Source organism: Bactrocera oleae, chromosome 5, assembly GCF_042242935.1.
Source record: "Bactrocera oleae isolate idBacOlea1 chromosome 5, idBacOlea1, whole genome shotgun sequence".
NCBI lineage: Eukaryota > Metazoa > Arthropoda > Insecta > Diptera > Tephritidae > Bactrocera > Bactrocera oleae.
Genome location: NC_091539.1, coordinates 38,757,487 through 38,894,372, shown reverse-complemented (window position 1 = coordinate 38,894,372; position 136,886 = coordinate 38,757,487). Strand labels below are relative to the sequence as shown.

The 136,886-nt window shown below is 33.9% G+C and overlaps 1 protein-coding gene and 2 long non-coding RNA genes across 4 annotated transcripts; all 3 read right to left on the bottom strand.

Annotated features, from left to right (window-relative positions):
- Nucleotides 1-15,944: 15,944 nt before the first annotated feature.
- Nucleotides 15,945-132,029, bottom strand: LOC106616707 (uncharacterized). Of its 2 annotated transcripts, none has more exons than XM_070109631.1 (12): nucleotides 130,831-132,029; nucleotides 74,119-74,265; nucleotides 70,498-71,365; nucleotides 52,093-53,105; nucleotides 50,515-50,705; nucleotides 44,267-44,894; nucleotides 35,307-35,428; nucleotides 33,774-33,851; nucleotides 33,337-33,515; nucleotides 27,476-27,567; nucleotides 26,365-26,557; nucleotides 15,945-24,481 (listed from the first exon to the last, which is right to left on the bottom strand). In XM_070109631.1, the coding sequence occupies exons 1-12, from the start codon at nucleotides 130,846-130,848 to the stop codon at nucleotides 23,586-23,588; spliced, it is 4,425 nt and encodes a 1,474-aa protein (XP_069965732.1). In that variant the 5' UTR covers nucleotides 130,849-132,029; the 3' UTR covers nucleotides 15,945-23,585. The 2 variants fall into 2 exon arrangements, with proteins under 2 accessions (XP_069965732.1, XP_036222167.2); XM_036366274.2 differs by having other exon boundaries at nucleotides 33,774-33,848.
- On the bottom strand, nucleotides 98,928-100,941 carry LOC138857391 (uncharacterized). The gene is made up of 2 exons (XR_011396457.1): nucleotides 100,693-100,941; nucleotides 98,928-100,640 (listed from the first exon to the last, which is right to left on the bottom strand). It is a non-coding gene; the product is annotated as an uncharacterized lncRNA (long non-coding RNA).
- LOC118681482 (uncharacterized) lies at nucleotides 111,813-113,761 on the bottom strand. The gene is made up of 4 exons (XR_011396518.1): nucleotides 113,461-113,761; nucleotides 113,025-113,397; nucleotides 112,538-112,961; nucleotides 111,813-112,475 (listed from the first exon to the last, which is right to left on the bottom strand). It is a non-coding gene; the product is annotated as an uncharacterized lncRNA (long non-coding RNA).
- Nucleotides 132,030-136,886: the final 4,857 nt, after the last annotated feature.

Sequence of the window (136,886 nt, the reverse complement as noted above, 5' to 3'; positions counted from 1 at the left end):
AGAATGTATATATATGACTTTAATTAAACATTATCTGTCTTTTTTTTTTGTTAACTTTTCTGGATAACGGAAGCAATCTTTAAGTGAGACATCGTAAGCGAGCCGTGGTAACATCAAAATTTAGACAAATTAGTTTGATTATGATTGGGAGTAAGAAACAAGAAAAGTTGTGAACTTCGGTTGAAGCGAAGCTATAATACCTTTCACAAATAAAAACGGTTCGCATGCAAGGACTGGATTTTAATCGATCGATCAGTTTGCACAGAAGCTACATGATATAGTGGTTTGAAATCGACATTTCCGACAAATGAACAGCTTCTTGGGAGAAAAAAGAAAGTGTGAAAAATTTCAAGTCGATATCTAAAAAGCTGAGGAACTAGTTCGCGTATATACAGACGAAAGGATCGTTAAATCGACTCAGCTCGTCACGCTGATCATTTGTATGCATATGTATATTTTATAGGGTCTACGACGTTTCATGCTGGGCAGGAATAAACTTTGTGACAAACTTTTTATACCCTGTTCAGGGTATAAACACATCTGATTTTAATTAAAAAAACGTTTAATGTACTGGCACCTTGATCTTCAGCTCACTGTTGACATTCCTTACTTCAAAGTCTTATACAATTTCAACTATATCTTAACAGGCATAAGCTTCAAAAAGATTCTCAGCCATTAAAGCAAACTTAAAACTAATATTTGAGCTAGATAGGAAATTGAGAAGAAAAACTTTCTAGACGAACTAAACTCACTACTTATAAGGTCGTCATAAATTGCAGAAACGGTAATTATTTGTTGACCTTTATTTACTAGATATTCGTAAACTGCCACAAAGATACTCGGTGCATTGCAGGTTCGACACCTGTACGAAACAAATTCTTCAACCTTTGAAATATGTTTTTCTAACACTGATGGTAATAAGTCCTGCTCAATTTGGAATGCGTCATATACGTGTTAGAATTACATGAGAAATGAGAAAGCTTAAAAAAATATAATGTCAATTTTAATTTATATAATTTTTTTTAATTATCTGCATAAAAATATACATAATTTTCAATATAATGTTCAAAACAAAACTATTTGGCAACACGGTTTCTTTCCATCACCTTATATGTTCTTTTGTATGCGTACATGTATTGGGGATTTATTTTGATTTTGTTTCGCATACTTTATTACGCGAATTTTAGTACGAGAAGTACATGTTGATGCTGTGGGCCCTTAACCATTTTTGTGCATAAATTTTACACAGATAGGGAGTTTAACATACTTCCGGTGTTGACTAGCGGCTGTCAGCACAACAGCTTGTGAGTACTTCAATACTCATTTTGTTGCCCTTTGGAGCATGCAACAATATTTGGTGATGATATCCAGAAATTGATGATAAATCCCTGTAGGAATTAAGCTGGTAAATTTGATTTCACTTTTGCTTTTAATTGTACGTAGAGGTACGCTCTACCGATATGCAGAATTTGCGTTCGACCTCAGATTCCAACTAAGCTTAAAATGATACTTGTTCCTTTAAAGTAACACTCCAAATGTGCTTCTGGCATGAACAAGCTTCTTAAAAAATCCATTCGCCATTCTGAGTCGGCTAAGCGCTTGTAAAATATACATTTTATTGGACATCAAGACATACACCACAAAAAGGAGCAGAAGCTCGGCATAGTATCGGACCAAGTCAAAATTGAAATTTGCTTCCCAACTGTAAATTTTCGATCGGGAGGACTGACTACTTGGCTACGCCCAGTATATGTTGATTGTTGTTAATAATTATTCGCACACACAACCAGAATAGCGTTCACCTATTTATGGATAATGTCATTGAAAGCAAATCACTATTGTTCCAATAGAAATACAAGACCAAAAAGGTACTTGGGGAACGATCAAGATAGTTATCAAATTAGATTGACTCTACATGTGACTATCCCTGTTTGCAAAACTGAAGAAATCTATGAATGGATGACATTTGCGACTATTGTAAATATAAAAACTCTGTATCAAGCCAACTCTACACCAAATGTGTTTGGCAGTGTCATCAGAATTTCTTAAAATCTACTTTAATTGTTTTATGGAACCATCTAAAATTTTGTTTCAATATACACCTGAATTTTTTAGATGGACATTAGAAGCGTCTGCTAATTTTGGCTGAACGCCAAGGGTAATTCCAAAATATTTTCTTATTTAGACTTTGTTGTTCAGTGTTTTGCATATAAATTCATAGTATTTCACAAAGTTATATATTATATTCCTATGTACTAAGTACATACTAGTTGTATAAAAGTAGTTGCTGTTTTTCATTTAAAATTAATACGTGAAGTTTAAATTATACGGGACAACATATGTACAGGATTATATTTCCAATAACAGAGAATCGTTTAGCAGAATTAATTGTTGTGATTAAATAATCAAATAAAAATTGTTTTCCCCCAAATATTCGAAATTTGTGGCAAATTCGATAATGGAAATTTTCAATGAAATTATTTTGGTGTGGTATGGGAGATTAAAAGTAAGTTTACTGCGTGTAAATTAAAACATACCAGTTTTGTTCAAAAAGTATTGCGAATGTCCGATTCAAAGTAATCACACCTAGATATAACACACTTATACCTGCGTGTCCAATCCTCAAAGCACTTAAAAAAGTAATTTTTTGTGATCATGTTCAGCTCCTCCTTCGATGCAGTTTTTATCTCCTCAATCGTAGCGTCCTCCTTTCATGGGCGTCTTTAGTTTTGGGAACAAAAAAATCACAGGGGGCCAGGTCTGGGGAATACGGTGGCTGATGCACCATTAATTGGCTGTTTTTTTTTGGCAAAAAACCAGGTTTGTTAAAAAGTATCGCGGCCTGCGGGTATTCGCGGGATACGTGTATTGCATCTTCACCGATATCTAGTTACTTAATAGCGTAAGTGCATTATATCTAGGGGTGAAAACATTGAAGTGGACAAAATAGATATTCATGCATAAATAAACACTTTCTTAAGAAATAAAAACAAAAAAAACTTTTGGAACAAACCTCGTATACATATGTATATGTATTGTTATAATAGTAATATACTTTGCTTAGCCGATTTTAACACGAATTTCAAAGTTTAGAAAACGAGTTTGTTAAAATTCTGTGTTTACAATAATGTTGCACAATAATTTTGTAGAGTCTACTTTATTTCAAATGAAATTATTTAGTAGCACAAAGCATTCAGTGCGAAACTGCGCCTGAAAATGCCGTTTTGGCATCAGAGAGATAGCAGGAGATCTCAACGTCTCTTATGAATCGACTCAACATATGTTTTTGGTATGAAACGTGCAAATGTTAGACTCTTACCAAAAGTCCTGAATCTCTTGCAAAAACGAAATCGAGTAGGGGTCGCAAATGAGATGCAACGACAACGTATTGTGGGTTTATGAATCGGAACTGTCCAGCAATTAATGCTGCTTCAACAATGAGCCGAAATAGAAAAAACAAAACTCGCTGTAGGCACTAAAGGCCATTCTAGCCGGGGAAAAGTAAATGAAAAATTGGAGGCTAAGATATTTTGAAGGCGATAATAAATATTTGTATTAAAATACGAGGGAATATAATTGTTTTAGCGTTCATCTAACAATGCTCTCTAAATAGCATAGTCGCTAGTGTTTTTATATAACATGCGGTGACAATAGAAGTTATGTTATTATTGACATTGATCTCGAATTGGGCGGTCTTGTGATGACTTACTTCAAGAAATACCCTGACGTATATAAGGTGAATAATTTTAGACTCAAATATTTAATAAGCTGAAGACAGTGATGAGTATTTCAATAATAGTCTTGAAAAAACGGGACCGTCAGAGTCAAAGAGCTAGTAGTTATAATTAAACTTACTGGCTACAAGGCAATTTCGACTGGCACAATTTCTACACAAAGCTGAGGAGAAAGTTTTTAATTTAGTTAATATTTAATTATTGATAAGACAAATCCACGCTCCCTAAAAGTTGAAACGAAAGACACTTAGTAGACAACCAGCAATTCATTCCGGGCCAGAGGAATTTTTTGAGCGATTAATTACTAGAAATTTACAAGAGGTTGCTAAGCTTACGTACTTCCACTTAGATTAGAAGATTCGATGCCAAAATAACAGTAACAAGAGAATTGTCACCCTGGTCCAGAAGAGTAATGAAAAACGACCACCCTTCTAGTTTATTCCGCAATGATCCGCTAACTTAATGGATCTTTTTGAGAAATACGAAATATAATTCATATAAAGGTTAACCAATATCTATATAATTTTTAGTGCATCGTCGGCATGTTTGGGGTCAATATTTCTGGCCTGCTTTCGGAATGAATGCTTAAAACTTTCTGATTCTTCAAATTCCGGTTGGAAAAATCTACAGTTGTCTGACACCCCCAAACCAAAACTGACAGAGAGTTAAAGATAGTAGACCACCAACTGTCTCGGCTTTCCTACCTCAGCAGCTACGCCCAAGCTTAGCTTCATGGGGAGTGATCCGAATAATTAAGGCTGATTCAATAAAATAAAGATCAAATGTTGTTCCTGTGTCATAAAGGATTTTTTTCTTTTTAAAAATATTCAAATATACACTACATATGAGATATTAATATGTAGCCCTACTTGTAAAATATTTAAAACGTTTCTTACGGGCATTTATTTCTTAAAATCTAATTCATATAAAATGCTTAACAGCATTATAACTCAAATCGTGGTTAAGGAGGAACATTTTATGCAATTCATTTAATATTTTATGCACGTTTGGCACTGTCATTGCGTTTGCGAAAATTTCCACGCACACATATATTTAAAATTCTAAATGTGTTTGTTGTTAAATACTCCAAAGAAAACGATTTAGCAAATCTCGCCAAACCTAAAGTAGTCACGTATTTTTAGTCACAGGTGTACATTAAGTCCCATTTACATACATGTATGGGGATATAGTGTATACACATATATGTCTGAAGTATACAAGTATACGTTTATTTTCGTGAATGACTTTTTAAATATGTATTTACAGGTATGTTTAAAAAAATAACCACCCACCTGGTGGAGCTTATTATTTTATTAGGTATTTACATAACTTTTGATTCCAGTTTTGAAGTGGAACTTGGTATGAAAGAAATAATATCTCTATGTATCATTCTTTAGTTATTTATTTACGTTTGAAATAGAGCGATTTATGGACCTGCATAGTCCAAATAAACTTTTTATTAGAGATTGAGAAGTAAAAGAAAACTTCTATTAAATTTTTCCTAGATTTCAGAATTTCCACATTTTACATTTTCCTTCAAAAAGTAAAGTTGAAAATATTATGAAAAATAGTTATGTAAACCGAATTTACTAGCGAAGTATCAGTATATCAGGTTCTTCGTTAATTGCAGAAAGCCTTAAGTCTACATAAATGTGAAAATTTAGATATCCTACAATAATAAAATTGAGACTGAGAATATAGATTATTAAGTCCTTTTTTTCTTAATTCCAAAGAGATATTTTAGGACTGTTAAGAGCTTTAGTTTAATGGTATCCTCTAAAAAAAAGTCCATCGAATATAAATCTGTGCTAAGTTGAGGATAATAAATTTGTGATTTTAATATGCCCTAGCCTTAGTAGTCTGTTACAAGTGGAGAGTGGAAGTACTCTCTGTAATTCTTCTCTTAAATATATGAGAAGGTCGGAACGTTCTCGAACTTCTTTATCCATATTTTCTAATCAATGGAATCGATGGTGGTTTAGTATTGCATTTCGAAAAATGAAGCCATTTTTTTGAGCTGCTGTGTCTTTGAAAATAGGCAATTCAGAAACCTACATACTTACAAACAGGTTGTAAATGAAAAAATCATAGCACAGATTGTCATTATGCGAGTACAATAAATCAGGTAAAGGACAGGCGAAAATGATGCGAAAAAGAGTGACAAACGAGAGAGGGCGATGCCTTGAGATTTCAAATGCGCAAATAGCTCCAATAACATGTACCGTTGTCCACGTATGTCTGTGTATATAAAATTTCCTGTATAAGATTCAGTTCTTTTATATTGCAATTTGGCGTGAAAATATGTGCAGCTCACTTGGAGCATGTGGAATATGTCAAACGGGGCACATGAATTCTAGCTCACGGCTAATATATGTGAAATATATTATAATGTAGGTTCGTATGTATGGAAAAGTTTATGTGTTTCATGTATGGAAAACTGTCCATATTTCAAAGGGACACACATAAATTGTCGTGATGAGACCGCAGGGCGACAACTGGCAGACAACATCAATTGACCTTCCAGACAGTCACAATTGCTTTAATGGCTAAATTACACACATATATACGTATGGATTTGCATAGTTTTATGTACATAGTTATATACTTTTGGTATCTTGGAGTATTTGTTATATTCATATGTATATTTATGTATATACATAGTTCACAAATGTAATTTAATAGGAATTATTTTTTTTAATAGTAATTTCGAGAATGTAAAAAAGTGAAAAATACCGAGATGTCTTCTTAAATGTAGCTGAGCAATACTCAGATATCTAAGCTAACGGTTATGAACTATTTCGGTTAAATTTCGATGCTGAACATCTTTATGACCATTTTGTGCTATAAGCTCGTGTTTAAAGTTTCGTGTTTATGAACAAATTTCAAGTGTTTAAGAAACTCTGATTAAGATTCCGATATAAGCAAGCTTCACCTATTTTTCAAAGGAGGGGGAATAAAAATATATTTTTTAATACTTTAATTATTTATACCTATTTACGAGTAGGAGCAATCTCCAGAAATGTCCTTGACATAATGCTCTATATCGGTAGAGGTGCAATGGTAGAGAACTGGAGGGTGCAAAGCACACCCTCATTCTCTGACCATAGGTACATCTCATCATTAGGTCTGAAGCGAAGATCCGACGAGTTAAGAGAAATCCAAGAAACACAAGCTGGGATATATACAGGCCGGAATACGAAGTCGATTGGAACGAATAGAAAGATCTCTTAAGGGAATACTCGTACATAAAGTTGTTTCGCAGGACGAAACGACAGTTCGGGAAGAACTTTTAAAGCAGCTTTGAAAAGACCAACGAGGTGGCTAGACTCAAGAAACTATTATACAAAAGCCTCGCTTCGCCAGGTCTAGTTTGGAAGAGTTGCGGGGAGTGGTCGAACAACTGTGAGGACTCATGGGAAAACCTAGTCAGTGTGCACTTTTCTGGCTTTAAAGACGCGGTAAGTCCTAGCTAGAATTTAGGCTTATAAGCTTAACTTCCTTCCTGCTGAAAACGTTAGAGAATATGTTGGACGTGTACATCATGGCCGCAGCGCCTCCTGGAAACTTGTCCATAGAGCAACATGCATATACAAAAGACAGATCAGTAGAATCTACACCTCATACACTAGTATTTAATATCAAAAGGGCTTTTGAGTATAAGGAATACACTATTGGAGTGTTCCCGAATATTTCTGGAGCATTCAACAACATTTCTACAGCATTTATTCTGAATAGTATCCAGTCAATAGGTGTAGATCCTGCTTTACAGCGTTGGATCAGAAGACCCTCGATTTATAGAAGCATAAGAGTAGAATGGAACGACGCTAGAATAACCAAGGAAGTCTGTAGAGGCACTTTGTAAGGTGAAATGCCATCTCTGCTTCGGTGGACATTAGTGGTAAAAAGACTGCTAAGGAACTTAGACGGCAAAGCCCCTAAGATAGTGGCATATACAGACGAAATTGTCATCTTAATAAAGAGAAGGTGTCTACAAACCAAAAACAGTATTATGACCACCACTCTCAATACAGGTTATATCTGGAGAATACGGATCTGCTTTTGTTCACAAGGAAATACAAAATATTTCAATGGAGGCTCTCCTCGATAAACAGGACACAACTCTCTCTCAGGGACCTCGCCAAGTACCTAGGGGTAGTCTTGGACAGTAAACTGCTGTTGAAGTATAATGTAGAAGCCACTCTTTCTTCTAACTAAGGCTAGCAATGTATTATATGCATGTAGGTAGATGCTCGGCACAACCTGGGGGCTTTCCCTCTCTCAAGCACTCTCTACAATACCAATTCTGTTCTACGGTGTAGTAGTATGGTTGACAGGCGTACGGAAACCCACCTACCAGAAGTCAATGGAAAGAGTTCAGAGGCGCGCTGCGCTGTGCTTAACGGGAGCTCTAAAAACCACTCCAATGGCGTCTCTTGGACTAGTGCTAAGCCTGCTTCCTATAGACATCTTCGCTGAAAACTGTGCAGCAAAATCGGCGGGGCGACTACTGGCTGCAGGAGAATTTACATATAGAACCTTTGGGTATAGCTTGGTGGATAATGGCAGTTCGGCAAGCATCGACTACATAATCGCACTTTTCAATTGGGAAAGAAGGTTTACATTAAACATTTCCACGTGTGGCTCCAAAATGGAGGACGGAGTTAATGCAAGTATATACTGTCCAGAGTTAGGCATAAGGCAGTCTTTTATTGGGAAAGCCGCGAAGTTAGCTTATAATGCATCAGCAGGCAACTGCAAAGTCAACATCTACGTAGAAAGTAGAGCAGCAGCAATCAAGGCAGTAACCTAGTATCGCACATCGTCCAAAAGTGCCTTGAGAAGCAGCGCAGCAGTGGAGAGTGTCGTCAGAAACAAGCGATTTTACTTCTACAGGGTGTCAGGTCACAAAGGCATCGATGGCAATGAGATAGTGGATGAGATTACCAAGAGTGGTGTACAGCATTGGTAAACCCAGGCATTGTCTTTACGACGATCTGGACAAGAGCATGTCAAGGAAAATTAAAGTGTTAGGAAGATCGAAAATACACCTTGTTCCTGCTCACTCTTGATAAAATAGACTGTAGGAATATGATTGGAATAACCACTGGTGACAGTCTGGTGCGGTACACGCCTGCAGAATGGGGCTGACATATCAAGATGGCTGGCAGGCAGGCTGAAATACTACTACTTCTCTTGAACTACTAAACGGCACTCCATCTGGCATCGCTAAGGACTAAAACTGGTCTATGTGTGGCTCACAAGCCTACCAGATTAACCTAACCTAACCTTATTTATTTATTTGAAATTATACTGTAAGCCATATTCTTAAATTTGACTCGGATGGTCCATTTAAATTGCTCACAAATCGAAACGATAAATTATTTATCAAATTGGTACAACCCTTATTATGTTCGTGCGAAGTTTGATCTTCATATATCAATTAGCTTGTGTTTGGCAGCTGTCTGTTTACGACGCCAAATGTTTGTCTGGCGACTTTTATCATTGACTTTTAAGATTGAACAACGAGTTTGCTTGAAATTTTGTGTTTCCAATGGAATCACGGCTACGAAATCGTTGAAAATGTTGCAGAAGTGAGAAGAGTCTATTCTATCACAAACACAAGTATTTGAGTGGCACAAAGCATTACGTGAAGGTCGTGAAGTCGTATAGTTAAAGAACCAGTGCTCTTTGTATTGGCTTCAGATAGATAGCAGAGAATCTCAACATCTCTTATGGATCCATTCAATATATTTTGGTTAATGTTTTGGGTATAAAGCGTGTTACCGCTAGACTCTTATCAATATACTTGATCCATTTTCAAAAACGACTTCGAGTAGAGTATATTCATCATAAATGTTAAGTGTAAATTTATGAATATAAAGTCGAAACTGTCTAACCAGATGCCACAAGTGAGTCGAACTCGATAAAACCGCAATCCCCTGAAGGCACTGAAGATCATCCCAGCCGAGACTTATAGGTATGGAAAATTGGATTATCCGTTGGTATGCTTGTATAGGCGCAAAAGAGCCTATTTTGAAGGCGATAATAAATATTTGTATTAAAATACGAAGACATTTTATCATGCCATATATCTAGTGCCATATATCTAGTTAATTTTTTATTGAATTTTTATTGTATATACCATATATAACATACAGTTTTGGTTCACAAATTTTCATTTACTTTCACCAAGAAGCTCACTTTGTTTGCTTGAGTTTTTAGAATGCCAGCTGAATTCTTAAAATACATATTAATCTGTTTTTTAATTTGATGATTTTTTCCGATTTTCCTCAACTTACTTCGTACGAGATCAATTAATACAAGTAAGGAAGGGCTAAGTTCGGATGTAACCGAACATTGTATACTCTCGCAAAGTCAAATAGTATACTCGTTTGAGATTTCTTTGTGGATTGACTGATATTTTCGGTAGAAGGTCAACTATAGGCACTTGGTTCCACATATTTAGTACTTAGGGGCTTGAACAGTTTTGGTTCGATTTAGACAATTTTTGGCCATAAGGTGGCATACTTAAATCGCATTATTCACGCAAAGTTTTATCCCGATACAGTCATTGTTGCCTGATTTGCATAGTGGAAAGTGAAAGAATCAGATGAAATTGAAAATGGTGTTATATGGGAAATAGGCGTGGTTGTAGTCCGATTTCGCCCATTTTCGCACTATGACATAAAAATATGAAAGGAACGATATGCACCGAACTTGGTTGAAATCGCTCAAGCAGATCCCAAGATATGGGTTTTCACCCAGAAGTGGGCGGCGCCACGCCCACTGACTAATTTTGAACGTGGTTCCTATAGAGTCATCTCATACCATCCCAGAGATAAAATTTAATGTCTCTGGCTTGTTTAGTGCTTCGGTTATCGCGCTTTTAGTATTTTTTAAGAGTACCATTATATGGGGAGTGGGCGGAGTTGCCACCCGATTGCAACTATTTTTACACTGTAGGTAGAGGTTCTAAAAATATTTGCTTCCAGTGAATTTTGTTATTATTGCATAAGCGGTTTAGGAGATATACACATTAAACATATTAGGGGCGGGACCACGCCCACCTTAAAAAATTTTTTTAACTGCAGATGCCCCTCCCTATTGTGATCCTGTAAACCAAATAACAGTCTTGTATCTTTTGGAGCTTAGTTATGGCAATTTATTTGTTTTTGAATAATGGCGTTTTTTGGGCGTGGCAGTGGTCCGATTACGCCCATCTGCAATAACAACCCTCTCACGGTATCAAGAAACATGTCTACCAAGTTTCATAAATATATCTCAATTTTTACTCAAGTTAGAGCTTGCACGGACGGACAGACGGACAGACAGTCACCCGGATTTCAACTCGTCTCTTCATCCTGATCATTTATATATACATAACCCTATATCTAACTCGATTAGTTTAAGGTGATGCAAACAACCGTTAGGTGAACAAAACTATTATACTCTGTAGCAACAGGTTGCGAGAGTATAAAAATGAAATATACTTAAGCACTAGCTAGAACTAGATACTAGAGGAGTAGCTCGATTATAAAATTACCCGTAATGCACTCGGTCATCCACACTTAATTTCCACAAATAAATTCGTAATGTAACTACATTTATTATTTTCAGTTTTCGGTCTTAAGTGCCTAAAGTATTCTTAGTTCATGCAATGCGCACTTCCTACTAGCAAGCGGAGGAAGTCACAAGAGAAATATTACTTAAGTAAGGAGAGCATTGTAATTGTAAGATATAGTCATTTGTCTGCAAATATTAGAAGAAAGAAAGGAAAGAAGTAGCAAAGTAATAAATGCAATGACTCAGCCTAAAAGAATCGTGATAATATTCGAACAAAAAGTTACTTCTCATTGTTTGAATTTGGTCAGAAAAGAGGTTTGTCTGCATCCACTTACCTACTTAGCTTTATAAGAATGGAGTAATTGATTATATGCTCGCATATGTTATTGAAAATATTGGGAGTTGGGTAAATAAGTTCGAAGATTAATTTCGTTACATTTGAAAGCTGAAACAAGTAAGGAAGGCCTAAGTTCGGATGTAACCGAACATTTTATACTCTCGCAAAGTAAAATGGTATATGTGGCTTTGTAGATCTTGCCGCCTTGTTCTTGTTGACCCATATTTTCGGTAAGAAGTAAACTATAGACACTGGGGTCCACATATTCAGTACCTAGGGGCTCGAACAGTTTTGGTTCAATTTAGATAATTTTTGGTCACAAGGTGGCATACTTTAAACGTATTATTCACGCAAAGTTTTACCCCGATATAATCATTGTTGCTTGATATGCATAGTGGAAACTGAAAAAATCAGATGGAATTTAAAATGATGTTATATCGGAAATAGGCGTGGTTGTAATCTGATTTAGCACATTTTCGTACTATAACATAGAAATATGAGAAGAATATTATGTACCGAATTTGGTTGAATTAGGTTAAGCAGATTCCAAGATATGGGTTTTCACCTAAAAGTGGGCGTGATTCCTATAAAATTTAATGTCTCTGGCTTGTTTAGTGCTTGAGTTTTCGCGCTTTTAGTAGTTTTTAACAGTACAGTTATATGGGGAGTGGGCGGGGTTGTCACCCGATTTCACTCATTTCACACCTTCGATAGAGGTGCTAAAAACATTTGTTTCCAGTGTGGCGGTTTGTGGGCGTGGCAGTCATCCGATTACCCCCATCTGCTATACCAACCGTCCTACGTTACCAAGAAACATGTGTACCAAGTTTCATAAAGATATTTCAATTTTTACTCAAGTTATAGCTTGCACAAACAGACGGACGAACAGACTGTCACCCGGATTTCAACTCGTCTCTTCATCCTGATCATTTATATATATTATATAAACAGTAATAATAATAGGTATAAACCTATATTAAACTTGATTAGTTTTAGGTGATACATACAACCGTTAGGTGAACAAAACTATTATACTCTGTAGCAACAAGTTGCGAGAGTATAAAAATAGTATATTTTTGGTTATATTATATTTTTTTCGAAAGCGATCTTATTGTAGTTGGAATTTTGGTTCTTCTAGCATGTGTTCTAATGATTTTTCATCATGGATTGTCTTATTTAACATTCAGATATACACTAACATGTATGTTTTTAAATACTCACTTACATATCTGTGTGTTTTCGCAGAGTCATACAGCATTTCAGTACTTAGGAAATACTTGGCAACAAAATATGTGAATCATTGTATATTGGCAAGTTAATAAATATTTAATAAATAATTTATATTAAAATAAAGAATATATAAGGTTTATTTTTGTATATTTACGAAATTCGTTTTGGGTGTGAATAAGAAAATTACACGGGTTAACACGAAATTAGACCTCGAATTGAAAGTGTAAAATTTCTTAATTTAGGTCACAAATGCACGAAAAAAAATATATGATTAGTTTGATTTTGTGGTCAGGAAACTAATTAAACGAGTTTTCTCAAAATTTGTGGTTTTAATGTTTAATTTAAGATAGAACTACATAGATAAATGTATTTATCAGTTTCACTATTCAAATAACTCATCGGCGAAAATTTTCTAATTTGTGGACCAACAAAAATCCCAGCTTTAACCTTTGATTCTGATAATTTCGGAAAAAATTTTCTTAAGTATTCAAAAGCTTCTGAAGTTTGGTCGAGTTTTTTCACGAATTGTTTCATCAATCCGAACTTAATATGGAGAGGTGGAATTAACACTTTTTCTGCTTCCACAATGGAACTGAATTTTACGTTTTGTTTCCCGATACAAAATTTGGTTCTTTCAGGCCAAGACCGTTGAATGTAGTGCTTAGCATCCGCTCTGCTCATAGCACGGAAACTTGGTATATCCGCTCTGTAATCCCATTAAAAATCCGACCATTTTAAAATCACCAATCAACTACCAATTGAACTCGTCAGACTTTACTGCGTCAAGCAAGATTTTAACACTATCATAATTTTCTTTCATATGTACCGAGTGTGCAATTGGAAGGAATGGAAATTTATTTCCGCTATGCGCTAGGAATGCAAGATATGCCAATTTCTTCAAACATACCTTTGAAGTCATTGCAAAAACAAAGTCCATCTTCTTTTGCGAAAAACCTTGAAAATGTCTCATGCCTAGTTCGCTGATCTGTTATAGGTATTAACATTACTGTTTAAACCGAGCGCCTAAAAGCTCTGCTTTATTTTTTGGTAAATTTAAATCTCTTATTAGGTATATATTATAATCTTCTGTAGTAAGAAGATGGTATTTTGGTTGTTCTGGGGTAGGTAAAAACTCTTTATCGGAATTACTTTTATATGAACTCAGAGATGAGTTACTTTTTTGAGATAGATTCTTTGGTGGCTCAGGCACTGGTCGAGTCAGGTCATGTGGAAGTGGAGCAGAAGAAGATGCAAGGTCAGGATACTCGACAGGTTTTGCATTTTTACCTCTACGTCGTTTACTCGGGTTAACGATACAACAGTAGGAATCATGGACATGGTTCCTTTGTTCACGCTAAATTCTTGGTGTTGCAAACTTCATAGACCTTTTTTCACCTCGATACCAGCCTAAATTATAGAATTTAAATCAATTTCTATTACAGTAGATTCGCCGCTCAATTAAAAATCGCTCACCTTCCAAACATCTTTTACAATAACCACAACCAACATGTGGAGTCCATGATTTATCTTGATTTTGAACAGCACAGTCAAAATATGCTTCATAGGCATCGCAGAGAACTTGACATGACTTTAACTCATATTTAGTGTCTCTAACTTTCATAAATTCACCACATATATAACAAAATGCATTAGCATCGTATTTACACTTTCTCGATGACATTTTAACGTTTTCTGGGTATTTACGAAACACCTAGTCGTTATTTAATATCACTTGAGTGCCATTTTTAAAAAATTGAATAAAGTGTATTATTATTATAACTATCGCAAAAGCAAACTTTATACCAAAAACAAGTATTTTATTTTCGTTTTCGTGTCTAAATAATTGAAAAATCATAGTATAAAGTTTAGGACAAACAACAATTATTTGTTGACCCGTGTAATAAATACTTTCTTTGCTATTATTAAGAATAAATTGTAAAAATATTAAATTAGTAACTAAGACTAAAATCGATACGATATCTATGTATATAATATAATGATAATTAATTTTTTCATTTTTAAAAAATGCCTAATTTTATAATCTTGTATATTTATGTAAAAATGTATGAATTTGCAATTACAGCCTCGTCATACAATGTCAAAGGAATTTTAAATATCAAAATTTGTCCAACAAATTCAGACCACTCTGAATTCGGGTTCTAAATATATGGGCTAAAGTGTAGTCAAAATGGTGGACTTGTAAATTGTTGCCACCATCCACCGCATTCGCATGATTTGGTTTGGTTTTTTATTGTTTCTAAATTGAAAAGTTTTGGCAGTATAGACAGAAATATGAGTTGAATGTGAAGGCTGCCTTTGCCACGGATGCCTATTTTGAAAGCCTCTAGAAAACATAGTTTTCAAACGGTTTGAAGAGCATCGCTGGGTAAAGTGTATTATTTTAAAAGGAGGCTATGTTGTCAATTTTTCAAACTTCTCGTTTTTCGTTTGTAGGATAAGTACTAATCGGATCACCCTCTTGTATTTATATATTATGAATTTGATCCAATGTCTTCACAAAATACTTGCTTGCCTTCATGTACTATATTTATTACATACCGTAGATTAGATTAGGTTAGATTAGAATATGAGATTTTGCGCTGGGACCTAGGGTCTAGGTCCCTCTCCTCCATCACATGCATTCCCAAATTCCCAGCACCCTGAAAAACTCCAAGAACTTGCTGGGTGCTAAACATTATATACCGTACTTACTTCATAAGAATCACGTCACGTATTTTTCGTGCTTCTCTTCTCTTTTGAGCATCTCGGAGTTATAGCATTCCTAGTCACAATGACTGCTTCTTCACTCCGAAACATTTCTCGGTTACTTCCTGCTTTGTGAAGAAATAAGAAAGTTTACAATTTAGGAGAAGCAGAAAAAACCAGCCTTTATTTAGAAGCTACAATTTAGTGAAAAAATCAGTTTATACTTCAAATCATATTTTTTATTACTCTTTTAATGTTATTTTAATACATTTTTCAATGTTGTATGTCATTAATATTTTGTGTTGCGTAGTGTGATACAACAGTCATGTTACCCTAAAAGTTTCATATATGTAGTATGTACTATATGTATAATAAATATATTTATACTTGGAGCTGTCTAGTTGGAGTTTAAGTAAAAATTCTGAAGCCTAAAATTTGTTTATTATAGCATTTCTTTATTTACAAGTTTTGTAGTATACATTATAAAATGATACCTTTTAATAATTATGTTAGTTAATGTCTAAATAACATTTTAATTGCTATGGTATTAATTACCATGTATGGTATAGGTAAAATACTTCTTATTACAATAATTGTAAAATATTTCCAACATTATACAATTTTACAAGAAATACTATATATTTGAAATGAACAACACTTATAACATCAATATAAATTATTATTATGTAATATAGCATTTGAGAAAACCGACCTATATCACATTTAGAATTGAATAAATTCAAATTTTATTTATCTTTTGCTTTAGTTTACAGTTTAAATAACTGAATTTTTACTGTTCTTCAGAAATTATATCAATATCTGTATACATATAATTGTTTTCATTAAATAAAAGAATATATAATATTTTAAATTTTGATTTAACTTTTCTTAGTATAATTTTTATTTTCATTTACTTAACTACTGAAGCAAATGGAAAATCTATTTTTATGTTGTCCGTTGTCGGTATTTATATTTTTATTATTTATACTTAACTCAATATTTATTTTTAATATTTTTATCGCTTATTCATATATGTTATTTATTGAAATCAAAACAAAATAGTCTTCGACTTTTAAGAAACCTTGAAACTTGAGTTCTGAGAACGTCATTCAATATATTTATTGAGTAAATTATGAGGGCCCAATTTATAGAAGTACACCTATATTGTTTTTACAATGTAGCCACACAGCTGAAATAGATATCCCTCCAAATGCAAGATCAATAAATATAGACCTTCAAGTATTGTAGTTTTTAGAGAACTTCGCAACGAAGAATAAATACATCATGAAAGCATGATTGAAATGGCCATTCGTCAAAGCCATTCACGTTTACCAGATTATTGGTTATTAACGTTTTTTTATTTTGAGTCTTATTCGAATCTATAGCATCAGTCAGTAAGAAGAGAAATTACGTTAAATTAGAAGAATTTTCAGAAGCTCGCAGACAGTCAGCTTGGAGTTCATGTGAGACAACTTGGATTCAACGCACTGAGGCAATAGGGCGTTCTCAACTAGCGGACGAATCGAGAGCTAGAGCTAGCAAGCGTTAGCCAAAGTATTCTGCCTTATTTATGTATTTGCTTATCTAGGTCCGCTCACTCATACATAAATACGCGCTAATCCAGATATAGTATATTTGTGGTCTCGTTTATCTGTTTGCTGCTCTTCTTTTTCTCTCGCTTGAATTTTTTCATTTTTAAAAAATGCCTTGCGTTTGCTATAGAGTTCTCCATTCAAAAGCTCAATGAATGTTTAAATGAGCTTTTGAGGAGGAGAGAAGAGATTACCGAGGAAGAGGGGCTATAATTAGGTTACATAAGCCGCAGGTCCTTAATAAGGCCAGCTATATTGTATACAAAATCAAAGTGAATAAAGTGGAAATATCCTATTCAATATACAAGACATTTTTCAAACTAGAACTGTTTGAGTGTATGTAGTAAGAGCGGATATGAAGTTGCTCTGTATTATAGGAGGGCGGTCTAATCGGTATCTTGATTCAATTATATAAGGTTGTGTTACTCGAAGCGTGATTTCTCTTACGAACAAAATTTCTAATCCACAATGACGAAACAACTTTTTATGGTATGAATTTTTTAGAAGTATTTGTACACGATTTTCATGGTTTTGTGTGATTTTCTTGAGAAAAAGGTTCAAAGCGCTTTGTCGATATATAATTGATTATTATACAGTAGGTACCACAACGGACCGGCGTTCTAACTGTCCAAGAGAGATCCTTGTTAGGATCGACCTCTAGCTAACCTATCCTAAACTAGAGAACATAATTTTCAGAAGAAATTTCTTTGGACACTTTTGAAAATTTTATGTGTTTTTAATATTAATTGAAAGAAAACAGAGCGTATTTAAACGAGTAAATAATTAATTAAATTAAAAATAAATTTAAAGCTGAAAAATATCCAATTGCGATACTTGTGGTATACTACGCAAAAAGAGCAAAACATTTTTCCAAGTGCCGAAGGATGTGCAACGCGAAACTCTGTGGAGTAAAGCAACAACAATTTCAAATTAGAAATGCAATTTCGTATGTTCCAAAAATATTTCCACCCAGCGATTTCCTATTGCCTACGATTAATATGGTGTGAAACTTGCAGACAAATAATAGTAGAGGAAGTTTTTATGGAATGACAGAGGGACAAGTAAGAACAATGGTTAATAACAATTATAAAATAATATTATTGATAAACCTATCAACTGGGCATGGGGCGATATATCAAATGCAATATGCTGGCATAATGCTGATCTTCAAGCGTGTAACCATATGTAGATTGAGTCTCACATATTTCAAAATCTGATTTGTTAATTGCATCTAAAGTCATAGACGACCATCTCCAGCAGAATGTTGGTAAGTTTAAATTAATTATCATTTCATAAGGGTTAAAAGTTAAACTTTTTGCATATTTACTGCGAAAGTACAAAGTTGAGCTTGTGAGGAAAAATCGTCTAAATCAAGACAGTTTGAAGCACTTTTTTGGAGCGATACGATGCATGATTCAATTACATATACATATAAGGTTGTGTCGCTACGGAGCGTGCTTCGTCTTACAAAAGAAAAAAAAAATCCACAATGCCAAAATCAACTGGTTTTTGTTTTTCTCATGATATTATTGTTTATATTTTGACGATTTTGTGTGATTTACAACATATTCGTATTCGTATTTTCATTGGTTGAAATCTTTTAAAAATTTATTTTTAAATCATAAATAGACAACAATACAAAGCAAAACGGCTGATTTTGACATTATGGATTCAAAGACTTTTGACAAATTGATGTTTTAGGGCTATTGACATAGCCTTATATAATTGAATCATGGATACGAAGCAAGCAAGATCGTACATAATCCATACTAAATTATAAATGTGAATGTAAGTTCGTTCGCTTTCACGCCGAACCCACTTAACTGATTATTATGATACTTTGTTCACATCTGTATTCCTAAAGGTAGTAGAAAGACATAGGTAATTTATTTAGCCAGATGTGCTTGTTTGTCGAAGAATTTTAAATCTAGCACTGAACGAAATCAAGAAGATTCAAATCACGCAGAGCTGAGAAAACAACTGCAGCGGAAACGCCTCTTCAGATTTAAATCAGTTTTCAGTTTTTTAAAAAGACAAGCTGAGCAAAATTAAACATGATGAGCGATGAAACGTAACAACAATCGTAGGCGACAAGAATCACGGCCACAAAGGATTAGTCCTGAAATTCCACATAAAGGAAAAGCCAAAAGTCTGTCCAGTTTCCAATAAAGCTCAGCTTTGCTGTTACCGTAAAACAAAAAATAACAGGGATGCATTTAGAAAAGCCATGCTTCTCTCGCGGTCAACTATATCTAGCCTTTTTGCTGAACGGAAATCTTACAAAATAGTATAACAAATATTCTAGAATCTGTTGAGTTTCATTACATAAATGCAGTAATTTTCAAATACTAATTTTTATTAAAATGTAATGATCTTTGACATTTATTTAACGAATTTAATGCAAGCGATAACTCGGGTAAAGTTATTATAAACATATTTTAGAATATTTTCCGAAAATTTGAAGTTGATGTGGCAAGTATTTTCGGAGATATTAATGTATTTGTAAGAGCGTCTTCGGACATTGGTAATCAGCTTTAAGCGCGTTTTTCTCGAAACTCTGTCTTCAGAGTCGATGAGAAAACTTTCTCTGAAACCGGTGGAACAATCAGCTTGAAATTGCCACATCTCAGATACTTCTCACGTTTTTAAGCTACACTGAAGTGTAAATTTTACATAAAAAACGACTTCTTTTGGGTAGCTGCTATTTTGTCAAACATCTAAATTTTGGATAGTCCTTTCATCATTTTCATCTGTAATAATAATAATTTGTTTGATTTTTTGTTTACAGAAACTTTTAAGCAGAAAAACTTTCCTCACTGCTGGGATCGGCCACGGCAAAAAAGTAGTTCAAAATTTTTCAAAATGAACCGTCGATTAGTGAAGTACATTAAATTCAGATAATGTACTTTTTTTGATATATTTATTAAATAAGTCTCTTTGGAAAAAGTTCACAACAACACATTATTTCTGACTTCGAAATGGATATAACCCCATATTATTTCATTAAGTATGCTGTGTTAAAAAAATTTTGAAAACAAAATATCGAATAACAGAGATAAATTCTTCTATGTAAATGTTATACAGTTATAAATTACAATTGGAAAATTAATCAAACTCGTTTTTGTAAACTGTATACTAGTACATGTGCACATTACAATTTCTTATTATAAAATATAATTTGATTCATCATTTGATTTAACTTGCATTATTAATATTGAAATAATTTAAAAATACTTTAGCTTAATGCCTTTTATAAACGCAGCTTATTATGTACTATTATTCATAACTTTTGATACATTGTCAGTCTCCTGTGATTTATTTGTTGTTAATTTGTAATTATTTGTTATAACGTATGCTTACTTCTGTATTTTCATATATATAGATTAGGGTGGAGCGGAAATTTTTTTTTTGTTTCTGCTTAGCTTAGGGTAAAGTCTGTAGATTATCAAAAATGGAAACTTTTGGACAAAAAAAAAATTTTTTTTAACATCTTTTTTATTTCCTAAAAATTTTTTGATAAGTGTTCCAGAAGCTGTGTAGAGTCCTCTTTCTGGCCGACTTAAAATTATCAACTTAAAAAAAAATTTTGTGGTGATTGGAGTTTTGAAAAAAATTCTTAAATGACAACATGCTTTCCTTAAACGTTAAAATAAATTTTGAGTCAAAAACCGTCACATTAGGTAATTTCTATATAAATGTAAAGAGCTTAAACCAAAAATAATTTATTTTTGTCCAAAAAAAATTTGAACTTGAAATTTACTTTAAATCTGAGAGGCGGCCATCTAGATGTTAAAAACATTGGTTTTTGTGAAAAAGTTTTCTTCTTTTATAATCTACAGTCTTTACTCTCAGGCTAAGCAAAAAAAAAAATGTTTTTTCGCTCCATCCTAATACATATATATAATATATACCTATATACAATTTATATTTATTTTTGGTTTTTTTTTTGAGGAAAAAGTATTAAGTTTTAGGAAAGTATGAAATGTACAAATTGTATATACAAACAGTATGAAATTATTGGGTTTCATTTTAAATTTTGTATATCCGCTTATTATGCTTACTGGTTAGCTAATTACCGTTATTTATTTGCTATAAAATGTAGTTATTTTTAAATTTGTATCATTACCCATTCTAACTGTCTGCTTGTTCTATTCGATTTTCATTTCGTCAAAATTTGCATTTCAAAAAGTCTTCGTGTTCGTATACTGCTGACTATGACATATTTTTTGTTAAATTGAATGCCAAATATCTATTTTAGTTATATGTATATGTGTGCTTAGATTATCAATTTGCTTTCATAAGTATAGTTAATTTAATCTGTAGATTTCCCAAATCGCTTTCTCATAGTGAGTTCGTCGTAAACTAGTATTTTCTGTAGATATTTATCGCTTTATTGGTACTTGATAAATAACTTTGTTAATATTATATTGTGGTAGTCAAGGTATCTAGTCGGTGTTTCTATTATAGTTGTGATACTGGTTCAAATACGATCTTTATAAGTATTGTATTTTAAAATAAAATATATGTACTGATTATTACTTTCCTGTCTTATTCGCTGCCTTCAATGCTTCAGTCATAATGATTATAAAATTGTATATCTTTAAACTTGTAGTTACTGATAAAATATGTGTGTTTGATATGCAATCCCTGTTTCAAATTCCTAAAAATTTTCTTTTCATTACCATTACTAGTATACTAAACAATACAATTCGTTGCTTTACATTTTACTTTCAGGTTAGTTTATTCGCAATTTAAAAATTTATAGACAAGAGATATTTTTTGCTTGAGTATAATTCTTGTTTTTTTTTCAAGATTCACTTTCGTAGAACTATTGGCTGGCTTCTAAATAATGTACTCAGAAATTTATATATCCAGGATTTTTAATTTTCATTTTCTTGTACCAATGATCTGGCTCGTTTTTTCTTTCTTTGCCTTTGTGTGGCTCACAATCTGTTATAATTTAGAAAATCTATTTTTTTGGAAAGTTCTTTATAATCTCCTATATCTGTAGTAGTGTAACTGCCCTCAGCTGTCACCTATTTCTTTTTTTGTTGACCATAACCAGGTTTTACTGCTTCTAGGTTATGAGAATTTCCTAAATCAGTTCACTGTCTCTATACTGTTCGTTAGTTCTGGTCAGTATCCAGAAGTTTTCATTTCGCCGGGTGATAACAGTCAAAGCTCTTGAGGTGAATCACATACCAACCGGTAACTTGTTTTCTATTTTACAAAGTGGCTTGGGAAGTTTATAAGTAAGTCTAAAGTTGTTTTGGGAGATGGTCGATGGAAGGGCAGATAAGTGTAACATTGAATGAATACATATATGTGACGTTTAGAATTGCGATATTACTTATACACTCTTCATGAAATTCAGAAGGTATATCGCCATAAGGAGCACATCTACATCTTATTAACGACTGGTAGGTAAGGATGGCGTGACAGACAGCCAGTAAAACCTAATCTTTTTAGTTACAGCCCTCTAAAGTGTATCCGCTTAGTTCAATGACCCCTATCAGTTTATCTGATAGTGTTTACTCGGAAAAAAATCATCGGATACTACATATACATATACACTATAAATGTTCTTTTCCATATTTTGTATAATAAAAAATCCAACTTCTATACCTTCAGTTTGCCACCAGACATTTTTGACTTGAGTATAATTCTCGTTTTGTTTTTTTTGTCAGATCCACTTTCGCTAATTTTGTAAATTTTTGATTTTTTTCGACAGTAGGTTATTGTACGGATAATATTTTCTAGAAAAAAAAATCGTTTTAGGTTTCATCCACGGAGAAGGCCGGATTTACGGCACTGTGGACCCTGTATTTGCGCCGTCCGAGATCGTGTGTAGTTCCAATAATATTAAACCTTCTTCTTTTTTACTGTTTATTCTTAAAATATGTATACATATTACAACCTAAAAATCGCCTTTTTTATGATGTCACACTAGGTATGTCCCTTACAAAGGTTAACGTTTTTGGTTGCGTTAATGCATATAGCTGAGAATTCTTCAGTGAAAAAGTTGAAGATTATACGTTTTGAGCACATATTACACCTACATATATAATCTAAAAGTCATTTGAAATTATTATTATGAAGACGTGATTTATATGTGAAGGTACGGTTTCAGATCTTTTTACCTACTTCATTTTTAAGTATAGCTTGCGATCCTTTTAAAAGAACGGAAGTTAAACAAACACATAGATTAACAAACTAATTGCGAAGCAATATTACTTTGGGTGCCTCAATTGTAATTTTTTATTTGGGTATTGATTTTTTGATGGATGATAATCTTCGTGACTTGGCTAAATAAAAAATGACATAATGCCTTAAGATATATAAAAAATATATCCGGTTACTAAATATCATTGCAGCACTACTTTTTCAACAATCATTCTCTGTCCTACCTTATTTCCTTTACTCTTATATAACGAATAGATCACTACAACTCGAAGAGTTTCTTCGACGCATATTTACCGCCTTCTTGAACTTCAGCACCGAAGAGAGGAAGACTTTCGTACGATTCGTTAATTTGGACACGGTCTTCCGATTACCTTCGTCCAATAGCTGATCATTGCTCTCCGTGTAGTTGTCACTTGTTGAACCATCGCTAACACATCGTCTGCCCCCCGTAAATGCGCCGATGGCACCACTCACCGCGCCACTACCGTAAAATCGACGATTTTTTGGCGATGCGTTTAAACTATTCTTGCCTCCAGCTAGCAGCAAATCGAATTTACTTAGTGGACGCGTTTGTTGCTGTTGTTTTACAAGTGTCGGTTGACGTTGTATCGCTTCATCTTCATCTTCTAACTCACTCTCACCCATCTTGAGAATACTTTCCAGATTGAGCGTACGCTTGTTTGTGCGCTGTACATGGTTCTTCGTGGTTGCCAGTTTGATACCCATTCCCGTTGAAGAGAGGCTCGTGCTGACGGTGCGTTCGCTGCCAGTACCGATGCCTTCATCAACGACCGGCTGGTTTTCATCAATGTTGTCGGCGGTGTTGGCACTAACACTAGCTCGGTTTCCCGCGTTGTTCTCATTGTCGACTGCATCATCATCTTCATCATCGTCGGCATGATACATGGATACCTGTCGAACCATACGTCGTGGCGCTATGTGCATGTGCCGGTGCTTTTGTATTGCACTCTGCAAACTGAGACGTTGACGATCGCGCTCGTTGAGGTTACGTATACGCTGTGGATTCAGTTTGGACTGCGCGACAATGCCGACGAGAAGCTCGTTAACGTTGTGATCGAGTCCAGATGAGGTTTCAATAAATTTACAGCAAATCTCTTTAGCCAACTTTCGACCAGCTAAAAGAAAATTCCAATGCGATGAAGTGTACAGTGAATTACTGAAATACATTCTATTCATATACATATGTATGTATGTGTGTACATATAAATTTTTTTTAAATCTGTGACGCATAAATATTTTAATGTATGTAATATTATATACTGTAACATTATATATGTATGTAATATTATATATTACATATACATAGGTTTATACAAAGTTTATACAAGGTTTATCATGTTGCCGTTTCACCAGATGTAACCGAAGTTTTATTAAATTTTTATAATCGATGGTTATCATCAGGAATGATCCATCATATATTTAGTCTTGCCGTAAATTCTGTTACAAAGTTTACAATGCTTCTCAAAAAACTTAATATTTCGAGAATGTTTGTTTACCGCACTATAAAAAAGCCATAAAAGCTATTCGCAGAAATCCCCTTAGAAATCATAAAATTATGTCAAGGGAAATGGATATATCGAGCAGATCATTGTCAAGACTTATTTAAGTTGATCTCCACATGAAAGCCTCCCATCAGTAAACAGGTCATCTTCTCACATTGCGCTTGAAGTAAATTCGGCTCAACAGATGGGATCGGGCCTTCAGTGGAACGCGGGGTATAGCCATGAAAGTTTTTAATAAGCAAAACGACAAAATCTACGCAAAAACTTCCAAAGACGTAAAAAGTTTTATTCCAAGAGTTTTCAAAATGGTCATCATTCAGCTGGTGTAATAGTATGGAGGGGAGTCTGTAAAGGCGTTACATCTCTTCACTTCTAAGAAGAAATGGGCCAAAGTGTAACAGCAGGACGTTTTAGCAGTCATATTAAAGAAGTAAAACAATACTCTCTTCGATGGAGAGCACTTGATCTTCTAGCAAGATTCTGCTGCAGCACACAAGGCAAAAACCACACTGCAGTGGTTTAAAGCAATATTATGGTTCTAAAGCTACAGATGATTGACCATCTGGAAGTTGCTGTCGACTAACCACACAAATTTGCAGATTCTAAAAAAATCTCTGGTTCGAGCAGCGTCGTCAATACTAAAAGAAACTGTGTGTGCTGCTATTGATCAATGGCCTCGTTTGAGAGCTTGTGTGAAAGCAAAAGGTGACCCTTTCGAATGAAATTTTGTACAAGAGCAATGTTATATATATATTATTAAATGAAATTACCCTTATTAAAAATGTATTATAGTTTAAATTTTATAACGGCATGAACTTGTAACAAAACTTAGGGCAGGGCTAAGTACGTGAGCTTAATGTCCTAATTTGTTTTATCAGTATGTCTTTAGATATAGAATACCTAGAAAATCTCTGAAAAAGGGAAAATACATCTGGTGGCTAAAAACAACCATATGAAGTATCTGATGTCATTAAATAATTATTTATTCAATTAAATTTTTAATTAAAATTAGTCAGTGAACTCTCATCCTGGCTTAAACGTCACTTTTCACAATTCGAAGTAGTAGGCAACTCTCATATTTTGAAACCAGCAAAAAACTGCCTTGAAATCCAATGTAGAATTTTCACAATCCAAGGTGCTATTTTGAATTCTATTCAATAGTCAGCCAATAGATAAGTATAGCCAATTCGAAATGTAGGGATGCACAAATTTTTGGGAATATTTTGAACTGTAATCATAATTCAGCCATATCTTGTAGCAATATTTTTAGGATCACATGGTGACTTTTCCTGTTTCTATACCTTTCTAAGCTTATGAAGCTTCCTGCATCGTCTCCTGCTACTCCAGTAAGCTGAGTTTATCAAATTCAAAAAAAAAGTTTTTTTTCGAAATCTATAAGAACCAGTTTTTCACTTCTAATGAAACTTTTAATATAAAGCAATTATGTTAAACTATCTTAACATATAAATAGGGGTGCTTCATCACCTATTACTCACCTTGCCGATTAACCTCACGATGTCGCTCTAAATCCGTTTTATTGCCAACTAAAATAGCGCCACGTGTCAGCAACATTTCGTGTTCTTTCAAATATTGTAAAACCTTCTCGGCTGCCTTGAAGGAATTGCGATCTACGACCGAGTATACAACAACAAATAAATCGATGTTGTAAGTCGAACAAAAAGCTTCCGTCTAAAAAGAGAAGAAAAATGAAAAAATAAGTAGGAAAATGTAAGTAAAAGTAGTAGTAATGAGAATAAATTGAAAAAGCCGGCTACTTAGATGATATGAAAGCCAGCGATAATTGTTATTAATGTCAATAAAATTGTGCGTTCTTCTGCCAACGGCGCTTGAGAGATTCAATGAATTAAACCCCGCTTGGGGCTGTTGTGTGCGCGTTGTCAACAGTTGAGATGACAGTCGACGTGCCGATAAACGGTGCGAGTATTCTAAGCAAATACACACACATAAAACATATAAGTAATATTGTATATTTGTATTGCTGCCTTTATCGCATGGCCTGCGCTGTGGGACTAAGCAATATATTTTTTGTTGTTTTTGCTATATTGTCGCTTAACATACAAAGTGTTAATGACATTCGACAACACACGAACACACAAACAAGTACATGTGAGCTTTATCTCGCCTACACACAAGCGACTACAATTAAGTTCATAGGTTTATATTATATATATTCTATGCCTTTGCTCGAATCTATGTATGTCAAAGCATGTTCATGTTAAGGTTGTTGTTTTTATACATCGTAAGAATGTTGGCTCTCTTTTTATGTCAACAACATGCTCTACATTTGTAAGCATCCATATAAAAACAGATATACTTATATGCATATGTATGTGTGTATGTACTTTCCTGTAGCACTTCAACTTTACAGGTCGGCGGCTAGCTTGCCGTCAACGTCGTCAGCATCTAAATATTCACTCAAGTGAGAACTTGACCTACTCAGCTCAACATCACTGAGCGACAACTCAACAATGCAATGCTGGTAATTACTCACACTCTACGTGGCGAAAGATGAACGGCTAACGGTGCCAATGGCTAGTATGAATGTGTCGTTCCGTCCAGTAAGTGTTTTGTGGGACAACTACTTACCGACATTTCACAGGCAGGATGATCGATAATTTCCAAGTCCGTTTCGATGCCATCAACAAGCACAGACACTGTCTTTTGACCGTAATCGTCGTCTATAATGGAACGAGAGGGAGACAGTGATAATAATTTTTAATCTGTCTATAAATATATGTATATTTATATCTATACATGTGTATAGCGTACGAATATGTGGAAATATACTTTATATGAATTGATGAAATGTTTTCAAACAATTTGTACACATTATTAATATAATTTTCGAAAAAGAAAGGTTAAATTATTAAAATACTGAATGGAAGGATCTTTTAATTGAACATGTTTTGGAATAGATTTGCCATCAGTCTCTAAATATTAAACTCAAAATAGGAGCAAGACATACCATCTGAACAAATTTGATCCGGACTGACCAAAAAAATTATTATTTATTATTATTTTCAAAATAGGCTCCCAAGCGAATACAAGCGTGACAACGTTTAATGCCGTCATCGGAATTTTGGCTTCGGTATCACCTTATTTTAGGAGCGCCTTTCACAGGATTGTTGGACAGTTTCGACGTCATATTCATTACCAGTACGTTTTTATATCCAATATTATACGTCAACTTAATTGATGTCTTACATATTGTTCGACATAGGGGAAGTATTCATTCGATTTCATCAAATTTTGGCCCAATAATGATTAATATGAGGTATACGGGGCTGGAGTGAATTTTAATTCCTTTTGACATAAGGGCACATTATTATGAAAAATATTTTCTCTGAATTTCCATATCACAGAGATTTACTATATTTTTAGTAAAATATCATTTATAGTGACTTTATTTATATACTGCAAAGTGAAAGGATCATATGGAACTTAAAATTGTAATATATGGCAATAGGTGTGGTTGTTGTCCAATTTTGAATATTTTCACAATGTCGAATCATACGAATGTAGAGAAAATTTCGTACACCTAAAATTCGTTGGCAACTAGTCGAGCAGTAACTGAGGTATAGAATTTCACCTAAAGGTGGGCAGTGCTACGCCCATTGTTTTATTTTGATACCATCTCTTCTAAAGTCCTGCCGTACCATCTCGGATATATAATTTAATGTGTTTTAATAATTAATTTAATGAGTTATCGTCCTTTTAGTAGTGTTCAACATAACTGTTATATGGGGAGTGGACGGGGTTAAAATCCAATCTCACGCAATTTCACATTGTCAGCGCAAGTGCGCAAAACATTTGTTTAAAGCAAATATGGTTGATATAGCTTGAGTAGTTTAAGGCTATTATGAGGAGAGGCCACACCCACTTTTAAAAAAAAATTAAAACCACAGAAACCCGTTCCTAATTCAATTATTTGTAGCAAATAAAAAAATGTTTATCTTATTGCGGAGTTTAGTAATAGCACTTTATAACTTTTTGATTAACGAAATTTTGTAAGCGTGGTAATGGTCCGATTCGACAATCTGCAATACCAACCTCCAACCATGGTGTACTAAGTTTTATCGCGATATCTCAATTTTTACTTAAGTTATCGCTCGACCGGACGGACGGATAGACAGTCAACTGGAATTCAACTCGTTTTGTCATCCTGATTATTTATATATATATATATATTTAGCTTAGTTTAAAGTGTTACAAATAACGGCTAAGTGAGCAAAACGTACGTATATATAATACGTACTCTGTAGTAATATGTTTCGAGATACTAAATATAATATTATGATTGCCATAATAATTTGTTTGATAATATGTCAGCGTGTATATGCCGATATACTGGCAAACACATTTATTTAACAACTAATTTTTTACGCGCGCGTTAAATGCTATGCTGCTATTTATGAACACTTTTTTTTAGATATGGCAAGCATAAGGTAAATGAAGATGTAAACTAGGCAAGTGCTATTTAAGTATTTTTTTTACAAAAAATATTTCTTTAATAAACAGAATAAAATATGAATTGATTGGCTGCTTGTTTATTTACTGCACAATTTGTTAAAGCTTTTTTACATTAGGTCAAGTAAAAAGTTCGTTCGGTTTTTATTTAAGAGATGGCGTTATTGTACATAGTACTAGTGTTACGTGTCGCATCTTGTCATACTATACGGCGCTGAAAACGTGTTTATTCGCGCTAAAAGTTTGTCCTTGACAGTTTTTCGATTGATTGGCTCAGTACGTTGTGAGCGCTCGTCAAAGATGGACACCAGCAAAGAGAAAATTCGCTATATTTTACAATTTTTCTTCGATCAAGGCGAAAAAGCAGCCAAAGCGGCTGAAAAAATTAATTTAGTTTATGGGCTCGATACTGTAAACGAACGTGTAGCACAAAAGTGATTTGCTAGGCTCCGTTCCGGTAATTTCGATGTCGAAAATGCACCACGCGTCGGGAGGCCTGTCGTCGAAAATTGCGATAAAATCATGGAAATAGTGGAAACAGACCCTCACGTGAGCATTTATTTAATTGCTGAGGAACTAAAGATAAGCCAGAAAGATTCAAAGGAAGAAGAAGAAGCTCGATGTTTGGTTGTTACGCGAAATAACGCAAAGAACATGATGGACCGAATTTTCATCTGCAAATCGCGGCAGAATCGCAACAAAATTGACCCGTTTCTGAAGCGGATTGTGACTGGCGTTGAAAAATGGGTCACTTATGACAACATCGAGCGCAAACAGTCATGGTCAAAGCTCGGGGAAGCGGCTCAGATGGTGGGCAAGGCCAGATTGACGGCAAGGAAGGTTTTGCTGTGTGTTTGGTGGGATTCGAAAGAAATCATTTACTACGAGCTGCTCCCATATGGCCAAACGCTCAATTGAGCCCTGTACTGCCAACAACTAGACCGCTTGAAGGCAGCACTCATCCAGAAGAGGCCATCTACATATGATCAACAGCGGCCGAATTGTGTTCCATCAGAACAATGCCAGAAGCTCCGGGAGCTCGGATGGGAGGTCCTAATGCAACCACCTTATAGTCCAGACCTGGAACCAAGTGATTACCATATTTTCCTGTCCATGGCGAACGCGCTTAATGGTGAGAAGTTGGCCTCAAGAGAGGCCTGGGAAAATTAGCTCTCCGAGTTTCCAATAGGGACGAAGTCTTCTACGAGAGGGGTATAATGAGATTGGCATCTCGTTGGCAACAAGTTTACGAACAAAACGGCGCATATTTGACTTAAATCGGACAAATGTACATAAAGTTATCATCTTTTGAAAAATCAATAAAAAACCGAACGAACTTTTTACTTTACCAATATAAGCAAAATTTTGTTAAATAAAATCAATATTACTCATACGCAGTGGTGTGCTTTGATGGACTGGAAACTTTTAACATACATATGTATTTTTTAAATAGAATTATAGAAAAAAGCTCGTGTTCTCGCAAATAAAATTTATTATGAAGTTTTATAATTGTAAATAGTTGCAATCGGGTAGGAAATAGGATTTATGTATCTTATATATATGTACACACCATACATAGGTATAAGGCATATATTTTACATAATAACAAAATTAAAGCATTCTATTTTATATTTATATAAAAATTATATAGTTCACCAAAACTAAATTTAACCAATCATATATATATATATATATATACTAGTAGAATATATAGAGAAATATCTCCGAACTTTCAACTTATATATTTATAATTCATAAGCGAGATAACATAAAGCAGTAAGCATTTTTCCTAACACTAAATATCTCCGCTTTATAAATTTTTTGTAAAATTTATAAATAACGAGTATATTGACAACTTTTTGCTTGATAGATTTATTGCCAATGTGTTTGGATTATCATTTAATCTAATACATATGTAGTTAATATGAAGAAAATGTATTTAAATTTCTAAGAGATTATCTTTCTCAAACTAGCAATATACGATAAAAGGTTTTTAAGGGGCTCTAGTGTAGAATCATGTCGGTATAACACTGAGTTTCAACTAAAATTCAAATTAGATAATCAGTGAAGCTAACTTATATCAACAACCAAATAATCTTCTCCTTTCACTTTAATGCGGACAAAGTGAAAAAAAACATTTGCGAAGGCTTCAGCGATTCAAAAATAATCCACCAAACCAAATACCACCAAAAGTATTTTGAATAAAAAGGTAGCAAGTACTCACAACTTTTGGGCTTAATAATAGAAAAGTTGCCAAATTTTATCGTTATTACACACAAATGTACTTTAAGATAGCTGTACAAAAACAAAAACTGTGTAGCATGTTCAAATCCCGTTAACGAAATCGAAATTATATACGACAAATTAAACAGCAAATGCTGAGATATTCAGCAAAGAAAATTAAAAACTTTTCAAATTAGTATAATAACGCTAAATGAAAGCGCGACAGTGCTATGAGGAAGCAAGTATGTGTATCACATATTTACATGCATATTTATCATAATAATACCGTAATGTACGTTTCGGCGCTAAAAGATATGCAAGAGAATTCATACGTGAGTTTATTTGGAAGAGAGTGAATATATTTGTAGGTGTATAAAAAGATGGTGTTGTAGTGGCAAAAAATATCAGATAATTTCCGATAATATAGACCCCGCTGTGGTGTGGAAGTTTCACCCATACTCACTGCAAAAATGGGAGATTTTTATACTTCACCTCTCTTTGTTAGTCAGCATTGAGATTTGGTATAAAAATATTTCAAAAAAAACCTAAGGTTATTAGAAAAGTGAGTATGTGTTATCACCTAGTAGATGTTATTATGTGGCCCTGTGTAGCAGTAAGAATTAGAAGAGTTAATTTCTTTTGAAGTCTTCTAGTGGCAGGGTTATTGTTACGAGGTTGGACCATAAAGGTGTCAAATTAGTAGTGTTGGAGAGTTAGATGAGAAAAATTTTTAGTACATTAAGACTCGCAAGTTAGTAGTATATGCAATGTACACCAATACAATATAGGAAGCCTATTTTTTAGGAACAATGACGTTTTAATCGGCAAGAATACGTCTTCAACTCACTCATTAAAGAGGTTATTTATATTCAGATCGATATTTCAAAAACTGAAGGACTAGTTCGCAGCTCATCATGCAGTTCATTTATATATATACTTTGTAGAGTCTCCGACGTTTCCTTCTAGGTGTTACAAACTTCATGGCAAACTTAGTATACCCTGTTCAGGGTAAAATTAACTTAGAAATTAAGGGGTTGGGCAAGTACAGGATTTTCAAAAATTATACTTTAGGGACCTAAAAATAATATTCAATTCTTACATATATGAAAAAAATTAAATTTTACAGTATAATTTTATGTTGTATTAAACAGTTTGGTTTAGTTAGTTTCAGCACGTAAACTTTTAAACGCGTTTTTGACGACAAATTTGCTTTCAAATCGTGAGACGATAGTACTCGGCGATTTCAACGATTTGCAAACAAAAAAAAAAATTTAGTTGGTTTAAAGCACACTTTAGGCTCCTGAAATTATTATTAAATTGGTAGAATGGTGCACAAAAATTAATTTTAATAACTTTTCCAAATTGGCAGTAGTTTTTTGAGTCACCTCTTTGGAAGAAACAATAAATAACGAATATATATACAATATTTTGTTTAATTAATCTTGAAAGAGAATTTTCCTCTTTGCTAAATTTAAGAATAAATTGTCAAAGCTAGGCCTTACTTGGAGCTCTAGAGTAACCTATGTTATTAACTTTGACAATGTATGGGTGTATAAAGTATAAGACTTAAGGTCAATAATAAACAATAATTGTCAGTATTTGCCTTCATCAGTCTTAAATATTTGATTTTTCAAACATATGAGTCAACAAATCTAAAATAATTTTGGGCTAAAAAAAAAAACCAAAATCATCAATTACTTTTCTACACATATAATATTTTCATAGACGGATTCCCTACATTCGAATTCCACACTTACCCAAACTCAAGTCGTAGGCACAAATATAATCGGATGTTGTGAATTGATAGGTTAATGTTGTTTTGCCAACACCCGAAGCGCCAAGCATTGCTATTTTATAGGCGGGTATCGGCACTTTGCCTACATCCTGTTTCTCCGTAGACTCGAAAATATTGTCACCGGATATATGTGATGCATTGCTGTGTAAAATGAAAAAGAAAACGGGTGTATAAAACCGTGAGGCAAAGATAAAATTGAATTAGGCGGCGTTTATGCTATTAAACGCTTATTGATTTTTTAACAAGTTAAATAACCACAAACACCAACAAATCAAATGCTTGTAATTGCATAGAATAGGTGTGATTGTTTGTACTAGGTAGTACATGTCGACACGACGTTTGAATATATTACAACGTAGCATAATTGAGTTAACAACAATATGATAGCATTAAACCCACCTGTTGTTCCGGTGCTCCTTGCCGCTGTTGGAAGTGCCCGTCGACGTAACCGAGTTTATTGAACGTGATCGGCGGCTTCTGAGCGAATAGCAGATGCAATCAGATGAAATGGCGGCGGTTGACACGCCGTCAAATGATGATTTTGTGAGTGGAAAAAATGGAAGAAATTGAGAAAAGCAAGTAAGTTAACATTAAACGTGCGATGGCATAAAATTGTGTAGATGCGAACGACGAGCTAAAATCAGAATTTAACTTTTAAAGGTTTTCTCTAGCAAGTAAGTACAAGTATGTATTTATGTAAGTACGCGGACTGTGTGATAAGGCTGTGTGCTTTTTTAATGCTTTACAAGTTGTCAGATGTCATGAACTACTGTCAAGCTGAGTAAGATACGTCATGGATGCTGGCAACTAGTGATTACAGCTTGGGCATTGTAAGATATAGCAGAAGTATTCTGGGACTCTAAACTATTAGTTTTTGATCGTATATACACAAGTGGTTGCTCAAATGAAATTGCATTCAATTTCTACTATACAAATATTAGTATCCTATTATGATCGTAGAAAGAAATTGTGTGAGTAACTGAGTACTTAACACATTTCTGTTGAGAGAATATTATCCGTGATTATTTTGTTTTAATCTTCGGTTGACATAAAAAATATTTGAACAGCAAAGCGGTCACTTTTTTGAATGGTTTTGTAATCGTGAACGAAATAGAGATGACACCAGAAATATAGCAATATTTTGAAAGAAAACATATCTAACATATCTGCGCGAATATGTACCAAGAAGACCAAGTGGATAAAAAATTTCAGAGCTTGGTTTTTCTTTTTGGCGTCAGTTACAAATTCATCACTCGGGACAGTATTCAGATTAAGTAATCTAGTTTTGTTTTTGGGGTTTAACCTCTTGGTATGTTATTTCCAGAGTAATCTTTGAATAATACAATATTTCCAGGTTTAAGTGATCCGGAAGAGTCAATATTATAAAATAAGACATTTGTTTGGGCCAAAGTTGGTTCAATAAAATTGTCATTGGCTTAACACTTTTTGGGGAATGTTAGATCAATTTGAATAAAAATGAACTGCTTGTGTTAAAAATGACTGCTATTCTATATACCACATAATAAATATACATACAAGTATATTGAGAAGTTAGACGTATGCTAGTCATAAAATAGTCGCTTATAGGTATAAATGATCATGGATTTATCATACCGCCCCTATATCAATGTGAATGTCTTCCCCTGGTGCCTTTGTGAAAAAGCTGCTGCGATTTAAATATTTAATTTTAACTGACATGAATATCCTTAACGTCATGTGTATGTCTTACGTCTAGTCAAGTCGCGTCTGCTGCATGAGCACTTCTGCATTTGCCTAAATGTATATATAATATATCTAAGTATATTTACTTATAATCTTTTTATGTCGTCTGCTTTATGACATTTTCAACTACTTCTCGCTTCACTCGCTACATTCTGTTTTATTTTGTCAGCCGCCTAACGTGTCTATTGATGTGTCTATCTGTTTACTTACCGCAGGGAATCACCCAAATTGCATACACCATGCGACGTGATGCTGAAACTCCGCAGGCGATAATATTCCAAATCGAGGTCGGCACAATGTATTGCTGCACGTCGCGTATCGGCGAGACGTGGCTAAAAGTAAATAAACATACAGAGACGAGTACAGGATAAAAGCGCTAGTAAAATCACATTAAAATGAAGCCGCAAGTGTTTAGCTGAGTCGGGTTGCATACTTAGTTAAGATGAACTAGAAGTGTATGAATAATGAAATGAGTTGTTGTGAAAAGAACATCAAAAGCGGTTGGGAAGTTGCGAAAAAAAATTTACTGCGACATTGGTCTATTCATATGGCAAGGTTGCTATTCTTTATGGTTATTGTTATTATAGTTATTATTTTGTGATAGTAAAAAGAGTCAGCCAACAAAATGAATATGATGAATGTGGTTGAAAGCTTTTTCTTTTTATTCAATCTTCGTTAAAAAATATTTATGTAATGAAATTAAATTTTGCTGGAAATCAGCAAGATGGCATTATAACTTTTTATACTCTCGCAACCTGTTGCTACAGAGTATAATAGTTTTGTTCACCTAAAGGTTGTTTGTATCACCTAAAACTAATCGAGTTAGATATAGGGTTATATTATATATATATAAATGATCAGGATGAAGAGACGAGTTGAAATCCGGGTGACTGTCTGTCCGTCCGTCCGTCTGTCCGTCTGTCCGTTGATTGAGATATATTTATGAAACTTGGTAGACATGTTTCTTGGTACCGTGAGAGGGTTGTTATTACAGATGGGCGTAATCGGACCACTGCCACGCCCACAAAACGCCATTATTCAAAAACAAATAAATTGCCATAACTAAGCTCCACAACAAGATATGAGACTCTTATTTGGTATACAGGATCACAATAGGTAAGGGCATTTGCAGTTTAATTTTTTTTTAAAGTGGGCGTGGCCCCGCCCCTAATAGGTTTAATGTGCATATCTCCTAAACCGCTAATGCTATAATAACAAAATTCACTGGCAGCAAATGTTTTTAGAACCTCTACCTACAGTGTAGAAATAGTTGAAATCGGGTGGCAACTCCGCCCACTCCCCATATAACGGTACTCTTAAAAAATACTAAAAGCGCGATAACCGAAGCACTAAACAAGCCAGAGACATTAAATTTTATCTCTGGGATGGTATGAGATGACTCTATAGGAACCACGCTCAAAATTAGTCAGTGGGCGTGGCGCCGCCCACTTTTGGGTGAAAACCCATATCTTGGGATCTGCTTGAGCGATTTCAACCAAGCTCGGTGCATATCGTTCTTTTCATATTTCTATGTTATAGTGCGAAAATGGGCGAAAACGGACTACAACCACGCTTATTTTCCATATAACACATTTTCAATTCCATCTGATTCTTTCACTTTCCACTATGCATATCACGCAAAAATGATTATATCGAGGTAAAACTTTGCGTGAATAATACGTTTAAAGTATGCCACCAAGTGACCAAAAATTGTCTAAATCGAACCAAAACTGTTCAAGCCTTAAGTAGTAAATATGTGGACCCCAGTGCCTATAGTTGGCCTTCTACCGAAAATATCAGTCAATCCACAAAGAAATCTCAAACGAGTATACCATTTGACTTTGCGAGAGTATAAAATGTTCGGTTATATCCGAACTTTGCCCTTCCTTACTTGTTAATAATAATATTATTATTAGAAATAATATGGAGTCTAAACTTTCGTGCATGCTTCGATTCTGTTATGGTTTTAATGTAGTCCAGAAGACTTTGAGGTTAAAAATAGGTATAAGAATTTCAAGATCAGTTAAAAGAAAATTAAAACGAAAACTGTGAATTGTGTTAGACGTAAGAAAAAACGTTAACTTTGTTTGCAGCGAAGCTATAATACCCTTCACAAACACAACACATTCCTTACAAGAATTTGATTTTGATCGTTCAGTTTGTATAGCAGATATATAATATAGTGGTTCAATCTAAAAAATAAAAAATTGGGAATTGCACCATTGCTTTAAACAATAAGCCATGCCAAATTTTTTGATGTTATCTCATCAAATAACAGCGGTTATAACCAATGAGAAACTTCTTGAGGAGAAAGGGACGTGTGTAAAATTTCAGATCGATATCTATATAACTCAGGGATTAGTTCGCGTATATATAGACAGATGGACAGACGGACAAGGCTAAATCGACTCAGTTTGTCATGCTGATCAAGGCCGACAAAGAGTAGCCTTATTTATCCGGAGTTAATAAAAATACAGAATATGACCTTTCTTAACTTCGAGTGAAAGAACGAGACGCTACTTAATAACCTTTCTATTGGAGAGAGGGTTCGACTTAAAAAGCTTTTCTCATGACAGTCGGGTCTATGTAATCGGAAGAAGCCTGCAACTTGTACCGGCTTGGCACTGTCGACTCTGCAGCATTTCTTTAAATTATTTCAGGAATATTTTTTGCGGCAATAGCAACAACAGGGAGTTGGCGAATAAGAAGTACTGAACAGCGGAGGTAAGGTTGTATTCTTTTAGTTCCTGTGAATGAGGGTAAAGTAAGTTTAAATAGTGCTAAGACGTTGCAGTTTTTTGAACTGCTTGTGTCCACCATATTACCAAATAGTTTAAGTGAGCGAGATAAAAGAGACTGACAGCAGACCTCATTAAGCCCGAATTAAGAAGCATCTTCTTTCTTTCCTAAGTTAGCGTCAATTCCCAAGAAGTAGGGCTTAACACATTTATCTTTCCCAACATTTTTCTCTTGAATATCTATACCCTACAGGGCACAAAAAGTCATTATTTTACTTCTTGATATGTACGAGTATTTTGTTAGCATTGCAATACTCTAACGCATTCAGACTCCTAATTCAGACAGTTAATTGTCAAGTGAATAATACTCGGAAACTAAGCTTTAGTCAAACCACTTCTACGTATTCACATTAAGGATCTATTAATATTGATAGTCAAATTTTATGGCTGCTAGTGGATCTCTATAGTATAGTAAGTAACAGCCTATATAAATGTGTACTAAATGAAACACAGTCTTTGGGGTGCGTAGCACATTTACTCGCCGAATTTTCCTACTGAAATCATAGTTCGGACGGTTAATACTGTTATAACTAAAAAGTTCCCAATGGTCAAATATTATTAATGTATAATTGTAACTTTTACAAACTGATATAAAAATTACACAATATACAAATACATACAAATTAATATATGTATAGGAGCACGGTCCGATAATAAGTCAGCGTCACCACCCGATGACGCTTATATTGCCAGAGCAAACTATTATCGTGTAGTATATTTCCGTAGATGGCTACTGTTTGTTTTGACCGTGTGTGCCGATTTTGGAAAAATGGAAAAAATCGTGTAGTGAAATCAGATAATGTTTGGATGCCCTGTACGGTAGCTCTTTTTCGTGGGTCATACTCGTATACTGCATGTACAATATATTAGGCAATAGAAAGAGAAAATATATGCAATGGATGCTCGGTTTGCTTAGTGTGTGATACCCTTACCTGTCTGTCTGAAATATCGATGTAAAATTTTTTGAGAATTGTCAGAATCGCTGCTATCGAACCACTAAGTGTGGCATATAATTGCTTTACAAACTGATTGATCAAAATCAAGTCCTTGTAAGAAAGACGTTTTTATTTAAGAAATTATCTTCAAGAAATTTGGCATGGGTTATTATCCAAGGCGGTGCTAATATCTCCGAAAAGGTTTGGCAGAATCGCTGATATTAGACCACTATAGCAATAAGCTGCCTTACAAACTGACTTATACAAATCAAGTCCTTGTATGAAAAGCGTTTTTATTTCACAAATCATCTTCACCGAATTTTTCACATATTATGGTTACACTGCAATCTCCGAACAAATTGTTCAGATCGAATCACTGTAGCATACAGCTACCATTCAAACCGGTCGATCGAAATGAAGATAAAGATCGTGTTATACCCTTTTCTGCTTTAAAAAATTCACTTGTGAAAGATGTGTTGGCTTTGTTGTGACCAAATGTAAAAAAGTCACTTCTCGGGACTTCCCGAAAAAGTACAACAGTTTTCGAACGGGTTAAAAAAGTTCGAAAATCGCTCGATTTAGTGTATCGAGTGTGACCTAAAGAAGACTATCGTGAGAAATGAATCACCATTTTTCGTTTCGTTTGTGTTTTATTTTGTGGGCCGAATAACTATTGGATCACCTTCGCTTATGCAATTATATAAATATGTTCCACGTTAGTAGTTAGCCACATGCAATACGCCCACATTTACATTGTTTTGTCAGTGAACAGCTGATGCAATAAATTCACAATTTTCTCACTACCATGATTTCGAATATGATATTTTTCGTGCGCATCCAAGCGTTTACATAGCTGATAGTTGGCTTTGAGGCGAGTCAAATATTGATTTAAAAACTTTTATTTATCTTTGCAGGTTCGCTGACCTAAAAACGAGGATTCTCAAAGATTGCTCGTATGTGTGTGTGTGTGTGCGTATGAGCGTATGAGCATGCATAAGCGAAATTTGATAAAGAAACGGAGAAAAAAGGTAAACATAAAAGTGGGCAAAAGCGCATGCACACATTCGCATATTTATTTGATGTAAAACGTATACAGTTAAGCGTGTGTGTGTGTGCTTTGGGTGCCTTGTTAAAAATAAAGCCGTACCCATCTATACATATATATATTTATATATACACCTCTATGTATATGTGAGTATGCTTGCATAAATTGTGCTGAGAGTTGAGCTATTCAGTCGAGCGGCAGAGATTGCTGTCAGTCGGTTTCATATTACTAGCAGCTTAACTGTAGCCCTACTGCCAAAAAGCGCCAAATAAATTGGAGAAAAATGTAAAATATAAATTGTTGCATATATTTGTGTGTGTTTAAATAACTGAATATTAAATTTGTGGCGAACGTAGAGCCAACACTATACCAATTTGTTCCTTCTGGAAATTCATATGAAACCGTCGGTCCAGAATTGAAAACAAACAAGCCAAACTGTAAAAACAGAGAAGCCATAAAGTTGTAATATTTTTGTCTATAATAATTCGTATAAATGAATTTAACTTTTACACGAACATAGAAACAGTTATTTATAGATCGACTCAACAAATTTTGGTTAATGTTTTAGGTATGAAGTTTGCCAATGTTAGACTCGTTCCAAAAGACCAGAAAGCGCTCCCACATTCTAGCATGATTGTGACTGACGTTTTAGCCAAACACGAAACGAGAGTCATCTTTCAGCTACCGTACTCGCCAGATTTGATTCCCTGTGACTTTTTTCTGTTTCCGAGACTGAAAAATACGCTTTGGGGAATGTACCATAAGTCTATCGACTATGTGTATTGTAAATAAAGAAATTGTAGCACCGTAGGATAATTGGTTCAAAAGATATGATATTTTAAGTAACGCAAGTTTTGGTAAATTGAAAAAATTAATTAAAAGAAATTTCGTGTGTTAAGAGGTTGGGCCAGTTTGGGATTTCCAAAAGCTCAATCATTTTTAGCTGAAAGTATCGTATACTTTTAGGGTTCTAAACATATTATTGAATTTGCAGAATAGTTAAAAGATGTTTTGCTAACTTATCGGCTATAGTGTTGAATCGTTTGGGTGAGTCATTTTCAGTACTTAAAAATTTAGACACCTTTATCCCGAAATCAGGCGACAATAGTACTCGCAGATTGTTGCCCAAATCTACTTTAAATTTTAATCGTATCTTTAACCTAACATTATCCAGTAAACTGTGTACATTTTTCTTATTATTGGAAGTCAACAAAAAATATTTTATACACTAAAAAAGTACATCTTTAATAAAATCTGAATCAAAGAGCTTCGATTCCTTCTTCCAAATCCCAGAATAAAATGTCATTTTTAAACGGCAAACCTAGTGTGAAATTTGAAAAAAAAAATTATATATACATATTAAAACATACTAGTTTTTGAATTACAGCCATTTAAAATGTAGCCGCTCAGTTTATCCAGCTTGATCAGTTTAATTTTAAACACGTTTTTCTCCAAACAGGATTTTTCGAGTTAGCTGCAGGGATAACTCGAAGACAAATTATCCGATCATTCTGAATGTTCTGTATATAATGACCTATCGGTTTTTTGATCTGATCAAAAATCGAATTATCACAGGCCAAAACGACCAAAATTAAACATTGTTTTTTTAAAACGCCGCCATTTGGTCAATTTTTGATTTTTTTATTTTCATTGTACGGTAAATATCTTCTTCTTTAACGAAAACTTTTTATACTCTCGCAACCTGTTGCTACAGAGTATAATAGTTTTGTTCACCTAACGGTTGTTTGTATCACCTAAAACTAATCGAGTTAGATATAGGGTTATATATATATATAAATGATCAGGATGAAGAGACGAGTTGAAATCCGGGTGACTGTCTGTCCGTCCGTCCGTCCGTCCGTGCAAGCTCTAACTTGAGTAAAAATTGAGATATCTTTATGAAACTTGGTATACATGTTTCTAGGTACCGTGAGAGGGTTGGTATTGCAGATGGGCGTAATCGGACCACTGCCACGCCCACAAAACGCCATTAATCAAAAACAAATAACTTGCCATAACTAAGCTCCGCAATAAGATACAAGACTGTTATTTGGTACACAGGATCACATTAGGGAGGGGCATCTGCAGTTAAAACTTTTTTTAAAAAGTGGGCGTGGTCCCGCCTCTAATAGGTTTAATGTGCATATCTCCTAAACCGCTAATGCTATAATAACAAAATTCACTAGAAGCAAATGTTTTTAGCACTTCTATTGACGGTGTGAAAATAGTTGAAATCGGGTGTCAACTCCGCCCACTGCCCATATAACGGTACTGTTAAAAACTACTAAAAGCGCGGTAAATCAAGCACTAAACACGCCAGAGACATTAAATTTTATCTCTGAGATGGTATAAGATGACTTTATAGGAACCGCGTTCAAAATTAGACAGTGGGCGTGGCACATCCCACTTTTAGGTGAAAACCCATATCTTGAGATCTGCTCAACCGCTTTCAACCAAATTCGGTGCATAACGTTCTTTTCATGTTTCTATGTCATAGTTCGAAAATGGGCGAAATCGGATTACAACCGCGCTTACTTCCCATGTAACACCATTTTCAATTCCATCTGATTCTTTCACTTTCCACTATGCAAATCAGGTAACAATGATTATATCGGGGTAAAACTTTGCGTAAATAATGCAATTAAAGTAAGCCACCTTGCGGCCAAAAATTGTCTAAATCGAACCAAAACTGTTCAAACCCCTAAGTACTAAATATGTGGACCCCAGTGCCTATAGTTGACCTTCTACCGAAAATACCAGTCAATCCACAAAGAAATCTCAAACGAGTATACCATTTGACTTTGCGAGAGTATAAAATGTTCGGTTACATCCGAACTTAGCCCTTCCTTACTTGTTATAAGTAGGTTTCATCAAAATACCTGAATATTTCAAAACAATCAATGCAGTAGTTTTTGTTAATTTTTTATGGCTCTAGACAATTATGTTTGATGGTCTAAAGATATTTTAGCCAAGATGTTGGACTGTTGACGAATAGTTGGGCATGCGAAAGTTTTGTTTATTCCAAATTTATGGGATAGTAATAAATTAATTCGATAAGTAAAAACTATGAACAGCGAATAGTTTTGGAATGTCTGAAAAACGAAATCGCCGAAATACGTCTTCATTTAAAGAAAAGCAATGTGCTCAGGCAAATCAATAAAAATAATTTTTCCATGTAAGCACTTTACTCCGATCATTCGATTCTATACAATTTCTTCGGAGATTGCATAATTGTCTTAATTAAAATTAAAAATAATCCATGCCAAATTTCGTGAAGATACCTCGTCAAATGAAAGAGTTTTCCATACAGGCACTTGATTCCGATCGTTCAGTTTGTATAGCAGCTATATGCTATAGTGATCCGACCTAAACAATTTTTTTGGCGATTATATTGTTGCCTTAGAAGAAGACTCATGGCAAATCTCGTGAAGATACAAGTACTATATGCCGCATTATATGCAATAGTTCCGTTCCGACAAGTGAGCAGCTTCTTAGTGAGAAAAAGACAGGTGCAAAATTTCAGATCGATAGCTTAAAAACTGTGGGACTAGTTTGCATATATACAGACAGACAGACATGGCTAAATCTTACATTTACTCATCATGCTGATCATTTATATATATATTTCATAGGGTCTCCGACGTTTCCTTCTGGGTGTTACAAACTTCGTGGTAAACTTAATATACCCTGCTATTAAAGTAAAAGATTCCCAAGGAAAAGCTTGTTCAAGGACGACAATATTTCATAATTAGCTTTAGTTCAAGCCAAATCTACCATTGAATTGAGTATTGTTTGATATGTTGAGGCAACTAAAACAACAAATAAGTACACTGAAGTGCTGCAAGTAAGTCATTAAAAGGCAAACGGAAGCACAGTTCGGAATCAACCCGGCAAGCGTTTATTTTTTTCTGCATTGCTTGCTTTGCTCTTCATTGCATTGTTTTGTGAAAATATTTGCTGTTAAATTTGTGTGTTGTTGCAAGGGATGGGTTGTCCATGTAACACGTGCGTATATACCCATTTGGAATTTATATTATAGTATTTATAATTTTTTGTTTTCTTGAATGTCAGTATTTTTTTCAAAGGAATTATGAGAGTTATCGCCTTCTCAATGCACCAGAATGAAAAAGGATAGACTTGATTTAAGCCATAATATTTAAAAGAATAATTTAAAAACAATATCACGAAGTCATAAATCAATGAAAACTCATTATAAAATATATAAATCGTTTTCACCTAAATAATTAATATTTTACCTCCTCTTACAACACTTTTTCCAACATGGAATTTTCAGCTACAATAACAAAACAACCATCCGTTCAACTATGATTTCAACACACGTGCATTCACTTTGACCTAGGCTCATAAAAACAATTTTGAGTTTATATTTACCTTTCTACTTTCAGCTGGCATACTCGAGGTGCGCATCCGTTGACGCTGTCGACTGCCCTGCAGCTGTGCAATGGTCGCTGAACTGCTGTGTAATATATTGGAGGCGGCACGATGCACACCGCTTGTGCCCACATTGACGACTGCGCCCACGCTTCCAATGCCGCTTTCGATTACATCTAGCTCATAGTGGCTATCATTCAAGCCGTTATTCTTGTTATTGTTGCCGTTGCCGTTGCCGTTACCGTTACCGCCGTTGTTATGCTGATGGTTCATGGTTGGCGAATCACCAGTCCGCAGTATGTCACTGACCATTTCACCAGCACTTGTTGCAGTGTCTTCCAACACCGAAGCGAGGGCCGACGATGAGCCACATAGCAAATCCATATTTGTGGCTATACTGCCACCCATACCTGCAACGCCGCCGCCGCCACCAAACAGTAGCGGTGTGGCCGAAGAGTACTGTGGGGAGACCGCACCAGACATGGCTTGTTGAAAGGTGAGCACACCGGCACTGCTACCACTGCCGCTGCCGCTACCACTTCCGCCACTGTCGATGCCCATGGAGTGCAGTGAGGGCAGGCGTGCTGGTTTGCCGCTCACTGGTGATTTTGCCAAAGTGATGCGGTCGCTGTGAATGTGTGAATTTATTTGTTAGTGGAATTGCTGACAAAAAAATGGTATGGCATTTAATTAAATAACTTAATGGCTATGGGAATTAGCAGCATTATATTGTTTGTACGAGTTTTTTGTGTTTGGCTAGTTGGCGGAAATGTAAAATTTATTAAGCTATGTGAGGATTGGTGTATATGTTTGTTTATTTAAGACACCAGAATGGATTCAATCAAATTGCGAGAGATATAAATTTCATTCAACAATTGTATTTCGTATTTTAACTGAGGCTTGTATCTCTCCTGGCGGTTGAGGTGCGCAAAGATATCACTCTAACATATATGTAGAATATATCATTAAAACCTTCAATCATTTCAGAAAATAGCCGATAACAAAATATCGTCTTCTATCTTACAGTGCGAGTATATAGTTGGATCTGATGAAGAAAACATTTAGTAAAATTGAAAAATTGCCATTGTAGGTTATTTTTTTAATGATATAACTGCTTTTTATAGTTCGATATATCTAGAGTTTAGAAAACACAGGTTGGTTGGGTATGTTTTTCTAAAATATCAAGGGTAAATTTTTGAAATTATCTTATTAGATTGCGGTAAAGAAAAGAGATATTATCCAAGGAAACTAAACGCGATTCTTAAAGAGGCCGATTTTTTGGATTGTGCTGGATTTATTATTTGCGTGGATCGATTATTTCTCCAACCCTTTTTAATATTGTATTTCGTATGTTGAGCTTGCAAACAATTTTGTATTAAACCGTTATACACAGGTTGAGAGCTCTTCTATAAAAATATAATAAATGAATTCTGGTTATATGTTACAATATATTTCATTACTTAAAAGTTATTGGTTTCCACCACCATATAGTATGTACATATATATATATACGTATATAAGGCCTAGAAAAGGTAAATACATTTTAGTTTCGTCGATTCCGTTTCCGTGATTTTGATGTCAAAGATGCACCAAGAACTGGAAGCCCAATTGTCGAGAATATCTTTAAAATAATGGAAATCGTCCGACCGTCAGGTAAGCACTGTTTCGATTACCTAAGAGCCGTTTGGAACCTCTTAAATAAGACTGGACGCATTAAGAACGTGCGCCACAAGAATTAATGTAAAAAATATCTATTCAATCTGTGAATCGCGAAATAGATAAATAGAAAAATCTGACAGTTAGTCTTATTGAGTTTTTATCAAACTTTTTGTATTTTGAAACAAAGAAAAAAGCTTGTAATGTAGTTACTCTGACAAAAAATCAAGTTCGGTTGCACCGAAGGTAGAATACCCTTCACAAAAAAGATTTCATACAAGAAATTAATATTGATCGCTCGATTTGTATGGAAGCTATATGCTATAGTAGTTCGATGTGAAACATTTTTTTGGATCTTGTTTCATTGCCTTGAATGATAATCCAAGTGAAATTTCGTGAAAGCATCTTATCAAATAAAAAAGTGTTTCGTACAAGAACTTTACTTTGATTGTTGTATGGCAGCTATATGCTATATTCGTCCGATATCGGCGGTGCCGACAAATGAGAAGATTTTTGAAGAGAAAAGGATATATGCATAATTTAAGATCGATATATAAAAAACTGGGGGCGCAGTTCGCGTATATATAAACAGACGGACTTGTCTAAATCAACTCAGTTACTTCGTGGCAAACTTAATATATCATGTTCAGAATATACAAATGACATAAGGCCAGGATGAGTCCGCGAATAGTTGCCAAAAAAAATGTGACTAATGAAACTTATATTTATACATATTTGAAGTACTCCCGATGTCCATTCCTTAAAGATTATGAGTACAATTTATTGCAGGGTAATTACTCCGATTATATTCACTATAAAAATTGAAGGTAAACAAGAGGTTGGATTTTTCATAATTTACTATTGAGTTGAAATTTTCTGGTTTCTGTAGTGATAAATGGTATATGTGCCTATATTTTATGGTTAAAAATTTCTGAAAACTATGAACATTTTACATGTTATCAAACTAGAACTGCGAAAGCTTTTAAATATTACTTTGGTATATACTTGAAATGTCCTAAAAGAAAATCCTTCTACTTATACTCCTTTATCCGTCACACAGTAATATTTGATATACTGTAAGCTTTGAGTACATTAAGGCCATTCTTTTTCAGTATCCTAATATCCACAAATTTTTTGCTGCTCTCTTCAGTCTTTACTTTGGCAGCCACAGGACGGTTGCCCTTTTGATAGCTCTTTCATATACGTTCTCCTGCAGACATTCGCCATGAATGGCTTTACTTTATTTCCACCTCGAGCCGAATTTGTTTTTTTAAATCGCCGCATGGACACGTGCTTTACTGCGGTGTGTACAGACCACATAAACTCATTTTATCCATATTTTTGCTCGACTACTCGCCTCTGCGTGCAACTATGTGCGTATGTGTGTGGGAAGTGGATATTATACTAGAAAAGGTTGTGCATGCTATCTAATAAATATGGCAACAATATTGCTGGCCGTTGCACGCAATATCAATAAGCTCGACTAGGTACTTATGTGTGCGCCTACCTGGGCGTATGAGTAATTCGTAGCGAAGAATGTGTGATACATTGCATTGCATACTAACTCCAGTAAGTGCATACGAGCATATATACATATATGAAACTGTATGCAGTCTTAACGGTAAAGCATACTTCAAAAACATTCCACGAAAAATTGTATTACTAAGTTGTTGGCTAGAGCGGCTTCTGCAGGTGTGCTTAGTGAGGAGCGGAAGCACTTTTGCGCCCACGAAGTGGACATTATTGCGGCATTTTGCTTCAGCGTGTCTTTAATGGTTTATTGCATGCGTGTATAGTTTTCAATGCACGAGTGTACTCAGCAAAGTTTTAGCACATTCACTTTACGGTGAAGTTGGGGAATCAGCTCCTAGACTTTGTGACCGCATGAAATGTAATTACCAATTACGGTTTGTGGTGCAAAGTGCCTTTAACGATTTGAAGTTTTCACTAAGCAATTTTGAGGCATTTAATGTGGAATATCTCGTACGCATTTTGCATAAAAACTGTCTTCTGAAGTAATTTTGAGTTGAAGATTTCATTCGAAAATATGGCTTTATATAATGAGTTTTTATTTAAGATCTAGAAAGGTAATATAATTACATATATTATGAACGGGGTATATTAACTTTGCCACAAAGTTTGTAACACTCCGAAGGAAATAACGAGATGAGCTGAATTGATTAAGCCATGTAAGCCTGTATATAGTCCTCAGTTTTTGAGATATCGATCTGTATTTGCCCTTATCCTTTATTGAGCAAGATGTAGTTCATTTGTCGGAATAGCCGATATTGGAAAATTATAGCATATAGCTGCCATACAAACCGACTGATCAGAATCAAGTCCCTGGATGTATTTGAGGAATTATCTTCACGAAATTTGGCATGGATTATATTCCAAGGCAACAATCTCTGAACATATTTTTTAGATCGGATCACTAAGGGTTATATCTGAAATACAATTAAACGAAACTGACTGAAAACTTTCGTATACAAAAACATATAATTGCCCATAACACAGTCGAATATTCTGAGTTCAAAGAGAATAGGTCTTTAGAGATCATACCTCTAATTGGTATCGAGTGCAAATACTCTGAACAGTTGCCCAACATGCCTACAAACCATGCCATAGGAGAAATATGGTAAAAACAAATAAGGAAGGGCTACGTTCGTATGTAACCGAACATTTTATACTTTCTCAAAGTCAGATGGTATACTCGTTTGAGCAGGGTCTTGAACAGTTTCGGTTCGATTTAGAAAATTTTTGGACACAATTGTACGATTTTTATTCAAGTTACAGCTTGCACAGACGGATGGATGGACAGACAGTCAGTTGAAATATTTAAAGTGATACTGACGTTAGTTTCCAAAGAAAATCTTGTATAACATATAGCCAATAGAAGCTCAAAAGAAGTTGTCAAGAAAGAGCGTATACCTATTAATACCATTCGTATTAGTTTAATGCTGCTGTACACCCTAGAGATAATATCCTTCTCTTTGATTACAAAAACTTCACTGAAGCTTAAATTATTTCTGTTTTAAAATATATTAAAAAAAAAAACAAATAAAATGATAGCTGCATTCATTGATTGCCATGCGCTTCTATTTCGTAGAAGTTTTGATTTTGATAAGAAATATAATTTAAATTATTACTTTTAAATTCTCGAACAAATCATTTCTCATATTTCATTGCTGGAAAATATCTAATTATTTATTCCTTGTCTTTTTGTTTGTTAAATTTGTTTACTCTTTAACTTTAATCCTTGTGCTGCAAAAGCTTCTTTCCTTGCTGCCAAAAAGTTTTCTTTGTAGCAAATTATCAGGATGGGAATGCTAAGCCTTTGGGCGTTTTTCTTATGTTCCTGTTTGCTTCATTATTTCGCTACTATGTTTCGACTGCTTCGGCTTATAACTTGTTCTCCTTACCTGCGATAGACTAATGGAATTAAAACTCTAATCCATTGCTTTTCTGAATCTAAATAATAAAGTGAGATTTTGTATAACTGAGATTATATTTGCAAGTTTAGAAAGAGGAAAGGAGTGATTGCACTTCTGCTATTTGGGGAACAATAAGCTGATACTAATGCCATTTACAACTAGTTATTAGATCAAATATCAGATAATTAATAATTAACGATCCATTTTCGTTGTTGAGCAGCAACTCTGCAAACCTAAAAAATAACTATACTCAACTCATCACTCTTTCAAAGCTTCTAGCATGCGGTAACTAATTTTCTGAATACCGTTACTTACCACGTGTCTTTATTGCATAATATTATAAAACTTAGAAGTGAATAAATTATTAAAATGTGTTAAAGTTTAAATTCTCTCCCGATCTCAGTCGATTTGGTGAATACTCTAATTACCCCAGGGTCGATAATTTTTCAAAGCCAAAAATCTCATAGTAGGATGAAACCTATTGGTGAAGGAAGATGATATAACTAAAATGAAATGAAAGAAAATTTACTGTCGATCTTAGGTTGGGAAGAGAAAAGGAAAGTGTGTGGATTGTAGCGATGCAGTGAATAATAACATGTGTCAACTTTCGTGAAAATACCTTGTCAAATAAAAAATGATTCCATATAAGGAATTCGATCGGTCAGTTTGTATGGCAGCTATGCGCTATAGTGGTCCGATATCAGAGGTTTCGACAAATGAGCACCTTCTTAATAAGAAAAGGACTAGGGACTATATACAGACAGACATATATACTTTGCAGCGTCTCCGACGCTTCCTTTTGGGAGTTATAAACTTCGTGGCAAACCAAAATCAAAAGCACGAACGATTATTGTACCGTTTTTTTTTTGTTTTTTTCCTTAACTTTTTCGAATTAAGGGGAGCAGCTTAGTTATTGATTGCAGTTATCATATTTGAATAATTTTCTATTTATTGAAATGCAATAAAGTTGATGTTCAGTGAAAAGAGAAAGGATACTATCCCTGCAATACAGAACTATTAAATTAGAACAGGCATATCAAACCGAAATTTTGCTTCAATTAAGACTCAGATTAATCCCTTTTGCATTAGCTCTATTCACTTTCATTACACTTATATTATTTTCCCATATTTATTTATAATTTTTTTCTTATTACTTACCGTGTTGCACTGTGCGCTAAATTTATTGTGCTGCCATCTGTTGTTGTTGCATGATGATTTCTCAAATTTGTAATATCTGCTAGAGTTGTACCCTCACCGCGATTATAACTAACATCGGAAGCCAATAGATTTGTAACGATGGATGAGGAACGACGTCTGGTGAGTAATGGTGATTTTTGCACACGCTTGGTCTGAAAAAGTTGATATACCATTTTATATGTGCATAATTATCTAACTCATAATAGTCTCTAACGAAATTTGAATTAAATAATTTAATTCTACCAAATGTTTTTTGAAAAATATGTTAGCAATATTTACGGCTTAAGAGTCGTCATATGGATCATTTTATCGTTTCTTGCTCAAATCACGATCGCTTTTCATATAAGGAGGGTTGAACCAAGGAAATATGTATATATACAGCTCGGAAAAGTATTTTATTAAACTTCATAAAACTACGCACTAGCAATACAATATTTTTTCCTACACGATTCTAAATCCTTAATAATTATATTATTTGAGAATCGTATGAGAATTCCAGTAGGATGTATATAGGTCATTCGCGTCATTAAACAAACTTTTCAAATTAAAACTACTCAAAATACAAGAATGAACACTAAGATGGAGCAGAAGAAAATTATTGAAGCCGAAACATTCAATACTAGGGCGAAGCAGAAACCATAATCAAGATGGATCGACGAATTAGAGGAAGACATGAAAAAGCTTGGTACAAAATATTGGCAAAATTCCCATGTGACCGAGATGTTTGGATGTAGCACGTACAGCGCTAAAACATGTAACACGCCAACAAGTAAGAATAAAACTTAAATTAATGGGGCTTAAAAGACTTCGTGGGCTCATTAAATACGTTAAAATATTAGTGGCTACCGATTAAAATATGAACGAATGTTTGATCCGCCTAGTGTGTACGAAATTCGTTTAATTGGGAAACATGTATGTCCTTGGTAATGTTGTGATAGTGATAAGCTTTGCCATCTGGAACTTAAAACTCCAAATTATGTTCGAAGTTTCGAAATGTTAAATAAATAATTAATTACAAGTATTTTGTGTATGTGTTTGCTATCAGATACAGATTAAGCTTCTCTCTTCACATTTCGAAAGCATTCATATTTTCATACCATAGAAATCCAGCACAATTCAACTCATTTGGTGTAAACTTGTAATTTGACCCAATTAATTGATGAAACGAAATTTCAAATATAAATACGCTTTTCAACTGCTATTTTATATAATGCCAACTTTTAGCTCTCGCATTGACTTATACACACCCGCCGCACAATCCAGCTCAAGCGAGAGCTCAGCGCAAATTCAATTCAACGCTGACCTCGTTCGCATGCAATTAATTGAAAGAGCCCATGTAAATGATATCCTGTTTTAAATACTCGTTTGACTTAATGCAATGAATGCGGGTGCACAGTGCCGAGCAGCGTTTACATCTGTGATGCTCTAGAAATCCAATAAATCTCTCAGTCAACCGGCGCTATTAACACGCATTTTAAACGCACTCCCGACCGCTTAAATACCCTACATTAAAATATATGTATGTGTGAGTGTACTTACGCTGGCACTATTGCGACCAGTGTTGCCCAATGTGACCGCAGCAGCTATGGCACCATTATGATTGCTGTTGCTGTTGTTAGCGTTCGCGCTAATAGCCGGCGCTGCGACGGCGTTGACAAAACTTGCGCTAGTAGCTTTTAATAGATCGCTGAATTTATTTACTGACGTCGAAGTTTTCGGGTGTGCCGTATGCAGGTCCATGTACAACAAGTTATTGGTTACATTAGCGGCAGTGTTGCCTGTGTTAGTGCTGGCCATGGTGGTGGGTGGCGCAGTCGGATTGGCCACACAACAAGGTGGTGTACCCGAAAGCGCCATTTTAAGCTCAGCGTCCACGTCAGCCGGGCCTGCTGGTTTAACTGTCGTCGCATCAAAGTTGTAATTACTGTTGCTGTAGCGCAACTCACCGCCCATACTGTTGCCAACACAATCGCCCACAACACCTCCGCACGACATCTCGATGGGCGCACCAGCCGCCGCTGCATTATTGCCAATGCCCGAGTTAGCGTTCGCACAGAGGCCGCCTCCAATGCCGGCGAGATTTATCGCTGATCCTAACATGCCACTTAGCGTGTTGAGATTTGTGCGACTGCCGGAAAGTAGGCCGCTCTGTTGTTGCACACGGTGCAGTACGGCCTCTTTGGTGTGGTAGGCGCCGAAGCCTCGTCCTTTCGGTGGCTGGGGGAGCGCGCGGTGTGGCAGCATTTGGTCTTTGCAACAGACGTTTGTTTGGGCGGTGGCGGCATTTGCTGTTGCTGGCCCTGTGGACTTTAATGTATTTAGTTGCATTTGCTGTTGATGCTGGCTTGGATGCTGCTGCAGATGTTGTTGTTGTTGCTGCTGTTGTTGTGTGTGCATTTGCTGATATTGTGGAACAGCTGTTGTCGGTTTCTTTAGGATTGGCTTCAGTACAGTGGTCGTGGTGCTTGGCGGTGGTGGCAACGAAGGCAATTCAGCCGGTGTGGGTGTAGAGGAGGTGGTGCTTATTGTATCACTTTCCTCACAGCTGGCATCTGCAAGATGTTGTAGAAAACGGTATATTGATTAAGTTGTCAATTGTAATTGTGGCAGATTTGTAAAGCATTTGTGTTCTGTTGCTTTTTGTTGTTTTGCTTTTAAGTGGTAATTTGTTTGACAAAGTGATTTATTCGAGCAAGGCGTTCTAGTTATTGAAGCTAAATATTTGAAAATAGAAATAAAGACTTTACCGAAAATGGTAAGCACTCACTTTGTGAAAGAAGAAAGCATCGTAACTCCAGTGGGGTCTTTGAGTACCATGATTTCTTCATCATTGGTTTTTTTTTATTATTGTACTAAGCGGTTAGAGTTCACGATAACTCGATATACGTGTCGTTAATTTATAAGTTTGCAATAATTTGTGTTGCCAGGAGGTCTTAACTTGCGTCTAAGGTTTTTATAGGTTCTAAGATATATGAAATAGTTCAAAACTTAGAGGACTTAGAAGTTTGTATGGATAAGATTGTAGTCTATCTAATACACTGAGTGCTATAATAAATCCTAAACTGTCTCTGATAGTCCCGCACTCAACATTCAATGATCTAGGCAAGTGCTCAAAGCAAGGGAAATAAGTATTTTCAAGTGTTCGCTAAATTTTACACTAGAAATGTTTCGAAAGAATTTAACATTAATTTTTCGATGAAATTGGGAATGGATTACAGTCATGTTTATATCTTATATTATAGGTCATAGACTCATTTAATTTCATTGCTATATTTTACTTAACGTCAGCGAAAATTATATTAAAATCATCTACAAATGAGTTAAATTTATATGATATTAACTCAACCGAAAAAGCTAAATGTAATATATTGAGCTGATGTGGAAAACGTCAGCCAGAGGATCGGAACTCATTATATTAGGGATATGTGGTTTAGACAAACTCCTGTCATATTAAGCGCTAAACCATTAATATAATCTTATAACTTTTAAGAAAACTGGTCCACTTAATTTCATTGAAATATCACACATTTTGATCAATCTGAACGGTTTAAGTCGGAAGTCGGTGGAAAGTTGGAAATCACGATACAGTGTATATAGGGGGCAGAGAAAGAGAAAGAAAAAAAATGAAGTACACTCAAAGACATGTCCCTATGTAACCCTATGTAACGGTCACACAATGACCGACATATTTGGCACAAAGTCTGCTGAAATAACGTACTAATTTCACACATTTTCGACTTTCAATTATAGTATACCCAGTGCTATATTAGAAATTAATTTTCCTAGTTTACCTTACGTATTGACTAATATATAATATACGGTATAAGTATGGGAGGTAAAAGTAGTATTGACCCGATTTGATCCATTTTTATCATTACGACATATCATTACTACATATGTGAGTTGTAAATTGAATAGTATGTGTGTATCCGGATATTAGTTAGGTTATATGGGGGTTAGGGAAATTTTTCATTCGATTTTTCCCATTTTAGGCACAAAGATTCACCGTTAGGAAAAAAACAAGCTTCCAAGCTCAATTTAATTAACACTAAACCTACCATGAGCGGTCAAATGACCGTTTTCAAATTTTCTTTAAAATTTTCTAAGCACCACGTTATTATACCGCCATTAAACTCCATGACTTTTCCTAAAATATGCATACAATTGTTTTTTTAATATTTACTACTTTTTCGATTCTTTGATTTTTGAGATAACTATGTAGACCGTTTTAACTACCACGAGCGGTCATTTGACCGACTGAACGATTTATATGTTTTTGTAATAGAATACTCTCGAAAACTCAAATCTGAAATTAAAAAATAGATACTGTTAACGATTCATCATAAGTTCCATTAACTTGAGAGATTTATGCTATACAATTTGGCAGCACCATTCTCTAGGTGCAATCTGGCATCATCATTATCAGCTGACGCACTTTAGCTTCGGCATTTTTACCGTTGTTTGGGTCAGACCATTGTGAAGCACACAAGAACAACAGGAATCACCATTATCAGGTGATGCGTTTGGCTTTGGCATATCATACCATTCTACTGTTGTTTAGTCAGGCCATTTTGCCGTATGCAATAACAACTTTGTTATTTTCGTCAGTTCTCTTACATACTTATTTTCTATATAAGCATAAGTTAGCATAAGATTGAGTTCAGTTGTTTGTAAAAGGATTTGGATGGTACTTGGAGCGTACCAAAGAAATAGTGGAAATAGTGATGTTATAAATTACTCTTTCAACGAACCACATTTTTTAGTTTTTATTTCATTATTTGTGTGCATCTATATCAGCCTAAAAATGTTAAGGCATTCGATAAATATCAAATTATTAGAGAATATAAATAATATTGACGAAGAGTGTTCGGAAGATGAACGGGAATTTTCTGATAATGAAGATGACAAAGAGGAAAATGATTTTGATTTATTTGGCAACGACTCTGACACCGATAGTGACCAAGAAAACATTTTGAACATACGTAGAAGACAAAAGAGAAGGATATTTGTAATTAGTTCCGAAAGTGAGAATGAAGAAGAGCTAACCGAAACTGCTATAGACGGAACTGAATGGCAAGAAATAAAAGAAGGGTCTAATCCTGGAAGAACAGAGATGCATAATATTTTTAGAGAAACATCAGGCCCAACCGGGCATTCTAAACGAACTATTATGAAAGATAAATTTTTTACAGCATTTTCTCTTATTGTTGATCATAATACAATCGAACATATAAGAAACTGCACGGAAGCCGAGGCATTTCGAGTGTTGGGAACTAAATGGAATCTATCTACTGCAAAATTATATGCATTTATCGGATTATTGTATGCACGAGGTGCATATGAGGCAAGAAATTTAGATATTTCACTCCTATGGAACAAAAAATGGGGACCAGTATTTTTCTCAAATACTATGAGCAGAAATGCATTTACGGAAATTATGAGGTTTATTCGGTTTGATCAAAGAAATCAAAGAAGTCATCGCTTACAAACCGATAAATTCGCTTTGATTTCTAAAGTTTGGAACAAATTCGTAGAGAATAGCCAAAACTGTTATAAACCAGGAGCATATATTACTATAGATGAACAATTGTTTCCAACAAAGTCAAGATGCAGATTTACCCAGTACATGCCAAATAAACCCGACAAATTTGGTAAATTTGTAAAAAGTACGTATGCGGCAAATGTGCGATTGAGAAGCCTATAATTTGTAAAAAGTGTTGTATATAAGGAATAAAATGTAGATGATTTATTTTTAAATAAAAGAAACTATATTTTTAATTATGAAATAATTATTTTCTTCATTTTATATTAAGAGATATAAGTAATTTCAAAATCCGTCATTTGACCGCTCATGGTAGGAATAGTTATACATGCAATGCTGGTAGGTTTAGTGTTAATATTACTCATGCATTGGCCGATATACAGTGGCGAGCAGAACCGTTTGGATGTTCGCACTTCTGCACTTTCAGTGCTCTAACATTTTAACTGTTAGCTCAAACGTTACCAAACTTGAAGTGTTAGTTCTTTGTTTAATGTATAACAAATTCTAATACTAATAAAATTGCAGTAACTAAAATGAAAACAACAAACTCATTCAGTACAGTTTTGTTCGTTTCACTAAATATGCAATAAATATGGTTTGAATTTAATTTGATGCCGTAAAACAACACTGTGATTGAATAGTTACTTCCGCCGAATTCGTATTTTTCAGTTTTAGTTAATTATCACTTGCATAAACATGCGATATTAGGCAATCAGTGTTTTCATACAAAATGCGAAAAGTTTCATCCAACGTTGGAGCAAAGGTTGTTTTTGACAAAAATCCGTAAAATTACTAGTCAGTTAAAGTTAGCTTTGAGCAGTGTTGTGGCTATAAGAAAACGCCCATGATGGTTAACAAACGCTGAGGCTAGGCAAATAGTCAGAAGACCCACTAAAGCGGATAATAGAACACCGTAGGAGGCTGCAATCGCCAAAAATAAAACTATCAGCGAATTCCCCGCTCGGAGAGTTCTTCAAATGATTATTTTTGTGGCCGCCGTTAAACAGAAAAAACCTGCTCTATCTAATAAAATTATTAAGGCGCGTCTAAAGTTTTGTAAGGAACATAAAAAATGATTCGTGGTAGACTGGAAAAAGGTTATCTGGTCGGATGAAACGAACATCAATCGTTTCCAATCAAATGGCAAACAGTACTACTCGCGCCGTCCACATGAAAACCTTCAACGACATCATGTGCGACAGATTGTAAAATATGGTGACTGCAATGGTATGAGGGTGCTTCCCTTGATGGGACATTGGTCCGTTAGTCAAAATCGCTGGAATTATGAAAAAAGAAGACTATTAGAATATTTTATAGTAAAATTTATCGGACTTTATGGACAAGTGTGCTTATCCAGATGAAGGATCGGTTTTCAACAGGATAACGATCTGAAACACACCGCCAAATTTGTTACTCACTAGCTCCGATGTCAACGAGTTCAAATCATCCAATGGCCAGCACAAAGTCTCGACCTTAACCCGATTGAAAATTTGTGTGCTATTGTAAAGAGGAGATAGTGTAAATACCGAAACGCTCCGAGCAATATGGAGGAGCTATGGAGTAGAGTACAAATCGAATGAAGAAGCATACCGAAGGAAATAATATAAAGTTTAGTTGAAGGTATGCCGAGACGTGTAAAAAATGTAATTTAACACACAGGCCTTTGGACCTATTATTAAATAATGTAATTTTAGGCCATTTACTTTTTACGAGCAAAACTGTACTTAATGAGTTTATTTCAGTTTTTGTTGTATTTGTCTTTGTCTTTTGCTTTTGTGAATGGAAATTTTATATAAAATATTATTTTATTGTAAAATAAATAAATAAACCTATACTGAAAATTTGATAATATTTCATCTGTCGTAAAAAATTTTAAAGCATGTGCCATAAAGTCAGCCAGAAGTTCGATAATCTTTCTAATAGGTATATGGGGGCTAAGAAAAGTATTGACCCCATTCAACCCATTTTTGACACACAGATATCTATTATCAGAAAACAACTCTCTTCGAATTTAAATTATATATCTTACACATTGACCGATATTTTCGGTAAAAGGCCAACTATAGACACTGCATCTGTCTTCAGTATCTGGGAGCTGTAACAGTTTTGGTCCGATTTTGGTAAGTTTAAGACTTGAGATGGCATATCTTCAATGCATTGTTCCTGCAAAGTTTTTTCCCGATACATTCATTGATGCTTGAATAAGATTAATTTAAAGTTGCGTTATAGGAAGTAAGCATGTTTGTAGTCCGACTTCGCCCATTTTCGCACTGTAACATAGGAATATCAAAATAATGTTACGTAACGAAATTAGTTGAAATTGGTCCAGCAGGTCCGGGGATATGTGATTTCACCTAAAGGTGGGCGGTGCGGTAAAGCTCTCTTGTACCGTCCTGGGTGTAAAATTTAATGTCTCTGATGGATTTAGTTATTGGTTTATGGCACTTTTAGTAGTTTTTAATAGAAGCGTTATATAGGGAGTTGGCGTGGATATCATTCAATTTCACCTATGTACATTAATCCTATACTGGGAAAGCTCCGTCCACTTTTTAGTCCACTTTTTAAAGATTTTCAAACCATAAGTGCCTCTGCCTAATGCAATTCGTTGTACCCAATTTGAGTTTAGTATCGTTGTTTTCGCCTTAGTTATGACAACTTACAAGTTTTCGATTAACGGCGTTTTGTGGGCGTGCAGTAATTCGATTACGGCCATCTTCTTATGGTGCCAAGGGACATGTGTACAAAGTTCCATCAATATATCTTTATTGTCGCTTAAGTTACAGCTTGCACAGGCAGATGGACAGACAGTCACCCTGATTTCAAATCTTCTGATCACTTATTTAAATATATATAACTCCATATCTATTTCTATTAGTTTTAGGTGATACAAACAACCGTTACATAAAAAAAACTATTATACTCTGTGGTAACATGTTGCAAAAGTATAAAAATTTAAGTATTACCCCCCCACAATCTAAGTCTATCAGAAATATTGAATAACCCGTAGCTACCATAATATTACTTCAACAGGAAGACCTGCGTAAGTTTACTGGATTATAGTCGCCGATATACTTGCGCTGGATACAAAACAAGACTAGACAGGATGCGTGTTATAAACTTTTTAAAAAGTCCTTCTCAGGAGAAAATATATAAGCAAATATCATTTTCTGAAAAACTCATAACGTATTTAAAAAGCATATATTTTTATAGATTAATTTTGGAATATTATTCAATTATAAAAGTTCGCAAATTAATATATTGTAAATTAAAGTATACATATTTTCTTTAAAAATATTCAAACTCCAAAACTTGCAAAATATTACTCAAAGTCAATTGTCTTAATTTGATATTTCTGTTTACTTTTATAAGCGATGATACTAATAGATAATCAACAAAAGAGGCGCGCTCTTCGATTCAGTTTTGGTATACGGATGTCAAGAGGCTATTATACTCGTGCTAGTATAGATACACAAAAGGGGTGTATTATAGGATCGAGTGAAGGCAATAAAGCAGTGGAATTTCCGAACACAAACTCAGCGTATACTTCAACTACTACTTATGATTAATCACGATCAAAGGATGTACTACTAAGGAGTTATGGAAATGTTGATATTCCTATGAAAAAAAAAATAATTCTTTACAGTAATGATGCCAAATAGAGATGGATGCTCATTCATCAACTACGTAGTTTTGTGAATATGTAATTGGGGATTTTTTCGAGGTATAGAACTTTAAGTTGGCATTACTGTTCAAGATGGCGACCGATTTAACAGCTGTCAAGTGATTTATTCTCAGTTTGGTTTGGCAATTCATCATGAATAAACTCACGCCTGAACAACGCTTGCAAATAGTGCAATTTTAATTCGAAAATAATGGTTCTGTGCGGAATACGTATCGCGTACTACGTTATTTTTTTTTGTTTAACGATGAAGCGCACTTCTGGTTGAATGGCTACGTCAACAAACAAAACTGCCGCATTTGGAGAGTGTATGTCGAAACACCGTTACATACAGAAAAACTGATTGTTTGGTGCGCTTTATGGGCTGGTGGAATCATTCTTTTCAAAAACGATGCTGGCGAGAACGTTACAGTCAATGGTGATCGGTATAGAGCCATGATTATTAACTTTTTCATTCCTGAATTGAACAACCATGATGTCCAGGAGCTGTGGTTCCAACAAGACGGCGCAACATGTCACACAGCTCGTGCCACCATCGATTTATTGAAAGAGACGTTTGGCGACCGCCTAATTTAACGTTTTGGACCTGTGAATTGGCCTCCAAGATCTTGTGATTTAACACCGCTAGACTACTTTCTGTGGGGTTATTAAAGTCATTGGTCTATACGCTAGCAATCATATTTAAAATGTAATGCCACAAGATTATCTTTCGGATAAATAAAATTCATGTCAATCGAATAATCCATCATTGTTTTATTGCAATTTAAAGTTCTATACCTCTAAAAAAATGCCCTTTATAATGTCGAAACTTCTCACCACTCTACCGTATTACTCATTATGGAGGAATCGAAACCAAAAAACCTTCATTAAAGTTGGTCGAAATACATAGCTTATTGTATTCTTGACTACTAGTGATGTGATTGACGATGAATGCCGGTGTTTGTTATTCGATTATTTTGTGTAAGTCGTCTGTTTTCACTATAATAGTTCACCGTCATATTCCAACTTGACTGTGGCCAAATACGAGACAGAGATATTTTCTCTGTTCACTTATTCGTCGGATTACCCTACTGCCATTAAAAACGAGCCATAAGTCAACTAATGCCATCTGCAAACCTTGCCTAAAGGAAATAAACGTTATTCCGGTCGAGGTCAATAACAAATATGTATACAGGTTGGTTGGTCTCACCAAGAAATAACACTACTAGCTCCAATTTTTTTTTTCTCAAGTTGTGACATCTGTCGTTAGATCACATGCAATGTTACAAGTCATTCTGTCAATTAATTCTTTGTTTACAAGCCATTTGAAGTTGATGTGTCAGAGTATTTTTTAAATATGAAAAAATTGAATATCGCGCAGTGATTAGATTCTTTGTTTTGAAAGGTTTAAAATCAAGGGAAATTTATGAACAATTGTTAGAAGTGTATAAGAAGTCCTCACCTTCAAAACACACCGTTGAATTTTGGGCTGGTGAATTTAAACGTTGTCGTACTAGGATGTGGTACCACAGCAGAAATCATTAAGCAAGTTTATAAAATTGTTAGTGAACATCCAATTTTGACTAAGCATGAAATTGCTAATGCCATAGGCATCTCAGACGAATGAGTACTTCGTATTTTACATGGAGAACTAAATTTAAAAAACCTCTCTGGAAAGTTATTGCCGCACACGTTAAAAATTTAACAAAACCTGGATCAAAACCACATTTCTCAGCATAATTTGGAGCATGTTAAGTAGAATAAACCCGATTTTTGCCGTCGCTGAATTTGGATCTACCACCTTGATCCTAAATTGAAACAAGAACGTTACAGTGGACTGAAGCTGGTTGTTCAGCTCCAAAGCAAGTGAAGTCACAACGATCAGCAAAGAAGGTTATGGCATCCGTTTTTTGGGATGCAAAAGGAATCTTTTTGATTGAATATCTGCAGAAAGATAAAAAAATCAACTCTAAATATTATTGCAGCCTTTTGGATGAGCTGGATACAAAAAATTCGTGAGAACAGACTTGGTCTGCAAAAAAAAAATATTTTTCATCAAGACCATGCACCTGCTCACAAAGGTCTTTTAACAATGACAAACTTGAACGAGATCTTTCTATCGAAACGAACGCTATACAATTTTCTGTTATAATTTACTATTTAAAATAAGAATTGTTGGTCATTTGTGATCGAAATTATGTTGTCTTTATATAAATACGATTTTATTCATAATATAAAATATTTTCTCATCAACCCCTTTATGTATTTGTCTTTTATTTTCTCTTTTTTTCTTTTCATTGTTATCATTGAGTGTTTCTATGAAAATATTGCTGTGATTATTTTATCAAATTACTGATAAATTTGGACTACAACGATTTATTTGTCCACAATGACACCCCTTTCCTTCTTGTTAGTTGAATGGTATCGCCTTTGGTGAATCAATTTCTATTACACTAACTTAGCAGTAGCTCATATGGTCAGAAACACACATTCTTATTGTATATTCTCTGCTAGAAGCATTTCAAGTTGTCGAACTTACATATAGACTTGTATACTTGTATGTGTGCAACACCACTCATCCATTCTTGTACAACAACCTTTTGTTGTTCGGAATTTTCTAATTTTCTCTCCGATTTTTTGTAATTTTGTTTAGTTGTTGGCAAATGCTGATACTTGTCTCTTTAAGCATAAAGCCAACTTACATCGACATATTGCATTTTCACTTTATTTCACTTGCAGATGGTAGCTAATTTAAACTTCGAAAGCTTGGCTGACATCTACAAGCATCTGGTAGGGACCAGTAAAATTGCTCTATACACTAAAATGAAAAGATGTGTATGCAGTTGTATGTGTGTGGATCGAAGTTGAGAGATATTCGTGTGAAAGTGTTGTTTGCATACACGCTTGTCTAAGCTGCGCTTAGTTATTAACAAATTTCGCATTTCTTTGACTGTGTGTGTGTGCATGCACATCAGAGATTTTGAGGGACAATATTGCTATGATTTTATGGCGAATGATGAAAGTACAACCAATTTTAGAGCTAATTTCTTTCAGCGGGAGTCTGGGTTGAATGAAGTAGGAAAATTCTGAAATTCCACGTAACTAATTTTCAAAATTTGTAATTACATATACTTAAGCAATATTTCATTACACAGCCTAATAGAGAATGCCTATGAAGTTTATCTCCACAGTGATCGCTATTCAGTAAAAATGAGCTTTGAAAATATTGAGATGTCTAAGAGTAATGAAATAGTTTGCGAATTAAGCCGATATAACATATGAGTTTCAGACATTAGGTATGTTGATATCTGGCAACACTACCCTGAGGAGGTTGGTATCACAGATGAGGAATATCGGACCATTGCCTCGCCCACAATATGCCATTAATCGGAAAATTATTAAGTGTTATAATTATGTATATAACTACCTACATGTTAATCGGTGAAAAAATTGGACAATGGGGGTGGCACCGCCCACATTTAGATGAAATTCTGTTTCTCAGCAACTAGCTGCAAAATTATTATAATATTTGAAAATAGGCGAAATTGGACTACTACCATACCTAGTCCCTGATAAGTCACTATTAAATTTCATAAGACTTCTTCACTTTACAATAGATAAATAGAAACATAATTTGAAAAAGGTGGCAACACTTCAAGCTCTTAAGCTGTAAGCTTGTTTTTTTATTTTAAAAAATTCTTCAAGTTTAATTGATTTTTTTACCGTGTTAATACAAATTTTAGTGCTTTAACTCTGAGTTGCAAGATAAGTATTAAATGTTCTTAAGTTTTGTGCAGTATTAAAAAGTTTAAACTTTCGAATTTTTGGTGCCGAGTCAGCTTTTTGTTTCATTTTGTTTTAGTTTAATCTATTTTCTCTCTTTATTTATCGCATTTACTTCTTTATTCACAGCTTGTTGCGTTTAGCTTTTTATTTGTTACTGCTCGCTATATTGCTTTTTCAAACTGTCTTGGTTTTAAACTTTCATAAAAAAAAATTGCTATTATTTTTGCGTTTGTTCTTAATTGTTTGTTCTCACTGAAAAATTTAGGCACTATGAAAAATTGTTCAAATCTTTTAAGTGCCTGAATAATTCTCACGAATCCTTTAAACCTGCTCCTAAGCGTAAACGTCCTTCCGATGAAGTAACACTTAGTTCTTCTGTACAGAAAAGAACGTCTCCTCCCAATGACCTAATAAATCTCTCTTCTCCTTGCCCTCAAGGTGATAAGCCGTCAACTTCCAAAGAGCTCTATCTAATAGTAATAAGGGTCTCACAATTCCAGAGGCTCCCCCTATTAACTTAGTAGCATCATTTAATAATTTGATAATTATTCCACCTAAATTCTATTTTTATTTCGAGACTTGCCAAAGATACCTTGGTGGAGGACATTAAATCTTACATTTCGTCACGTTTAAAAATCGATAATATCAATATCCGTAAATTTAACTTCAATTATGATAGAAGTATATAATCGTTTAAAATAGACGTATCTCTTGAAACATTCAAAAAGATCATTCTGGCCACCTGGTGCTTTTGTACGCGAATTTAAACCTAAACTTAGAAGTCAAACTGAGGAAAACATTGTTAAATTACCAAAAGCAACCACCGATATAAAAAACTGATTGGTAGAAATTCGCTAAGCATTTATTATCAAAATTTTAGAGGTCTTAATACAAAATTAACCGACTTGTATTTGAACAGTTCCAATTTTAATTTCCATACAATTGGATTTGCAGAAACTTGGTTAAAACCTCACATTTTTGATAATGAGATTTTAAACAGCGAATTTCAAATTTTCAGATGTGATCGACTGAACAGAATCGGTGGAGGTGTTCTATTTGCCGTGCATTCCTCTATCCCATCTGAAAATATTCTTGTTTCAGGGACCGACTCAAATGAATTTAAATGTATTTGAGTCTACGTTAATAATTGCTTTATTTATTTAACCCTATTTTATATACCACCCCATTCGGACTTATCTGTATACATGCAGCATGCTTCTTTAATAAATAGTGCTACCTCAAATAAATATAGATTCAATAATTGTATTAGGTGATTTCAATTTACCGTGTGCTTCGTGGAAACCTTTCGTTGCCTATATCGTGCAGATTTGCAATCGGTCATGTTTTAATGAGTTTTTCGAAAAAATGTCCGAGTTGGGTCGGAACCAAATTAATTTGATTCCGAATAAATTTGGTAAATGCTTAGATTTAGTATACGTTGATACCTCTTCAAAGTGTTCCGTTATTCAGAGTAATCCTCTTGTTCTACCAGAGGACCCATATCATCCTGCTTTGGAAATATCTGTCGAAATCTCAGGCAATGTACGGGATAATAATCATCAAACTTCGTGCTTCTGTACTCGGTTTAACTTTGCAAAAGCTAATTTTAAAAAGTTAAATACAGAACTTTCTACAATAACATGGCCTAATTATAATGGTGACATTGAATTGAGTGTCTCTCATTTTAATAACATTATTATGAAATTATTTGAAAAGTATGTTCCAATAGTAATTGTTAATAAAAGCAAAAGTATAAGTCCGTGGTTTTCGAAAGAGTTATATAAATTGAAAAACCGAAAAACTCGAACATTTAAACATTTAAAAAAAACCGGTTCACTTGTCGACTATTCTAAATATTCTCTACTGCGTCGACAATATTTTGACCTAAACAAAAAATGTTATAATAATTACTTAAATAAAGTAAAAAAGAATATTGTAAGTAACCCAAAATCGTTTTATGATTTCGTCAACTCCAAACGCAGGATTTCCAAATTTCCGTCCGCAATGAAATACAAATCTATCATTTCAAGTGACAATGATATTATATCCAATATGTTTGCAGAATTTTTCAAGTCAAACTACTGTAATAATTCTTCCAAAACATTTTCTTATCAGCAAGTGCTGTGTTCGTGTACTTTTATTAACGCTCCAAATATTTCTGAAGAAGACGTCCTACTTAATTTAAATAAGTTAAAACCATCTTTTAGTTATGGCCCAGACATGATACCCTCATGCTTCATAAAAATAGTGCCAAATATATTTACTTGCCTTTGACAAGGATATTTAATTCCTCTCTTAAACACGGTATATTTTCTTCAACAGTCATTTATAATTCCTTTGCATAAAAGTGGATTTAGATCCAACATTGAAAACTATATTTGTATCGCCAAACTATCAGTTATACCTAAATCTTTTTGAAGCTATCATCACTGACCATATAACCTTTTCGATTTCTCCGTTAATTTCCTCATCTCAGCATGGATTTCGTAAAGGGAATTCGACTATAACAAACTTACTTGAATTTGTAAACCATGTATCATTGGGTTTTAGGGAACATAAGCATACGGATGTTATATACACAGACTTTAGCAAAGCTTTCGATAAAGTAAATATCTCGATTCTTATACATAAACTTGATCTGCTGGGCTTTCAGCCAAGATTCCATCAATGGGTATCTTCATATCTTTATAATAGAATATAACGAGTGATATTTGAGGATACACCTTCAGATACAATTAATGTTTCTTCAGGTGTTCCGCAAGGTAGTCATCTTGGCCCAATTCTGTTCTTGTTGTTTATTAACGATATCTCTTCAGTAATAGAATTCTCAAAAATTTTATTATATGCTGACGACGTAAAGCTTTTTACACTTCAAGTGAGGAAAGGTGTCTGTTGCAAACAGACGTAAACAATTTGGTTGCATGGTGTGATAGAAATGATTTGCCATTGAATCTCAATAAATGTAAGATGATGTGCTTTTCCCGTAGATCTGTGCACCACTCTTCTTATGTAATAAAACACCATATTCTAGAGAAAGTTTTTAACTATGTTGATTTGGGAGTTAATATTGACCCTAAGCTTAATTTTAGTCTTCATATTGATACCATGGTCTTGGAAGCAAAAGCTGTTCTCAGTTTTGTTAAACGTTGGTCTAAAGAATTTAGAGATCCGTATATTACTAAAACACTTTATACAACTTTGGTTAGACCTATATTGGAATATGGTTCTGTTGTATGGAACCCTAGCTACCAAATCCATTCTGACAAGTTAGAGTCGGTTCAAAAACAATTTTTACTTTTAGTCTTAGCGCATCTCCGATGGGATTCTAGGGTAACTCTACCTCCATACACTAGTCGTGTAAAACTTATTAATCTACCTACACTTTCTAGTCATAGGGAAATGCTTGGCATAATATTCTTAGTGAAAATTTTGAATGGAACTGTTTGCAGTTCTTTTCTCCTGTCTGAAATTAAATTTAATATCCCGGTTCGCCTTTCGAGGCAGTTTAGACCTTTACTGCTAAAATCCTGTAGATCAAATTTTGAACTAAAGCCATTCCGCCGTATATATCATGATTTTAATTCTCAATCCAGCACATTTGGCTTATCTGACTCACTTTTCAAAATTAAAAAGACTTTATTGTTTTCTCTTAATAAATGAAAATGTAACGATTTATTATATTGTAACTTTAGATCTTGGCTGTTGAAATTTTTGTTTCTGTAGCTGAGCAGTTTTAGATCTCAACACTTAAAAAACTCTCTTGCCTTTTCTGACTCGGCTAATTCCGCACGTATGCGGATTGCGCCCCTCGCGTCGGTTGGGCGGAATACAATATTTCAAGCTCTCAGATATCGAATGTGAGATTCTTAGCGCCATTGGCTGACTTTATACCGAAAATATCGGTTAACCTGCGAGATATTTTTATAAAATCGATTAAATCATACTTTTATTTAATCCTAAAGCTAAATGCAATCAATCCACATCTTCACATAGCTTTAGAGTATCACTATTTTGATTTTCGACTTTGATCGGAATAAAATCAAAGCTAGTTTTAATCTAGCTCCATATCCTTAATATAATATGATGGTTTCCGTCCCCTCTAGTTTAATTTTCTTCAAATACACAATATTTTTATCCTCGGTATTAGTTTTTTTATGTAGTTTTAGCACTATGTCATAGTGAGGTGAACTTAAATGATAGCACCTTAAAACTAGTGCGACTGTACATAATATTAACCTATACGGACATATTATCTCTAGATAATAGTCGGATAATTCTAAACGTAGTCAGAAAAGTTCTAACGGCAAAATTTTCTACGAAGTGGTGTGGTTTTCAGATAACTGAAGTTTTCTTCTTCCAAAAATTTGATTTTATGGTAACCAACAATAGTGTACTGTCCGGAAGTCTCGCACCATTCTCGTTCATATAATGTATGGACATTGAAAAAATCTACAGGAAGAGAGATTCTGTGAAAGCGCTATGCCCTTTGCATGTTGGCACGCAGATTGCTGCCCTATCTTTGACTCGACCAAATATAGAAGACATGCGGATTGTTTGTGAAATCATATAATTGTTCTTTGAATACAGTGATAGGTGTTTTGAAAACTGCAGAGAAACAAAGACTGAATGCGAAACTTATTTTAGATTAAAAAATGAAAATTTTATTTTTAATTAAAAATGTTTAAATTAATAAATTCGTAACAGAATTTTAAGCTTCTGCTATGGGATTTAAATAAGTTATAACCAAAGTTCAAACTTTGTTTCAATATGAGCAGTTTATATTTTATATCGTGTTTTCCTTCTGCTACAAACTTATGAAAAGTTATGTTACGTTATTTAGCATTTAATTTGTAACGAAGTATACATAGTTGAGTTATTAACATCCCCATCTATTCCAATGCTTTTATCCATGAATTTTCTCGCACATATTCATATAGTTTACTGGCCACCTCTTATGAACCTTTGACATGATTCAAGCTACACGACCCACAACGGAATCTTTTTAAAACATGCTTTGAGATTTGAGCCTATGTGAAATTTTATGGAATGTAATTTGTACTTGATTCACAGTAGCGTAACGGCGTGAGTGTGCGAGCATTACTCGATTCATGGGTTCCTAAATAAATCTATCTCACCTAAAAACACCATAAACACATTGCTCCACATCATTATATATGTATATATGATCTATACTAACGTAACATCGCAGATTAATTGCACGCCGAAAACCCAGCATAACCGCACATTTAAATTAATGCAACTAATGACCTTGCTTTTATCTCGTAAAAAATTGCATTAACTCATTTCATTTTAACGGAAAACGGCCAAATTTTTCAGTGCCGTTAAGCTGAGCAGATTTACGATTCCTTGTCCTTTTTGCTTGTGCTCATAAAATTTTTATTATCTGATAGAAGAAAACCCGAACAAGGTAAGGCACGGTAGTATTTTTCGTGGGCGAAGGCAAATAATATCGAAAATAAACAAAGCGTGTAGGGGTAAGTACTGGAAATACGAATCATAAAATAACGGAGATAAAGAAGAGGCGTGTAAAAGTGACCGACAAAACGAAAAGACCAGCAATCAATTGTGGTTTGAGTGATGTGACCAACCCAAAATTTTACGATTACAAAGATACGCTCCTTAAGTGGACAAAATGGCTTTTGACGTGTAGGCTCAGTGATTTTGTAGCTTCATTAATGACTGAAAGGGTGTCTCGACTGTTCATAGCAGTTGATGCCTTTTTGTAAGTAGGAAGTGTTGTTGATTGATATTTGTTTGGTTATTAGATATTTGTAAATAACTGCGAAGATGAACATAAAAAGGGAGGAAATATAATGGAAGCGGAAGTGAATTAGGTAGCAAATAAGGAGAAGGATGGAGATACACAATTGATGAATGTAATGAAATTAATGATGAGATAGTGAAAACATTTAAGAGTTTGAGTTGCTTATATTGTCAAGTTAGTTATATACACATGTATGTATGTATGTATAATAATGATAAGTTTTTGGTTCATATGTTATCCATTATTACTGAATTTACTATATAAAATCGAAAAATACAAGCACTAATGCAATTACTATACGTATTTATAAATAATAGTTTGATTGAAATGATATGTGACACATTGCTTTATGAATGTACGAGTGTATATAACTTTTTAATGTGGACGGTCCTAAGTGAGTAGTTCGTGGCGGCCATTTTATTATATAGATCTCATTTTACTATTTTTTCGCCCACGATATTTATTCACACTTTTATTGTTATTAGAACAGGTATTTTTTGGACTAACTTCTCTCAAAGTTGAATTTACTTAAGAAATATGGAAACTTTAATTCAAAATTGTAACCTAAACTATGTTTCAAGTAAAATATCTTAATTCAGTTGTGGAATTTCTCCTAAAATATATGGTCCATCATGACCTGTCAATAACAAAAATATTTAAGTGCCAACAGTCTTGTGAAATTCCATTGACGACAATATAAAGAAAATGAAAAAAACCTTCGATAGTAATTTAAAACTTCGGTGCATAAATCTGACGCAAACAAACTTTTCATAAAATCTCTTTTTATTACTGCTCTGTTAATAGGTTAGTCTATTATATGTAGTAAACTCATATATTTTACTGGAGACCGCTACCGAAATGGTTTCAGACAGCCGTCATAGCATTGGTTGTATTTAACTTTTCTTGGTGGGCAACCGAGTGTAAGATTTGAATGTGACTCTTTGAGAAATACCTAAATTGAAGCGAGAATTTAATATGTTGATTTTAGGGCTTATTGCAAGTAATAACGTTGAAAAGTGAGTGCATATCTTTGTGAGGTAAGTTATTACATTCAAGTTCTATCTCATTTTTCAGCCCGAAATAAGTACTAACTGTGAGTTGAAATTAAAAGAGAAATGTGTATGCGTGTAGTCTGAGCCTTTTTGAAATATGGTATTATGGTTTTGCACTCACCAAAATCGAATGCTCTTTCCAATATCACCGAATGCCGTTTTTGCAACGCCGCCGCACGCTGTTGTTGTTGCTGATGGTGATGCTGCTGTTGCTGATGCATATGTTGCCCACCATACAAATGCTGTTGACGATCCTTGCTGCCATCGCCACCACTGTTGTCCTCGCCGTCGGGTCCCATGCGCACACTGCCACTAATCTCATTGCTATAATCCGACGCATACGCCGCGCCTGTAGGCTGATACTGATGTACGTGTTGTTGTAGGTAGTGACCAGCTGCTGCAGCAGCCGTCGGCACAGTCACTGCGGATTTTGTTTGCATTTGCGCTGATTGTTGTGCCAAACGGTGTTTATGCGGTGATTTCGGTTGTGTTGGCTGCTGTTGTTGTGGCTGTGCCTGCTGTTGCTGCTGCTGGAGGGGATGATGGTGATGTTGAGGCGGTGTAGTTCCCGCTATGGTGGGCAATTGTGAATGTTGCTGATGTAGACAGCAGTATTTGATGTGCTTGCAAAATAGGTTGCCATTGCCATTGCCGCTGCCGCTGCTGCCGCCACCACTGCTGCCACTGCCAGTGCTGTGTCCACTGCCAATGCTATGACCGCCACTCTGTCCGATGCTATTCAATGTGATAATGCTGCTACTACTACTTATGCCGCCGCCAACACCACCACCATATGTGGCCGCCGGGTTGCGCGGTCGATGTACGCGAAATGAGCTGGAGCGGCCGACTGAGTGGTGAGCGCCCTCGCCGCTGGCACTTTGTGGGTGTGTGGGACAGCGGAGGCTGCCGCCGTGTCGACGTTGCATGAATCGGTTGCTGTTGCTATTGCCCGCTGTGCTGTGGCTGGCATTGTTGTGATGCGGTATCACCTGCACGCCAATGCGAAATATAGAACGAGAGTGATAGATAGACACAGAGTATGAGATGATTTGTATGCAAAATGAGAACACTTATTTGTATAATGAATTTATGGCAGTTTGGAAAGTAGTTTTACAGTTTTGACGAGAAATAATTCAGTTTAGTTGCAATTTGTAGTAGAAATGCCATTATTTCTAGGTTATATATGTACAAGGAGGGACCTAGGTATTGAAAGCAGTATATGTATGCATGTATGTGTGATTGAATGTGTCAATGTGTTGAATTGGAAAGTAAAATTTGATTATGGTTAAACATAATACATTTATACATTTAGGTGCGTTCTTTATTTAGATTCAGGTTGTAAAGGTATTATAGAAAAAAGGTTATAAAAATGGATACCTATTATATGTAAAGGAATAAAGGTTGGAACAAGAAGATGTGTGTATTTAATATGATGGTTTTAACGAGCAACTAACGCAGAAAGGTTACCCATTGCTAGGCTAATGGGGTCGTTGTCATAGCGCAATTCAGTAAAATCTAATATATCGGACTACCTCGAGCAATGGCACAAAAAATACTTTGTTTGCTATCACAAAATGAATGCAGACGTTCGGAAAGAGAGTAAACGCCTAACTCTACGACCTTTCTTGCCTGTGGACTGCCAGGAGCCTACAATCTTCCTTTCAAATCCACGTTGACTATTTTTACGAACCGGACGAAGAAGTACATACTGAAACTCAACACTTTAGTCGATGACTTAAATTTTCGACTATAGCAACAAAACTTTAAGTGTTACGCTCGACAGTCTGTACTCTTTCACTCGATACACGACAAGAATTATTGTCAATGTACAGGAGCCGTAGTAAAATTCTCAAGTTGCTAGCTGGTAGCGTCTGGGGAAAGAACAAACAAACGGTTTCGGCAATTAACAAGGCAATCGGCCGGCTTATCATTAATTAGACAGCACCGCTATGGTCCTCACGATGCAAATGAAGAATCTTCAGACTTGCCAAAATCCTGCACTTAGTACAATGACAGAATCTCACAGTCAATACGTTCACTGACTCTTGCCAGAATGGCGTACTTGGAGTTCAACAACCACTCATAGCAGCAAAAGAGTTCGGGATTGAACTTAGAGTGATCCTCGCGCAACTTCGCTCTGGATATTGTTGCACATTAAGCTCCTCTTTATCCTGAAACGACATCGACATACTAAATTTATGTCACAATGCCCGTTTGATTCTAACCCCTTCTTTCCATCATGCCTCATGAGGCAAGCAACTTAACATCCCTTATTCCCATTTTTCCTAGAACTCCCGTTAGGTGATTTACATGACAAATAACTTGTGCTATTCTACCGAAAACATGGTCTTGTACTCTCTTCTTAAAAGTGATCTTGTGTCTTTCATAAATACCTATGTACACTTTGATTTGTATAGAACTCAAATAAAACAAAATGAAAAGCTCAAAATCATAATCATAATTTACTTATTGTTGCCGAAGTGCTTCACACTCCTTTTCAGATGAGACACATTTTTACGTAAATGAGGACGTAATTAAGTAAAATTGTAGACATTCATTTAACCCGGAAATTTTAAACTGCGCGGGAAAGCCGAATCTATAAATATCTCTTTCCTATATTGGACCACCACTTTTTTATGTTCGCGTGAAGTTTGATTTCCATGTATTAATTAGTGTGCTAAAAGTTTGTCTGGCAATTTTTCCCAATAACAAAAAATGTAACAACGAGTTTACTTGAATTTTTGTGTTTTCAATGAAATCACGGCTACGGAATCGTTGTAAATGCTGCAGTAGGGTTTTGGGGAGTCTACTTTATCACGAACACAAGTTATTAAAGGGCACAAGACATTAAGTGAAGATTTTTTCTTTCCTCATACGGGCCGTCCATCCACCTCTTTTAATGACATTGAAAAAGTTAAAGAAACAATGCTTGAAAATCATTGTATTGGCAGCAAAGAGATAGCAGTGGATTTCAACATTTCACATTTTGGTTAATGATGTTTTATAAAGCGTGGCATTGCTAGACTCATACCAAAAGACGTGACGCTTAACAACGTAGCCAAGCTGAAAGCGAAAAAAAAACCAAAATTCGCTGAAGGCATGGAAGGCCATCCCAGCCAAGCAAATTGGATTAAGCGTTGGCAAGTTTGTATTGGATGCCTATTTTGTATTTGTAAAAAAATACGTGAAAGGATGATATATTTGCCCAAAGCTATTATCTCAGCAGCTACAAAAAGAACCACTTTCAGCGATACGAAGTGAACATTTCATAAAAACTTACTTGAATAAAAACAAAACTTTAATACTTGGCGAAGTGTAATGGTTGCGTGTCTATACTCTCGGAATTGAGAGTTAAAACTACGGTCGAATCTGAAATTAAAAAAAAAATGTTTCTAACCGCAATCGCCGAAAATGAAAAAGTTCTTATAAAATTTGATAGCAGCAATTCGAAGGTGGAGTAAAATTTATGGAATGAGTATTTTTGCTTTTTTTTGGGTAAACTATAAATAGAGAAAAGCTCGGCCAAATATTTACCATAATTAAGATACATCATTCGGTTAGGGGGTATAAATAGCTAATTGCTTATCTGAAAATGGGTAACTACAACTTAACAAGATAATTCTTCATTATTTATTTTTGATTTACTTATATATTTTTGCCTCATCTATTTTTCTCTTCTTTTTAATTTAATTTAATATTTATATTTGTTTAAGAAATAATTAGAATTTCATTTTCGAATTACCTTATCTTCCAACAAATTAGAGAACAAATCGAGATGATCTTCGTCTTCGCTCATAACGGCAAAGAAATCCTTGAATGTGTCCGGAAAGGAAGCCGGAAATTGTCCTTGACGGGAATCCAATTTAGCGTCCATTGCTGGAGTGTTTAGCTGGAAGAGAGTGAAAGCACAAATATGTGTATGAATGAATTGATTTAATTACAACAACCACAAATACTTTTAAGAGTGCTTTAAATATTTTGCGCGTGCAGACAAGTTGCTTCGTTTTCTGTTCGATAAGCGTACGCTAAAATTAACGTCGTGGCCGTGAAGAAAAAAAAACTCGTCTATAATCACTTTTATGTTGGCGATATTCTTAGAGTTTTGCTTTTCATAGCAGCCAGTCAGCTGTGAAGATTTTCTCTGCCGAAAAGTTTTCTCTGCTTTTGATCAACACGTGCAAGTAAGCGACGCGCTGGCTGACTGGTGTGGGTGTGCTCAGTTAACTTTTTTATCCTAATGGGGCGAATGATTGAATTTTATTAAAGTTGCTTGAGCGCAGGGACCAAAGCCATTTACCTGCACAAGTGTTGGTGGGATGATGTATATAAATTTCCACACAGTACATACTTATACATATATATAATATATACATAACTGTGTCTGTACACATAAGATAGCAGCGCTTTGTTTAAAAAGAAAGTTAGACTCACTATTTCAATAATAAGTGTTAAATTTACCGCAGTCATTAGCAAGTTGTCTTGTGGTCGGAATAGGCCGTGGTTTAGAAACCTTATATTAAATTTTCTGCAATACCACTAATATGTTAAAGTCTTATGTGTTTCCACACATCCTTTCAAAATAGCAAATATTTTGGCTTTGCTTATAGGTTTGAAAAGTGGAAATAAGATTCCCGGGTGTGCAAAGAACTTTCCTTTTTCTATCAGTTTGCATAATCTAACATCATAAAATGATGGTTATTAAAGTATATGGAAATTATGGTAAGACAAAAAGTGTATTTAAATAATCAGTAACTTGGTTAGGTTGCGATTTCGATTTGATTTAGTTGATTTATCTCGACCGAATCTGATGCCAATATGAACAAGTAAGGAAGGGCTAAGTTCGGATGTAACCGAACATTTTATACTCTCGCAAAGTCAAATGGTATACTCGTTTGAGATTTCTTTGTGGATTGACTGATATTTTCGGTAGAAGGTCAACTATAGGCACTGGGGTCCACATATTTAGTACTTAGGGGTTTGAATAGTTTTGGTTCGATTTAGACAATTTTTGGCCGCAAGGTGGCATACTTTAATTGCATTATTCACGTAAAGTTTTACCCCGATATAATCATTGTTACCTGATTTGCATAGTGGAAAGTGAAAGAATCAGATGGAATTGAAAATGGTGTTACATGGGAAGTAAGCGTGGTTGTAGTCCGATTTCGCCCATTTTCGCACTATGACATAGAAACATGAAAAGAACGTTATGCACCGAATTTGGTTGAAATCGGTTGAGCAGATCTCAAGATATGGGTTTTCACCTAAAAGTGGGCTGTGCCACGCCCACTGTAATTTTGAACGCGGTTCCTATAAAGTCATCTTATACCATCTCAGAGATAAAATTTAATGTCTCTGGCGTGTTTAGTGCTTGATTTATCGCGCTTTTAGCAGTTTTTAACAGTACCGTTATATGGGGAGTGGGCGGAGTTGCCACCCGATTTCAACTATTTTCACACCGTCAATAGAAGTGCTAAAAACATTTGCTTTTAGTGAATTTTGTTATTATAGCATTAGCGGTTTAGGAGATATGCACATTAAACCTATTAGAGGCGGGACCACGCCCACTTTTAAAAAAAAAGTTCTAACTGCAGATGCCCCTCTCTAATGTGATCCTGTGTACCAAATAACAGTCTTGTATCTTATTGCGAAGCTTAGTTATGGCAAGTTATTTGTTTTTGATTAATGGCCTTTTGTGGGCGTGACAGTGGTCCGATTACGCCCATCTGCAATACCAACCGTCTCACGGTACCAAGAAATATGTCTACCAAGTTTCATAAAGATATCTCAATTTTTACTCAAGTTAGAGCTTGCACGGACGGACGGACGGACAGACAGTCACCCGGATTTCAACTCGTCTCTTCATCCTGATCATTTATATATATATAACCCTATATCTAACTCGATTAGTTTTAGGTGATACAAACAACCGTTAGGTGAACAAAACTATTATACTCTGTAGCAACAGGTTGCGAGAGTATAAAAATAGTATTCCAATAAATTATTGTCGGTTGAAACAAATGTACTAATATCATGTACCGTACTAGGCTTACAAACGCATCAGGTAAAAAATTGCAAAATAGATTGGTATCATCCTATATCACTAAATACTGATCCAACTTGAGTTAACATTCTCTTGGCAACCCCCTTACTATACCTTGAAAATAGGCGAAATTCCTTCTCATATCTTTCTACGTGTACTGCACTGAATATAACGATTTTCGTCCGTCCAGTTGATGTTTAATAAGTTAATAACTGAGCTATCTAAGAGATTTTCCACTTAAACTTAAAGTAGTGCGATATCGCATCAAAAAAGAGTGTAGTTGCTTCAAAACTATTACGTAAGGTATTATTATTTCTAATTACTCGAATAATGTTGTTACGAAAAAAATGCTTTTAAAGATTGCCTACATTGACTGTCGACGGCTACACTTTAGAAGGCTATCACATAAAAACTATTAGAGATATCAATTTTAAATTTTAGTGTGTTATTTTTAAAGGTATAACGAAATGTTTTTTTTCACACTGGATTGCCTCTTAAACCCGATTTTATTAAACATAAATTGAAAAGTCTGTATTATATGCAGATATAAAAAAATATTCAAAATGACATGAGCCACATGAAATGTCTAAGCGTTGTTAGGAGAGTGCGCAATATTTTATTGATTTATAAAGTTGCATCTATCCGAAAATCCAAGGGAAGTCAATTTTCTCTTCAGCTTTTCCTAGAAAGTAATATAAATCGTACTTCTGGTTAGAAACTCTGTCTTAAATCAAGAGATAACACTCCAGCTTCCCTCAAGCTCAGCCTCACTTTAACCAAATTCTTATAATAATAACTTCTTCAATTACACTAACAAATGTTCTTTGAAAAAGTGGTTATGGTATTTATACACATATTTGTATAAATGCTAAAGCTAATTTACCAAGCAAAAATTCCTTAACCACACAATTAACATTATAATTTCCAAAACACTTGTTTGAGCACTGCATAATTCTTCGCGTATAATTGAGAGTCGAATAATTAATTCTTAAAAGAATTCGCCTAAATTCATCCTAATTAAATTTCATTTAATTACAATTGTATTTATGAACCACCATAAAATGGTAGACATGACGAAAAATTTAATGAGTTTTACAATTCAACCGCAAACTGAAAAGCGTACCACGCGGCGTATACGTTACATGCAAGCCATAGAGTGACTTTAACAAAATTTTTTTTCAACAGACAGCCAGACTGTGTGGCGACACATTTACATATATATTTTAAATTGTATATATACATGATCTTACATACATACATTTAAAAGTACATAGTATATTACTGTCAAAGACAGCGTGGATTTGGTTTAATTCTCCTTTTCCCTTTCATTCTGCTCACTGTGTCACCAATTAAATTTTAGCTGCTTTGTCTTTGTAGTCAGACATTATTTTTGCGGCCCACTTTCGTATAGGCACTCTTGTGGGTACCGTTTGTTTACCTCACTCTTTTCGGGTGAATTAATTTTTATGTTAATTAGTTGTTAACTCGATTTATAGTAGAATAATTGGCAGTGACAGAAAGCCGGCGACTTCAAACTTATTCGTTATGCGTGTTGAAGCTTATAATATGCAATTTTCGCTGTGCTCAGGTGTTATTAGCATTTCAATTATTTTATTTCGCTTCAAATTTGAATAGAAAAGTTCGACAGGTATTTGCGAGACTTTTATAAAGCCGTTAAGCCCCAAATAGCAGTTGTTTAAAATAGAAGCTAAAATGGAGATTTGTAAAAAGATTTTTATTTCGTATTAAATGATATTAATTCAATTTATGACTAGTGCAAAGGACTGTTATTTAGGGGAATATAACTTTGACGTAAATAAAAACAAATTGAAAAGTATTAGTGTTTTGAATAAATGATGATATTGAAAACTGGGATAGTCTTAGTCATAATGTGAGCATATTCTTACAAAAATTTAAAGGTTAAGGAGTGGTTACATTTTCATATCTCGTAGATCTTTAGGAATCCAAAATTAAAATGCCAACAAAAAATATATTTTCTTCTTCGGGATTCTGAGTTTGAACACAAAAAAGTGGAGCTCAAGCATCATAGTGTGTCTTATACTACATGGGCTAGAAAGCTTATAGCCTAATAATTAAAGTACAGTTTTTTTTGAATGGAAATATAGTTTTATCCTTCAACATAATCGACACTATTGTTAGAATGATAATTCAATGCTTCAATACCGATTTAATTTGAAATTAAAAATAGTCGATTTTTTTTCCATAAAGTTAAATTGCTCTGAAGTGTGTTTAGTAAAATAAGCTCCAACAGTTCATATATAAACAAGTTTTTCTCAAAACAACATTTTTAAAATTTGATCAGGTAATTATCCGGAGACAAATGATCCGATCACTATTAAATTCAGTATATGCCTTCCCATATAAGCAATGTACGACCAGTTTTTTTATTTGATCAAAAAGCGATTTGGCAGACCAAAAAATTAATCAAAATTGAACTTTTTTTAAACGCCGTTATTGTGTAAATGTTTGACCATACGTCATTGTACGGACAATATCTTCTACTAGACTTTTGATAATCCGATTTAGGTTTCATCCACGGAGAACGTTGAAATCACTACAGCACAACAGCAGTGGATGACCTATTTCTGCAGCACCGTCAGAGATCGCGTGTAACTCGAAAAATATTTAATTGTTTTACTTATCAAAATTTCTGTATATTCTTTAAATATTTATTAATATGTCCTTAATTTTAAAACAATTGATACAGCAGTGTGTTTCAATTCTCAAAAATATTTTTTTTTTAGCTCGGCAGCTTTTGAAACTATATATCTATAAACAATCAAGTCACAACGAAATATTAACATAATGTCCACTATCGTGAAATATTTTATGTGGTTAACATTCGATGCACAAAGATCGCCAAACAGGCGTGATCATTATAATAAAAGGGTATATTCTGTACGAACAAAATCCCTCAGATGGCAAGCAACAATTAAGATGAATAATAAAAAAAAAATTATGAAACAATGATCCTATACAAATCCAAATACCAAAATTTATATGAAATAAAGAAAACGAAGTGAAATTGAAGGCATTCATAAGAAAATATATGCGTATGAGCCTTTCTAATGTATTAATGTATATGTAGGTATAAACGTAACAAGTAATAAAAAATATTTTATATTCGTAATGTGTGTACTTCAAAAGTTCGTGCATGAACGTCTTCCGTTTTGGCAGGCACGAGAACTATGGAAAAGTGAAGCTCAAGTAGGTTAAAGAAAGTTAAATGAAATGCATGCGAAAATATAAAAGAGGGTCAAGCGTACTCGCACATTCGCAATTACAATCGCATTAATTAAAGGCAAAAGAAGTTGTGATTGACGTGAGGATTATTACCAGTAACCAGATTGTGTTCGCAAATATATATAGAGTATATAAATAGTTCAGTGTGTTAAATATCGGTTTTAATAATTTTATTTTAGTCACCCTCCTAGGTCTATTTTTAAACTATACTTGTATATTGGGTTTTTTAAGTATTTTGAATCTCTCTCTTTTTGGTTTTTTTTATAGAAAAAGGCGATTTTTAATACATCGAAACACAAACATCGTCGAATGTCAACGAGTTGAGTAAAAGCTTTAAAATTAATAGAACTCAGTAATTCTAATGGCAAACTTTCCACAAATCAATAAAATTATCTCAATTTATTTTTATCTTTATTAACTCCCACTAGGAAATATGATAGAAGAGTTAATAATTCCAAAAGCTATCTCCTGTATCAACCAGTTTGTTCAGCAAACTTGTAGGACAAAAAAAATTTTATACTGGAAAACTGCTTACGTATTATTTTTTGTCTACTACTTTTACATTTGAATCAGCAGAAGCGCCGATTAGCAGATTAGAGGGTTTACGAAATATCTGAGCAACTGTTCTAACTTTTTTATAAGCAAGTTACTGCAAATTTTTTCAATAAAATATTGAACATTTTCTTACAAGTCCGCCATTTCCAGAAAAATGTATATAAGGCTAAACACCTACTTTACTGACAAGCCCTATGTAGATTAAGACCCCATAATTTATTTTTTTTAGATAACACGATTTCCAAAAATTACCATCTTTCGTAGAGATGATTCCGAAGCTTGACCCATGGGCGGAATCGGACTGTTGCCGTTGAGCGAAAACTTATAAAGTGCTATAAACAAGCTCCAAATTAAGATAAAAAACTATAATTTGATACAGAGGATTGCAGTAGAACGGAGAATCTGTGTACAAAAGTGGGCGCCATTATATCAACCAAAATTATTTAGAACGAATTCCACCAGCTCCACCTTAAACATTGTGAAAAGGGTAAAAGCTGATGATAACCATGCCAAGCTCCGTATAACGGTTATGTTGAACAGAACTAAAAATGCGATAACTCACTAAATACTCTGTAGTACATATTTAGTAAGATGGTGCTTATGGCTTCAAAGAAAGTGATATAAAAGGTGGACTGTGGCCGGCGCACCGCTCACTTTTAAATTCTATCTAATATTTCAGGAATCAATCAACCAATAAAAAATTTCATTCATATATGGTGCATAATATCATCTTGATAATCCGATTTTCAATTTTAGCTCTTAGCATAAATGAAATTAGTCTAGACCTCGGTCTCAATCTCATATCCCTAATACAATGATTTCCGATGCTCTGACGACGGTGTGTTTGTACATTTACCAGACTAAATAAAACTCCAAAACGAACATATGCATAGAAGCACATAAATATTTATACATTAAATGACTTTTATAACACATAGGGCTTTGACCTCAGAAGTACATTATATGAAATATATACATAGGTCTTTATATATATAGTTATATACATGTCTGCTTAACTTTCTTACATATTTTCATATAACATAAGTACACCCGTACATCTCCTCCTTACCCACTTATACGATCTTACATACCCAACGATAACCCTAAATTCATATAATATTGTTACTCTACTATTTTTCCTTCACTTTTATATCCTTCTATTTTCCCACAATATAGAACAGCTTGCCAACTTTTATGAGAACTGCATTTTAGCGGTTATGACGTCATTATTGGCGTAGCGTAAGACTTGTGAAAGCGATAAGAAGAAATGTTTTCGCCAAATAACTCGGCAAGCGTAAAGTTAGCGAAAAGCGAAAAGAAAAGCACGCACAAAAGTAGAAAAGATGTTGAAGAAGAACAAGAAGCACATTTCGCAGCAATTCATGAGCTTTATGCCGCACGGAGCTTATGCTGCGCAAGAATGCACCGGATTACATTTTATGTTTGCTTCTTCGTTAAGCTGAAATCCTTGAAGAGTTTTGCTAGATTTTTTTCATTTGACTGTCTTAGGTAGATAAGTAAAAAAAACACCAACATTTAATATCTCGTTTTGGCAGGTGCTTTAACCGTTTTTGGCGTCTTGTTAGCATTGCACTTTTATTAATTCCCAGCTGTGTATTCAAGACGGGAAAAGTTTTTAAGTCTTTACATTAATTGTTTTATAGAAAGGAAAAATACACACAGCTTTAAAGTCAAACTCAATCAAAAGGAGGGATAATTTTATGTAATAAGACATTAATAGAAGTCGAAATGAAAGCAGTTGGCCTTGGCCGACCATCAAAGAAAAATAATTAATTACAAATATGGCATGAATTTAGTAATACCAGTCTTCTTTTTCTTGTTTTGCCTTCTTGCACCAGGAATGACTTTTTTCACTTAATTAGGTCTATAATCCACTAAGCTACGTCCCTATTTACTAGATAATTCCAACCTAGATATGGTTTCTCTCTACTACTGCTACCAATAGGTAGTCTGCTACATGCCGCTGGTTTACTATATGATGACGTCTTCATACATATCATAGAGATCTCTCATTTTCCTTTGAGAACAAGTTAGTGTCCAAAAATATTTCGTGAAAATCAGCGTAATTGATAAGTGTGATCTACTCCATATAGAATTTTAAGGCTCATGTACTTTTATTGTGCTGCCAGCGATATTTGACTAAATCGTCTACAACTACACTTATTCCGGCTGCATTAAAGCTATACCATTTATAGTTGCATTTTTCATAGAATGAAAGGATACAAAAAGAGTTTATCTTGATTTTGATCGGCCTCTTTGTATGACAGCTATGTATGTATATGGAAGAGTAGCGCAATATGAATTGGGATGGTAAGATTAATCAAATGAATCGCATTAATCGAGAATTTTTTTTATCAAAAAGCGATGAATTGAATTGAATTTTCTGTTCTGATTAAGTAAATCACTAACCGATTAGTTACTAAATTAGTATATAAACATTGCGGAATCTTTGGAAAATGATTTTGACTTATGGGCTCTTCATTCATAGCAAAAGGCGAAGACAGAACAATGATACATTTTCTCGAGCTAAGTTTTAATTTGTTTTGAGACTCAGACTTGAAACGAAACATTGCCGAAGCATGAAAAGAAATGAAGATTGTATATCCTAAACTTTATTTGTTTTCCTGCAAATATTTGCACTTGATTGGTACAACAGTACCCGCGGAACGTCAATTTTCTAAAGCAGGGGCAATGGCTTCGGAAAACCGAAAAGATTAACAACTCTACTACCTACTCTATTTTTACAATCTGGCTTGCTTGATTCAAAGTAAATTATTTTATGTGCGACTAGGATCAATAACGAAACCGTAGTCAAACTAACATTGTTCTATGGTGGAGAGCGCTCGAAATGACTCCCCTGGCTAAAAATCTTGAGCGGGTCCAAAGAGCGGTGCTCATCGGAATATCCAGTGCACTATGAACCACACCAGTATGGACATTGCCGGCAGGTGCATTGTTGCGAAGTGTGATATAAGGCTCAGAGAAGCTGGGCTTATAAAGAGCCGCAATTCTCTCCTCCTTCAGCTGCGTTCCTGAAAATTTGGATCACTGCGTCCATTCGAGGCGGCTTCTTCTCTGCTCATATCCCGACGAGAGAGATGTGGGTGGGAAGTAGACGCGGTGAGTTTTTTCACGGATGGGTCGAAGTTAGGAGGGAATGTTGGAGGGGGGTTTTCTGTACCGGACCACTGTAGCGTTTTTCAGGCAGAAGTGGCAGAAGTACTGCTATGAAATGCAGCCTCGTTTAGAGAGGTGAGCATTCACTCCGACAGCAGAACGTCAATTCCAAACTGAGTGCGCGAACCGTGCAATCAAAGCTAGTCAAGAAGTATCTGTCCTCACTAGAATTAGCATCAGGCTACTTAAAGATCAGGCTCGTTTGGGTGTCTGGTCGTAGCGGAATCGTAGCGGAATCGGCATTATTTCTGAAATACGCTTTTTGGTCGGCATCGATTCTGACTTGATTTCATCAATTGTGGCAAAACGCTTTCCTTTAATTGTTTTCGTCAGTTTTGGGAACAGGAAAAAGTCGTAATTAACATTATTTGCAAAATGTAAATACCCCAATCTCCTTAAATATTTAATTACTTATTTATATTGAGTATTAACATATATATATTACATTATTAAGTATATTATTTCTACTTAACCTATTGTACTTTTTACAAATATTACAATATATTTCTTTTTGTTTCTGGATCTTCCATCTTAAACATAACCAATCTCTTTATCGTCCTTAGCATTGGGAAAAGATGTATTAACCATCAACTATGGAAATATTAAACAAATCTAGCAAATCAAAATTTGGCTGTTTCACCATTTTACTTCTCTGATAGTAACCTGCCCAAGGTTTCCATATATTTTCAAGATACGCTGCCAACTCATTTCTCGTTCGACTTTTCGACATGCTTCTTCTAAGTAACCGCGTTGTACTTTGCATAAAGTTTTATCCTTAGCATGTAGCCGAAAGTTTATAACGTCTGGGTTTATGACTGTTTTTTGCACCTTGGAGGATTTACGTCTGTTGGTCGACTTCATAAATAATCTTCGCCGCGCCGGTAGCTTGGTGTGTTTATGAGTTTTGCGTCATTTAAATTGATTTTTATTTTAGTTGCATTTGCACCTTTTCATTTATAAAGATACTAGTTAGTTCATTGATATGGATGCGTTTCAAACTTCTTTCCGAAAGTGTATAATTTTCTATCACCGCGTCGTAGTTATAGTTCTCCCGTATTATGTGATTAAGAATAAATTTTTCTTCTGCCATTGTTGATATGTTCTCTAACTATTCGAGTACGTGGATGAGTCCAAAGTGACAAGTGTGCCAGTTTTATAGCAAACACCACAGGTAAGAATATGACAGCTAGATATCAACTTTTACCTTGGAAAGTCCCAGAAAATATAAATTAATTACCTCCTTCTTAACAATTCGGATAGAGGCTATATAACAATGCAGTAATATTTTCGGTAGAGGGCGTGTTCTAACCGCTAATATTGTCTTTAGGCTTTACACTTGACAGTAAAGGTTCATCATTTAATAGCATGATCACGCCGTATGAGGCTAAACTTTATTAACGCAATATAAAACATGGGGTCGACTGTTAAGCCAGCTTGACAAGGTACAATACATGGAAATACCTGGAAAAAACATATGTTAAGACTTTGGCATTTTCTCGCTTTATATTTTATAAACAAATTTTATGTATTTTAACGTTTTTTATACCTTACTTAATATACCATAAGTTTGCCACGAAGTTAGTAACCCCCAAAAGGAATCGTGAGACCCTATAAATAATATATATAAGTGATCAGCATGACGAGTTGAGTCAATTTAGCCATATCCGTCTGTCTATTCGACTGTCCGTCTATCTGTATATACGCGCCCTTAGCTTTTGAGATTTGAGTTTGAAATTTGCACACGTCCTTTTCTCCCCAAGGAACCGTCGATAACTGACTACTATAGTATATATTGTAATTGCCATACAAATTGAACAATCGGAATCAAGTTCTTGGAAAACTTCTTTTATTTGAAGAGATACGAGTTATTGCCCAAGGCAACATTGCAGTGTTCAAAGAAGTTGTTCAGTTCGGATCACTGTAGCACATAGCTGTGATACAAACTGAACGATCGGAATTAAGTGCTTATAAAGAAATTTTGTATATGTCAAGGGTATTATAGTTTCGGTTCAACCGAAGTAAACGTTTTTTTATGTTAACTTGAGAAAGGCATTCTATTTGTTTACAGTTATTCAAAATAAAATTTATATTTTTTGGGGGTTCTCAATTTGTCAACATATTTATCTCGAAATGCTTGCATAGTAATACCATCCTATTTACTCAAATATTAAGAAATATAGGGTGAACTTAGTTCCAAATTAATTTAAATACGCTTAAAACGAAATGGTTTTTTAAAACCACTAAACGGCAAGTAAGCAAAGCCACAATAACAACAACAGAAAAGATTTTAAAAGCACAAAACAGCTACAGTAAAAACTTCAGAGCTCATTCGTGTATACACATGTATATGTATACATGCACATCAAGCAAAAGTGTTTTCTTTTATCAAGATCCCTTCCAGCGCCATGTGAAACACACTTCAATGTCAGCAGTGAGGTCCTTATCATATTTTCAGTCAACATCTTCACAGCCGCACACTGAGCGGTGTCATCTTTACCTGCCATCTTCACTTTGGTTAGTGTTCATTGCTGTTGAGAATAGTTACGCCACAAAATGGTTGTGCTTGACGATGTCTGGTACAGCCGCAACGCTAAGTAATTTTTTCCGAATATTCAAGAGTCTCACGAATTTGAGTGCGAATGCCTAGCGAACAAGCGTTGCCCGAGTATTGGTGACTTTTATTATAGTTATATGTAGTGTGTATGCGTCTGGTTGTTGTTGTTGTTGAATGTAAGAGAACTTAAATTGTCAGCGACAACATTCCCCACAAATATACGCACTGTTGGCATTGGACGAGGTTGCTGGAGCTGAAAGCTGCCAGCTAGCGGTAAGCCGCCGAAATGCTAGCGCACAAAACACGTACCAAAGTGAAATAAGAAGAAAAACAAAAGCGCTGGGAAAAAACTTTTTGAATGCCACATAAATGTGGCCTTCGCCTTCGGATGTGAGCTCGCACACACAATCGCATGCATAAGCATAAATGTGTGTACATTTCACCGAAAAGCCTTGACATCCCATATTAAAGCGGGATATTTTATATGCTACCTGTATGCTGTGTTTGTATATAGGTAAGTATATACATACATACATGCGAAAATATGCATGTGATACATATATATTAGCTTCTATGTCTCTGTAATTAACCGTGAAGTCAACAACAAAGAGACTATACCCTAGGAATTCATTCTTGGGATTTCCACAGCGCAGATACATATAAAAATCCTCAATTGTACCCAAACACACACATCCTTATGTTTATGTTTGTATTTATTGTAGCAGCTTTGGCCGTCGCATAATTTTGCTGATTATTTGATTTTTGCGCGTTGAATGGGTCTTCAAAAAAACTTTGGCAATTTGTCGTACAAGCTTACCAACCACAGCGACAGCATACACTCAAGCTAGCAGAGAAGAAAACTCGTGAAACACAAATTTTATGAAGCTGAAACACAGAAAATCGCTATGTTAGGTTCCTAGCAAATACAATTTTAATACTCTTGTAACATGTCGCTACAGAGTATAATTGCTTTGTTTAAACAGTTTTAAAAAAGTGAGCGTGATCCCGCTCTCTAATAGGTTTAATGTACATATCTCCTAACAAAGTCAAAGACAATTTTTTCATGGAACTAAATAACTTTTTCTGTAATGTATTGCCATTTTGATCAATGACCTTTTGCCATCTTTCAGGCAACATCATAATCCCACGTTCATAAAACTTCTGGTTTTTATTAGAAAAAAAACTGAATCAGGTACGATTTGACATCATCGTCATTATTGAAATTTTTACCATTTAAGGAGTTTTGTAAAGATCGAAACAAAAAGTAATCCGATGGTGCAAGGTCAGGATTATATGGTGGATGTGGCGAAATATCCCAAGCCGAGTGACCAAAGATGTGAGTGGCCTTGCATTGTCATGATGGGATACAACAACTTTTCGATTTATTATTGTTTAATTTCGTTAGTTGTTCAATGTAGACAACAGAATTGATCGTTCGGTTGGGTGGTAAGAGTTCAAAGTAGACAATTCCTTTATAATCCCACCAAACTGAAAACAAAACCTTCTTTTGATGTTGTTTGAGCTGGTTCCCCTGGCCTGCTCCAGGATCTTTTCCGCTCCATATTGTTGTAAACAACCCATTTCTCATCGCCAGTTCTCATTCGTTTTAAAAATGGATAATTTTCATTACGTTTCTGTAGCAAATCGCAGCTGTTAACGCGTTTCTTTCAGTTCGCGAGAAGCCCATGTATCGGGTGTTTGAACATAGTCAAGTTGTTTTAAATGATTTTCAATGCATGTATGTGATACCTGAAGCTTCTGTGCAATCTCACGTGTTGTACTGTGACGATCCGAATCGATTATTGCTTTGATTAGGTCGTCATCAACTTCAAGTGGACGACCAGAGCGTTTTTCATCTTTAAGTGAAAAATCACCAGAACGAAATTTGGCAAACCAATTTTGACACTGCTCTTCTTTTATGGCTTCGTCGCCATAAACAGCACATAACTTTTTGTGAACTGGCGATGCGTTTTTCCTTTTGCGAAAATAAAAAAGCAAAATATGACGAAAATGTTAATTTTGATCTTCCATTTTTCAACGAACGCCAAACGAAGACTACCCAACCGATCAAAAAACTGATTGACAGCTGAATTGCCAACTATCAAATAACAAAATGTGTTTTGCATTTGGACTACACCAGCAAACCTAAAAATTCAACTGAAGCCATCTATGAGTGAAATCCGCCATTACTTAGTTGCCAACCCATATTAAAATTGTCAAAAATCTAGTTGACTTTACTATTGTGATGGTAGTTTAGTTTATAAGCTAATAGATACAAATTTGATTGTATATAATGAATTTTGAATTTTTTTGCAACACTTAATATAAAGCTTTCCCAGCACCTGAGGGTATTTATCCGGCTTTGGTGCTTGCAAAGTTGCAATAGTATAAAATGTGCGGTTACACCGGAACTTAGCCCTTCCTTACTTGCTTTTTTTTGTTTTTGGAAAAATGTAATAATATTTGGCATACCAATATGCTACCAAATTGACAATTTCCAGCTGCTAGAGGCGTAAAATTATTTTCTTTTCATTTTAACAACAAAATGTAATATACAGTTTTTTTTGATATAAAAGTCATTGGTCTATGCGCATAAGGCACAACCGCTTAACCATTTGGAATACAACAATCGCCATGTTATTGCCGATACACGGCCACAAATGTTGGAAAAAGTCATCGAACGTTGGATTGGACGTCCAGATTGGACTACATCCGATCCAGCCGTGGCGGTCATATGCCAGAAATTATATTTAAAATGTAATGCCACAAGATTATCTTTCGGATAAATAAAATTCATGTCAATCGAATAATCCATCGTTGTTTTATTGCAATTTAAAGTTCTATACCTCTAAAAAAAACACCCTTTGTAACTAAATATAAAAATATAATCGGCCAACGGTTTGTGTCCAACGGAAAAGGCTTCGCCAGTTCTTCATAAGGCAAATAAGGGTTACTTAACAATAAAAAAAATATTTTATGAATATCTTGTTTTTGATCGGCCAGTATAAGCTAGAGATATGATGGTCCGAAGTGAACAATTTGGTCCCAGATTGTAGTATTGCTTGACCAAAAATTTTGGGAAGATATCTGGTCAAATAAAACAGTTTCTATAGCAGAACTTGATTTTAATCGATTAGTTTGTATGACAACTATATTCTATAGCGATCCGACATTGGTGGTTTCGATAAATGAGCAGCTTCTTGGGGAGAAAAGGACGCGTGCGAAATTTCTGGTCGAAATATCAAAAACTGAGGGACTAGTTCGCGTACAGATACACGGACATTGCTAAATCGATGCAGCTTATCACGCTGATCATTTATAACTTATAGGGCCTCCTACATTTCCTTCTGGGTGTTACTAACCTTGCGACAAACTTAATATACGCTCTTCAGAGTATAAAAACAAATATTTATTCATAGAAATAACTTTGTTGCTTTTCAAAATATTCACTAAGAATATATTTGCGTTTGTGTTGTCATATATGAACATTTAATTACCATCCCTCACTCTTCAGAAGGAAGAAATTTCAGTAACTAACTAACATTTGATAGGTTACAACATTTGACATCTGACAGCTGTCATGTTTTTCACTGAATTTTTAAATATTAAAATATTATAGTTTAAACTGTGACTTTCAACGGAATTTTTTAAAAATTGGACGGTTTTCTGTAAATAATATAAAAAAAATAAATTTTCCCATAATAAAATTGAGCACACAATTGTACTGATTTAAGTTTTGTGAGTGCAATGGTCTTTCTGACTGATGGGAACAACCCTGACAGGTGTTTCTAATGGACAGATAAAGAAGTCTCAATTAAAATAAATTTTTTTCAGTGTAATTTGACCTACTTAATTTCATACTAGTTGAAGATATCCTAACGGGAATTCTTGGTTAGGCTATTTCGAAGTGGAAGCCACGACGCTACTGTTGATTTTTTGAACTTGAATATCGTCGTAACCAATCACTTCACTCATATTATATATCTAATATTGGGTAAGCGTTGCAAAACTTGTTTAGGTGTAAAAAGTTGTAGTAAAAAACATCATACAGGCATGCTTTAATGGAATTATCTACATCTTCAAATTTATGCCAACGATAAAAAAGCTGGATATGCTCATTGATTAGTTGAGGATAAGATAAAGTCGTTCGAACAATCAGATTTTATAAAGGAGATTATGCACAAGTAGCTGTGAAGTTTGATTTCCACACAAAATTAGTGTCTGTTTGACACCTGTTTATTTATAATGCGAAAAGTTTGTTTTTCGATTTTTACCGAGTTTGCCTGAAATTTTGTGTTTCAAATGAAATCACGGCTACAAAATCGTTGAAAATGTCGCATAAAAGTGTTGGGTAGTCTTCTTTATCACACAAGTATTTGAGTGACATAAAAGAAAAAAATTTAAAGAAGCAGTGTTTGTCATCAGAGAGATAGCAGAGGATCTCAACATCATTATGGTTATTTTGGTTAATGTTTCGGGTATGATGCGTATCAATGCTAGATTCGAATCAAAATACTTAATAATACTTTAAAACGACATCATACGATACTTTAAAAAAGTGATGCGCGACACCGTAGCTGAGAAAAGAACCTGTTATTCAAAAGTATTTTTTAATGACGTTAAAATAGAATTTTTTTTATTTAATTTATTTAATTACTTTATTTCGTCGGTGTATGTTCAATTAAAAATAAATGAGTGAACTAATGAAATCTTTTTACCGTAAGTAATAAATTACACCCGTGTCAATCTAAACCTGGATTAAAAGTTTGCAAAAAAGCTTTAAAAAATCAGCTTATAACACATAATGGTCTATAAAAGGGTCGTTTTACGCCGAACTCGCTCAATAAAAAATATAATAAATACCAGCTTCGTCCACAATACAACAGTCGTAAAACTTCTAATCAATTGAGTTGCAGTCAGTACCTTTTTATGTTTACGAACAAATGGCTACAAAAAAAATCAAAAAATGTGAATGAAAAGTATCGTTTTTTTTTTGTGAGGAAGGTTCAATCAATTGTTGCCTTGTTTTCGGGCTTCACTTGTTTCTGTAGGTGACATTTTTGTTGATCATCAACAAAAAGAGATTAACACACGACGAACGCTTGTGAAGTGAACACTGCGCAAAGCTTTGACATTGTCTCGTATATTCTTCTCTTTTCTCTCTTTTAATATACCATAGTTATAAAAAGTTTGCGACATTTTTTATTTACTGTCTTTTGAGTGTGTGATTGTTTTAAGGGTTATGACTTTTTGGTTAAAACGTGTACACTGTGAGAAATTGAGCAGTACTGAGCAATACTTATACTAAAGTTTTTTAATGTGATAACTTTATGAATTTAAAACATGTCTTCTGATAAGCAGCTTTGGCATGTGTCATATTTAGGTTAGGTTGAGTTGATGTTTGGTATAAAGTTCATACCACTCAGAGATTAATAACTAAAAATTCTATGTTATTATATGAAGGAACTATGATTGCAAACCGTATCAATTTAAACCAGTTTTCTCATATTCATATATACGTAAGTATACTTAAGTATAGTTATCGTGAAATATTTTTTAAGTCGAGCTCTACTGGGCAATGATATATATGGTTATATGCAGACTCCGAATAGCTTACGCAGTTTTAAGAGAGGAAAACCGTTTGAGCATTTGCTTTTACGTGTAAACGGCCTCCTGGATATAAAACCAGTGTGATGGAAGAATCAGGTATAAGGCAATAATGGCCTGTTGATTCGGAACAAAAGTGTCTAAATATAGACTATATCAAGTATAGTATTCTTATATCAAAACAAGTAAGGAAGTGCTAAGTTCCGAATCGAACCGAACATTTTATACTCTTGCAACTTGTCAGAAGTCAGGTGAATAGTCAGAAATCATTGTATGGGGTATATTGGTGGCAGAGAAACGAAAGGGCTGATTGCACTAATTTTTTACATTGTTCAGGTATATTTGAGAACTTATTTTCAGACAATTTTATAAATATACAAGTATAAATATAAACATTTAAATACATGGAGTCAGGTGAGCCGAATGTTTCAAAATGCTGAATATCAGTTATACCAGGCACTATTTGCGCAAAGTATTATCCGAATATATTCCTTGTGCTTGATTGTGAAAGAATCAGATGAAATTTAAAATTGTGTTGTATGGAAAGTAGGCGTGGTTGTTTGAATCGGTCGAGCAGGTCTCGTGGTATGGGTTTTCACCTAAATGTGAGCGGTGCAACACCCCTATAAAGCCATCTTGCATCATTCTGGGTATAAAATTTAATGTTTTTGGTGCATTTAGTTATTGATTGATAGCGCTTTAAGTAATAGTTTTTAACAAAATCGTTAAATGGGGAGAAGGCGAGGTTTTAATCCGATTTCATCCATTTTCACACTGTCGGTAGAGGTTCTTAAACAATTTGTCTTAAGTGAACTTAGTTATTTTAGCTTAAGTGGTTTAGGATATATGTACATTAAACTTACTAGAGGGCGGGGGCACGTCCACTTCTAAAAAATTGTTAAGCATACAAATGGCCCTTGCTACTGCGGTCCCCTGTGGCAAATTACATCTCTATATCTTATTTTAGTGCTCAGTTACGCGCCCATCCACGAACTCGCCTTCTCTCTTTTGCCAAGGAGAACGTCTATCAAGTTTCATTAGGATATCTTAAATTTTTCTCAAGTTACAGCTTGCACAGGCAGACGGACAGATAGTTACTTGGATATCAACTCGTCTCAGGATGGCGATCATTTAAATATACATGAATCCATATCTAACTCGATTATTTTTAGTTGATACAAACAAACTATTATACTCGTAGCAACATGTTGCAAGAGTATACAAATTTTATAAATCGAAAGAACTAGTTCAATGTTTACAGAGCCACAGGACATATAGTATATTATAAAGGAATTAATTTTATCAAAATGGTCAGATTTACGCTGAAAATTGATTTTTCTTTGATTATAGTCTGTTCAACCGAACAATCATTTATTAGTGAAGCGAATAACATAATTAAATTTCAGATGTTCCATAGAAGCTTCCATGAACTTGTAGACAAATTTGTATTACACAGGACAGTTACTAAGCATACGCAGTGTTAAGAACACTCGCCACGCCTAATTTATTTATGAATTTTAATGCCCAAGATTATAAAATATAATGTTAAATATGGTTCGAGCATTCAGGAAAAAGCCGAAACAAACCGCGTGGTATCGAAAAAGAATGTATGAATTCGAGCTATGTTAGTCATAAAATCGACACAATCTGATGACAAAAATATGTAAACTCGGCTCTCATCTACTTTTAGCTTCAATAAAACGATCAGCAGGCTTTCAAGCGGAGATGTTTGCCATCAAGGCAGCAGTAGTTGTGTCGCTCTCAAGTGTAGATTCCTCCAGAGAGGTGTGTATTCGCTCCGATTGAAGAGCTGCTAGAGTGGCCTTGAGAACGCTGACAGTGCGCTCAAGACTAGTCAAGGAGTGTTCAACCTCTTTATCAGTAGTATCAAGCTACTTTGTTATCCCTCATTTGGGTACCGGGTCAAAGAGTAATCGTTGGATTCCAAAGCCGATTATCTTAATAGAGAGGACACCGTTATTCTAATTTCAACAGATTTGCAACGAGTCATTTTGTTCAAAGGAGTTTGGCAAGTGCTGATCAAGAACCAAAACTTCTTCGGCTGCGAGAACTTTGTGGCCCAAAATAGAATTCCAGAAGTCCCCCGAACTACTCATTGGCGATCGGTAAGGAGTTTTCGGACTACACAGCTGTTTAAGAGTGATCCTTCAATACTTTTGGTGCGAAGACTAGCCCTACAACTTAACTTAACCGTAACTTTCGCATTAGCGATGTATTAAATGTGCTACAAAATCCTAATCTGTGAAGCGTGTCCGTAAATGAGAGAACAGCGCAAAGTTATCAGTTAAGCTTCGCTGCTTTTTTCGTCACATTTAAATCAGCATATGTACTTGTATTGCTCTTAGTGCGCGTGCACTAATGTATTTCAATACCACAAATGCAAATCAGGAACGTCGTTAGTGGCGGCACAATGATGGATCAAATAAATCAAATCATAAAATATGAAGCGAAAAGTAATCCCCAAGGAAAGCGCAAGAAAATTGCGTGCACAAAAAATATTGTGGAGTTCAAGCGGAAAATAAGTGTAAGAAAGCGTACAAAACTGAGTTGAAAGAGGAAACCAGAAAGGCAAAGGAAAACCGGTAAGATGTAGGGCAAAGAGTGCTGCGGTAAGCAGCGGCCGTTTTGACAGACAGAAAAGTTGTAGCACAAAACATAGCACACCCTCTCACTAACATACACATACACTTATATTCAAGGTCGCATTCAATTTAAAAGCGACACATACGAACTATGTGGCTTTCAAATAATAACCCAGCTTTTTACTGCTGACACAGTGATTGATGATTAACGTACGGATTGACAATTGTGACAAAAGAAAGCAATATATAAAATATAAAACTAAAAGTCTAAGCTCGTGCCCTGAATGGAAGAGATTACTAGATATTTATTACTTGCAAAAGTATATACAATATAAATAAATATTTAAATAGATACATTTTTTTTCTTTAGCTATCTTGAAAATATCGTTCGAAATGACGAAATAAGAAGAATAAATATAAATTCGGTAACACCAAAACTATAAAACTTGCTTTTGATCTATTCAGTTTTTATGGCAAATTTCTTCGGAGATCGCACTATTAGTTTAGGCAATAACCTATGCCAAATTTCGTGAAGATATCTCGACAAATGAAAAAGTGTTTCATGCAAGCTCTTGATCCCGATCGTTCCGTTTATATGGCCACTATATGCTAAAGTAGATCGATAGCAGCTCTTACGACAAGTGAACAACTTCATGAGGAAAAAAGGGCGTGTGCAAAATTTCAGATCGATGTCTTATGTACAGACGGATAGATAGACGGACATGGGTAAATCGACTGATCTCGTCTTGCTGATCATTTCATATATATTATATTTTATAAAGTTTCTTTCGTTTCTTTCTGAGTATTACAAATTTCGTGGCAAACTTAATAGTGGGTGGCGCTTTGTGATTTTTAATTTCCCGTATAAATAACAAAGGAATATTTTCTTTATTATTTAGATTTTTAATGCATTTGTACAAATTATTTTCTAAGCCGGCTCATGCAAAAGTTATTCGAGGTCAAAGTCCAACTTTAAATTGCAAAAGCTTTTTTTAAAACTTTTTCATAAAGTCATATTTTTAAAGTTCGAAATTTTTAGATTCTCCTTAATATATATATATATATATGTCTACACACTTGTATATTCCTCAACTTGCATTTGTGTACGTGTATCATTTGAATTGCTTAGCTTTTACTTTTCGCTGTCGTTTCCCATTTACTTTGCCTCAATTTAATGCTCCAATCGAAAATGTTTTAAAAATCACAGTCATCGAAATTGACATTGGCACTGTCGAATTGCTGTTAATATGCCGCAGCCTCTTCTCTTCATTTTTCACCTCTTTTTTCCTTTTTGTTTTGCAATGTCAATGAGTTTTACTTTACGATTCCCTGAAATGTTTTTAGCGAAGTGGTTAAACTTGCCAAATGCCAGAAAGTAGGTTAGTGCCTGCCTTGCTCTCGATTTGATTTACCAAGAATTGCGGCAAAAGATTTAAGTGGAAAGTGCATAACATACTGTGTAAATAGATATGTGTGGCATGAGCAACGTTGTGTTGACTGTATTGTGAAAGCTCACTCAAAGCATCAGAGGTGAGCAGTCAAAGGCTTGCTCTCCCACTTACGCTTTTTGCTGGCTTTAGTTTCTTCACTTAGTTTGCCCTTTTCAGTGCGAGCATTTTATACCTATCACCTGCGTTATTTCTTCGTTCATGTAATTCCACATTTCATGGTGTGTGTGTGTACCATAAATAATGTTATATATATCCATGTGTATATGTTTGCCATGCAAAGGAGGTGAGTGGTAAGTTGTCTATGGATGGGCACATCATTTTTTATACAACGTTGCGTGAAATGGTTTATGAACCTGTGCATGCGCATGTGACAAGGCGTAACGGTAAGTTATATGGCAGTTGCATTACCCACCAATTCGTGCATAAAGAAAAATGAAATGATGTCAAGTGGTGAAAGCTGCAAAATGTTTTATATACTCATTGCTTGTTTGTAAGTTGACAAGAGTAATGCAAATAGAGTGTCGTAGAACGTGCGGAAAGGAGTGCAGTAGTTAGTTGCAAGTAACAATTTTTTGAGGTTAAGTCGGTGCAGATTTGGAAGAGAGTAGCTTGATTGCTCTAACCATAACTCTATTGTATCCACTTGTGAATTTCGAAAAATAAATTTTTCATAGTCGACGATGAAGATTGTTCCGACACGGGTGAATCGATAAACTGGAAACTTTCACACGCCCTTTTTATATAAGTTTGTCAGGTAATGATAAATGAATTACATTTTGGATGTTTCGATTTTGTAAGCCACTCTGAAGTCTAATTTTTTCATCAAAAACGAGTTCCCGACCGCCATATTATCAGAGATAGAAATGTGGACCAGTTCTTTAATCATTACCTGTGTTCATCTGTAGTAATATTTAAATTGGTCGGTTTTTGGATTTGAGATAATTTTAAGTAGGAAAATCTTCCTCGCGGCCAGACATCTCTTTTCTGGAGATTAATTTGATTAATTTGCTAGATAAAAAGCCTATTCAAAAGATTTTGATTTGCAAGTGGATATACCCCTTAAATGGGTTTTTCTAGATATGTTAGATAGGTATGGTGCCTTGTAGAATAACAAATTTAATTCATTAATTTTTCACTATCGTTAAAATATCACAATGAACCAAATGTTATACTTGTAGTACTTTGATATATTACTTTACCCAAACCTGACCTATGTGTGCAAAACGAAAAAGAGAACAAACATTTTAAAGAAACTATGGTAGAGATCAAAGTTACACTTAAAACTCAAAAAGTAAAAAGGTTTTGCCGCAAAAAAAAATCACCAACATTAATTTCACTGTGCAACATTCTATCAAAACGGCAGCATGACGATGAGTTCGACACCGGACCTTAGCTACCCGATCGGTGCCTTTCTTATCACAACATTGTCACTTGACATAACCATTTACTAAAACCACCCGCGACGCGTGGTTACGTAAATGCTACAACAATATTGTGATATAATGCAAGTTCAAATAGCTGCAACAACAAAAGCGAAAAATAAAATGCAGAAACGTGATAAAAAGGAGAAAAAAAACATCAATCACTCGACCATCTTGAAAACGAGTATTATATTATATTTGATGCAACATTTACTTGTAGTTGCCACATTATTACAACACTCACAGACATGTGCTTGTACTCGTCTTTTTGTGGAATTCCTACTACAATCGCCTTTTGTGAGAACAGCAGTTTTTGTGACAAATCATATTATCTGGTAAGTACACAATTTTTTCGTAATCGAATGAAAGCAATGGCTAACCAATGGTGAAGAAAATGAAAAATAAATGTTCGGTTGGAGTTAAAGTATTTTTTCTCTGCCGTTTAATAATTTAGTAAAAAATATTGAAGCAATAACATTTATGTTACTGTTAAAGAGGCTTGAAATATTTTCATCTTTCAATCATAGCCAAATTTATTATAATGTTAAATGAGCTACTATTTATCCACATTGAACAGTTTGAAAATTTATTTATAATAAAAGAGTTGATTCTCAGCTCAGCTACATGATAAAAAAGTTCACAGTAGAGAAGTGGCAAACCGTAAATGGCATTGCATTACTTATTATTGTTCGAGATGGTCTTCATAGGTTAACCACAGAGAACGGATCTAAAAAAGGTGGAAACAGATTATTTTTTTGATTATTTTATGTGTCAAATTTAACCAAGTGGTGTTCTAAGTGTGAGCTTGAATAAAAGCGAAATCGAAATTTTTTTGGTGAATATATATTTCATATATTGTGTATGGGTCTATTCGTTTGAACCAATTTTTCTTCTTTAAATTAGGGCTATCGGAAGTTATGGTAATATGTTACCCTGTTGCTTTGTCCAATATTTGCTAGAATATAAGAACAGCAAATTTTTCAGTTCAGTTTTTTTTTATTGTATACCACAGCTTTCAAACCCCCAAAATATATTTTCTTAATAACGGAAAGAAACTTTGAGGTATTAGGCGCGTACGTCACTACACCATCTACAGTTGATATTTTCCTCCTTTTCTACTTTCTGAAGCACGTCTTTAAGTTCTGTGTTGACGTAGCAGAAAAAACGTGTAAAGGAAGGTAAGCATCTCTGTATTGTGTTAACATGGCGTATGAGTTACATTTACTTGCTGTAAACTTGAAGTAAATTCAGGCAACTGCTTTTGAAGCAACATTTTTTAATTACCACGAATGTTATTGCCTAAAATAAGCATACAGTTACGAAGAAAAATTTCAGTACTTTTAATAAAAGAGCTTAAGCCACTACTGTTTCATAAAATAGGAGGAAAAAAAATTTTCAAGCTGCATTCATTATGCATTATGTTTTATTATTTTGGACTAATTATTGTAAACAAAGAATTATCATATTTAATAACTTTAAAATGGTTCAAGTATATATAATTAGTTAAAGAATTGATTAGTACCATTTTCTAAGCCTAAGTTCCAAAATTTCGTACATATAACCGATACATACTAAGAAGAAAAATTCTTATAAAGTTTGTCAGTTGTTTGGAGGTGACTCAGGTTTGTAAAAAAACTAAAAAGATTAAGATTGGAATTACGGAAAAAGCTTAACCACAAGTCTAGAAAGGAACCCATTTTGATTTTTTTTTTTCAATAATGGAAAATAGGTACTGTGCATATCAGTACCCACTTGACCTATTCTAACCAAGCTCGACAGGTAACATTATCTGGACATTCTTATAATAAGATGTGTAAATTTGCGAAATACAACTTACCTACAACACCATACAACACAATTTTAAGTTATATGTGACTCTTTTTTTATTTACATTATATGTACAAATAAAACACCAATTAAATTAATATATCGGGATAAAAGCTTGCCCAAACAGTGTCATTAAGATATGCCACATGAAGTATAAAAATTGTCAAAATCGGGGCATAAATGTACACGCCCCCAACTACCGAATATGTGGACCTGAGTGCCTATGGCTGTCTGTTTACTGCAAATGATGGTTACGGTGCTGGGGATATTATTGATATTATATAGGATATTTTTCTGATAATATTGCACCCTTCTCTCAAAAATGGATAAAATTGGGTCAATACTTCTATATACCTAATTTAAAGATTCTCGAAATTCTGGTTTATTTTAAACCATATACTATATAAGCCACTATGTGAGATATCTTTGCAAAATTAGGTGAACGTAAAACGGGTAAAATTGGTCAACGATTTACCCTAGCTACCATATACTAAATATATTGAGTTTCGTTATTTTAGCAGACTTTATGCCGAATGTGTCAGCCAGTGTGTGTGTGCTCAAAAAATTGCATGGAAACATATTCTCGAATATACTTGAGTAATGCCACAATCAGTCCATACCTTTTTTGACTACAACTGACCTGAAGCCGTGTATTTGGGTTAATATATGTGATACTTCAAACTTTGCGTAAACATTATGTGATTTAGCGCTGAATATGAGTGAAATTGGTCTAGACCGCGGTCTTAGCCCCTTATCCCAATTATAATGATTTCCAATTCACTTCACTCGTATACCCAATATATTAAATTTAGCCTCTTTGGTTGGATTTATATCACATATAATATGTTGATTTGAATACCAATCCTTCGGATATGAAGCAAAATATAGTAAGCAGAGTAAGTGAATCTACGAGCTATAATATAAGTTAATAAGTTATTAAACATGATTGTAATCCTTTCGACCTTTCGACCTTTCGTCGAATACTGAATGTTGAATTCTTTCGCAACAATTTTTAATATAACGTTTTGCCAACACTTATTATTTCGCCGGCTTTGATCTTTGCGAGATTATAAAATGTTACAGTTTCGCAAAACACGTGTTATAAGAAACTATGGTATATAAGAAAAAGGCTATGTTCACGGTTTCAATCATAACCATAACCTAATTTGGGAAAGCAAACAAGTTTTGTAGAATCACTCCCTGTATACTATCTGAGTTTTATACCCGGAACACGGTATATTAAGTTTGCCACGAAGTTCGTAACACCAGAAAGAAACGTCGGTGATGAGCTGAGTTGATTTAGCCATGTCCGAAATTTTGCACATGTCTTTTCCTCACTAACAAACTGCTTATATGTCGGAACGGCCGACATCGGACCACTATAGCATATTGCTGCCATACAAACTGAAAAGTTTGAATGCAGTGCTTGTATGGGAAACGTTTTTGTATTTGACGTAATAAAATCACGAAATTTGGCATGAGTTATTTCCTAAAGCAGCAATGTAATCTTCGAAGAAATTGTTTAGATCGGATCATTTTAGCATATAGCTGTCATATTAACTGAATGATCGGAGTAAAGTGCTTGCATGGAAAAATGTTTAATATTATATGACGATGTATCTTCAAGAAATTAGATCGGAATCAAGTTTTTGTAAAGAACCTTTGTATTTGTGAAGGGTATTACAGCATCGGTGCAACCGAAGTTAACGTTGTTTTCTTGTTTTGTTGAAGTTTCCTTTAAATCCTGTAATTTTTATTTTTAAGGAATTATTGTTCCACTAATTTATTTTGTATACCTTTCATAAATCCGTACACCGATTAAATATGTAGAATTGCGCTCAACCAAATATAAATGCAGCGCATCTTTGTTGTCATTGTTGCGTAATACGCAGCTGTTGTCATTCACATTCAGCATTCACCTTTCTCAGCAACAAACCGAGCTCATAAATACTTGCATATTTTTTTGCAGTTAGTTGCTTTGTTACGCTTTTTCGCTCCGAGCAAAATGAAATCTTAACTCGAAATGTCAAGCATTTTGCTGCTAAAAGAAAATAAAAGCCTTGCCCCAAATATGGAAATAGTCAAAAAATAATGGCGAGAAAGCAGGGCACAGCTGCTGTATAAGTTATACAAGAAAAATAAGAATAACAAAATGACAAAAACCAACAAATAAAGCGTAGAACATTATAACTGCAACAATAAGCTAGCTAAATATAGTTAAAGAACAACAACAAACAACAGCCAACAACGGAAAGTGGAATGACAGAAAAAGTCACGTGAACATAAGAAAAGTGAAAATGTATGAACATTTTCTGAAATGCGTTGTTATTGTTGGCAGTTTTTATTTCTCAAGCTCAGCTGATGCTAACATTTCAAAGCAGCTGCAGTTACGCCTTTCCACAAATGTGTTTGTGTTGGGCGTACAAGTTGAATAAGTGGCCCAAGTGCAGATTACATAGGATATCTTAAGAAATGAGATATATTTTTAGCTTCGTTTACCATTTTTTTTTATAACACAAAACAAGCTTTTTCAGGTATTAGACGCCTCCATTGCAGCAACAGTTTTAGTTCAATTTGTTGTTGTTTTTTATTAATATCTGCACCCTTCTTTGCTTTCTCGGGTACATTTTTATGTTGTGTGTTGACGTTTGTAGTAGCAGCAAAGATATATACAGTTGGGTAAGCATTTTTGTATTTTGGGGTATACATGTATGAGTGACATTTACATGCTGAGGGCTATAAGCAAATTCCGACAACTACTTGTGAAGCTGCATGTTTTTAATTACCACGAACATTAAACCTAATAAGCCTAAAACAGGTATACACCGATGAGGAAAAGTGTGCGCATTCTTAACAAAAGGGCATCTGACAGAAATTTGTGAACCAAAATTGTTTCATCTGATGATGGTGATGGTAAATTATTTTTTTATAATCACAACATTTTTAGTATAATCTTCAAAAATTTAATGGTGCAAAAACGAATAAAATACTTGGAATTAAAAAACATTTAAATATTTCTACAAGAACTAAAGGAATGATAAAAAATTTGTTTACGAACTTTTTTCTTAAAGTATAATTTTTTTTAATTCTAAACGATTTAAAAGTGTAGTTTTGTTTTTATATATTAAAAAGTTAATGACAACGTGGACCCCAAAATACTTAATATAATGAAAGAAGTATTTCCTTAAAGTTTTTCGATCAACGGGGGAATAAACTCTTCTCCCAGAAGAGAGCAAACAATAAATAATTAAAATCAAAATGAAACAAAAAAGGAATTGCTTAGTTCGGTTGTAACCTAATATTTTTTACTAATACAACGAGTTTAAAGTTTGATTAGGGCTAGTAGAAGGTCTGGACAGATTACTTAAATTTACTCAAGAAAATCTTTCCATGCAATTACGCTCTTTGAGCACCAGGACATACTATTACCAAGTAAAGACGTTCTCTAAGTTTCAATGTCTCATAGAATAACCGCTATTTTCGTTCAAAAGTCAGCCATAAGTACTCTGCTCCACATATTCGAATTGATAAATTTCAATACGATTTCGACCATTTTTATTTTAATTTTTACGCCATCCATAACGAGAGAATTCGTCCTCAGCAATGTTGGTTGATGTAGCTTTGGAATTTTGTGAGATATGTACGTTAAACCTTTTAGGGAATGGCAACTTTAGGTTTTTGCTTAATCACACTTTGTGGGCCTGGCAATAGCCCCATAACGCCTGTCTGCAATACCAACCTTCGCATTGTACCAAGGGCTATGTGTTTAAAGTATAATATGTAGGTATTATTGTTTGCCCAGACAGACAGTCACTCGGAATTACACTCGCTTTGTCATCCCGATGATTTTAATATATATAACTCTATTAGGGTATTCACAAGGTGTCATATTGTGTCATATTAACTTTACTAACTTAAACTTGTTTACTTTTTTTATTGTTGACGTTTAAGTGTCTAAAATTAGTAAATTAAATAAATTTCATAAATTTCTTTAATAATATGGAAGGAAGCCACGATATTCAGGTAAATTAAGTTGAAGAAAAGTGAAATATAAAAATATTTTGTTGTTTCTGTAGTATATATAATTTCCTTGTAGGTTTTACAAATAACCGATAGGTGAACAAATCTGTTATATTTTCGGTTGTAACATTTTCCGAGAGTATAAAAACATGTTTTCCATTTTATGGTGGTCACAGACCTTTCATATTCAATGAAAGATCAAACAGGTTTTCGTATGCTATTATACCCTGAATAGGGTATATTAAGTTTCCCACGATGTTTGTAATACCCAGGAGGAAATATCGGAGACTCTACAAAGTATATGTATATAAAATGATCATCTGTATATATGCAAACTAGTCCCTCAGTTTTTTAAAATGTCGTTCTAAAATTTTTTCTCTTCAAGAAGCTGTTTATTTGTCTGTACGACCGATTTGGACCACTATAAAATAAAGCTGTCATACTAGCTGAACGATTGGAATAAGAAGCTTGTATGGAGAGCTTTTTCATTTGACAAGATATCTTCAAGAAATGTGTTATTGTCTCAGTCAACGGAACAACCTCCGAAGAAATTGTTCAGATCGAGTCACTATAGAATAGAACTGCCTTATGAACTGGCTGATCAAATCTTTTTAAGGAATCTTTTGTATTTGTGAAGGGTATTAAAGCAACCGAAGTTTTTTCTTGTTTTTCTTGAAAAATGTTGTATGTATCTCCCATATATAATGATATAGTTGTCGGATCTGGCCGATTCCGACAAATGATCAATATAATGCACCTACGTATGTACTGAATTTCTTTCGGATATCTCAAAAACTGACTAACAAATTTTTATAATCCCTAAAAGATAAACTTTACTTTAAAAATCGCTGGGGCGAAACCGGTTTTGGATCCATATTCTTTTGGGCAAAGTTGTTCAGAATGATTCGTAGAATATTTCCGCGTATGCCATTGTTTTTTTTTTTGCCTCCCTGTAAATCATCCCTCTCTAATATACATACATATTCTTTATAAAATATATTTTAAAATGTTATCTTAACATCTTCTTCACAAAAACTGTTATACAATATTATTCACACATAGGTATATACAATGCACATTCACTTATTTAACCACATGTCAGTTTTATCAAATCCACCATATTTAAGTGTGTGCATCAGCGATAAATAGGCCAATTAGTGGAACACGTGTCTTACAACAAAAACTTAGCTCCGCGTTAATGCATTTGACACACAGTCAGCGTACGAGGGAGTGAGTGACTGAAGAAGGCGTGTCGAAAATATGACTAGACATATATGTGTTTGTGAATATGTAGGTGAACGGTTATGCCAGAATACAAATGTTAGACATTCTGTTTGTTATCGGCATCGTCGTCGTCACACAGCTGCGCGCCATAAATTATGCTAATGAATTTTTTGTGTGTACCTTGGAATCGGCAAAGGCACATCGTGCACACACACACTTACGAACGCAGAGTGGAGGTTCCCTCAAGGTGCTGCTAGTACTATAAATGGAGCAAAGCATTTACATATGACTAGGTAATGTTATAGATGTACATATTTCAACATATACATATGTGAGTGATAAAGTGGCCTGATTACAAATACTTACTCGCTCAAAACGACATACTTTGGTGTGCGACATATTCAATTCAAGCATATGTATGTTGGGAGTATATTAAATACTTGTAAGGTATAAATATAATTTCTGCGTGTCAAATTAAATAAAATGCTGCCTGGAGAACTGTTTTTTAAAGATATGTGTAATTGCTGAGAAAGCTTTATCCCACGAGTTTGCACACATTTCAAAGCAGAGCGCAAACAAATACTTACTTACTTAGACTATTCTTAAAACCAATTAGTTATTATTTGGCTTAGAAAAATGAGATGAATTAAAATTAAGCTAATTCAAGTGGATATGTTCTAAAGGTTATATCAGCAACGTTACAATCCATATCTGTGAAAAAAATGCGGACTTCAATACCGATTTTCAATAGAACTTAATCAATCATTGAAATGTGTTTTGAAGACTATGAAGGTTCAAGTACTTTCTAAACGGTTCTTTTTACTTGGTTCTTTAACATATCTAAAGGAATTGTAATTTTGCCGCTGATGATACTTAGCTTTAAAATGTATTAAGTTAAAAGTTCAGAGCAATATTCAAGAAACTTATAATTATTAAAAATAATAAAAAGTTTGTTTACTCGCTGAATATTCAAAAGTGGAATTAGTAGAAAAATTAAGCTGGGTTTGATATAAGGCTATCGTCACTGCAGCCAGACAATTTTATCGGTGCAATTTTACAATGAGTTTATCTGCATAGTCGGCTATCTATCGCCAAACACAAGTCGGATCGATTCCTAACTCGTTAGTCATAGCTTGTCAATATAGGTAATTTTACTTGACAAAGTTCTACAAAAATTTGTCTAACGGAGTAAAACCACAAGACATAGGTGTCGTGTTGACAATCTGATTTCTATGATGCCGCTATCATATGTACATATGTGTTCTCAATAAAGTGATAATTTCATGAGTATGGCCTCATGCAACATTAGGGTGTCCGTAATTTCTCAAGTTCGTTGGTTTTTTCGCTAACACCCCCTGAAGTTTCGGGTTTTGCACTAAAATAAGGATCCAGTGTAAACAAGGTCAAGGTTGTAGATTTATTTGTTTTGGAGATAAAAAAATTTTAATAACGGACCCCCTAATGGAATATCCTTCTGATTATGAATATTATGTCATTTATTAACTTTAAGTGAATAATCAATATTAAAATATTTAAATTAAAAATTTTCTCCCAGTTTACTAGGTAAATTATCTTCATCCTTGTAAGACATTCTATTGCCAAAAATGCTTTGTAGATAAATCTCAAAGCAGTCATTGCATTCCGGTGCTTTAGTTACTAAATACATATCACATTCTTGTTTACATACATTGTAGCAAAATGTGAATTTAAAACTTTTTTTGCAAACACGTGTGCATTTTATTAATAGCATGTATATATAAAAGGTTGCGAATTTTTGTATTTAAAAATTTGTCATTAAAAATTAACTTATTATTTTTTAATGCCGATGTTGGGATTAACCATTAGACTTTCATATTTTAAACCGGTATGCGGGATTAAAATTTAGATTTTCCTATTTTATTCCCGATGTTGGGATTGAAAATAAAATTTTCATTTTTTAATCCAGGATGTTTGAGATTAAAAATTCAAAATATTACTTTTTGATTTGAATGAACTCGAAAAATGTTAGTTTTAAACTAATTCTTAATTATAGATTAAGATTGAAAATTTTCTATTTTAGTTTTGAATCCGGTGTGTTTGATTACATTTTTTGCGATATGAGGGATTATTTTTTTTTAATACTGTTTTTTGGATTACAAAAAAAAAATATATTTCAAATGTTAATTCAATTAAGTTTTTAGAACATTATTTACATCCCTGTATATACAAAATACATATATGCTAATATAAAAACCTTTTACACAGTTTGAAGTCAAAAATAAGAAAATGTGTAAAGTTCAAAAGTAAGCAGACCGAATTAAAATTAGTTATTAGTTTTTTTTTATTATTTGAATATATCCCTGCAGGGTATACATGTGCAACTTTATAATGTAGGATGAGCAATGCAAGAGCGTCTTTTAGCCGATTGCAACCGGTATGCTCAAGCGCGCAACTATCCAGAGGCACAACGCACGGACATTTTTCGCATGTGTGAGTCGATGCTGTTGTATGGAAGCGAAACATGGTTGATCCCATCACTCTCAAAGTAGTCTTCAAAAATCTGGTGAATATTCTAACTCAAAGCTATTATATGAGTAACCAAACGAAATGAAGAATACAAAAACAAAAAGCTTACGATTTGAACAAACCCAAAACCTATTGCTGTGCTAAATTGTTAACATTTTAATTAAAAACAAGAAAAAACGTTAACTTCGGCTGCTTTGAAGCTATAATACCCTTAACGTGAATAGGTATAAAAAGATCTTAATCTTGATCGATCAGTTTGAATGACAGTTATATGATGTAGTGATCCGACCTTAACAATTGCAAAGTTCCATTATCCAATAATCTGTGCCAAATTTCGTAAGGATACCTTGCCAAATAAAAAGTTTTTCATACAGGGACTGGAGATTCATCTATTTTTGTACGGCAGCTATATGCTATAGTGGTCCAATATCGGCGGATCTGACAAAAGAGAAACTTCTTGGTGAGAAAAGGGACTATCTCAAAAACTAAGGGACAGCTGGACATGGCTAATTTCCCTCAGCTTATCTCGTTGCTAATTTATACGATATACAAGTATGTATACTCATATATACATATACTTTATAGGGGAAGAAAACGCCAGCTTCTGGGTGTTACAAACTTTGTGCCAAACTTCTAGGGTATAATTACTGTTGTGTGCTGTTATAGAAATGGTTCTCATTGAGCATCAAGAATATTTTATAATCATTTAGAATATCTACCCAGGCATTGAATGGTAGACTATGATGTTACACAGGTGCAAATGTGAATACATTACAATGAAATTATCACTTTCTATAATCGCTGACATTTAAGGCTGCCAGTTTTTTAAGTGTGCGCAAAGCTTCAACTTCTTTTGTCCTCTTTTTTTTTTGATATAATTGTAACAATTAAGGACATTTGTTTAAATTAATTGAATTTGTATAGAATAATGTGTGGATTTGAATGATAGTGTATAATTTTTATTTATGTGTGCGAAGATAACACCACTGGGAGTCCCTAAGGCAAGGGTTGATATAACATCATATTGTATATTGTTCATATAGAAGTAGTATGAATGAAGAGAAAACTGAGGAAAATATAAAAAGTGCTAAAAGCAAATGTTATAAATCATAGTTAATGTTTGAAGCATTTACATATGAAAATAATTGGGGTGTATAATTAAACAGCCTCAAGATAACATCAGTTAAGGCCGGTGACGCTTTTATTACACACGGTTTTCATGATGTAGTCAAACCAATGAAAAACGTTTCATTTTTATACATTGAACAGGGTATATTAAGTTTGTGAGGAATTTTGTAACACCAAAAAGGAAACGTCGAAGACCCTATAAAATGTATACATAAATGATCAGCATGATGAGCTGAGTTCATTTAGCCGTGTCCGTCCGTCTGTATATATGCTAACTAGTCTCTCAGTTTTTGAGATATGGATCTAAAATTTAGCAAATGACCGTTTCTCACCAAGAAGCTGCTCTTTTGTCGGATATCGGGCCACTATAGCACATAGCTGCCATATAATCAGAACGATCGGAATCAAGTGTTTGCATGGAAAACTTTTTCCTTTGACGAGATATCTTCACGAAATTTGGAACGGATTACCTAAGATAATAATGGAATCTCCGCAGAAATTGATCAGAATCAAGTTCTTCTAAAAAACCTTTTGTATTTGTGCGGGTATTATATCTTCGATGCAACCGAAGTTAAGTTCTTGTTTATAGCTATTTTTGATAACCCTTTTCGAATCGAATTGGCTATCTATGTGATATCTATGTATTATTTACGTCTCCATTGATATGTATTATTTCAATATAATATAACGCCATAATGATAATCGGGTAGTAGTGTGCAAGACTTTTCATAATGCATTGGAACATACAACAAAAAAGATGTGTAAATCATGACCTGACGTTTCCTTAAAACTTAAAAATATATAAAACATATAATTTTTAAATATATTGTATATAATGTTGCTGCATGTAATTTATACTTATTTAATATCTGCTGTTCTTTTAGGACAAACAAAAGTTTAAAAAAATAATATCATAAAAACTTAAACCACAGAGTTTCAAATTTCCCATGTAAATAGTCTCAAATCAATAAAAATATTCCTAATATATAGTATAATGATTACTGTTATACTGCCTCTATGTAAATATGAGTATATGTATATGTGATTATAATGGAACCAATTTTGTTTCCGTTTTACCAACTCATTACATGACTAGTGAAATAAAGCAATGCTGATCGAAAAGGGAAATAGTGTTATAAAAAATCGATATATTTTCTATGTAAACTTTAAAAGGTGTGCATGGATTTGATTTTGTTTTTAGTTTGGTTTTCTTCCTCTATTTTTGTGGTGGCTTGTGAAACTAAAAAAACTTTTGTTTGTTGACATAACTTTTGTTCGCTACAGCATAGATAAAAAAAGAATAGAGTAACTCGGATGGCGGATATTAGAGATAGCGAATGCTCTTCAAAGTTAACTAATATTTATTAATGTATATTTTTGTTACAAAAATCGTTAACTAATAAGGTAATTTATTCTTTGATTTTGTCAAATATTGGCTGGAATTTATTGGAGCCAGCGTGGTGCTCACGTGCTCGAAATTATTTGTGAAACATAATGGCAATCCCTTATCTTTATAATAATGCTAAGTTCTTAGCCATAACATTAAATTATATGCGTTTTATTTCTACTTCAAAACCATAACTCTAAAAAAAGCACAGCGCAACACTTATTCCACAAGAATTATGTATAGAGACTTGCGTTATTTATTTTAGAAAATGTGAATTATAGCGAAATGACTGTAGGTCGCTTTCAAGAGGTTATAAATGTTTGTTCAATAATTTGCTAAATTTATTTAAAAAAAGATCTTACTTTTCATGCTTTTTATGTCGTTATGAGAGTGTATGTATAATAAGTTATAATACCCTTCTCTGGTGATTTTATTATAGCAACTCTTTGTACAGCTAAATCTGAAAACGTATCCGACCAACGGTTTGCATCGAACGAAATACGTTTCGTTAGTGGTTTCTAATCACGTTGTTTTGACATCAACACCTTTCAAGTCGAATTAAGGTTAACTATTGCAAAAAAATATCTGTTTTGAAAGTCCTTATCTTGAGTTTGATCGGTTAGTTTGAACGGCGGCTACATGCTATAGTAATTCCGTATTAAAAATTAGCCGGAAATGGCCGCGTTTCTTTCGACAGTAATTCCCGCCAAAATTCGGGAAGATACTGATATCTTGTCAGTTTATGTTTCAGCTGTATTCTATTGTGATCTGAGTAAACGAGCAGCTTCTTGGAGAGCAAAGGACGTGTGCAAAATTTTAAATCGATATCTCAAAAGTTGTGGGATTAGTTCGCGTATATACAGACGGACATAGCTAAATTGACTCAGCTCGTTACGCCAATCTTCCGCCAACTTCCTGAAAAATTTTGCATATGAAAAACTTAAGCGAAGAATTTCGATTTATTGGATATATGAATTAGCAGTAAAATATTGCAAATGCTTTTTTTTATTAATTTTTTCGCTTCAGTTACAGTCTAGCTTCAATACAAACATTTCTAACCTAACTGTAAATATTAAAGCAAAAGCTAATCAATATGTAGTTAACTCTTACAGTAGACAACATTAAATAGGAAATTCTTTAAAAACGCAATCAATTTATTAATTGAATATTTTAGCTGCTCAAAGTCTAATAATAACTTAATTTTGGCCAACGAAATCCTACTACCTAGAATTCTATGAAATTCTTTACATAACAGACATTGTGGGCTGTATTGCTATTTATAACAGTTGTTGAACTTTAAGTGCATTGTTATCGGAATTCCCTGCGCTGTAAATATATATATGTATATACATACATATGGTATTTATAGGTAATAGAATGGTACATGCATACCATTGTATGTGCATATAACAAAATATTATATCGAACTTCAACAGTTTGAAGGCGAATGTAGGCATGTATTTTAATGGTCTGTAATTTTCCCCCATTTGGATAATTCTTGCTAGAAATTTTTGCAAACATTCAATAAGAAACTTAACATAAGTTAGCTTTGATTCAGCGAAATACTACCACGCACGAATCAAATATCTTTTTGCTACTTGCCATCTTCCTATCCCTCCTTCGCATGATTTCTACAAGCGCGTCTATTAATGCTATCGAAATGAGATAAGGATGTTAGGCAGCTGATTAATAGTCGCAGTGCGGTAAAGAGCGTGGGCTGAATTCAAAATTTCTTACTATTTGCTAGTATTTATAACTAGTTCTCAGTTTATGGGCAGTTATTAAATATGCATAAAAGCTTAAGCACCTCTGGGAGTAGAGGTGTAGAAAAAGTTGTTGGAAAAATCAGCAAGCATTTGCATAAGTGAAATTTTAAGTCGAAAATAAAGTTTTCTTTTCTATTTGAGCGCACACCGGAAACGGCGATTATTCATGCACAGGAAACTGAAATGTGAATTGTTAAACAGATGAAATATTAAAGAAATAAAAAAAAAAACCGTAATCCACCAGCACATAACTGTTACACACATTTTTCGCATACATATATTATATTCATAAAGTTTTGTTAAGACGACTCTGGCCTCTACTATTCTAAACTAACTTTAAACACGTTAGTTTTCAAGATATATCGTAGGAGTGAAATTGAACGTTAAAGAGAGCAAATCGGTTGTAAATGATGTTGGTGACATAAATCATGACAGTGATGGTGATGGCTTTGACCGAAAAGGGTACCATTGTTGTTAGCTTTAATTTATATTTACATATATCAAGTGATAATAGGAGCGGGTGTATGAATTAGCCCCCACTGAATTAACCCCCACCGGGCAAAATGACTTAAACCCCACCAATTTCTCAGTGAATCTTTCCCAAAATGACGGAGTCCCCACGAAAAAAAAATGCATTAAGCCCCACGAAAATAATTTTATCACCACCAATCGAAATGAATTAAGCCCCACCAAACGTGGGTCTTCTTACATGACAGAATCCCCACGAAAAAAAAAGGAATTACTCCCCACGAAAATGACTTTAGCCCCACTTTACTTCATTTTTAATTTATTTTGCTTGCTTTAAACTTCAAATTTTTAAATCAAAATTTCAACAAAAATTCAATTATACATATGTATGTAATATTTAAAAAGAAAATGGTAAAGAATTAAATGAAAATATGAAAATGTGAGAAAAAGAAAATAATTAAATAAAAATATGTAAATATTCGTCAACATCTTGACGACAAAAAGGGCATTTAAATTTACTAAAATTGTTTGCCACACTCTCTGCTTCTATTTTAGATGTGCAGTCACTGCACAATTTTAAATGTTTGCATGGCAAAAGCAAAATATTAGGTTTGTTTTCCAAACAAATTATGCATATCAGTGGAGGATTTGCTGCACCTTCTTCCGTGGCATTGGATTCTTCTTCAACTTCAGATTCTTCTTCCATATATTCTAAACCTTCGAATATGTCTTCAAAGGGCTCCATATCAGTTACTATTTTGTTTCTAGAGAAGACCATTCTATCCAAGAAACTCGTAGCGGTTATGAGTCTATTAAGCAGGTCCGTCTCCGCTTTAGCAATTAGATTTGCTCTCATAACGTTTTCCTTTGTTTTTCTTTTTGGTTTCCCTAAAGCACCACCGCTGTTGATAACCAATTCTAATTCCCTACTTTTGCGATACTCCTCCATTTGTAACTGCCCCACAAATTTGAAAAAATTCCCTTATTTTGGGATTATTTTGGCAAGCACAGCGTTATACGATTCTACAGCTGATGTTGTACGGATCTTATTTCCAAAGACCGAAAGATTTCTTGGACCAATCTATAATATAATATTTCGAATATTTATAATTTTTAAAAACAATTTAATGTAAAACAACTTACTTTTTTTAGCCATTGCTATTCAAAGTATTTTAAAAAAGATTCAAATTTAAACAAGTGGTCAAAAGTGGCAATTTCTTCTTTGATGATGGAAAAGCAATTAACAATGTGTGTCTCCGGTAATAATGGGAGTGACAATATTTTGTGGTAAGATATAGATGCTTTACGGTTTTGCCTAATAAATTCGCGCAAGATTCTTGTGTTTTGTAGCAATATTTCTTCGTACTGCTTGACAATAGTGAAACCAGCACCCGAATAGCTTAGAATGTTCAAATATTTTTTTTATAGCACTACGCAATCCAATTTCAAAATCCGCCATAAACACCGCTCCGTCTAATTTTACCACATTAGTATTAATATAGTTAAACACATATTCGTAACTTTTTTTTGTTTTCTTGTTCATAAGAACAAATATAGCAGGAAACACCTGAGGAAAACCAAAAAAAAAAATATTTATAATTTATCAAATTGAATATTATTATCAACATACCGTTTCAAAATATTCAATGTGAATAATTAAAAGCTGTTTGAAGCTACCAATAGGTAAAACAGAAAATGTTGCATCAACCAGTATTTTTCTCTCTACATTTGAAAGAATATTTTCTTTCCTTAGGTTTATTATTTTGTCAGAATAAAACAAACAATAGGCAAAGTCTTTTGCATCACAGCATATCTTAAAAAATGTTGAGGCATCATCGCCGGTATGTTTTGTATACCCAAATTTTTTCAAAGTTACTTCATCTTGAAATGCTTTGATAACATCAGCTGGCGTTTTAGGAGAAATTAGAAATTGCTTATTTGCCAGTTTTTGGTAATTTCGTTGGATTTTATAAAAATCAATATCTTTTGTTTCCACCGGGTATCTGAAATTATGACATTATTAGGCGATTAATTAAAATAAATAATAAAAATAAGAATGAACCTACTCAACGCAAGTACTTTGAAATATTTTTCGTATGCTTCCAAGAACGCTCGATTCAGTGGAATCTTGATGTATTCCCATATAGGATGTCTTCATATTATTCATAATCTTTAATTCCCTGTTCGCATCCTCCTGAGTTTCATGATTATGATCAATGAAATCTTTAACCTTATAACACACCTCACTATTCAAAAACACCCTCGCTTTGCATGTTTTCACGTAACAAGCATAAAAATATTTTTCTTTTTTAATAGTTTTTTTTGGAATATAATTGTTTTTCCTCTGTAACATATAACAATTTGCTATTTATTCTGTTTCCAAAAACGTGTTCATAGTTTAAAGTCATGTTTTTATCACGTCGCGTTATTCGCTTCAAGATTTCATAACAACTAAATTTGCATAATATAATGTAATGTGATAACATAGTTATTAGACAATTGAATGCAAAACCGGTTTAACAGTTAGTTTACGCTCTATTATTGAATGCAAAAAAAACCCCAGCAGAAAATTTACTATCCCATGAAAAAATAGCTGTAAGAGATGGATTTTTATTATATGATTATTTACAAAATTATGGTTTCTCCTTTTACGAAATGTACACTGTGATTTTGACCTTTCGTAAAAGGAAAAATTCCCTTCTACGAAATGTGCACTATTCTTACATGACAGAATCCCCACTAAAAAACAAGAATTAATCCCCACGAAAATGACTTTAGCCCCACTTTCCGCCATTTTTAATTTTGTTGTAAAATTGGTGGGGCTTAAGTAATTTTGCCCGGTGGGGGTTAATTCAGTGGGGGCTAATTCATACACCCAATAGGAGCCACCTAACCTTTAACCACTTCATAATGCTATTAATAATGATTTCACGAAAATACTCTCCCAACTGTTTCGAACAATTTGAAAAGAGGCGTTTGTCCACCAGAAAAAAAAATGCTTACAAAGAATATTTATTAGGGTTCATGGTGTGATGCATAAGATTGAGTCCAACAACATCTTCAGATTACATTGACGGTAGTTCTGTATTCTAGTAATTGATACATACGTGTGATATTTTTTATTTTTAAGTTAACTTATTACTTGGACATAGTCTGGTGTTAAAATTCAGTGTTGCATTGGAGCCCATACTTTTTTAGTCATTCTTCTCGGTTAATTACAGTAAAAATTCGATAAAAGTCTGTAATGGAATACTTGTTCTGAGCAACAGTGAAAAAACTGGTAGTGCTTTGATGCTACAAAGGATTATGAGAACTCTTACTGTGTAGAAGTCCATGTTTGCTATATGTTCGGTTTAGATCTACTGTATTTTTTTGTTTTCATTATAGACCAGTTTATTTTTGAAAGCCAACAAAAAATAAATCATTGTAGGATCACGACCATTGGAACCAAAAGATACCATAAAATATCAACAATTAAAGAAAAACATTGGGTATTGTTTTTGCTTTTTCTGAGCAAATTCAGCATAGTAATACCATGTATGCATCAGAATGTGAAGATTTCAAAAAACATTAAGCCTACTGACTTTTTTAAAAAATCAGAAATTTTGACGTGAGAATTTTTGATTGAAATTTAGGATTGTTTCACGATTTTGAGTCGAAATAAGAAATAATCCTTAATATTCTAAATATGTATTTGAGACATAGATAGGTAAATTTATTCCAAATATTGTTAAAGAATTTTTTTTTCCAAGTTAAACATAAAAAACTCCAGAAATTTGAGTATTTGAATTTTAAAATTTCTTTTTTAATTTTTGAGGTTATGTGAGAAAGGTGTTAGTTTAAAAGTTTAGACCTTTTTATTACTAACAACTTTGTCATATAAGTTTTTTCTACAGGATTTGCAATTTTGCCGAAATCGAGATAAACTGTTTTTAACCTTTAAAATCTCACATCGGCCGTAAATTATTTTCCCTTTATTTTTTGATATTTTATCTTTCGTTTCCAATTGGTTTCAGTGTACTATGAACTTATTTAACTAGTTGCCATTTTCAAAGACTTCGACACTGATTAATTACTGTTTGGCTGTTCTATTTATTGTGTTGGATCTCAAATTTTTAAATTTAAGGCTAGCTACATATCTAATTCTAGCCTTTTCATCAATTTTATAATAAAAGATCGATAGATAAGACTCTTACTTCTAGTTAAGTCAGGTCGGATTACTTGTACTAGTATAAGGCTCTAATTATGTCAAGAAATATAAGAAAATTATGGTACAATAAAGTGTTTAGTATAAAGTTCATCCTAGTTTCTAATCTCTTACTGTTTTTGCATGGGTAATAATAATAGTTGTATCAACGTGTTATCGGAAGAGTTAGAACATTTTTGTCTACCTTCATGTTACAAGTCTAGTTTTAGAAAATGTATGTAAGTCAATATATTTACTGGAAGTAAACTGACGAACACAATTGCTTAATTGTTTATAACAATAAGATACATATTTTCCAAACTTTGAGCAAGTAATTGAGATAATTTATGTAAGATTACAACTTTGTAGAGTATAAAAAAACAAAATAAAAGAAATAAAAGAAAACAATGAACCCTTCCTGAAAATCGATTCTATCTCCAATACTGCATACGTATATGTCTTTCATATAATATATCTTTTGCCTACTGCCACATTTTTCTTTTGCACTAGCACGCATAAAAATTATGCTTACCCTTTTTTTGTTACTTTTGCTTATATTCGCTATAAACTTTATGGCACAATATGTTGCCAAAACATCAATATACGAGTATCTGCAACAGATGCGTTTATAATCAAGCAAAATTCACTTTTAAATCTTCTTTTGATGCTTGTTTTGATTATTAATTCTTGAAAGTGAATATTTAATACATATTTGAGACTGTTGCAAAGTGAGCTCAGTCAAGCGTGCAACGATATAATATATAATATATAAATATAGGATGTACTTAAGTATATACTCGGTAATAATGTGTTTCAATCATATATTTTTTCCTCATTTTTATTTCAACAAGCTCTAAAGCATAAATGATGAAGCCGCATGCAATTACGGGGATTAAGCGGGGAAACTAAATTTGATGGAATTTTCTATATGGAAGTGAAAACCCAGTCCTTCAATATTTTAAAATTGTTTTTGAAGCGCCTGTAAAATAAAATGCAGCATAATTTTTTTAACTACTGAATATATGAGAAATTATTCTATTTTGCAGAAAAATATTTATAAAGGGATTATGTGGGAATATATTTTTGAGGGCATTACAAAATGTTCAAAGACTATAAGAATGCCATATTAATAATAAGATATTAATAAAACAAGTAAAAACTTTAACTTTGGCCAGCCCGAAGCTATAGTACCCTTTACAGATGCATTTCCCATAGAATAAAAGGGTATTAAAAGATCTTATCGGTTAATTTATATGGCAGCTAAATGATATGCGCAAAATTTCGTGAGTATATATTGTCAAATAAAACAGTTTTCTATACAAAAACTTGATTTTGATCAATCAGTTTGAATGCCAGCTATAGTCTATAGTGGTCCCACATCAGCGGTTTCGTCAAATGAACAGTTTTCGTACATACAGACGGATTGAAGGACATGGCTAAATCGAGTCGGAGGAGTCAAATCTAGAGATTTCATCAGAAGTTTAAGTTTTTTCTCTCGAAACTATATAGTTGGGATCACACATGCCAAGATAAAAAGAATACACACTCTGTATATAATGTTTCAGTAAACAAGGAAACTATTTATTAATAATATCTTGGTAGTATTATAAAGTATTTTCAAGGATAATTTTTGCTTACAAAAAGAGTCTACTTATATAGTATTATAAAGGTATAGAAACATTATACTAAACTAAAGTGAATTTATTTATCCAAATATAAGAAACCAAATTATGTATGAAAGTTACTACCATCACCTCAAATTGTATTCTGTGGAAAACAAATTACGTTATAAATAACTAAAATATTTTTTGTTTAACAAAATATCGGAAACAATAGAACAGAAAGGTAATTATGAGGAATCTCGAAGTACATATAATATTTACGAACTTCGAACGGATATTCTGCTCTACCAATTAATTTTATAACGGAAAATTGGATATTTGTTGCTTCTTGAATTTCAGACTGTAAACCAGTGACAAATATGTATTAGATAAAGCATACTGTAAATGAATATTAAAATTCCAAACTGATTTATAAATTTATATTTCCAAATATACAAAAATTATTTGCTGTAAGTATTCGAACTCATGAGGTTCCAACAGATACTGTACACACGCGCATATGACTTTCACTATAACTACATAGATACATATTCCTGGGAAACCATAAAAAAATACAAAAACTTGCAGAAAACCAGAAAAATAAAAATTATGTGAAACATCTACGCAAGTGGGAGGAGGTGGGTTGACTCGTGCTGGCGCGTTGAGAAGATAAACGGAAGAAATGAGTGGGAGCTAAAAGCGAATAAACCAAAAAAAAACCAAAGAAGAAACAGTGAATGTTAAAAAAAGACACAAAAACTCAATAGAAGAAGCAGAATCTGAAAAATTGCAGGAAACTTTGAATTGAATTGAACCATTGGCAGTGGCAACATATGACAAAAAAAAATTTTCCCACACACGGAAGTTGCCAATACATAGCCAGTTCGGTTAATATTTTACAGTAAAAACAACTACTTTGCGACTGTATAAATTTTTTATATGCCACGACAGCTTGGGTTTCTGTGGCGCTTATAAATAGACGTGCACGTACATGCATACAAAGCATATATTCCAGCGCATGCCCTCACGCACATCAAGACGTCTAAACAAAACAATAAGTTCTCTGGAATTGAGTTCGCTTTCAAAAAAGCTGTAGTTTAAAAAATTCTACAATTTTTTTGTTGGTGTGTAGAGAAGTGAATTTGCTTGCTTGCTTACAGAAAAAGTGTACTGATAAAAAACACGCCACAGAAATAAGAAAATTGTCGCATTTAGAGCAAATGTGTAGTAGAAATAGAGGAAAAGTGTGTGCTTCGAGGACTGTCGTTAAAATGTAGAATTGTGCAGGCGGAGATGAGAGTACTTTATAAAGCGTGGAGTTATCCTTACTTCATTATTTTTCATTTAATCGCTTTCTGTGACGATTTAAGGGAGGTGCGTGAGGCAATAATGATTAATAATGTGTAAATACAAGGGGACGTTCAGGTTGATTGATAGTGGAAAATTATATATCTTACTTTACATATCTTAACAGCAAAAATGATATGCACATATGCCTATTTTTATACCCTGAACAGGGTACAATAAGTTTGCTGAAAAGTTTGTAACATCAAGAGGGGAACGTCGTAGAGCCTATAAAAAACACATACATATATAAATGATCAGCATGACGAGCAGAGTCGATGCAGCCATATCCATCTGTTTTTACACTCGTACACGCGAACTAGTCTTTCAGTTTTGAGATATCGATCTGAAATTTTGGACATACAAACTGACCGATAACAGTTCTTGTATGGCATCTGTTGTATTTGTGAAGGGTATTGTAGCTTCGTAACTCCTAGAAGGAAATGTCGGAGACCCAAAAAAAAATATATATATAAACGAGCACCGTGACGAGCTGAGTTGATTTAGCCATGTCCGTCTGTCTGTATATATATGAACTAGTTCCTCAGTTTTTGAGATATCCCTCTGAAATTTTGCGCAAATTCTTTTCTCCCCAAGAAGATGTTGATTTGTCGGAACTGCCGATTTCCGGACAACTATAGCATATAGCTGCCATACAAACTGAACGATTGGAATCAAGTTCTTGCATAGAAAGCAAGGTATCTTCACAAAATTTCGCATATATTATATTACTATATTGTGTTTCGAATGGTAACGTATAAATAATTTACTCTATAACAAATGCTCATCTTATTGCAAATCAAGCTTCGAGATAAGTATTACATTTTACAAATATTGCAATTTTCCAAAAAGGAAAAATTTGACCTTTTTACAAACAGATGAATAAAAATCAGGGGCAACACAAATGCTGGCGGCATAGTTTTCATTAAGGCTCAAATGTTGTGCACATAATCAGTGAATTCCATATAAACCTCAATATTGATTAGTTTACTTGCCTTTAGAATACCAAGCGCTATGGCTTTATACATATGTACAATTAAGCACTCAACGGCTTTGTTTACAATTGATGATCGAAAAGGGTGCTCAAATAAGCTACACACAATTTGAGGTGCGAATTATGCAACATGAGTCATTGCTAATGAAGGTAGCTAATAAACAGATCATTTTGCTGAAATTTGCTAAGGAAATTTTGCGGTAAATATATTTCATTTAAAACCGAACTTATGTGTATAAATATGTATGTTAAATAATATGTTCATAATTTATGTCATAACGAATATTACTAGCCTCATCTAAAATATATTAAGCAATTTTTTTACGACTGCGACTCAAATTTCATTAATCAACATTTTATTCTCCTTTAGCAGCAACATGTGGGGCAACTAATTAAAAATATCAGTGATGTTATAGACACTTCATCATATGGCAGCTTTGAAGTTATATGCGTTACTCATACGCACCGCCACCCGCTGCTAGGAAATAAGCGCGAATATAGAGGTATTTATATAATATTGCGCTGACTTTTCGAGAATGGAATGCGATTAAACTTTCGCAGTAAAACGTTAATAAATACTGACTAATATTAGAAAAACTGGAGGTGCCATAAAAAGTGATAATTTATGGCAGTCGCACAGCAAACTACAGTTGTCCATATTATGGGATTGTGTGGTGGGTTTGACTGATAATGGATTTGTGATAAAGTTTTTATTAGTCGTATTCATATGAAAAAAGTTTACTTGTTAGCGGAAAAATATGTGTACCAATAATATATGTTATAGAATGAAACTATTTGTATTCATGTTGGCAGTGCATTAGTTTTCCTTATGACTGGTCCAGGGTGGATAATTTAGACGAATAGGTTAAGCGTTTGATTAGTGTCGGTTGAAGACCTACAGAAATTTTAACTTCAATTTATGATTTTTTTCATTATATGTACATATGTACATATATTATTTATCATATAAGCAAAGTAATCTAAATTTCTCTTTCACAGCTGTAAAGTTAGAGTAAATAAACCCTGATCAGGGTACCCATATTAAGTTTTGGAAGAAGTTTGCGTTCAGAAGGAAAGGTAAGAGACCCTTTAAAGTGTATATAAATATATTATCAACGTGACGAGCTGAGTGGTCTTAGTCATGTCCGTCTACCCAACCGTTCCTACATAAACGAACTAGTCACTCAGTTTTTGAAATATAGATCTGAAATTTTGCACATGTTCTTTTTTCACCAAGAAGCGGCTCTTTTGTCAGAACTGCCGATATCAGACCACTATAGCATATAACTACTGTAAGAATTGACCAATCAAAATCAAGTCCTTGATTGAAAAACATTTTTATTTGACAAGATATCTTCATGAAATTTTACTTGGATTATTCACCAAGACAACTTTACAATCTCCGAACATATTAATCAAATCGGACCAGATAGCCTATAGCTGCTAGACAAACTAACCGATCAAATTCAACATAATCTTTTTTTCTATAAAAATTGCTTCTCTGAAGTCTATCCAATGGTGTGAAGTGTGTACTGTGGTGTTATATTGGAATTTGAATTAAATTCTTTGGGACGATTAATTGGTGGCCGAACTACATAAATAAATTTTTATGTTATTCGACCATCGAAGTCATGTGATTTAACTCTGTTAAGCTACCTCTATTATTAGAAAAAATATATAAGATATATTGATAGAATGAAAGTAATTGAGAATTATCGTATTATAGTAAGTAAGTAGTAAGTACAGTTAATCGAACTTAGCTGAAGTCATTCAATTACTGAAGAAATATAGACTTATATATGATTCCAGTTTAGATAATCATATTGAAGTTGAGATTGCTCTAAATAATTGAACAAAAACTATTCGATTATGAACCTTTGAATTCACTTCCATTGTGGGATTTTTTGCTCTATGTAAGTTCAAAAGCGATGAATAAAACAAAAAGACTTTGGAAGTCCTAAAATGTCGCGTTCTTAGCTGAAAACTGGTACTCTTTTTTATTTATGGTACACAAAATTCCTCAGGGAATTTTCACAAGTGAGAGCGTAACAATGAATAATTAGAAGAAGGGATTTGCACTTGTCAAGGATGAGGTTTTAGGAATATAGACAAGCCTACGAAATTTTAATAATGACTAAAAACTTAAACTATTGCTTTAAAGGGGTATAGCTTTTTATAGTAGAATTTTTTATATTTCGATAGTTTAGATATACCAAAATATCTCAATATAAAATTGTTTCAAAATTTAAAATAGTTTCAAAGTTATAGCTGTTGGCAACCAGACCGGTTTCAGCGATGACGAAACATTAAATGCGCTTTTATCGAAACCACTTATTTCGATGCAGTAGTTATCTAGTAGATATTTTAAATTCTAATCGGCCGATTTACTTGAAATTTTACATGAATATTAAAAATGATTTGCTAGACTGAGTTGGTGCGTGGCTACTATACTTAAATTCGTCCTCAAGGATGACTACTCCTGATGGTATCGCGAAGGGCCAAAACTGATCTAAGCGTGGCTTATTAGCCTACCAAACTAACCAAATGATATACGCCTAAGCTTATGTACTCAATTATGATTTGAGTTTTAATGCTATAGGAAGAAGCAACTTTTCCGAGGCCGAGTAAATCAAAAGTATTTTAGAAGCAACCTTTTAAGTAAGGAAGAGGAAGGCATTTTCAAAAAATCGATTTTTGGCAATTCCTTAAAGTATAGTAGAATATTATTTGAAAATTTAAAGTAATTCCGAAAAATACTTTTCGAGTTACTCTAGATTTGGCAAAACATTATAGGGCGCTCTGGAACGTTCGTCTTACGTTATGAAAGTTACATAAAAAGTTTCAAATGCGTTTTGCTCAAAACTATGTTTACTGGTGACCAATGAAATTTTTACGGAATTTTGAAAACATGAAAAACTATTTCTTCATCAAATCATTTTTTTTTTAATTTCCATTTTTATAAGCAATTATCTGTTGGTTTTATCCCGAAAATATGGAAAATTTTTTCCTGAGGTCGCCATATGTTAACTTAAGGGGTATGCCACTGTAGAATTTTCAAAAAACGTTTTTGGTTTTTTTCGCTTAAACTATGCTTTATGGTCATAAAAATAAGTTTCAAGTTGATTTGTAGCGAGGAAAAATTTTTTTAAGCGTATATAGTAAGCCCACATTCGGCTTAGTTATATGTGAAACTTTAAACGCGTTTCTCTAAAAACTACTCCAATTTTAATTTCTTTGATAGTTTTCATCCGATCGAGTACGTAAAAAAAATTTTGATAAAAAATTTAATTTTTCTGTTCAAAGGTAGATAATTTTTGAAAGAATAAATAATTTCTAATTTCTCTACGTACTTCTATGGGTATTCTCATTTTTCTTGACGATGATTTTCTTATTTTGTTCCAAGATGACAGTTGTGGATGCTAGTTGTCTCGCCGCGGCGCCCTTTAAAATAAAACGATCAAAAAGACTTCGCAGGATTTGTTTATTATAGAAAACCGAAAAAAAAAATTAATTTTTTATTAGCTTGAGGTTTAAACTTGATAAACGTTTTATTAGTTCTGGCAATAAATGATAAAATCACAAAAAAATTAATCAATCTGCACATGATTTCACACCTACTATAGTGGCTATACCTCTTAAAAAAGCTTTGTTCAGGCACTAGATTATCTGCTAAAAAAACTAAGTTTTTTTGTCCGATTGGTTTAAGATGAATCTTCTTTTAAGTTCTCTGCTTGAACTACACAAGCACCCATTAATTTTAAAATTTCTGTTAAGTTAAACCGAATCCTTATTTGGTGATGCTATCTTTTCAATATTATTAAATAATTTAATTAACTGGAAAAAAAAAATTTTAAATTGTCAAATGACTTTTACTCGAAAGCTGTTTTCGGTAGGGTTGGTAGAGTGGCTGTCTTTCGACCCACCTAGGCCTTTAGAAGGCTCATTGGGACCACCGGAATCAAGGTCGCCTCACTCTATTGGCTCCTCTCTGAACCACCATGTAATAAGAAAAGATTTATCCTAGCAACTTCCGAGACGTCGTCAAGAAACCCTCGACATATGGCTGCGATTTTTTTCCTATCGTATATAGAGCCGTGCAATCGCATAGAAGATGTTTAATGGTTTCCCACTCTACTACCTCCTGACAACTTCTAAAAGCTGTAATTGTAGTAATTGAACTTTTATTCATTACGAATTTCCTTTGATCAAAATTTGAGCCAACGACTAGCTACTTAGTAGTTACATGCTTTACGCACTTTTTCATAGCAGCTTTCAAAGTATACAAAAAATTTAAATGTTATAAATGCCTGTGACCTAATTATATCGAACCAATTCAGTATGTCTAACTTCCAGTCGATTAAACCGTGAGTCTCGTGAGTGAGTTCGAATAAAAGAGTTTTAATTTATAATCGCTTGACAAAATGTCAGAGCATATCACAACCCTTTTGCAACCAAAGAAAGTAAAGCGAAAAAGTGAAAAGGAAAGTAGGACAATGAATACAAACATAAAAACATGAAATTAGAGAAGCAGATACTTAAGAAAATGTACAAAAGGTAGCGGAAAAGGTAAAAAAAGTAAGAGTTTTTTGGTGTTTTGGTTATTTTTGCTTTGCTCCGCTTCGTTTACCTGTTCGTACTTGATCTTATTATATTCATACTAGCCTTTGTCAAAATATGTACATATTTTTTCTTTAAATTTACTGCCGCCCACTAGAACTTTGTTATGCATATTTGCTGTAATATAGCCAGACCGTGTAGCAGATATTCTGCTGTTCTAAGTGTTTTCGTTTTCAAATTTTTCACTTTTGTTGTTGCTAAATACTTGCAATCGGCTATTGCCCTCTCAACTGATATCTACAACAACATCAAAAGCTGTCGAGCATAAAGAGAGAACACATTTTTTCTGGAAATTTTTCGAATTTCCAATTTTTCTTTGCGCTAATCTCTCACATCATGCGCTTATGCGTACTTCATGCTGTGCGCCACCGGCTAGTCCATCAACAGGCTACATAGACAAATTCGTTACTCAGCCTGCTTAATCAGCTTAAAAGTGGCGTTGTTGTTGCTTGCGCTCAATGCACGAAAGGATGTCTGTGTGCCGAAAATTGCTGAGAATAAAGAAAAAAAATTCTAACAAGCACACTTGTTAAGGCTTCACCAATCTATACTGTGCTATCCTCACCCTGCATCTTTGCTGTGTGTGTGTACTAGCTGTAAATCAAAGTAGGCCCACACACACAAACAGCTGTACTTCTTTGTGCACGAAAATGTCCTTCAGACACTTATTCATGTGCAAAGCATTCTGCTGACATTCATCAGCCATTCATTTGAGTAGGCTTCAAGATTCATCCGCTGCCACTAACGTTATAGGCACACAGGCACATACACATACTTACAACACATACAAAGCCCTCAAACATCCGAACTAATTTTCAAGTGCAGGCATGTGCGCTGATTCGAGCTTGTCTGAGTTTGCTGTATTCACACGTGTCGCTTGCTCTACAAAAGCTTGCTATCAGTCATTGTTAACTTACTACCACTACCACATATACATATATATATACACATATTCATATGCACTAAATATGTAGTGGCGCTATTACTTAGATAGTACAAGTGCCCAATCGGAAAATGAGGTCATTCATGGTGAGTACATCATCAGCATAGTTGTCCACAAACTTGAATAAACGAAGAGCTTAAACGCATTCTTAGCTGGCTGTTAGGCATTTTTTAAATTGATTATGCAAGCGTTAGTTTTCACCAAGTAGGTTATGCATATATTGAGATAAGCCTAAATCTTAGATGGACATGCCTTACCTATAGTTTAGTAAGGTAACAGAACAAGTTATGAAGTACACAAGCATTGATTTTAGGGCTTCAGCTTTCAGACCGATTTTCAGATGCTACAAAGACAGCACTTACGAATCAGGAAGCTCGAACCTCCCTCATCCATATGAATCAACGTCCAAAACTTTGCTTTAAATTAGCTGCCTGTTTTACTTAATAACCCTCTAGGATGATTAGGTATCGCACTTGTGGAACTGCTGAATATGAAGCATTTTCCTAGATTAGTGAAAGGGATAACTGAAAGTTGAAGATTGATTTTATCAACCTAAATTTCGTTCAAAATATTTAAAATCTACATTTCAATAACATCGATTACAAAATCACTACTATTGACCTTTGCAAAATCTTCAAACAAAATTGGGTTGGTGCATAGAGAAGTTATACTAAAACACCATTAAAACTATTTTACTAATCTACATATTATACTTCATAAGCGAACTCTAACTAGTGAAAAACTCTTTTAATAAAGCCGGGGTAGCCTTAATTGCCATTTACTTTAATGATTTTGCATGCTCTTGTTTTCTATTTGCCGGACCGCGACTTAAATTTCTGTGAATATTCTCAAATATAGGAATCACTTTTGAATTTGGATTTTTTTTTGCTTAAGTTAAGTGGTGGAAACATAGAGATTCGTCAGATTGATTGAAGTACTTTGAAGTATTCTCTAATATAACGGCGGAAGTTAATATCGAAGAAACATTGATGCACTTTTATTTATACTTTAAATTTATTTGTTGTAGTTGACTTTGCCATCCATTTGCTTTTTTCTTTATTTCTTCTTCTCCTTCTCTGGGGAACATACCAAACTAAATTTTCTTCCATTTTCGTTCAATTATAAACGATTTTGATATTATTTTCAGATGAAAGCAAACTGAATCAGTTTAAGTAAAACTTCAGTTTAATATATTCCTAGTTTACATATTTTTTTAAATAACAAATAATATTAACCTAACTTGCAAGAGAGTTTTGGTACTTCCCCAAATTATATAAAATAGCTATAAGCATTAGACTTATTAAAGCATCAAAATTAAGAAACAAAAGCTCGACAAGACGACTTCAAATAAGTTCGTATTTATATTTCTTAGTTTTTGTGGTAGCTTTATTCATATAATAAATCAAATAGGTTTTGATGGCAAAAGTTCAGCCGAATTTGTATATCAATAGAATGAGAATACTTTTGGAGCCTATTGGTTCGATAATTTTCTTATTCACATTATTTTCGTGAATATACAAAAATAAACCTTATATATTCTTTTATTTTAATATAAATTTTTAAAATTAATTAAAAGACCATTTACATAATATTTTTTTGAAGGCAATCGGACTATTTTGGCGCTCAATTTACACGCTTAGAAACACAATGTTGGCACCTTGATGGCTGAACAATCACAGCTCTTTTGTGCAATCGACATTTGTGATGCCTTCACCAGCACGACAATCTAACTGTAAACTTCACACTCGACATGCCTAAGGTTGCAACAAAAACCCCCCATCTCGGTGCACAGTCACGCCAAGCCGATGGCATTTGGTTGCTTGTGCTAAGAGCGGTGCCGACAGGTTATCGGCGATTTCTTCAGTTAAAGTTTTCACACAGCTTTGCAGAGAAAGACAACGAGAGGGAGTGAAAGAATTAACAAGTGGCATAGAATCAACTAACATGTCTCTTCAGTGCATTGTTCTTTTTATACCTGACATGCATTGTGTGCTCGGCTTTATTTGCTTGTATTGTTGATGGGGACATGTTTGCTCTGCCGTGTTTGACACACATAGTACGTGTGTATTTCGAAGTGTGAATTAGGTCTAAAGAATTGATTTGAATTTATTTGTGTCCTTCAATGAATAATTCGATTTGGAATAAAATGTCGTCTAGCCACGCGATTGTGCTATTTTGATGTTGTACGGCAAGATTGAAGTTTGCAATGGGAATTCAACGAAATTGTATTAAAATATAAAAGAATATGGTGAATTGAATGTGAATTGTAGATAAAAAAGGTAAATAAATTATTCGTAGTGTTTTTGCGAATTTAAAAAAAAATTCGCTTACCTTAGGGTTTAAATTTAATAATTGAAAATAAAAATAGTGGAAATAGTAACATATTTTTACTGAAACATATCCAAATATTAAGCCTGATTGCTTGTAGCTTTGTGTTATAGGTATGAACATTTGAAAAGTCTTCTTCTTTACGTTAACAATGCTCTTAATCCATTGCATTAAATCTTTTTATCATAAACATCTGATCTGACGGGCTGCAAAAATGTTCAGTTACATCCCTTAACTACAAGACTAGTAGCGCTCAAATGGAGAGTTGTCTACATTAAGTCAGTTTGCTTTTCAAACAAAACAGATGTCTATTAAGAATGATTTCATGGATACAGAATATATTAATATCTAACCTAGTTTAGCCTTAAGAGAAAATTTAAACGACGATTAATATATGAACCAGATAATTTATGGTGCTAAAAAAGCTCCATTGCTTTTATACAAGGACTCAACATCAGTAAATAATACAATTACCAAAGTTTTCCCCTTATTTAAATGTATTCTATAATATCACATACTTATTTAAAATTTAATTAACACATAGACGGACACTAGCAGCAATTGAAGTTCGAAAATTTACACTCTATGTGATAATGGAATTTTTGGTTAAGAGCTTTCAAGTGAAAAAATTGTTAAAGGTTAGCTGACCGAGAGGTTCCTCATGATCTGACTTCCTTATTACAAAAAAATCGCCTTTTATTTATTATATTTAGTTAAAGTCCATAAAAAGAGCACTTTTAGTAAAATATTTTGAAAGCTCAACAAAAAATTTGGACAATGGCTAAAAAATATAGTTTTTCGGACGGATATTGCTTTATATAACTTAATATATTTATACCAATACTGTGAGTTTTGCATTATTTAGGTATTTTATTAATTTCAAAGAATAATATATATATATGGTTATATATCAAACGAATAGAAGATAGAAAATATTTGTGATCTTTTACGGACATATCAGTTCTGTTCCAAATTGTTGCAATGTGATTAATAATTTATGAATTAAAAAGCAGGCCCAGCAGAAAGAAGCAACAGTAATAGAAATTTCACTAAGCTTAAGAATTATTTAGAATAAAAAAGGAAATTTTTCCATTATCACATCATCACATCTCGTACCCGAATTAAATGGTGGAAATGGCTGCCATCAGATCATTAGAAACCAACTGAGCTCACGGACTGGACATCTACCCGGAACTTTTTAAAGCTAATTCCCAGACGACCGCGCGACTAAGTCAAGGATAAGCTGGCTTCAGACACCACTGCTCATGCTAAGACCATATCAAAGCCTTAAGAATGATTGTAGAGGCAGTCGAGGCGCTTTCCTCTCTCGTCCGACACTATTAAACAAGATGCGATTTGGAGAGCCCTAGCATGCAATTGAATTCCCGAAAAAATCATCAACTTCATAATTCTAAAATAAAGACGATAGCTATCGTATAAGGTATGAGTCCAGGGGGTGATGCTATCGCCGCTGTTATTTAAGTTTGTTTTGAATTTGATCATGCGTAAAGTTGTGTGGGCTCAGAGGGATACCTTGGGACTTAAGCTGTTGACTTGAAGATATCTGTAAATTGTTTCATTCGACAGTGTGAAAATGGATGAAATCGGATGATAACTACGCCAACTCCCCATATAACGGCTTTATCAAAAACTACCAAAAGTGCGATAGATCAATAGCTAAATGCTTTAGAGACATTAAATTTTACATCCGGGATGTTACAAGGGGTTTTATAGGAGCAGGTCTCAAAATTGGACGATGGTCGTGACACCGTCTACATTTAGGTGAAAACCCACGTCTCGGGATCTACTTGACCAATTTTAACCAAATTCGGCACATATAATTATCCTAACAATCCTATGTGACAGTGTAAATATGGGCTAAATCGGTCTACAACCTCATTCCCATATAACACTATTTTAAATTCCATAGGATTCTTACACTTTCCAGTATACAAATCAAGCACCAAAGAATATATTGGGACAATATTTATGTCAAGTCTAAAATTGTCAAAATCGGACCATAACTGTTACCGAATCTGGGGACCCCAGTGCCTGGTGCTAATTTTTACCGGAAATAACGATCAATCTGTGAGATTTATTATATCATATCGAAACATTTTCGAACTTCCGGTTAACTTTATATTCTATATATTAGCCAATATGTGAGTTATCTTAATTAAATTGAGTGAGGGTGTTTTTATCCTAACGGAGCATCTCTGCGTCTAAAATGAATACAATAGTGTGAAAACTAGCCCTAGCCGCCATATAACTAATCATAGAATTTTCAAACATCCGTTTGATTATACTACATATATGTTGGTGATGTTATGTAAGGTACCTTAGGAAGGTACTCAGGATTCATTTTACCATATTCTGTTAATATCATGTTTTTTTTTTGCCAAAACTAGATAAAATATCTTAGCAAAATTAACTAAACGTATAATATTGTATATACTATAGTTTATTGCCGAAAATATGTGAATTTAGTCTACGAATTACCCCAACCCTCAGTAATATTAATTTTCGTGACTCTAACAAACCTTATGCCGAATTTAAATGGAATTGGTCTAGACCTTGGTCTAAATATCATATTCCTAATATAATATAATGAATTCCGATCCTCTGGTTGACGCTTTCCACATCAACTTAATATATACCATATTAAATTTAGCCTCTTTCGGTCGAGTTGAGACCTCATACATATAACCCATTTGTGCACTCGAACTAATATATAACAATACAATTAAGTTAAGTTAGTGATCTTTAAAATAAGTCACGATATCTTCGAATAATGAATGGTAAATTTTTTCGCAACATTTTTTAATTTAAAGTTTTGCCAGCGCTTGAAGGCATTTGATCCTTGCAAGTTGCAAGAGCATAAAGTGTTCGGTTACACCCGAACTTAGCCCTTCCTTACTTGTTCTAAAATTAATTGCAGACGCAGGAAATTTACAGCTGAAAAACGACAAAATAATCTTACGACAGTAAAAATAAAAACTGTTTAAGTGGCCAACAATGCGATAACTATTTGGAAAGTTGGAAAAATGCTAAAAATTCTACTGATAGAGACTAAAATTAATACTCGTAGATATATTGAATAGACATCGAAAATGTTATCAGAAAAATATTTAACAATATGAAATATTATTTAGTCAGATGAATAAAAAAATTGTCTGCTGTTATGCAGTTTTAAATCCTCTTTCGAACAATATTAAAATAGCTTTAAAAATGAAAACATTCACAGCACAGAAAAGCCTTTAATGCAGCTCTCGAGTTTTGCATAATACACATCAAATTCTCCATTAGTATAAACCCTTTAAAGCTTACAACAGTTCTGACATGTACAAACAATTTTTTGCCAGCTATGCCTATACATATGTGATGTTTATATAAATTTGTTTTATACAGCCAAAGATGACTTACCAAACAACTTTTTCGCATTTACATTTTCAACTCGTGCGCCAATTACAATGCGCTAGTCACAGCCTCCGACAAGTTGTACAACTGCCTGTCTGCCTGATTGTCAAACTAACTGTATGGTCACAGAAATGCGCATCACTTAAATTTGCAAATAAAATATAAATTTGCGACAGCAATGAGTTACATTTTTCATATGCTCGCGTGTCCGTTACGCCGCTTTTTCGCTGAATTTGAAATATTAAATTACTCATACGCCATGGCGTACGTACAATGCTGTGTAGTAGATATGTTTTTTTTATATATATTTATTCTTTAAATGAATACACGCCACTATGTGTATTTTGTTTCGGTAAATTTCGAAATTTTTCACTCACAATTCAGACTTACTTTCACATTCATATTTCACATTATTTTTGTTTAATAATTGCCAATCACTCTTGATTGTGATTATGTACAATTTTATATTTTTGAATTAGTTGATTTCATTTGATTTGTGGTACTTTTCTTTTATTAATGCGTAGCCACTTTTTCATTCTAAATCACTACTGATTTTTTGTAGGCTTTTTTATGTTCAATAAATTTCCTTTCACACGCAGCGAAGAGTAGTTGATTTCTATGCAAAAATTATTTTGCTGCATATATCGATTTGCTGTTTGTTTGCACTGATTTCTGCATTGTTTGATGTGCTTTGATTTATATGTTTGCATATTAATATTTTTTTAATTTTCTTGGCCTTTTTGTTTTGCATCATTGCTATTTGCTTGCACTTGCTTTTATAGTTTATTTTATTTTTCTCAGTTGTAAAGCACTCACATAAACTAAAGGTAAACACTTCAGTCGAATGTAAATATTTTAGCTTTTTCATCAATTTTGATATTTTAATGGACCTTTCATATTATTCTTTTTACATTTTTGTTTTTCTCTTTTGTTCTGTTTGTTTGTCATTTTAATTGCCGTTTGGTTTACTTTGCACTTGTGCTGAGATTAGTTTATTTGCATTTAGACATGAAATAAATGTACGACTATGGTAAAATATATTTGTTGAATTTAATGATACTGCTTTGGCATTTTGCGTGTTTTTACAAGAAAAATTCTGGCGTAATATTCAAATGCAAATGTAGGCTATTGTTAAGTATGATTTATGCGGTAGTTGCGAAATGTGTTTCATATGCACATAGCGAAATTGGATATTTCAATTTTCTCTAACACCGTTGGATTTTAAAATTGTATAAGTTTACTCCTGGCATGATTGTGAAAAAAGTTGGGTAGATAAAAATAAAAGTATAATATAAAAAGTTAAATAGATATTTGTTTTATGTATATTATGCTCTGACCTTACAGGAAAAAACGTTTCCTAACTTACTGAACTATTTTGAGTCTTTCTGAAACAGAAAAGATTACAAGATTATTTGGAAGACATCTAAAGGTTAAAGTTTTGTATAAAGCCACTACTAAAGGCTTTAGCTTCAAGTGCAAATATATGGAATTGCTACGTGTGAGTTATGCGGGAGTTGAAACGGGTGATTAACAAAGTTGCTGATTAACAAAGAATTCTTGAAATTACTTAAGATGGCGACCTTGCAACTAACTATATTCCTGAACCCCTTTGTTTTAAAAGAGTCTTAAGTAAAAACTTAATAGCACAAATCTTTCTTATTTATATCGGCTGCAGATGTTTAGTTAAATTTTATATATATATATATATATCTATTGTCAGGAGTAACAGTACTATTTTCCGCTAAATGATATATGCTTTTGACATTTCATAATTCATTCATAAGGTATCTGAACAAAATTAGGTGACATTAATTCATTTAATCAACAGTTGTAATGTAATAATTTAAAGTAAAGAATTAACTTTCGCATACAAAAGCCCGAATAGATCTAAAAGATAGGGTTATAAATGGGCACACAAAAGAATTCAAATAATTTTTTGGTATTCGTGGTTCTAGTTGATTAAGTGCTTCTTCTTCATTATAATTACTCAAAACTGTGTAATTATCTTTTCATAATACTACTTACATATGTATATGCTCTTTCAAATATTTGGTAGGAGTATTCTACATTACAATAAACGCTAAAACACTGAGCCAAATTGGCCTTCAGTGTGCTGAAACACCCGCCGTTTTGTCCCTAAACATCTTAAATTTTCTTCGGAGTGTACCAAGGTTTTTTTGATTTTCTGCAACACCATCTGAAGATTCTTCAAGAACACATAGTAAAATTTACTTTTGTGTACTTTAATAAGAAAAAAAAAATAGTTTATGAAGATTTTTATATTGAGTTTGATCGGTTCAATTGAATGGCAGCTATATCCTTAATTGGTCCGATATCGGCTGTTTCGACAAATGAGTAGTTTCTTGGAGAGAAAATTATGTGTGCAAAATTTCAGATCGAAACTGATGAACTAGTTCGCGTATATATAGACGGACGGACATGGCTAAATTGACTTAGTTCTGAAATCTGTTCATTTATATATATATATAACTATAAATTTATATATATATATATATACTTTTCAGGTCATAAAAGACATATCCGAATCTAAATGTATACCACTGCTAAATCAATTACTTCAGTGAGCGGCTATCAAAGTTAAGACAATTCTCAATAGACTCATGCGATGTTACAGAACAACTAATGAAAGTTGAGGAATTTCAATATTTATTATTATATAATTAGTTTAGTTTCAATATGCTTTGAGCCTTTTCACTTTGTTATGACTTAAGTGTTTTATAGATTCCGAAATATTTCAACATGATAGATTGGTTAAACATTTTGCTTTTTCTTTACACTGATTGAAAGATGATTAAGAAAGTATTTGAAGATCGTTTGTTATAAAAATATTTTGCGCATGGACTATTAAGCAACTTTTATTAACAAATTAAAGTTTGTAGCTTATAGCGCACTTCGGGAGTATTTTAGGGGTATCGTAATATATATTTAACATATAAATTAAAAAAATTTTATTAACCATATAAGATGTTTCCAATAGTATGATGCAATGCTTGAATTTTCAAATTTTAATAACAAATTTGTGCACAAATGTATTGTAATTATGTTTTATATTTCGCAGAGCTTCTAATTCAATTTATGTTTTTTCCATTCAAAAGATAATTGCGCCAACAACATTTACAAACACGCATCTCACTATAGAAAAGCAGTAAAAGCCACTGAGTTGTATTCTTTTTCTTCATTGAATATAGCACTACACTTGAGGTCATAAACCATTAAATGCACCATTGAATTTTGTGGAAACTGAATTCCTCTTTGTTATTTGCTTTGTTAACTGACTCTTGGGGTAGAACGCAATTAGGGACCGAAGCGTGGGAAGTCCATAAAAATATAGCTTGTATATGCAGTCAGATATGTATAATGATTCTATGTTTTCGTATGTGGACATATATACAAAAGGCAGTTAAGTGGTTCATGGAGAGCAAAAAAAAAATATAATAGAAATAATAATACTGTCATTCAAAAACTAATTTGCAAGAAACTTTGTGAATATCTTTCTTCAAGCATAAAAAAATATAATTTTTGAAATATTCACCTCTACTAATTGCTGTTAGATCTTGCAATAATTTCTAACAAAATTTTATAGGATGTTAAGAAGTATTAGAATTCTATGATCATTTCATTCAGAAATTCATATCAAAGTGATCGAAAAGGTTATATGTCATTAAGATAAACAAAGTGGTAGTTGAATGTAAATATGACATCTAACACTGACGATCGGTTATATTAGTGAAAGGAAAATTATATGAGTATAAAAAAGTATTCGTGCCTTTAAAATTTTCGAAAAATTACAGACAACAACATATCTTTAATTTAAATGGGTCTACGTAAACTAAATTGTACTATTTTCTCATTTTTGTATTTATTTTTGAACAAGGAAAAACGTCAACTTTGGTTGTACCGAAACTTTAATAACTTTTACAAGTGCAAATTCTTCAAGTACTTAATTCCAATCGTTCAATTTGTATGGCAGCTATACGTTACAGTTGTCCGATCTTAAAAATTTCTTCGGAGGTTGCACCACGGTGTTAGGCAATAATCCTTGTAAAATTTCGTGTAGATATCTCGTCAAAACTTTCCATACAGGCACTTGATTCCGATCATTCAGTTTGTATGGCAGCTCAATGCCATAGTGGTTCGATATCGGAAGTTCCGATAAATCGATATCGCAAACACTGCGAGACTAGTTCGCGTATATACAGACAGACGGACACGGCTAAATAGACTCAGCTCTCAATGCTGATCATTTTTTTATATAATATATTCTTTAGGGTCTCCGACGTTTCCTTCTGGGTGTTACAAACTTTGTGGTGACTCAATATACCCTTCTCAGGTAATAAAAAGTTAACTAGCGATAAAGGGACCTCACTACTCCTAAATTCAGAATCTCTAACTCACCACACCTAAGTTTGCCATGTATGGATTACTAAATTTATATTGCCACTCAAATTAATGCATCAAAATTCACAACATTTAACGTAACACTCGCGACCACATCATGTGCTCCCTGTGGATGAATAAGAAGTAGTAAAATGGAAAGCTCCACATAGCAATTGTCAAATTATGCATCATCTCATTTAGGAATTTTCTGGGCATACTTTCAAAATGTCTATCTACTCCCTTATTTGCTATTTAAAATAGAAATAGTGGCACAATCTGATAAGGTTTTTGTGTTTACAAAAGAAAATTAAAGCATCTTGGTGCTTTCGTGCTTCCCTAATCATATTTTATGACTTATTGCACGAAGGAAAAGGAAGACTTAGAGCAGTCGCTGAGAAATAATTTTTTCATATAACGGAACTTGGGTTATGCGAAAAGTAACTCCATCAAAATATTCTGAGCTTATGAACTATCTGAATTTCAATTTAAATAAGGAACATGGGTATTTAATACAATAAAACATACTTTTTGTATAAAAGATGATATTTCTCCATATATTATTAAAATGAATCATAGAATAGTATCTATAGAGTACAGTTAAAATTTAGTAAACAAAAGTGCTTTTGATTTTTCGAGTTTTAATAGAAAGAAACACCACGGCACACAAGAAGTAAGGCAATGTTTTGTTCAAACCGAAGAAGTTAAAATTCTTCGCATATTTATACTTTTTTGTAGGACTGCGAATGAAATCGTGCTTGTTGACAATTCATTAAACACACAATTCATTAAGACTTCAATGTCAATTTTTATGACAGTATCATTACCGTGTACTATAAATCAGTGTTACTTTAAACATTACTTTTCCATGAATTTGCTTATTAAATGTTTTTATTTTATTTCTTATTTTGAAGCACTGATTTCACTTTTTATAATCAATTTAGCTTTACAATGTTTTCGTATAGTTCGGAGCTTTATATTAATATATTTTTCTTTCACGATAGGTTTTAACTTACTAACACAATTAAATTATGAATTTGTAAATTTTTTAAATTAAACTTATATATTACATATTTCACTAGAATTTCTTTTATACGCTTTACAGAAAAACTGCTTTAATTTGCCTTTGTTTTTCTATATTTAATTTTTTTCATTTCACACACAAATATTAAAAAGTATCCAAGTTTGCTTTTTCAACCCGTTGAAGTAACCAAATCGCTTCGCGTGCAGCCTTCGACTGATTGCAACCAACACAAGTCGTTGTGTTCTGGTGAGTTGGCTTTGGCTAGCAATGCTCGGGACCTCTACAGCATACAAGCACGTACTTTGAGAGCGCGGCGCTCACGCAATGCTGTTAGTAGCAACTGCTGTTATGTATGTTAAGCATAGCATTAACTGAGAGCCTTAAAACACATAATCGCGGTTATGTATGTATAGATTGTTTAATCGGCACACTTCATTCATTATTAACAAACAGGAGCAGAGGAATATGTATTTATGTATTGTTATTCTATTAGTAACTGTATCTATTTTATTTACAGAACAGCTGTTCTGTTATGTCATATCCAACTGGATGTTACGCTCTTTTAAATAAAAAAAAATCAGGATATGGAAAATGGTATTTTAGTAGAGCTCTGTCTTCCTAGAATCTAGGAGTACCACTTGTT

Coding starts and splice junctions, on each gene's coding strand:
- LOC106616707 (XM_070109631.1), bottom strand. Junction 71,366..74,118: donor CTAATTTGTTGGAAGATAAG/GTAATTCGAAAA, acceptor ATTGGCGTGCAG/GTGATACCGCATCACAACAA. Junction 33,516..33,773: donor AAGGAGCACCGGAACAACAG/GTGGGTTTAATG, acceptor CATTTTACACAG/CAATGCATCACATATATCCG.